The 144,179-nt window shown below is 35.4% G+C and overlaps 6 protein-coding genes across 12 annotated transcripts; 2 read left to right on the top strand and 4 right to left on the bottom strand.

Annotated features, from left to right (window-relative positions):
- Nucleotides 1-3,262: 3,262 nt before the first annotated feature.
- LOC125676417 (uncharacterized) lies at nucleotides 3,263-7,371 on the bottom strand. Of its 3 annotated transcripts, none has more exons than XM_048914281.2 (2): nucleotides 7,240-7,371; nucleotides 3,263-3,863 (listed from the first exon to the last, which is right to left on the bottom strand). In XM_048914281.2, exons 1-2 carry the CDS (start codon nucleotides 7,340-7,342, stop codon nucleotides 3,265-3,267), a joined length of 702 nt encoding a protein of 233 aa, XP_048770238.2. In that variant the 5' UTR covers nucleotides 7,343-7,371; the 3' UTR covers nucleotides 3,263-3,264. The 3 variants fall into 3 exon arrangements, 2 of the variants coding, with proteins under 2 accessions (XP_048770238.2, XP_056014167.1); XR_008801003.1 differs by lacking the exon at nucleotides 7,240-7,371 and adding an exon at nucleotides 4,876-5,966 and having other exon boundaries at nucleotides 3,488-3,863; XM_056158192.1 differs by lacking the exon at nucleotides 3,263-3,863 and adding an exon at nucleotides 3,891-4,949 and having other exon boundaries at nucleotides 7,240-7,369.
- A 43,057-nt stretch (nucleotides 7,372-50,428) lies between these two features.
- On the bottom strand, nucleotides 50,429-70,624 carry LOC125674558 (protein Son-like). Of its 3 annotated transcripts, none has more exons than XM_056158189.1 (14): nucleotides 70,429-70,624; nucleotides 66,451-67,878; nucleotides 65,951-66,173; nucleotides 65,713-65,823; nucleotides 65,372-65,614; nucleotides 65,113-65,207; nucleotides 62,065-62,219; nucleotides 61,503-61,823; nucleotides 59,691-59,801; nucleotides 57,026-57,148; nucleotides 53,096-53,243; nucleotides 52,804-52,875; nucleotides 52,580-52,695; nucleotides 50,429-51,412 (listed from the first exon to the last, which is right to left on the bottom strand). In XM_056158189.1, exons 2-14 carry the CDS (start codon nucleotides 67,772-67,774, stop codon nucleotides 51,287-51,289), a joined length of 3,168 nt encoding a protein of 1,055 aa, XP_056014164.1. In that variant the 5' UTR covers nucleotides 67,775-67,878; nucleotides 70,429-70,624; the 3' UTR covers nucleotides 50,429-51,286. The 3 variants fall into 3 exon arrangements, with proteins under 3 accessions (XP_056014164.1, XP_056014165.1, XP_056014166.1); XM_056158190.1 differs by having other exon boundaries at nucleotides 68,287-70,607; XM_056158191.1 differs by lacking the exons at nucleotides 50,429-51,412; nucleotides 52,580-52,695; nucleotides 52,804-52,875; nucleotides 53,096-53,243 and adding an exon at nucleotides 54,020-54,162 and having other exon boundaries at nucleotides 70,429-70,609.
- Nucleotides 70,625-78,050: 7,426 nt separating this feature from the next.
- Nucleotides 78,051-91,616, bottom strand: LOC125677110 (protein FAM221A-like). Its single transcript, XM_048915085.2, has 8 exons — nucleotides 91,431-91,616; nucleotides 91,237-91,315; nucleotides 90,975-91,069; nucleotides 84,497-84,687; nucleotides 83,180-83,389; nucleotides 82,586-82,699; nucleotides 82,122-82,231; nucleotides 78,051-81,372 (listed from the first exon to the last, which is right to left on the bottom strand). Exons 1-8 carry the CDS (start codon nucleotides 91,589-91,591, stop codon nucleotides 81,277-81,279), a joined length of 1,056 nt encoding a protein of 351 aa, XP_048771042.1. The 5' UTR covers nucleotides 91,592-91,616; the 3' UTR covers nucleotides 78,051-81,276.
- A 700-nt stretch (nucleotides 91,617-92,316) lies between these two features.
- Nucleotides 92,317-95,700, top strand: LOC125677041 (otolin-1-like). Of its 2 annotated transcripts, none has more exons than XM_056158187.1 (3): nucleotides 92,317-92,392; nucleotides 94,303-94,487; nucleotides 95,264-95,700. In XM_056158187.1, exons 2-3 carry the CDS (start codon nucleotides 94,304-94,306, stop codon nucleotides 95,647-95,649), a joined length of 570 nt encoding a protein of 189 aa, XP_056014162.1. In that variant the 5' UTR covers nucleotides 92,317-92,392; nucleotide 94,303; the 3' UTR covers nucleotides 95,650-95,700. The 2 variants fall into 2 exon arrangements, with proteins under 2 accessions (XP_056014162.1, XP_048770907.1); XM_048914950.2 differs by having other exon boundaries at nucleotides 92,334-92,392; nucleotides 94,294-94,487.
- A 7,856-nt stretch (nucleotides 95,701-103,556) lies between these two features.
- LOC125677043 (complement C1q tumor necrosis factor-related protein 2-like) lies at nucleotides 103,557-115,933 on the top strand. The gene is made up of 3 exons (XM_048914951.2): nucleotides 103,557-103,683; nucleotides 114,559-114,731; nucleotides 115,410-115,933. The coding sequence occupies exons 2-3, from the start codon at nucleotides 114,560-114,562 to the stop codon at nucleotides 115,790-115,792; spliced, it is 555 nt and encodes a 184-aa protein (XP_048770908.1). The 5' UTR covers nucleotides 103,557-103,683; nucleotide 114,559; the 3' UTR covers nucleotides 115,793-115,933.
- A 2,879-nt stretch (nucleotides 115,934-118,812) lies between these two features.
- LOC125677040 (complement C1q tumor necrosis factor-related protein 3-like) lies at nucleotides 118,813-136,926 on the bottom strand. Of its 2 annotated transcripts, none has more exons than XM_056158186.1 (3): nucleotides 136,847-136,926; nucleotides 120,545-120,729; nucleotides 118,813-119,251 (listed from the first exon to the last, which is right to left on the bottom strand). In XM_056158186.1, the coding sequence occupies exons 2-3, from the start codon at nucleotides 120,726-120,728 to the stop codon at nucleotides 118,866-118,868; spliced, it is 570 nt and encodes a 189-aa protein (XP_056014161.1). In that variant the 5' UTR covers nucleotide 120,729; nucleotides 136,847-136,926; the 3' UTR covers nucleotides 118,813-118,865. The 2 variants fall into 2 exon arrangements, with proteins under 2 accessions (XP_056014161.1, XP_048770906.1); XM_048914949.2 differs by lacking the exon at nucleotides 136,847-136,926 and adding an exon at nucleotides 122,253-122,273.
- Nucleotides 136,927-144,179: the final 7,253 nt, after the last annotated feature.

The raw sequence follows: 144,179 nt of genomic DNA, 5'->3' as shown, positions 1-144,179 counted from the left end.
ATTATTGTCTTTGGAAATTATTTACAAGTATACTGTGTAAGCGCCTAGAAACATTTGCAGAGGATTTTGATTTAATAAATGAAAACCAGACGGACTTTATGAAGGGTTATTTAACTTTAGATCACATTCTAACTTTACAATTTTTATCATTTACTTTCTTTGAGAGACGCAAAAAAACTTTTCTGCGCTTTCATATATTTTAAACAAGCATTTGATACGGTATGGAGATTTGGATTAGGGCATAAACTCTTGACAAATGGGATTAAGGGGAAATGCTTCGATTACATTAAAAATATGTACGAAGGCATTAAGTCTATTATGGCGAATCTAAATTGTACAACTACAGGTTGCTTTAACTGTAACATTGGGGTCCGCCAAGGGGAATATTTGTCACTATTTCTCTTTTCCTTATATATATCAATGATCTGGAACAGTTTTTGCTGGATAAAAACAGTGTTGGTCTGCAAAGTGTAACAAGTATGCTTGAAGATGAATCATATGTGCATGTATATCTGAAACTTTTTATTTTGTTATATACTGACGATACTTTTATTATGGCTGAAACAGTGGTAGATTTACAAAATGCTTTAAATAGTTTTTATTTGTATTGTTCACGATGTAAACTGAATGTAAATGTTAACAAAACTATGATTTCAATTTTTTCAAAACGTCGAATGCCGACTAAGAAATTCTATTACAATGGTAATGCCGTAGAAACTGTAAAAGAATTTAAGTATCTAGGAATTATATTTTCTCGGTCAGGCTCTTTCTGTAAAGCAAAACCACATTTATGTGAACAAGTACAAAAAGCGATGTACGGTGTTTTGAATAAGATAAGACAATTCAATTTGCCTATCGAATCCCAGTTTGATCTTTTTGATAGAATCGTTGTTCCAGTTTTGACATACGTTTGTGAAATTTGGGGTTATCAAAATCTTGATATTATTGAACGTATACATTTAAAAATTTTGACACATATTTTTCATTTAAAGAGTAGAACACCCTCCTATATGATGTGTGGCGAAACTGGGCATTTTCCATTATATATAAATATTTTTACGAGAATTTTTTTGGACTAATCTACTGACTAAAGCAAACTTGCCTGTGTATTGTATAAGGTTTACGTCTGCAACATTCTAAAATAAAAAGGGTATTAGTAATTCCTGGATAAATTGTATTCACAAAATCCTGTCTTCATGAGGTGTCCCAAATATATGGGACGGGCAAGATTCTTAAGACAAAAACATGGTCCTTGCTATTGTTAAACAACATTTAAATGATCAATTCATTCAAAAATGAGAAAGTGATAATAATAATTCATCAAAAGACCAAATTTATAGAATTTTTAAGTTCCACTTTGGTCGTGAAGAATACCTTGAAAATTTACCTATTAAACTTAGAAAAATATTTATCAAATTCAAAACCTCGAATTATCGGTTCCCAGTAGAGACAAGCAGGTGGGCAAATATTCCTTTGAATCAAAGATTTTGTACACTTTGAAATTCAGGTCATATTGCAGATGAATTTCATTTTATTTTAGAATGCAAATCAAGGTCCTGTACAAATCCAAATGTGGTTAAATTTTCTGAAATAATGTCAACTTTAAGTGTTAAACAATGAGAAACCTATGTTTGTTTATAACACAAATATACGATTTAGTCTGTCCTCCATAACTCATACATTCAATCTATTTTTTTTTTTCGCTTCCTTCTTTTCTATTCTGCCCTTATGTGAACATGATTATGTTTGTGTCTCTCTTCCCTGTATCTCTTTTCCCATTGGAATGTATCACATGTACTTGACCTGATGTACCACGTATTGTTGGTCTGAGTGAATAAAGAAACTTGAAACTTGACTCTTTTTTTGCGCCACCTTTTTTGCTATAGTTAGTGTGTTTAGCATTTGTACATGTTTTATTGTCTGGGCTACTTTTTGCTATAGTTAGTGTGTTTAGCATTTGTACATGTTTTATTGTATGGGCTACTTTTTGCTATATTTAGTGTTTTTAGCATTTGTACATGTTTTATTGTCTGGACTACTTTTGTACATGTTTTATTGTCTGGGCTACTTTTGTACATGTTTTATTGTCTGGGCTACATTTGTACATGTTTTATTGTCTGGGCTACTTTGTATCATGTGCTTATTCTAAACACTATCTAGTCCATTTGTAATTATTAGTAAATTTTCTGATTTAAGCCCGGCCAATTAATTGTTGTGTAAGATTATGTAATATGCAATTTAGTTAGTTTGATAAATGACAAATTCACACAATGGTAATCCTCTTATTCTTTCATATGTAATGCACGACAAAAACAAACTGCGAATTACCGGAAATGTTTTTTCTGACATTCTTTGGGCAAAATTGCGAAGATAAATACAAGTATTTCCCGAAATTGACCAATTTCTTGACATTTTGAACACTTGGTAATTGAGCCACTTGTGGAAACCTCTGTTTCTTAATTTAAAAAAAAAAGATATTCATACTCATTGGGCACTGATCATTAATAAAAAGTAAAACAAACAATTTCACTAGACTAAGGATGTGGGGTATTGTCATTATCCGGATACTATATATTATTATAGACCAGCAATGCAAAACTTCAAAATGATAGCAGTTTGTAGTGTACATTGTACTTGTAAGCTGACCTTGTCCTGGGATGGAAATAAAGACATAACATTATGTTTACCTATATACAAGTTTATTTTTTGCACTTATTGTATTTTATAACAACACCCCCCCCCCTCCCCATTGTGGCTGTTGTTGGTCTTGGCAACTAGGCAATGAGTAAAATTTTAAAGTTTTACATTAAAATTTTACCATGTAAATTACACCTGTGTATTGACACCCAAATGGTACAGGCCAAAAACACATCATTGCCTAATGTTATATCATAAAATCAAGCAACAAATTTAGCAGATCTTCTCATTCCGGTTGACGGCAATGAGACGATTTGCAATCACCCCCAAACATCAATCATGTCAATTTTCAATTAAACAAAAAACCATATGACTATGATTCCGGTGAGCGGCAATCAAAGTGTATCATATATATATGTGACCAAATTGTCACCAAATAATTCAATACATACAATATTGTCCAATCAAATCATTCAATGTCCAATCACAGGAACCAGACGCGCATTCTTCCACATGGCGGAAATGGTTACAATATTAACCATTGAAGCCACCGCCACCAAGGGGGGGGGGGGGGGAGCGGCTAGTTCCTGGAGCCAAGACCTTCCTACAAAATACCCCGTCCAAATTCTAGTATAACTTTGGATACACTTGCCATCCTTTCGTTATAAATTGTTCTAACCCTGCACTAATGTTGTTGAGAAAAAATTCATTGCCTATATTTGATATATGGACCCCATCTGCCTCAAAAAGATTTGTGTTTACAAGTTTGATATCCAAATACTTGATATAACATCCCCCATTCCTTACTATATAAGCCGCCACTGAACTGTTGATTCTTTTTGCAGAATTATTCATTTTTTCTATGCTATCTGATGAATACCAGTTCTTTCTAGGCAATATTTGTGACCATACAAGCTTTGTATTGGGTAAAAGTTTCCAAATTTTGTCAATTGTACCTTTCATATCTTGTATAAGCTGTTTGATTGGTGTGTACCCAATATTATTACCACCACAATGTAGAATAATGTAATCAGGAGGGTCAGCAACTTTCAGCAATGTTTTGATCTTGTTGTACATTTCATACCAGCCCATACCCCCTTTTCCTTGCCACCAAATAGACACATTTAATCTATCCATTAGTCCCAAGTTAACTCCATCTGGTCTGATTCTAGCTGCTAAAAATGCTCTTTTGACTATTGATGAGCCCACTACCCATACCTGTTGTTCTGAAAGTGTATATATAGATTATAGAGACATGACAAGATTATATAATTATATGACTTGAAACCATTTTCATATATACTTAAACATATGACAGTCTTAAGGGTTACACCTACATTTATATTATGATTACATCCTAACATAAATTTTGTATGCTTTAGATTTCCATCTTCCTGCTTTACAGATTTCTTCCTCTGACATACCAAACATTGCTGCACTGGTTGCTGCCCCAATTCTAAATGAATGAGACTTGTATTTTTTACCTTCTAACCCTATTATCGACAAAACTTTATTTAAAACTGCCGTAAATTGGTATCTAGTTAGTGGTTGTCCACTAAAATGACAGAACAACTTCCCCTGCACTGAAGGTCGTATTGCTAGATATTCTTGAATAATCTTAATTGGTTGTATTTGAGACCCAAATTGGCTATTCTGAATAGTAATTGTTTCTCCTTCCCCTATTCGATCCACTTTGGATTGCTTTAATTTTATTTGGATTTTATTTTCTTCTGTAAACATTGTTATGTCTTCATAATCAATTGCATGTCCCAGATCTTTTTGGTTTTTTACTGTCATTTCTCCAACTCTAAAGAAACCAAAAAATGCTAAAGTGTAGGCGGCTTGAAACAGTTTGCATTCATAGTAGTTTGTACAAACCAAGTGCAAACTTTGTAGTATTTGATTTAATATATTTGATGTAATTGGCAGTCTGGCATCATTTTTCTTGACCTTTCTTCTGAATCCTTCTAAGAGTTTCTTAACCAGAAAGCTTTGAGTTTCATCCCTATTGTTTTGAATTTTTAGTTTGTAAGAAATAGCTGAAATGTAAGTTCTAGCTGTTGCCACTGAGAGATGTTTTGCTGACATATAACCTATAAATAGAACTATTTGCTCTAACGTAGGGGGCCATATTTTGCTAAGGTTTAGGGAATCCTGTAATTCCTCAAAGCATCTTAGTCCCTGGTTGTATGTTTCCTGAGTATTTTGGGCTGTTGCTAGATGTAACAAGTTGTTTACTTCATTTCTAACATCAACTGCTGAAATTCTACTGGTATTTTTTCTGGTATCTTGTTTGCTTGTGGAGCCAATTCCTGAAATGTTTTAAACTGTTTACGTGACAGTGCATCTGCGATACTATTTTGTGTACCTGCTATATGTTTTGCCTTGAATACTATGTTGTTTTTTAACAGTATAAGGACCAACTTTCTTATCAAAAACATGATTCTTTTTGATTTTGATGTTTGTTTGTTAATAATTGACACCAGTGCATTGTTGTCAATGTACATTATGATCCTCTTGTTCTTAAAGAGCATTTCGTCCCATATGTAAATAGCTAATATAATGGGCACCAGCTCCAAAAATGACATTTCTTTAAAAATACCTAAATCCCATTTTGTTGCCAAGGCCAGAAAACCCATCTACCTTCCCAGTATGCCCCACATCCCAAATCTGGATTGCCTGTACTATCTGTGAACAATTTCATATTTTCGTTACTCAGCCAATCACTCTCATGCAAGAGTCTAACACCATTGAACTGTTCTAAAAAAAAAAAAAAAAAAAAGTAACCAAGTTTTAACATCTTCCCTAAACTCATTTGTGATTTTGATATGATGATGATCTTTTGTTACCCCACAAGTAGCATCATAAAACCTTCTGTTGAATGCTCTTGCATTTGGCACACCTTTGCTGAAAAAATTTAAGCTTCCAACTATGCTTTGTACTTCTTGTAACTGTAATGACTTTTTAATAAGGGCCATATTTAGCATAGATTTCAACTGTTTTACCTTTTCTAGAGGAATTTTTACAACCATATCAACCGTATTTATTTCTAAACCTAAAAATATAATGCTTTTAGATGGCCCTACTGTTTTTTCATTTGCTAACGGTACACCCACCAAACTGCACAAATTCTGAAACTCTTCCATTAAATGTGAACATTCTTGAGTACCTACTCTTCCAATAAATAAGAAATCATCCAGATAATGATAAATCGTGCCAATACCTGTCTGTTTCTGTAGTTGCCAGTGTAAAAATGTTGAAAACTTTTCAAACAGATTACATGACATTGCACAACCCATTGGTAAACATTTGTCAATGTAATATTTACCTTGAAATTTGAAACCTAGCATATCAAAATCACCAGGATGGATTATCATTAGTCTAAATGCAGATTTTATATCCATCTTAGCCAGCAATGTTCCTGTTCCCAACCTAGCTACTGTTTCTAAAACCTGATCTAAAGATGTATAAGCTACTGTACATTCTTGGGGATCTATGTAGTGATCAACACCGTTATTTTCTGGAAAAGATAGATGTGTAATTAATCGCCACATTCCCTCTTTTTTTGGTACAATGCCTATTGGCGATATTTTTAAATTTGATATTGGTTTATTTGAATATGGTCCCCCTATCCTTCCTTTTTCTACTTCATTATCTATTTTTTCTTTTGCTCTCTCAGGGTGTTTTTTGACTGATGTAAGATTATCTGATTCACTCCCTATTCTTGGCCCTTTGTACCCTAATCTGAATCCAAATCTAAATCCTTGCAAAAGCTCTAAAGCTATATTTTTTTGAGGATAACTGTGTAACAATGATTCTAAATTGTTTATATCTATAGGGGTGGTCCCAAGCTTCCATACATTAGAAAGTTCCCCTTTGACCTCTGAATTGAGACCCCCCTCTTCCTCTTGTGTTTTGGTACTGACCCCTTAAAAATCTGTAATTTCCCTGTCCACGAAAATTACTAAAACCTTCCCCTTGTGTGCTGATGTTTTTTGATTGACAATTGTTGATGGGATGTTGACCCCCACACTTGATACATACATGCAAATATGCACAGGGTGATCTGAAGCATGAACCTTGGTAGTTGTAATTGTAGCATTTTTTACTCTGACTCTGGTAAGTTGGAGCAGCAGACAGAGTTTTAACAGCAGGTAAAACAAACATCAACCATAATTCTGAATCAACCTCACCCCATGGTTTTGTAGGGTTCTTTGCCATTTTTAATCTGAATTGTTGGTCATACTCTTTAAATCCAAGATTTCCTGACCTAGATGCTGCTAACCTAACATCATTCATGTATTTCAAAATTTCTAACGTTTTTGCCGGATGTGCTTCTAAATAAATACTGCAAAAAATTATAAATGCATCCGTCCATTGTTCAATGTTGTTGATTTTTTTTAGAATTTTTCTCGGATGTTTGTAATTCCCCATTCACCATTACAATTGTTTGTTTTTGTGGCTCATTAGAATTAATCAACAGTTTTGCCAATTCTACATACTGACCACTGACTGTTTTGTTTTTAATTTCTTGTGAAACATTAAGTCCAATGACATTGTTGTAACTGTTGACCATATTTGGTATATCTATGCCCTGTGTACCTCGAATGGTTTCCCTGGAATTCTCCATGCGGAATCCCGATGGTTCATCTCTGGGTGATACATCCAATTCTCCCTCAAATCCATTATTTGTTGATGTCTCCATTGTCGTCTGCTCTTGAAATTCAACTGGTCCTTCCACATTTTTATTTGTTCGCCCCTTTCTCATAACTTCACCTCCCTTCTTCTTTTTCGCCCTCATTGATTTTTCTTTTGGCATGGTTTTTCTACAATTTAACTTATTTTCCGTAGCTTCTGAATCTTATAAAAAATTAAAATGTTGTCTCGATTGTTATCTCACCGTTCTCCCGAAATTGCCTCGTCATAAAAGGAAATGCTATTCTATTTGCCAACTTATTTCCGGTAGGATTCCGGAATAGTGTTTTCGAAAAAATCCTCAGAAATAAAATATATTTAAGTCTGGCTAAAATAAATGGATTTATAGTTAATTCTATAAATCTTATTTCTGGTAAATGTGGCTTCTCCTTTTACTCCTGATCTGGGCGCCTGTTTAATTGTTGAAATAACAAGAAATTGGCTATTTTTTAAATGGTATAAATCTGAAATTATGCCAATTAAACTTTAAATTCACATACATTGTTATATGTATGTAGAGTGATTTTTTCCCCTTTGAATTTCTTTTCAAGTGGCTTTTTCTGTGATTTTTTATTTCGTTACTGTTTTTCCTACATTCGAAATATCAGAATAAATTTTCATTCAAGTATAATACATGTATGCTATTTCTATTGATTGTATGAGAATGAAACACTATTTTGTTTCTCTAATAACGAAATGAAGAATGTGTTTGCTAGGTATTCATTGAACATTGCCACGCCGGCAGCAATACAGATATAGTAATTTTAATTTCTTTTATTACATGTTTAATGTTTTAAAAATAGCACGATGATATATCGAATTTCACTACATTTTAAACATTGCTGTAGCATCATTCCTTTGTTCGTTCAGTGTAAGAATTTATCTTCGGCCGTCCGAGAGTAGTGACCAGTCTGATATTGTGATTATTTCAGACTATCTCAGTACATAATATGTACTATTTTCCGACTATCTAAGGTAAATCAACAATTGAAATTAAAAGGACAATATTTTAACTTTTAAGCCTACCGGGCCTCAAATTGTATGAAAAATAAACCTTTCTTCAATGATTACTTTATAGCACGTATAAAAATGTCACATCTATACAATAGAGAATCATTGTACTTAGTGCCCGGTGTTTAGGATTAATGTGGGTACCAAGCGGAAGATTATCACACCTACCCTATTTATACCACCGATAATTAACTCCTTTCACTCTCCGCTAAATCATAAACGTATAGAGATCATATTTTATTTTGTGTTAATGCCTGTATTATTTACTTATTGATACCCTTGCAAATATTGTTTACATAATTATAAAATCAAAGTTATGTGCCTCATGTACCGTTGTGAATGGTTTCAGAGAATGAAAGAAATGATCAAAGTGTAATTACGACTGTCAAACCCCGCCCCCCAGACATGATTACCTGCGTTCCCGCAGGGCAGATAATCCCACTCCATTATTGTGATAACAGTGTAATGATTGTATCCACTTACGTAATCATTGGCAGGTCCTACCTGTACGTCTACTAGTTTAACATCTAACACTCCGTCAGACGGTGATCATCTCAGTGGAGGGAATTTTTATTTTTCAGATCATTGATATTGTACGATATTTGCTCTCAAAAATGGAAGAACAACTTAAAAAAGCGGAACTATGCCTGAGTCGAGCTTCCACGCAGATTGAAAGTCTTGGACGGAAGTTATTGGATTTATATGTCCGATACAACAGAAGTGTTCGTACTGGTAACCGGCTGTTCCAGTACAAATTACGCCAGCGTGCTGCCACGGTAAAAGGCGTGTTATGTGCGTATTTTGCGTACGTGCAAAGAAAAGAGGAGGAGATCAGAAACTTAAGATACCGACTTGATCAAGAAAATACTTTTGGATTTTTTAGACATCTAAATTTTAATTTATTCATAGAAAGGTTCTATAATGATGCAGACAGTGACGATACGGACGAGGATGATATTGATGACGAAATTCTTCCAAATGTTGCTGATGTTGAAAGTACATAAATGCGTATTTTGCGTATGTGTGAAGAAAAAAGTAGGAGATCAAACACTGGAGATTGCGACTTAAATCCGCATGGATTGTTTAGAGTTCTAAATTTGGATTTTTACAGAAAACAGTTCTATGAAAATGAATACAGTGACGATACGGACGAAGACGACGCTGACATTGATGCCGAGGTTTTTCCGAATGATGTTGGCAGTACATAAATGGAATTCACAATCCTACACGGATCTAACTTCTTAAAAGTTATTCAGTGTTCTGATATTTACAATTCAAAGCATCTATAGTTCAGTTTTCTCTACAGTGGAGTCAGAGAACTGGTGGGTTGAATCATTGTTGTGTCGATTCTACTCAGATATTTTCATGACAGGTGGCTACGTCTTGATTATCTCAGTACATGATATGTACTATTTTCCAACTATCTATGGTAAATCAACATTTGAAATTTAAAGGACAATATTTTAACTTTTAAGCCTACTGGGCCTCAAATTGTGTGATATTTTTCATACAGAACTGTATTATTTGCATAAACTTTCATGAGCGTGAACCTTTCATCAATGATTACTTTATTGAACGTATAATTGTCATATATATACAATGGAGAATTATTGTACTTAGTGTCAGGTGTCCAAGATAAGAGTGGGTACCAAGCGGCAGATTATTCCACCTCACATATTTGTACCACCGATAATTACTTCCTTTCACTCCCCGCTAACTCACAAGCGTATAGAGATCAGAACATAATTACCACTGTCAAACCCTGTCCCCCGGACATGACTACCTGACTTCCTGCTGGGCAGATAATCCCACTCCATTATTGCGATAGCACGTTGCAGTTATTGTAATTATATCCACTTACGTCATCATTGGCAGGTCCTATATGTATCTCTACTAGTTTTACATGTAACACTCTGTTGTAATCATTATGTATCTCTACTAGTTTTACATGTATCACTCTGTTGTAATCATTATGTATCTCTACTAGTTTTACATGTATCACTCTGTTGTAATCATTATGTATCTCTACTAGTTTTACATGTATCACTCTGTTGTAATCATTATGTATCTCTACTAGTTTTACATGTATCACTCTGTTGTAATCATTATGTATCTCTACTAGTTTTACATGTAACACTCTGTTGTAATCATTATGTATCTCTACTAGTTTTACATGTATCACTCTGTTGTAATCATTATGTATCTCTACTAGTTTTACATGTAACACTCTGTTGTAATCATTATGTATCTCTACTAGTTTTACATGTATCACTCTGTTGTAATCATTATGTATCTCTACTAGTTTTACATGTATCACTCTGTTGTAATCATTATGTATCTCTACTAGTTTTACATGTATCACTCTGTCGTAATCATTATGTATCTCTACTAGTTTTACATGTATCACTCTGTTGTAATCATTATGTATCTCTACTAGTTTTACATGTATCACTCTGTTGTAATCATTATGTATCTCTACTAGTTTTACATGTAACACTCTGTCGTAATCATTATGTATCTCTACTAGTTTTACATGTAACACTCTGTTGTAATCATTATGTATCTCTACTAGTTTTACATGTAACACTCTGTTGTAATCATTATGTATCTCTACTAGTTTTACATGTATCACTCTGTCGTAATCATTATGTATCTCTACTAGTTTTACATGTATCACTCTGTCGTAATCATTATGTATCTCTACTAGTTTTACATGTAACACTCTGTCGTAATCATTATGTATCTCTACTAGTTTTACATGTATCACTCTGTCGTAATCATTATGTATCTCTACTAGTTTTACATGTATCACTGTTGTAATCATTATGTATCTCTACTAGTTTTACATGTATCACTCTGTCGTAATCATTATGTATCTCTACTAGTTTTACATGTATCACTGTTGTAATCATTATGTATCTCTACTAGTTTTACATGTATCACTCTGTTGTAATCATTATGTATCTCTACTAGTTTTACATGTAACACTCTGTTGTAATCATTATGTATCTCTACTAGTTTTACATGTAACACTCTGTTGTAATCATTATGTATCTCTACTAGTTTTACATGTAACACTCTGTCGTAATCATTATGTATCTCTACTAGTTTTACATGTAACACTCTGTTGTAATCATTATGTATCTCTACTAGTTTTACATGTAACACTCTGTTGTAATCATTATGTATCTCTACTAGTTTTACATGTATCACTCTGTTGTAATCATTATGTATCTCTACTAGTTTTACATGTATCACTCTGTCGTAATCATTATGTATCTCTACTAGTTTTACATGTATCACTCTGTTGTAATCATTATGTATCTCTACTAGTTTTACATGTAACACTCTGTCGTAATCATTATGTATCTCTACTAGTTTTACATGTATCACTCTGTTGTAATCATTATGTATCTCTACTAGTTTTACATGTATCACTCTGTTAAGCGCTGATTATTTCAGTTTATGGAATTGTTCTTTTTCAGATCATTAATATTGTGATATTTGCTCTCAAAATTGGAAGAACACCTTAAAAAGGCCGAAGTATCCCTTAGTCGCGCTTCCACGCAGATTGAAAGTCTTGGACGGAAGTTATTGGATTTACATGTCCGGTACAACAAAACTGTTCATACTAGTAGCCGGCTGTTCCAGTACAAATTACGCCTGCGTGTTGCCATGGTAAAAGGCGTGATGTGTGCGTATTTTGCGTACGTGCAAAGAAAAGAGGAGGAGATCAGAAACTTAAGATACCGACTTGATCAAGAAAATACTTTTGGATTTTTTAGACATCTAAATTTTAATTTATTCATAGAAAGGTTCTATAATGATGCAGACAGTGACGATACGGACGAGGATGATATTGATGACGAAATTCTTCCAAATGTTGCTGATGTTGAAAGTACATAAATGCGTATTTTGCGTATGTGTGAAGAAAAAAGTAGGAGATCAAACACTGGAGATTGCGACTTAAATCCGCATGGATTGTTTAGAGTTCTAAATTTGGATTTTTACAGAAAACAGTTCTATGAAAATGAATACAGTGACGATACGGACGAAGACGACGCTGACATTGATGCCGAGGTTTTTCCGAATGATGTTGGCAGTACATAAATGGAATTCACAATCCTACACGGATCTAACTTCTTAAAAGTTATTCAGTGTTCTGATATTTACAATTCAAAGCATCTATAGTTCAGTTTTCTCTACAGTGGAGTCAGAGAACTGGTGGGTTGAATCATTGTTGTGTCGATTCTACTCAGATATTTTCATGACAGGTGGCTACGTCTTGATTATCTCAGTACATGATATGTACTATTTTCCAACTATCTATGGTAAATCAACATTTGAAATTTAAAGGACAATATTTTAACTTTTAAGCCTACTGGGCCTCAAATTGTGTGATATTTTTCATACAGAACTGTATTATTTGCATAAACTTTCATGAGCGTGAACCTTTCATCAATGATTACTTTATTGAACGTATAATTGTCATATATATACAATGGAGAATTATTGTACTTAGTGTCAGGTGTCCAAGATAAGAGTGGGTACCAAGCGGCAGATTATTCCACCTCACATATTTGTACCACCGATAATTACTTCCTTTCACTCCCCGCTAACTCACAAGCGTATAGAGATCAGAACATAATTACCACTGTCAAACCCTGTCCCCCGGACATGACTACCTGACTTCCTGCTGGGCAGATAATCCCACTCCATTATTGCGATAGCACGTTGCAGTTATTGTAATTATATCCACTTACGTCATCATTGGCAGGTCCTATATGTATCTCTACTAGTTTTACATGTATCACTCTGTTGTAATCATTATGTATCTCTACTAGTTTTACATGTATCACTCTGTCGTAATCATTATGTATCTCTACTAGTTTTACATGTAACACTCTGTTGTAATCATTATGTATCTCTACTAGTTTTACATGTATCACTCTGTCGTAATCATTATGTATCTCTACTAGTTTTACATGTATCACTCTGTTGTAATCATTATGTATCTCTACTAGTTTTACATGTATCACTCTGTTGTAATCATTATGTATCTCTACTAGTTTTACATGTATCACTCTGTTGTAATCATTATGTATCTCTACTAGTTTTACATGTATCACTCTGTTGTAATCATTATGTATCTCTACTAGTTTTACATGTAACACTCTGTTGTAATCATTATGTATCTCTACTAGTTTTACATGTATCACTCTGTTGTAATCATTATGTATCTCTACTAGTTTTACATGTAACACTCTGTTGTAATCATTATGTATCTCTACTAGTTTTACATGTATCACTCTGTCGTAATCATTATGTATCTCTACTAGTTTTACATGTATCACTCTGTCGTAATCATTATGTATCTCTACTAGTTTTACATGTAACACTCTGTTGTAATCATTATGTATCTCTACTAGTTTTACATGTATCACTCTGTTGTAATCATTATGTATCTCTACTAGTTTTACATGTATCACTCTGTTGTAATCATTATGTATCTCTACTAGTTTTACATGTAACACTCTGTCGTAATCATTATGTATCTCTACTAGTTTTACATGTATCACTCTGTCGTAATCATTATGTATCTCTACTAGTTTTACATGTAACACTCTGTTGTAATCATTATGTATCTCTACTAGTTTTACATGTATCACTGTTGTAATCATTATGTATCTCTACTAGTTTTACATGTATCACTCTGTTGTAATCATTATGTATCTCTACTAGTTTTACATGTATCACTCTGTTGTAATCATTATGTATCTCTACTAGTTTTACATGTAACACTCTGTCGTAATCATTATGTATCTCTACTAGTTTTACATGTATCACTCTGTTGTAATCATTATGTATCTCTACTAGTTTTACATGTAACACTCTGTTGTAATCATTATGTATCTCTACTAGTTTTACATGTATCACTCTGTTGTAATCATTATGTATCTCTACTAGTTTTACATGTAACACTCTGTTGTAATCATTATGTATCTCTACTAGTTTTACATGTAACACTCTGTCGTAATCATTATGTATCTCTACTAGTTTTACATGTATCACTGTTGTAATCATTATGTATCTCTACTAGTTTTACATGTATCACTCTGTTAAGCGCTGATTATTTCAGTTTATGGAATTGTTCTTTTTCAGATCATTAATATTGTGATATTTGCTCTCAAAATTGGAAGAACACCTTAAAAAGGCCGAAGTATCCCTTAGTCGCGCTTCCACGCAGATTGAAAGTCTTGGACGGAAGTTATTGGATTTACATGTCCGGTACAACAAAACTGTTCATACTAGTAGCCGGCTGTTCCAGTACAAATTACGCCTGCGTGTTGCCATGGTAAAAGGCGTGATGTGTGCGTATTTTGCGTACGTGCAAAGAAAAGAGGAGGAGATCAGAAACTTAAGATACCGACTTGATCAAGAAAATACTTTTGGATTTTTTAAACATCTAAATTTGAATCTATACATAGAAAGGTTCTATAATGATGAAGACAGTGACGATACGGACGAGAATAATATTGATGACGAAATTCTTCCGAATGTTCCTGATGTTGGCAGTACATAAATGCGTATTTTGCGTATGTGTGAAGAAAAAAGTAGGAGATCAAACACTTAAGATTGCGACTTCTTCAAGGAAATCCGCATGGATCGTTTAGAGTTCTAATTTGGATTTTAATAGAGAGGGGTTTTATGATAATGAAGAGAGTAACGATACGGACGAAGATGACGCTGACATTGATGCCGAGGTTCTTCCGAATGATGCTGGCAGTACATAAATGGAATTCACAATTCTACACGGATCTAACTTCTTAAAAGTTATTCAGTGTTCTGATATTTACAATGCAAAGCATCTATAGTTCAGTTTTTTCTACAGTGGAGTCAGAGAACTGGTGGGTTGAATCATGGTTGTGTCGATTCTTCTCAGATGTTTCCATGACATGAAACTACATATTGTTTACTTCAAGTTACCTTAATCATTATCAATGGGTGATGATGTAAAAACACCATGGCGTCAGGGGATTTACCCAAAACCGTTTTGTAGGGAAAACGAGGACAACACACGAGTAGGAACATTCTCCGCAAAATGGACCACGACAAGAATTCGCTAGAAGTGTGGGAAAGCGTATAACCAAAGAATTGGTTGAAGTAGAGCCCCGACGTTCCAACCTATATCTAGACACGACGAAATGAACTGGACGATCGTGCCCTTGCTATATCTTTTTAAAATATATTTCTCTGATATATCTTTTTTTGTAATTGACATGTTTTTGAAGATTTTATCCGTAGAATAAAAAATTAACAAATACTTTTTTAAATTCTCATAGAACGTGAATTCCCCATTAGTCTTAATTTGACTCTTGATTCCAACTGTAATTGGAATTTATATAAACAGTTAGCATTAGTACATTGTTAGACCGAGCCAGTTTTTAAGGAAAACTTCAGTTTGTGGAGTCATATTCCAGGATTGGAATAAATTGTCGAAAATTGGAATTTCAATAATACTTACTGAATATTGATTTTATCGTAAAAATCATTTAATTCAAGGAAATAAAATGTACAAATTTCAGAGTCAGAATACTATTGTCAATTACCAAAGCTATAATTTCAAAGTATCATCGTATTAAGTTTTCCATTTTGTGAATGTGTGCGGGGATACCAATATTTCCTTGAAGAAAAAAACCCGCTTTGAAATAGTATATGTATACCCCCATAAAGATGAGGATATGAGAAGAGTCTACAGATCCAGTTTTACATGTTATTAAACGTAAGGTACGCTTGATTTCGAATTAAACTGTCAGCCCAGTCCATTTCAATGATCCAGTTTCGTCATCATTCGGGAAGGCTTGCTGCACATTTTAATGTGTTTAGACGCGAAGAACAACCGAGTTGTAATCGGTTGATAAAATTTATTTAGAGTTAAAAACGCCACTTTGATGAAATAAACTTTAATCTTGCACTGAAATTCTGAACAAGTGAATATAACGAACAGTGATCAATTTTACATGTATAAATCCCCTGAAAATAGAAAAATAAAGAAAAGACTAAACGGATCTCTGGATATAGCAGAGTACATTATACACAATTCAAATTGACGATACAAAAGGAAGATATACCAGTGACATATTCATGTCGGTGGGGGATCCAGGAATTGCGTTTTGGGGGCCACACCTTAATGACGCTGGGGACCGCCTTGAGTCCCCAGTGGGTCCAGGGTGAAGCCCTGGTGTGGGCCCAAGGGGCGAAGCCCCGCATCCTCCTGGATTCTACAGATTTTATACGGCTTGAAATATGTCTCATAAGTAGTCATTTTTACTATTTTCTGTCAATTTTAAGGTAATTCCACCCTTCTAGAATTATAGGTTAAATCTTTTATTTGATTGTTGATTCTTCGAATAATATATCTTAGTAAGAAATAAAACTGATAAAATATGTTGCGGTATTAATGAAATTTTTATCAAGTAGCACAATATACCTGTTATCAATGTTAGAAAATTGCAATTTTCTTTAAACAGTATTATCAAAATTTTACAAAAACTGGTTGTAATGATATAATAGTGTTCATAAATATTTCATGTAACTGTTTCTTTAAAAAATATACAAAATGTTGGTGAAAAATAAAGGAAATCTACCAGATAATGGACATGACAAATAATGTAATGAAAACAGAGTTATTGCCCTTGGATTCAATATTTTGAAACATATAATTGATCATTCATATATAACTTTGACTTTTGAAATATTTTATGGTGAACAAGATTTATTACAATAGCTATTGAAAAAGACTCAAACAAGATTTGTGTTCCTGTAATGCATAAATCTTATTAAATCATTGCCTTTGCAAAATCTTATGATGTCACAGGAGGGTGGAAATACCTCAATAAGGTGAAATCAATAAAATGACGCAAATTTTAAGGGTTGTTGGGAAAAGGTGTAAGTTCTCATGGCAACCGTGAGCTAATTTTGGGATAAACTCTTGGTTTCAATATAAAACAAAGATTCCAAATTTTAGTACTTTTCTAACAGTATTCATGACTTCAGAAGCTCCTTTCATTAATGTTACAAGAGACCACCTTCCCTTAACAGTTTAAAGGTGTATTGCAGTAAATAATGAACAGGTCACTTACATTCATGGACATATGACGATTCGCTTGTTTATAAAAAAACAAAACAAGATAGCACACATTCATACTTTTCCAAACAAATGTTTCCTCATCTAAGGTGAAAACATTCATGGAATACCGCACTTAGTAAACAATCGTTGTACAAACTGTAATAGCAAAGAATGTTTTTTTTTAATCGTTAAAATTCATTTTTTTTAAATCATTAACTTCTACATAAAAATTAAGTTATATGTAATATTGGCATTGCACACTGAAACAGATCTTGATCAACCTTAATTGGAATATATTGTGATACTTTAGATGAAGACGATCCCTATTTATTTTAAGATAAAATTTTAAGGTCACATGCAATGACTTTAAATACATTGAAATTATAAGCAGACATCGTTAAAATTTTATTATAATATAGCAGAAAGTCTGGCAGAGGTGTCCGATTTACCACAGGTATAAAGAGTGCTCTCCAGAAAATTGAATTTTACAGCGTTCCAGCAAAATAAACGGAGATGCCTATATGGAAAGTGTTCGATGAGGCACTTGGTACGTATATTGATTGATTGAATATTGTTTAACGTCCCTCTCGAGAATATTTCACTGATATGGAGACGTCACCAATGCCGGTGAAGGGTTGCAAAATTTAGGCATATGCACGGCGCTTATGGACATTGAGCAGGGAGGGATCTTTATCGTGCCACACCTGCTGTGACACGGGACCTCGGTTTTTACGGTCTCATCCAAAGGACCGCCCCATTTAGTCGTCTCTTACGACAAGCAAGGGGGTACTGAGGACCTATTCTAACCCGGATCCCAAAGGAATGGTACAATAAGAAAATTATCCAGGCCAACAGAGACTAACATCTGTAGAATGTGCAAAGGATGATGTGGCAAATGGGTGAAAAGAGCATCGCTTTTGACACTAAAATGATGACGAAGCCGGGGGTAGGGAAATTTTATGATTAAGAGATAACAAAGTTGATGCTCAGACAATAGTCAACAAGCATTCTGCGAGTACTGCATGGCAATACATAGTCCCCTACCGATTGCAAAAAGTACTGTACCACAACAATATTCAAATTTCATTATGTAGGTTATAGTAAAAGGAAAAATTGGGGAACCAGGATAGGAATGGTTGGAAACCAACTACTAGTCGAGTAGAGACTAGACAAGGAAAAAAGACAGATTGATAATTAGGTTTAGGTCTTTAACCAAGTCAATAAACTGTGACATATAGGTGATCATGAATAATTTAGCTATATTGTTGTATTACTATGCTAGAAGTTTTAATAAGTGTAGTACTCTTCTCTACAGAGATAAGAACTTGGATGTAAACTAACAATTTATGCTATTTTTCTAAGTCCAAGGGCCATAACTTAATGAAAAATCAACGGACCGAGACGACATTCGAACTTGATCTGTAACTTCTTATGGCAAAGCAATGTACCAAATATCAAATAAATGTCTGCAAGCACAACCCAAAAAAGTCTGGAAAACTGATAATTGATGCTATTTTTCTAAGTCCAAGGGCCATAACTTAATGAAAAACAATGGACTAAGACAAAATTCGAACTCGATCTGTAACATGTTATGGCAAAGCAATGTACCAAATATCAAATGAATATCTGCAAGCACAATAAAAAAAAAAGTCCGGAAAACTAATAATTCATGCTATTTTTCTACGTCCCAGGGCCATAACTTAATGGAAAATCAATGGACCAAGATGAAATTCAAACTTGATCTGTAACCTGTTATGGCAAAGCAATGTACCAAATATGAAATGAATATCTGCAAGCACAACCCAAAAAAGTCTGGAAAACTGATAATTCATGCTATGTTTCTAAGTCCAAGGGCCACAACTAAGTGAAAAATCAACGGACCGAGACGAAATTCGCACTTGATCTGTAACTTGTTATGGCAAAGCAACATACCAAATATCAAATAAATATCTGCAAGAACAGAGAAGAAAGTGTGGAAAACTGGACTGACGGACGGAGCGCAAACCTAAAGTCTCCTTCGACTTCATCGGTAGGGGACTAATTACCACAAGTCCTTTTGCAAATTTATTGAGCATTTTCTAAACAACACTGGCATCATTTTGGAGGACCACGAGGAATATGTAAGATTGGAGCAGCTACTCAGGTTCTGTAAGAACATGCAAGTCCTCCATAAAGACGTACATGAATCGTACAGAAAGAAAAGTGTAATGGCAGTCCCACCTCCGACACCAAAACGACTACATGCTGTTGTGGACGCCATTGGTAAGTATGAGAAAACGAAGATGAAGGATCTGAAGATGAAAAGGATTAAAGTAAACCGCGACATCGTAGCAGTCTTCAACAGCTACATAGCAACCGAGGTCTTTCTTCGCCATGGACAAAGGCAAAGTGTTATTCAAAATTGGGAGGTGGAGAGATACCTAACAGGTATCACCAGAATGTAGCATTATAAGAGAAAAAGATCCCGATTCACAAACACAAAACCTCAATGAAGTTCATCGCCAGGATTATCTTTGATTCCGTATTGGTAAGTTTTGTTAGCGACTATCTTAAACTTGTGAGGGACGAAAGTGTGCTGCGTAACAGCACAACACCCGATGTTTATTACAGTTCGACGGGGAAGTGTTTGTGAGAGTAGCACAGACACTTGCCGATGCCCAACATCGTCTCCAAATGACTTCAATCATCACCATCAGCGATGCCAGGAAATCGCATGAGACTTTTGCTCAGGGTCTTTCCGATCACCTACAGAAAGATATTGCGGATTACCCGTGTCATTCGACCGAGACAAGGTATACAAATACCACCCAACAGCTGTCAATTCCATAGAAGGTATGATGCAGATGAGAAATATATACAAGCAAAACGTTCAGATTGCTAATGGTGTTGCGAATGATGTCACGGATGCTGTTGCGAATGATGTGGCAAATGACGTTACGAATGAAGCTGCACAGTTGGCGCCAGAGGAGACAGTAAGTACGTCTAAGAAACTAAGAAAGGATCAAAACTCCGAAATGACCTCCATCAGCAGGTACGAGTAGAGTTAAGAATGCCTTACTAGAACAATTTGGTTCTCCAAAATTCCTTCTGCAAAGGAATCAATCCTATTTGGGATCAGAAAGGAAAATAGAGAGAAGGTATCCAGGTCCTTAAGGTACGAGCAGGAGAACGAAATTCACAGACAATCAGCCCACTACATCATGAGACGGATTCAGCGGAAAACAGGTAAAACACCAGATAATATTCTTAGTCTTTTAGATAAGGAAATAAAAAGTGCCATCTTTAGTTTCTAGAGGAAAGACACTACAGAAAGAGCTTTCGCGGCGTCATTTGGATGTCCTCAACAATGAGGAGACAATTGGAAATGCTGCAACGTCGGATGAACAAGTGGCAGCATTGATCCAGTCACAAAAGTGGCCAAATGTGGTCGTAAGAGAGGATGACGTTAAGAGGAAGTGTTTGTTTACAGGGTCGTTGAAAATATTTAAAGGACAAATTGTTGCAACTACCACGAGGAGCTCATTAGTCATCGGGATGTGGAAATTTGCATGAAATTATATAAGGAAGGTGACCCCGCGGGAAATTATTTCTACGTTTACCGCCATAACCACAAAAAGACTATGCATCGATGTTGCCAAGATTCCATGCCTATACCACCCAGACAAGGAAACAACCTTTGGCAGGCTGGTTAACCATTCGGCAAGTGCTCCAAATTTGCAAACCCAGATCAGTGTTATTTGGTACATAATTGAAATAAAGTGCACCGCCACGGCACATGATACGCCCGTCACATATTGTTAACATGAACATATCACCATGAAGAGATAGGTATGCATGGAGCCAAATGTCAACCTTCCTTGAAGAATCTTACCCACTTTATGGCCTCATGTGACATTGCTTCAAATATTGCATAGTACATTCATTTATTTTTCAACTGGTTGTTTTCTGTTTACACAAATGCCCAATCTAAAGCCTGTATATGTATTATATTGCCACAGCCTAATAAATTAAACATCAAAATGCTAATCATTAAAATGTCCTATATATATACTGCAACCATCTGTTATCTTAATCAGAAATGACACTCTGCATATCGGTTGCTTAGGGAAAAAAATTAAAAATTATATTATACAATGTTGAAATTAATTTTGACATTCTAATATGAAATTCATTTCGAAAATATAGACTGGCCATCAAGAACAAATTTGAAAGAATACCAATATATCAACAGTTATTAAGAGGCTTAATTAATAAACTTCCTCTGCCCAATTCCTTAGAGATGTAGATAACACCTGATTGATCAGAGATGCTCTACCAGAAATGATTAAGACAGTCTCCTTACACTAAACTCATTAATTAATCTTATCAAAATGTTCTTTGCATGCTACTCCCATGGGACAAGTGGAATTTCTCTTGTTATTGTTAGAAACAAAAGAAACATTATATATACTAAAAAAAAAAGCTGCACAGTATATCATAAAAAAAATATGTGGTTTTTTTAATGCAACATTTTTGAATAAGCAACAGTATAGATTGTACCCATTAAAACATTTTTTTATATCACCTTAATTAAATGTCACAGTGACCTTAAAGTAGGATGCGACACACCTTCTACATAAGATGCATTAGTTGACCAATTTTGGTGATTCTAGGTCTAATAGTTTTCAAGTTATGAGCCGGACAAGTTTTTGCCATATATGGCCATATCTTCTTAATGAAAAGTCACAGTGACCTGGTTTTAATGTGCGACACACCTTCTACCCAAGATGTATCTACAGACAAAGTTTGATGATTCTAGGCCTTGTAGTATTTAAGTTACGGGTCGGACACGAAAAAGCTAACAGACGGACGGACAGACGGACGGACATGAACGCCATACCATAATACGTCCCGTCTTAAGACGGGCATATAAAAATACCGTCAGTTACAGCTCGTTTTGCTTTAAGATAACAAACTTTTACAACACGTAGGAAGTTGTTTTTCCGTTGTCGACAGAAGATACAATCAACATAGAACATTTCTGTTATTTGGCATTAATTTTGCAAACTGATTAAGTTTTCCTCTATTACCTCTGATATCTGAAAAGTTGCCCAAGTTAACGCAAAAAAGGGATCTTGTTGGGCACTCTAAGTATTAAAAGCGCGACGGATGCGTAGACGAAATAATGATTCCGTATCCGTGATAGAGGTCATCCTTTCTTTAGAATCATAGTGTTATGATTGATTTTTGTAGAGGATATCCAATGGCGGATCCAGAAGGGGGATCTAGGGTTATTTAATTTTAACGAGTCTGAGTCAAAATGATGTGAAAGGTGGATACTTGCATCACTCAAATTAATCAACATCAGTAAATCATTTAATTATAGGATAAATAAGACCACTGATATATATTTACGATATTTTTGTCAGATACAAGTATCACTTTAAAATAATTCTTAAAAAGTATATTTAACATAAAAGTTTTGTACAATTTGAAAGTGAAAAAGTGCCAGGAAATGCTCAGAGTGCAGGATTTTGTTCCATTTATCCCAGAGCTTCTGGGTGCCTAGGTGGCCCCCAGCCTATTGAGAAGAACCTTTAACTTAGCTTCTTTTTTTCCCCATTGCGAAATAAGGTCTGAGTATGGAGATTAGAATGACTATTATTTTGGAAACAAGTAGTAAATAAACTAAGCATTTTCATGTATAAAAAGAGTGCCTTACTATCTAAGATGTACACCAACAAAGGGGTTTAACGTCTCACTAAAGAATTTTTCACTCAAAGGCTTCAAATTTAGGCCTTTGCTCGGCATTTACGGTCATTGACGGGACATCCGTTTATAAGGTCATCTCCGAGGACACGTGACATTCACATCTGATGCCGAGCGTTTTGTGATGGAACTGTCACTACCAGTTTTAACGACCTAGGTCTGTCGCGGCCGGGATTTGGACCCTGACCTTCCGCATTCAGGGCGAAAGCTCTAACCTCTAGACCACCGCGGTAGGAAGATAGTGAAAAGTACGTAGAAGATCAAGTGCTAGACCCCCCTCCTCGTTCACATATTCTTGGATCCGTCTATGATGTTACATTTAGTAATTTCAGGTAATTGTAAAATTAGCAAAAAGTAAAAATGAATGAATACAAATGAATGTTAAAATCATTCATACATTTATTTACAAACACTTGTAAAATCCTACATACTACATGTAGTAACTTGTTAACCAAAATTTCAAGCAGATGTTCTGGTTGTAAATTGTATATTTGGGATGCGTGGTATAATGTACATGCATAAATGATTGAATGTATATTTAGAGTTACCTTTCTTTGATTAATTACAGCATGTAAAAATGTATATTGCACATTGTTGAGATTTAGATAAAGGAACATATGCAATAATAATCCATATTTGTTTCCAAACTAACTTGGACGCGCGCGACTTCTTCATCACACGGGGTTGAAAAGAAAACAATGACGTCGGTAAGTTATTTTGAAATCGAGTTCATGCTAGATAATATGTAAAACAAATGCGTAGATGGAAGGATTTCTGGAAAAATAGCACATGGTATGCTAATTAGACAGTCACGTGGGCAGCACTCGGCTCGTTTCGAGAGGGGGAATTGTTCAAAAAGACAAGTTATAATTTTATTTCTTTTTATTCATAGAATATACTTTAGTATTGGTATTTTTATCAAAATTTGACATAAGAGTTGGAGTATACATATCTTTAAGAATATTTTATTTTTGCGTTTAATAAGGTGTTATGAATATGATACATAACTTTAATATGACAGGCCCTTTTATTATTTATACGAAAAATACGATGTTTTTTCGAATAAAAAGAGATCTCTTATTTTAAAGAGATATATCTCTTTAAAATGAGAGAAATCTCAATTCTAAGATTTATCTTCCTACAAGAGATATTTCTTTCACTTAGAGAGATCTCGTTTTTACTTTTAGAGATATTTCTTACATTTAGAGATATATATCTTACACTTTACGAGATATAACTTTCAATTAGATCTCTCTCTCTCTCTCTCTCTCTCTCTCTCTCTCTCTCTCTCTCTCTCTCTCTCACTAAGAATTCCTGGAGAGATATCTCTCAAAGTATTAAGAGATGTCTCTTTCCAATATTTTTATCAGTTTGAATACTTATGGAATCCTCCCTAATAAAAACTACATGCCTCCAGATAACTGAAAAATTGTTATGTGTGGCAGAAAATGGCAAACAATCTCTAAACCGGAAACAGAGTTGAACAAAAGTGAAGATAACAAACAGTGATCAATCTCATACATGTAAATCCCATAAGCAATACAAAAGAGATAGTTAGGCAAACACGGATCCCTGGACACACCAGAGGTGGGATCAGGTGCCTAGGAGGAGTAAGCATGCCCTTTCGACCGGTGACACCCGCCGTGAGCCCTAGATCTTGATCAAGTAAACGGAGTTATCCGTAGTCAAAATCAGTGTGCCACGAATAATCATGTAAACTATATATGTATATGTATATATATATATAAGCACTTCCAACAACACCCGATACCTAAAAGTGTCGAATGCACAACGTGGATACAACTGGTAAATACAAAAAAATTATACAAAGCACTAAAATGAGCAACGACACGAAGAACCAGATCGTCAAATTTTCGGGACGACCTGTCCCTTCTTTAGGACAAACGAAAAGAATTACATAATGTAGCCAATATCAACAGAGAATAATAACAAAACCTACATATAAAATACACCTAACACTACAACTACACTAATCTACAAACGTATTACATGCTTTTGGTTTTTAGGCTTGCCAATCAAAGCGGAGCGAATTAGGACATGTCCTATTCGTCCAAAGAGCTGATCCACAATGTACGAAGTACATGATCATCGACTCGGTGGTAATAGACTTAAATACTCTAGAACGAGTTAACTATATTACGTTGATAAATAGTAAAGTTAACTCGTACCCGGAGAGATTCTATTTTAACTATGCATTAAGAATAAATAATTTATGAATAGTAAAAAACTAAAATTATGTACAATGTATGTATATAAATGAACAATATTAAAATAGAGTATAAATAAGAAATAAACACAAACATTTTAAAAGAACAAGACAAGAATAAATAGATAAACAATGTGGACCATCACAAAAAAACCTAACAACGAATAATATTAAGCAGCCTAAGAAATCGAATCAACATCATACATTCCCGTACTGACCATGTCATGGGTAGATGTGTAAAAAAAAAAAAAAAAAAAAAAAAACAACATAGATAAATGGATATCGAACATAATCAATTGGCAATGAAGGTCAAAGCAATAAAAAAAAAGGGGGGGGGGTCTATAAACAGAAAATTGAGGGAATTTTTTTTTTTTTAAAAAAATGATCATAGTACTACTGTTAGGGACATGATCAGACGAGTAGGCCTAGATGAAGATCATAATCTAGTAAGGGGTTAGCTCGTATTCATCCTGGTGAAGTTGATACCATGCAGTTCGAATGACTTCAACCTGTGGCATCCAGAATTTTTCCTTCTGCTTTCTTTCGGTATGAGACCAACTTGGGTCATGGTCAATAACCACTACTGTCATGTCCTCCCATCGATGAATATTGCCATTGAAATATGTCGCTACTGGCAAATCTTTATTGGTTCTGACAGAGGACTGATGGTTGTTGATCCATTTGCGAAGATCTGTTGTTTCTCCTACGTACTGCCTTTGATAATCCGAGATTCCTCTGACTCTTAACCCCTCTTTTATTTTGTGACTTCTGCGGGGGAGAGTCAGAGCGGACTCCATATTGAAAAGTGGGAATTCAGCTACACCAGCTGGTGTCGCTGCTTTACCTACCTCTTACAACTTTATTTCGCGGACCCATCTTCCAAGACGCGAGGATTCAGTTATCGGAAGATTATTCTACAAATACATCATGATTAATACGATGCTATCGCCGTTTAAACGATGGAATTTTGTGTTTACATGTGCTGACGTCATGCGCAAAGAAATCAAATGACGAGGCGGCGACCTAATTCAAGTGATGCTCCATTTGTCGGTGTTAGGGCCGTTTAAACGGCGATAGCATCGTATTAATCATGATCTATTTATAGATTTATCTTCCGTTAACTGAATTCTCACGTCTTGGAAGATAGATCCGCGAAATAAAGTTGTAAGAGGTAGGTAAAGCAGCGACACCAGCTGGTGTCGCTGAATTCCCACTTTTCAATATGGAGTCCGCTCTGACTCTCCCCCGCACATGTCAAATATAAAAGCGGGGGTAAGAGTCAGAGGAATCTCGGATTATGCCTTTGACAGACATCGCAACTGATGAGATAGATGCAGTTATTAGTTTTGCAGGAAAAGGTTCCCAATATTGTATAACTGCGACCCGTGACAGGACTGCTAAACCTCTCAGTGTCTGACCTATATTTGCACAATGACATCTGAGGTCTGCGCATTTTTTGAAACCTCCATTAGGTAAAGATTTATCCAGTTTATGTCCTTCAGGTTTCTGGGGCGTCTGAAGGCATCGGTAGTTCCTTAAGAACATCAGCCATTCGTCTGTTGGCATATGGAATGGGTAGGTGTTTTCTCAGAATACCATGTTCTTGAGGGCGGGATGATACGTAGTGACTAATGGAACCCTATCATTTTGGGGTCATGTCGTGACATCTCATCAATAGCGGACTGTACCTTGCAAGGATCATATCCTCTGTTTGTGAGATGAGTTTTGAGGATTTTTCCTTGTTCTTGGAAAATATTAGGATTATAGCAGATGCGGGTAGCCAAACCCTTAGGCACACCTTTGATTGATTGACTGGAGTTTTAAGCCGTTTTGGCAATATTTCAGCCATTTTACGGCGGTACACACCTTTGAAAGTGTGTGGTGGATGGCATAAGGTACAAATGAGAGTCAGTAGGATTAGTGTGGATATTTAACTCATTTTTCCCGTTTCTAAATGTGGTATTTGTCCAAAAAGGTGTTCTTGGAGGTGGAAAATCCCACAGTAAACTTGATGGAATTATGGAAAGAGTTTGCCATCTCGATAAAATCGTCCAGGCTCTTAAGACCGTTGACTCAATTCATCTCGATGCCATCTATGAAACATAGCTAACTAAGGGGTTTAACTGGTGAGTAATTTAGACGTCTACGTTCCAGTCACCTCATAAAGATGTTGGCATACGATGGTGCCATTTTTTCCCCATAGCTGTGCCACTAATTTGCAGGTAGTGTTCACTATTGAACATGAAATTATTGAACTTGACGACATGTTCAAGAAGCTGAATGAGTGATTCAGTTGAAGGACATTTAAAAACCCTATTGTTCCAAACCTCTCTACACACCTCGATACATTCATGTGCAATGTTAGTGTAAAGTGAAGTAACATCCATTGTCACAATGAGGGTATGGTCTGGCAGGCCCGATGAAGGGAGTTTATTAGGTAATCATTAGTGTCCTTCAAGTATGATGGTAAATTTCTACGTGCCGTGGGGATCTGGGTTAGAATAGGTCCTCAGTATCCCTTACTTGTCGACTAAATCGAGCGGTCTTCGGATGAGACCGCAAAAATCCGAGGTCCCGTGTCACAGCAGGTGTGGCACGATAAAGATCCCTCCCTGCTCAAAGGCCGTAAGCGCCGAGCACAGGCCTAAATTTTGCAGCCCTTCACCGGCAATGACAACGTCTCCATATGAGTGAAATATTCCCGAAAGGGACGGTAAACAATATTCAATCAATCTACATGCTGACGGAGATATAAATCAATGAATTCAGAGATTTTCTACGTGGGATGTCCGATGGAGCCGACTATAGGATGGCCTGGCATGTAGATGTTTGGTGGATTTTAGGCAGTAGATAGAATAGTCCTGGTCTACAGTTGTTGGGACAAAGCGTTACCAAAACATTGTCACCAATCTCGCCCTTGTACATTTGCTAGAGGGTTTGGTGACCTTGGTAAAGAACTCTTTGTTGGGATCAGACCGTAACTTTTTTGTAAAAGCGTTCGTCCGAGAGCTGTCGATGTTGTGTTTTGATGGCTTGTTGGTGAACATTGTTTTTGAGAGATATGAAAAAATAGCTATTTTTGAACGACATAATCATGAAATGATGTAATAATGGTACGACTTAAGAAATGAAGGCCGAAACGAAGGAAAGTAAGTCGTACGTGAAATTGTATTTTGTACAGAATAGCCTAAATTAAAATAATGCGAGTCAAACAAAATTCCTTAAATACAAAACCATTAATAAAGAAATAAAAGGGAAGCAATGAAAAAAAAATTGAAAGGTATACGAGTGGATCAAAATGATGCAGCTGGTAAAAACGATATAGAAGCACTCAAGTTCCAAAAAATACCCGATACCTAGAAATGTCGGATCCACACGGGCATACCTAATTGAAGACCTACGGGTAATTGAAGACCTACGGAAGACTTACAGAAGATCGACATACAAAAATGTGGGCTATATACATCAAAACTAATATGATTTTCTGATTAAGCATGTCTCAAATATAAAATAAACACAAACAATTTTGATAAAATATATATTTATAAAGCTCAGTATGGGGAACAGTTTTTTTCTATTAGACGACATAGTGCAAGAACGATAACTCGCGTAAATATATATCTACAAGTGTTATTCATTTCTTTTATTTTTTAATATACAATTTTGAAACATTTTCCCTATCTTTTAACAAAGAAAATATACAAGAAATGATTATTAATTGAACAGCTGATTTGCAAGTATGACATTTATACGAGTTATCGTTCTTGCGCTAGGTCGTCAAGAGAGGAAAATAGTTGCCCCTACCCAGCTTTGAAAATACACTTTAAAACTTATTTTTATCAAACATTTTTGTTTATATTAGATATTTGAGACATGCTTAATGAGAAAATCATATTAGTTTTGATGTAAATAGCCTATATTTTTGTAAGTCTTCTGTAGGTCTTCAATTACCTGTCGGTCTTCAATTAGGCAGGCCGGATCCACACAGTGGATACAAGGTCTAATACAAAAAAATTATACAAAGCACTAAAATGACCAACGACACGAACATGCAGATTGTCAAATATTCGGGACGACCTGTCCCTTCTTTAGGACAAACGAAAAGAATTACATAGTGTAGCCAATATCAACAGAGAATAATAACAAAACCTACATATAAATACACCTAGCTCTACAACTGCACTAATCAACCTGTGCATCCAGAATTTTCCCTTCTGCTTTCTTTCCGTATCTGACCAACTTGGGCCATGGATAATAACCACTACTGTCATGTCCTCCCATCGGTGATTATTGCCATTGAAATATGTCCTACTGGCAAATCTTTATTGGTACTGACAGAGGACCGGTGGTTGTTGACCCGTCTGCGAAGGTCTGTTGTTTCTCCTACGTACTGTTTCTGGCAATCTGACTAAAGTACAGACCTATATTATATAATAATATAGGTCTGTACTTTAGTCAGATTATGTTTCTGGTAGACATAGATACAGTCGTTAGTTTTACAGGTGGCTAGGACCAACATCTCGGCAACTTGATGTTACCCCTAACACCTTGTCAACCAATCTCTACCCAGAGTTATCGTTCCCGCTACGCTCCACTAATACCTCTGTCAACGTCTAAAAATCATATCAAAACGTACTAAAACTAACTTAGCATATCAAACTGTAATGATCATATCTAAGCAAATCAAACACTTGTCTAAATTTTATAAACGCAGAAGCTGGTAAATATGAGACACCTGAGCGAATTAAAAGGTTTTATATAAATATTCATTCATCCAATAATACTAGAATAATCATGGAATTCGTTGTTTTTGTGAACTTACTCTAAGATTTTAAGCTTAACACTAAAACTTGTAAAATCATACTTTATAATGCAATAGGTAGAAATAAGTTTTGCCAAGAATCTTGACATTCAGACGTTGACAGAGGTGTTGTAGCGCAGCGTAATACGCCCTCTGGTGAGAGATTGCTTGTCGACCTTACCCGCCATTTTTACACAAAAAGTATTTTGATTTGTTAAGAAATAGGGTTATATCATATTAGTAACGGGGAAAATTCAATATGGTCACCGGGGGGGGGGGGGGGATCTGTTTAATTTAAAAGTAGTATCTCTTTACGTTAAAGAGATATCCCTTTTTGAAAATTTAAAGAAATATCTCTCTAACTTGAAGAGATATCTCTTTTTACATTGATAGAGAGGCATCTCTTTACGCTAGAGAGATATTTCTTTGTCTTTGAGAGAAAGAGATATCTCCCGAGCGTAAAAAGATATCTCTCTACCTTCAAGAAATATCTCTACAACCAATAGAGATATCTCTCTAGTGTAAAGATATATTCTGTTTTACGAATTAATAGTAAAAGGGCTTGCCTTACTTTAACATTATCTGGATAAGATTAAAACTGCATAAAAATTTAATGCGCTCAGACGGAATTAAAACTTGGTTTGTTTAGTTAATGGCACTTAATTTCAACGTATAGCACTAATTTTGTTAACCAGCGATGCATAAAACCAAATCTGAATCGTAAACAATAAGTTTACGAATGATTTCTAAATGTATATAGTTGCCACCAATTTGTTTTCAGATAAACAGAGTGGTGGATCTAGAGAGAGTAATGTATGAGAGTTTAGACGCCCTCCCCTCTGGTTGATCAATTTTAACAAAAAACGTCAATTTAGGGGTTTGTAAAACCCTTTTAAAGGGGACATTTTATAGTAGGTCCCATCACTTTTGAAAATTTCGGGATCCGCTCCTGTAACACGACTTAGAAAGAAAGATATACATTAATCGCAAAGTTTTAAGATCAATTAATAAGTTACATTTGGAAATAATCGCAATTCATACATATCTGTTTGATAAAGGAGGAAAAGCTCCACATGGTCAGTAAAAATCATCATTTTATCACATTCAAACTGACTTAAATTCAAACTTGATTTTATTAGGAGAGAAAGGGACGCAGTATGCAAAACAATTAGTTTTATTTACATTTTTGTGTTTAAAATATTCAGAAATCACATAACAGGATTTCGTGTAACCCATGTCGCCATTTGTTTGGTTTCTAAAGATAATTTATATACTTTTTCTCCTCATCAGATGTGAATGTCACGGGTCCTCGGAGATGACCTTAAAAACGGATGTCCCTTGTCACAGTAGGTATGGCACGCTAAATAGCCCTCACTGCTCAATGGCCGTAAGCGCCGAGCAAAGCCCATCACCGATCTTGGTGACGTCTCCATATGAATGAAAAATTCCCGAGAGAGACGTTAAACAAGATAAAATCAATCAATCATTGCAGTACACAATCTGTAAATTGGTAGACCGGGGATGTTGATAAAACAAGGTCATTTTATATACATGTAGCAAGCTTTAGGCAAATAATCGAAACACACAAACAGATCATGTGTTAAACTTTAAAAAAAAAACAACAAAAAACCGAAGGATTTTTACCCTAGAAAGCGTGCTCTTTTAAGGATCATTTTACCCTAGATAGCGTGCTCTTTTAAGGAGTTGTACATCGTCATAATGACTGGTTTCGTTTTAAAACCTGAAGGAAAATATAAATATCTGCAATATTCATACACATGTATTCGTTTTAGATTTGGTTGCTTAGCTGGGTAGCTCAGTCGGTTAATGTAACGATTTCTGATTTGTAGATTGCGGGTTCGAGTCCAGCAGGGATTTTAAACTTTTCACAAAATAAAGTAAATTTTAATGTTTTTAATTTCAAAGTATTATTATGTACATCCTCCACCATTCATCCATATCAAATTTCACTAGTGTGTTATTCCCCCTAGACAAAAATTCTACTGCAAGATCAAAGACTTGGCATTTTGACTTTGGTATATCCCCCGTTGTATGGGGGTGTTCCAATGCTTGGCCTAAGAGTAAATTCTACTTTATCGGTTCTAAAACTTTTGGTCGCTTACGGCTCACAATGAACACGCGAGTAAACACGTCATCGGCTATACTCGATCATTCAAGTAATGCAATATCTAATTTTTTTTACTTGCATTCCATCAAACCGTTATACATCCATTGTATGTATTCAATGTTTGCGACTCTCTCTTCTCTCTCTCTCTCTCTCTCTCTCTCTCTCTCTCTCTCTCTCTCTCTCTCTCTCTATATATATATATATATATCCCATTTAACAAACCAAAGAAAGACATTTTATTATCTCTTTGCAATTTATTGCGAGAGGGGATAGTAGCGGACTCGTTCGCGCGCGCGTGCGTGTGTATGTGCGCCCGCGCGGTAATACTGAGCTTGTAGACAATCCACAGGCCAAACCATTTTCTCTCTATTGATTTCATGATTCACGTGTTGCTTCGTTATCAAGAAAGAAAGAACCCTATTAATTTTGGGGTCGGAGGTGAAGGTCTAACTACGGGACCCCTTAGAAAAAGTTCGTAGACACTCTACACATTGTTTCCTACATTAATTTTATACTTCACATCAAGCTGTTATCAATTTGACATTGATTATGGAATCAAAGGTTAAAGATCACTACGGTACTTCATAAAACTTGTAGAAAGTGGCGGATTTAAAGGGGGCGCAGCCGGCGCCCACCCCCCCCCCCCCCTTAAAATCTTCAAATTTAAGGTAAATCGCGGTATCTTGTTTCGGAAAATGTACTAAACGATAAAAAAAGCAATAATTTCTTCCACTCCCGAAAAAATAAATGACAAAATCCTTTGATTTTCTTGAATTACTTTATTGGGAGAACTTAATTTTTTCCAAAAACCGCTTAAAATTTGGGTCATTTTATCAATTTCACCTTATTAAAATGATAGAAAATAGTACAAATGACTTAATAGGAGAAATATTTCAAGCCCCATAAAATCTGTAAAATCCAGGAGCTTCCGGGGGCTTAGCCCCCTGGACTCCCACCAGGGCTTCGCCCTGGACGCACTGCCTCATAAAGTGGCGCCCCCGTAACCACAATTCCTGGATCCGCCCCTGGTAGACACTCTACAGGCTAGTTTTTACACCATTGATTTCATACTTCACATCAAGAGAGGAATAACCTTGATTTTAGGGTCAAAAGGTCAAGGTACTACTCGACTTCATAGCAACAGATTGTAGACACTACAGACCATATTTTAGTTCCATTGATTTCATACTTTACAATTAGCTTTGTTATTAAGCGAGGAAGAATGTTAATTTTGAAATCAAATGTCAAGGTCACTATGGGACTTCATAGAATAACCTTAAAGCCTCTCATTGCAAGGGGATATGCCCTGTCTTGCGAAGCTCTTGTTATATATATAATAATTTTAAGAATATTTCTGTATTTAATTTATATGATATAGATATTTCCAAACATGTAAAATATAGATATTATTGACCTGTACGTTATTTAAACGTAACAGCTGAAAATCGCCTAACATTGTCTTGTCTCCATATTTGATATTAATTTCCATATTGAAACGTGATTTGAAATATTCCACGAAGGACGAACTCTACATGCATAAAGTAAATCACTCTATAATATAGGTAAGCGTTATTTATTATTTTCTTTTAAGGTGGATCAATCCTCATGTGACTTATCAATATTAATGGTTAAAATTTCAAAAACTGTATTAATTTCCTTTCAACATAGTTGAATCTAATCAATAACCAAAGAATATGTGTATGTTGCCACATTTTTAAGGCTGTCAGACATACAAAAACGGAAGTATATATTAGCATAAAAAATTCACACATTTTCGTTATACAGAATAATTAAAATAGATAAAAACTTGTTGAAATGACAAAAATGCCAACAGTTTAAAAAAAAACCTTGTTAATTCATAAATATGTATAAATTAATTGTAGATATTAGGGAAATCATGTATAAAGGACATGCGATAGAATAAATACCAGCATAGGAGTTATTGCCCTTGACAACATTTTTTTTTTAAACCATACTTAATTATAAAGAATTGATTATCTATGGAAAATATAAACTTTTTCAGTATCAACAGAACACCAATTTTTTCCCTTTTTTGTTGTTGTTGTTTTTTTGGTTTTTTGTTGTTGTTGTTGTTTTTGTTTTGTTTTTGTTGTTGCAGTGATTAAAATTCCTCTGAAAAATATATTTCTATCATGATCAAAGTTTAATTTAAGTATTTTTGCAAAAACCTATAACATCACATAAGGATCGATCAACCTTAGATATAAGGTAAAAAATATAATTTAGAAAACATTTGAACAATGACATGAAGTTGGTCGCGGAGTTCGTGGAATGTGTATACATGTATTTCACTTGCGGACAGACGGCAATAAAAACCGAATCTAACGAGATTGAAACAAATTTGTTTGTGTAAAAAAAAAAGTGCATCCATGCCCGTCTTCGACATTTCCAAGTCGTCACTCCAACTATTCAAATATCAATCTGTCGACACAAATGATTTCTAATCTGTTATGTGGGTTACAAATATAGATTCAAAGTTCTGTGCACAGTTATAATGCTCCGCCAATCAAATAGTTCCGCTTCATCGTATCGACCATGCCACCGAATGTATATTGAATGAGTTATGTCAATCCACCATTAAATTGTTTAAATCGGTGATAACTTAACGTAATGAGAAACTACACGTCAAGTCATCCCCAGACAGAATGATACATAACTTTAAGTCTTTTTAAAGACCAGTGATTTAAATCGAAAACTCCGCCATAAAATTGGGATCAACTAACCAAAAGATTAACATTCAATTAATATATGTATATCTGTATATAATATATCTCCCATGGCGGCAAGCCTATTACCGTTGAAAGTTGACTGTGTGCAAAGAGGATTTAATCAAGTCAACTCTACTGTCAAAATATATTGCCTCCAAGATTTCCAAGTCTCCACGCCTAACTTTTGAAAATGTAATGCCATGTAGCGCCCGGTGTAATTTTTATCGCGGAGTGTCATGGTTAAAGGTTTAAAATCGATGAGGTAGACAAGACCAACAAAGATATTCTCTGAAGATTCGTGTTGGCCACCTTGTAATATTATATCAATCTTTAAAACTCAAATATTAGTCTCTGTTCGCACAAGGTGTAATTTATTTTACATATGAAGGGCATCTCCACATTTGACCTTTCAGTAAAACACGCCGCAAGACTTGTGATATGTTTAAAAATTAACGATTATCGCTATATTCTTTAAAATTTCAATAAACTGTACGATTAAAATCAGGTGCAGATGTTTATCTCTACCCTGCTTATTAACTGCTAATGAATACACACTGATAGATATGTATATCGCTATTGTAATGCGATTCCTTTTGACCGACTTCTACAGGTATTAAAATGTGTTTGCGAATCTCAACATTTTCATCTTAGCTCCATTGTTTTCACAAACACAACAAATCAAACAAAATCTTGCACTCGCACTTTAAAAATTTTAATATTTCTTTATCACTGGAACAAAAACTTTCATGTTACTACACAAAAGGAATTAATCATTTTAAATGCAAGGTATAACGGGATTATGAGTTCATGACCAAAGTTCTCATCTGGTGCAGAATTCCCGCCAATAGCTTAATCGCTGCACGTTTAAAACACTTAAGAAGTGTTCAATAAATTAAGGAATTATCGATCCTCCCAGAGAACGAATGTCAGACGACAATTGCAGTACCTCATCGTCTGGCAACATCAGCGATAATTCTTACACGCAGACGACATGCAATTTGCATAGAATGAGACTGCCAAGCTTGATTTAAATAAAAATTGGAATCTGCAGGAGTCCAGATTGTTTGGTAACCTGTGAAATTTCCTTGGTGAAAAATCCAATCTGAGGAGAATCGTCAAAGGCACTAGAAAAGATTGAAGCGCGTTTCCACCGTACAATCACATCCATACTATGCCAAGCGAATTGATGAATTAGAGATAAAATTTTGTTAAAGTCACAGACTAGTTTCTTTTTTATATATATATATATATAAATACGACAATACTATATGTATGTATATATTTACATGTATAAATATATCACAGGGTGCTAATACTTTTTATCACATCCCGCACAATATCAACTCGGAACAACCTCTGGGAATTTAGTATGCTCTGACGTTATGAACGTGCTACTTCTGCTGGTTCCCTCGGGTTCTACAAAATCTTCTTGAACAGGGTTCGTGCTTACACCGTTTACGTCAGGCAATATATTTGCATCTTTGATATTTTGAATGATGTCAGACGTGTCACCGGGTGAATCCGTTGTGTCTACGGTGCTACTTTCATTTCCATCAGAAGTTGCCGCGCTGAATTTCATCGGTAAAATTGTTTGTTTATTCTGTACGTCTCTCGTTTCACTTTCCGTAGACGATTTATCCATTGTTTTCCCATGAGAGGCACGAACCATATTGTTATTGGGTTCCTCTGCAGATATGGCGACAGTGAAAGACTTTTCAGTATCTTGCGTATTTGGTACATTTGGCACAATACTAAAAGTGTTTACATGAGCGTTATCCGTCATTTGAGCATCCTCGTCTGTCATTACGATTTCTCGACCTTGTTGAGCCGCATCTTCCTCCAGCCTCGTCAACGTTCCATCGGATTCCCTCGGGGTGACTTCATCACTTGTTTCCAGTTTGTCGGGAGCTGATCTGTGTGATTTGTCTCGTAGCTTCCTCCGTCGAGCATTGAGTTCTAGACCCTTTTGGATTTGTTTCTCTCCATTCGTCATGTTGAGACTCTGGGGAGGGTAATACTTGGCTAATTCACTAGGAGTCATATCGAAAGGAAAATAATCGCGAGATCTTCTGAACCTTCTGAGATCAACTTCTAGTTGAAATGACAATTGCTTTTCAACCATGGTAGGGGCACCAAGTTTGCTGAGAAGATGCAACGAGTTTGAAATTCCACCAGCTTTATGGACAGAAACGGAAACTGGCATTGCATTGTCTAGTAAATTGTCATTTTCATCATATCGACCGCGAGATTTGTTTGGTCTTTTGCGTATTGTAGGTATTCCTATTTGTATGGAAGGGAGTGTTCCCTTCCTGTCAAAAGCATCATAAAAAGGAGTTTTGGGCCTATCCAGCGAGTTCCTTCTCTTCAGCCTATTAGGATGATACTGATTACCATATCCTTGTTGAGGGAGACTAAAATCAAGCACTCCATTCTTTTGATAAACAGCCCTAAAAGGGGATATGGGGGAATATTGAAACTGCTTTCTACTAAAATCTCGAACAGCTTTCTCACCTTTTAAGTCTATAACTGGCGGATGTTCCATTTCCTTTCTGTCCAGAGATTGCTTTAAACCACAGTTTACTTTACTTGGTGCTTCAGCGTCCTGAATTTCTATCAAGGTTGTTTTTGTCCTTTCTATTCGAGTAATAAACCCAGGAACTAGACTTTGGGAATGTTCTTTTTGCTTCAGAGCGATGGATTCGGCGGGTGGGTGAATCTTCTGTCGAGATCGAGGTGAATGAGTTCCACCTGATGTGCGTCTGATGCCATTTTCGTTCCCAACATTCCCTATTATCATCTCCAGTTTGTCTGCTGATGGGTCTGGTGAGGGTGGGTTTTCTAGCCTTTTCTCGGCCTCCCTGTGCTTCCGGACATGGTTGCTAGGCTTGGACGGCGGAAATCGGTCATAAAATCCCGGCAAACTGTTCTCTCTCCGCCACACTTTCTTGACGAATGGTTTGAGTTCCACTATCGGAAGTGGATCCTTCGGGTCATCCTTTTGTGTTTCCTTGGCGACGGACTTTTCCAATTTCAAAAACGTTTTTTGTCTTTTGTATTCTGTTCGACATGCTCCCGCCGCCGAACTTGGGGTAGAAGAAACCGACATTAATTTTCGATAAGGTTTAACAACGTTTTTCAGGTAGTCGCAACATTTTATATCTATCCTTATCATTTGATAATCGCTTGTTTATATCCAAAGTTTACCACCTCTGAATCCAGTGCCATGTCCCACCGAGTGTCTGGTGTCGACGAGAACGAAATTCTTAATATCCAACATACACATCCATGTTCCTGGCAGAAGAAACTCGGTGTAATTCAATACGATATATTGCCATGTAAAGAGACCGTCAGTTTAATAATCCACAACTCGCGGTCTTGTATCAATTCACGATAACAACCGATTGTGCAGGAGAACACTTTAACGCTTCTTCCCAGTCTAAAACAAACAGACACGATTCCTTTAAATTACAAATCACTGCCACTATAATAAAGACATTTCGATTACACCATATAAAAATCTTATATCTATCCCCTCAACGGCATCTCACGACTACACAGCTCATGCGTTAAGTATATCGCATAATCATGTTATGCATGTTTGTAAATCCGATTCCCTCAGTGCGTCGAAAAAATAATACTAAGCTCTCCTCGGGTTATTCCGGGTCACGCCGAAGAGTCTTAGGTTTCCAGCTCAGAGGTGCACGGTTTCCTCAGCTTCGGGTGGTTTTAAAACCGATGCACTGTATGATTTTCCCCGTATAGCAACAGACTAGCACAAACACCCTGGCGATCACAAAAGATTTCCGTTGATTGATTTTTAAAGGCGCTTCACCGTTTAAAGTCTAATTGACGAGCCACGTCGCTAAGTGTGTATTTGTCTAAAATAAAAGACCCACTTTATGTCCGTATTGTTCTATAGCTGGGTATGAATTATAAAGTATTCAATGGAGTTTTACAGTTGCACAAATACCTGTTAGAGATAGACACTCGCTCGTTCTCAATGCTGATAGACGAGGTTTTATTATCCCGTTAACTGTTAATTATTAAATATTCCGTGTACTGACGACAGATTTAAAGTTTTATTTAAGTCGTATAAGAGTTGAGAAGCTTTAGAAATCGTCTAAATGGAAATTGCAAACAAAATTTAAACATTAAACTGAACCTCCGAGCTCAACACAATGTTTTTAAGTATTAAGCCACAAATTGAATTCTGTTGTAAAAATGGCTGTGAATTGGGTTTTATCTAATAAATTCAAGGACGTACCAATGTCTTCGATTCCCATCAGAATTAGCCTTAGATTTAATTTCCCAAACTATCAATAGGACAGGGAGTTGATAAGAATCTCTTTTTTATTCTGATTTTGAAAGAATTCACTTTATCATGAGCTGTACCCGTTTGGTTGTACTTAACATGCCAACAATTCCCCATCTGTCATCTTCATAGATAGTGTCACATGACTGTTTCAAGATATTCACATCGTATCCAGTTCGAGCTAGACTACTGATAATCAAATCTTTGTTGATTTTTTGCTCGAAGACCCACCCTACACAATGTTCTCGATAGTCGATCGAGGGTTTCAAATATCTTTAAAATTCTAGTACCTGTAATGCGATAGTCCCGGTAAGCAGTACTGCAAGATTAAACGATCTTCAACCTCTTTAGAATATCTTTTAATTTCAGTTAAAGTGTCTCATTCCAATATCGAACCATTCTTTTTAAATTTTCTTTTTAAACATACATAATCAATTTGATTTTACACAATGCAAATGTAAAACAATATTGGTCGTTCACCATTCAATCGTAAATAAGACCTTGTAAAAACGAACGTTAAAACAAACTACAGCCTTCAAATGATCGATAATATTTATCTACTATACAACCATAAATCACAATATTATTTCTCTGTGTAATTGGTTGAAAACTAACAGTTGATATCCACGCTGTAAGGATGTGTGTGTGTGTGGGGGGGGGGGGGGGGGGTGTTATGATTTACACTTAACATGTACATTGTACTAGTACGTGTACGTATCCCCTCGTCATAGATTTTCAATACATCTACAGTGTGTATGAACTATAGTCTTCTGAACCCGAGTCGTGCGATCATTATACCAGTCTCATATTTTTATAACCCGCAATAGGATAATCGAGGACTTGGTCTGTCCTTCTGTCTGTTCGTCTGTTTATATGTTTGTCCACAAATACGTTAACCTTGTCCATAACTTTTGAATGGATGGTAATAGGGCTTTAATATTTCACATGTGTATTCCTTGTGACAAGACGTTTTTGGTACCAGTTTAACCTTGTGACCTTCACCCTGGACTTCGATCTGCTTTTGAAAAACTTTAACCTTGCCTATAACTTTTGAATGGCTAGTAATAAGGCTTTCATATTTCACATGTGTATCCCTATTGACAAGACCTTTCGTTTATAGTACCACAATTTGTGACCTCATGGCCTTGACCTACTTTTGACAAACTACAACCGAGGCCATAACTTTTAAAATGGTTAGTGATTGGACTTTCATATTTCACATGTGTATTTCTTGTGACAAATCCGTTTTCGCGGGGTTGGGGGTTTATATATTTTTTTTATTTTTGTAAACAATCTGTATATATCATAATACATGTTCAGTATATGCATACCAAGGATCATGTAGGAATACAGACAAGTTTTTTATATGAGAGAGAGAGAGAGAGAAAGAGAGAGAGAGAGCCAGTAAAACGTGTAAAGTGGGGACAAATTTCAACCAATGGACAGACGTTGTGAGGACAAGAATTGCACTATGAGGACAAATAAATGTCCTCACAATTACGTCCTCATAAATGTGACCTACAGCATGTGAAAGACGTAGATACAAAATATTAGCTTTTAGCTTAGTGAGGACAAGTGGTGTGAGGACATGTCCTTACTAATAATGTCTCTCAGAAACCTTTTTTTTCATAATTCAAAAGAGAGTAATAGATAAACTTTTATAGATATCCCTATAGCTATACCCAACATAGCACTTTTTTGCCTTTAGAATAATATATGTGTGTATTCTCTTCTACACATTGTGAGGACGTCCTCATTTAGTAGGTTTGGTCGGCGAGAGAGAGAGAGTTAAGGAAAGAAGGTTCCATCTGTTCCAATGGGTATCAAATTTTTCGCTATCACCATTTTTGTAAAATAGGAATTTTTGTGTTTCATAAAAGAGTTTTAAGTAGGATATTGCAAAACGAATGTTCAATGATTTCTCAGTACATCTTGCTGTATAAATATAGTATTTCAACTAAAGGATAAGAGTATTTTGCATACAATTTTTTTTTACCAGGAGTACCTAAAATAAAATATTTTTTGGTAAAAACTATATAAATGTTTGTTTTATCTTCTATGTAAAGTTGAAACTCATCTAGGAATGCTTGAACACAATCACATTCCCAGAGTCTATGTTCTATCGTCTCTTCCTCTCTGTGACAAAACGTACACATCTTACAGTTTACTTTTTAAATTTTGAATAAAAACGAATTTGTTGCTAACATTCTGTTATTTATTCTGTATTGAAACCATTGGAGTTTGCAGTTTTTATTTATTTCAAAAGGTAGTATATTGAAAATTTTCCATTATTTGTTATCAATATCCAGAAGCTTACTCCATCTTATTTGGGGGGGGGGGGGTAATATAGTTTCAACACTTCTCTGCCCCCCCCCCCCCCATTTTTTTTTTTTTTGGAGCCTCAGTGTTTCACAACCACATTTTCTTCTAGCTTTGTATAGGTTTCCTTTCTTCTGAACAGCGCATTTCTTTGATCTATCAATGCGCCAGTATTTTAAAACGTGTGCAATTGATATCGTTTCAACACCTCTTTGATTGCATACCCAGACAGCAGGTCGGAGTGTTAATTGCATGCGAGCGGATTGAATCCAATAATGTCCGTGTCTATGATCCCGTCCATGTTCGGTGACGTCCTAATACGTGTTCATGTATATATATATATATATATATATATATATATATATATATATACTGTGAAAGAAATCGCTGTGAATTACAAAGAAGCCATAACTCGTATTGGATTGCTTTAGGAAACTATTCACGATCTCATCCACGAGACCGGAAAAGAAATCAATTATTATTCAACATTAGCATCGACTGGAACTTTACTGATAGATGATTTTTGATCGATTTAATTGGGAAAAAGATACAGCAAGCAGTCCTGACATAATTGAATCATTAAAAGACCACAAAGGACTAGATCTTCTAAAGAATGGCTACCCAATCAATACGGTAGCGGACATGGTTAAATATGATCTTTTTACAATATTCTTAGAGACATGTCAATAACGTTCTTCCATATATCATACAAAATTAACCATTGACTGGTTTTCCTTCTTCTAAAACTACTAAAAGCAAAGGTAGGATTATTATAGAAAAGAATGAATTGCTAGCTCGCCCCAAATCGATATGCGGACAATAAGAAAATTTATGAATGTGTAGAATATGAATATGTACGATCGTTTAACTATGGGATATTAATAAACGGATGGATGGAGCTTGGATACAGAAATACCTCGAGAAATTTCTAAAGAATATATATAATGAATTGATTTTTATAACATGACCTTAGATATTTACTCTACTGGTCGATCGAAGAACATACACTAACTATATCGTGAATGTCCGTCTGGCGTCCGTGAACTATATAGTGAATGTTCGTCTGGCGTCTGTGAACTATATAGTGAATGTTCGTCTGGCGTCTGTGAACTATATAGTGAATGTTCGTCTGGCGTCCGTGAACTATATAGTGAATGTTCGTCTTGCGTCTGTGAACTATATAGTGAATGTTCTTCTGGCGTCCGTGAACTATATAGTGAATGTTCTTCTGGCGTCCGTGAGCTATATAGTGAATGTCCGTCTGGGGTTTGTGAACTATATAGTGAATGTCCGTCTGTGAACTATATAGTGAATGTTCGTCTGTGAGCTATATAGTGAATGTTCGTCTGGCGTCCGTGAGCTATATAGTGAATGTTCGTCTGGCGTCCGTGAGCTATATAGTGATTGTTCGTCTGGCGTCCGTGAGCTATATAGTGAATGTTCGTCTGGCGTCCGTGAACTATATAGTGAATGTTCGTCTGTGAGCTATATAGTGAATGTTCGTCTGACGTCCGTGAACTATATAGTGAATGTTCGTCTGGCGTCCGTGAGCTATATAGTGATTGTTCGTCTGGCGTCCGTGAGCTATATAGTGAATGTTCGTCTGGCGTCCGTGAACTATATAGTGAATGTTTGTCTGGTGTCCGTGAGCTATCTAGCGAATGTTCGTCTGGGGTTTGTGAGCTATATAGTGATTGTTCGTCTGGCGTCCGTGAGCTATATAGCGAATGTCCGTCTGGGGTTTGTGAACTATATAGTGAATGTCCGTCTGTGAACTATATAGTGAATGTTCGTCTGGCGTCCGTGAGCTATATAGTGAATGTTCGTCTGGCGTCCGTGAGCTATATAGCGAATGTCCGTCTGGGGTTTGTGAACTATATAGTGAATGTCCGTCTGTGAACTATATAGTGAATGTTCGTCTGGCGTCCGTGAGCTATATAGTGAATGTTCGTCTGGCGTCCGTGAACTATATAGTGAATGTTTGTCTGGTGTCCGTGAGCTATCTAGCGAATGTTCGTCTGGGGTTTGTGAGCTATATAGTGATTGTTCGTCTGGCGTCCGTGAGCTATATAGTGAATGTTCGTCTGGCGTCCGTGAGCTATATAGTGAATGTTCGTCTGGCGTCCGTGAGCTATATAGTGAATGTCCGTCTGGCGTCGTGAACTATATAGTGAATGTCCGTCTGGCGTCCGTGAACTATATAGTGAATGTTCATCTGACGTCCGTGAAATATATAGTGAATGTCCGTCTGGCGTCCGTGAACTATATCGTGAATGTTCGTCTGGTCTTTGTGAACTATATAGTGAATGTTCGTCTGGCGTCCGTGGACTATATAGTGAATGTCCGTCTGGCGTCCGTGAACTATATAGTGAATGTTTGTCTGGCGTCCGTTAGCTATATAGTGAATGTTCATCTGACGTCCGTGAAATATATAGTGAATGTTTGTCTGGGGTTTGTGAACTATATAGTGAATGTTCGTCTGACGTCCGTGAGCTATATAGTGAATGTCCGTCTGGGGTTGTGGACTTTTTTCCTTGAAATTCTACCTCTAGATCTCCTCTAGCTTTTGTCGGAATTTGTGCTTTGATATAGATTACACATAGAGTTACACCGTGTTATTTTTTATTTTTTTTTTACAACTCTGGCTTATCATCCCAAATGGATTTGTTATCCTCAAACTGTAGTTCTATGTACAGGAGGTGGGGGGGGGGGGGGGGGGGGAAGAGGGGGGTATCAGTGCTGTTAATTAAAATAGTGTCATGACAGAGGGTTTTTTTTCTCTTGTCTATATCAAGGCTTATTCTAAATGATGGGGACAACCATTACAACTTTTATATGATTTGTCACAATGTTTTTGATTATAAATTGAATATCCACAATCAAATTGATATTTATTTCCTATACGTTATTTAAAAACTAAATTAAATAAAAAGGTACTGAATTATTCTCCCCTCTGTCGCCTCATCAACCACCACATGTTCATTCTGAACACTTCCATAATTCCAATCTATTTTTCATGAACTAGAATTTCAAAGAATTGCTCTTGATTATTAGGTAAAAAGGTTCAGTTCTTACAAGATCACGAGTATGTTCAGCTTTTCTTTCCGGTATACTCGTCCCAGCTCCAAATCAGTAGACTACCCCAGAAGACAATCATCATGAAGCAAAATTATCCTTGAAACAATTCGAGGGGGATTTAGTGTGATAGTGGCTCTTGAACTTCAACAGGGGCTCTCAGAAATTCAACACTCAACATTTGCTGATGTTCTCTGTTTGTTTTGTTAGATTCTGTATCTTATCTTTCCAAGGGTGTATAAACAAATTCATTCTAGTATTTGTTTACTTGATTCTTCAAACCGAGTTTACGTTTCTCGAATCGATATAAGCTATGTCCTTATGAAATGAATCGCCCGTATCATTTTTCAGAAATGTCAAATAATTTTCTTTTGTAACAGTTCAAGGTGATCAATTTTGTCTCTAAAATCAAACCTGTGGCAATATATCTTGACTGGTGTTTGCCTAGACGATTATTGAAACACCGCTTTATCCTTGGTGGGTTTTTTTTGTTTTTTGTTTGTATTCTCTGGGAGTTTTTATACACGGACTCAAACCATTCAGTTATAATAAGTACGACGGAGCTCTCGAACATTGTAAATGATAGAATTATGAAAGGCTTACGACAAACTTGCATTAACATTTTCAATAAGCTTGACAGATTTCATAAAAGGAAATTCCATTGATTACCACTTTAGGAGACCAAACAAGTAGGTTTACCCCCAGTCTCGCACACACGTACACTGTTCACTTTAAGCATTGCCGTACCTTTGTAGGTGAGGATGTTTGTTAGAGGTTCTTAAAAGGCTGAAAGCTGTTTGACTTGTCAAAATGTCTTGGGAGCTTTTGGACAAACACTGCCAAAGTTTACAAAGGGAAATGGGGAATTGTTCGACGATCCAATCCCGGTTTATTGTGTGTAACAAAAATTGGCGGGTCTCGCTTTTTATGTTTAATGTATATTTCATACTGTTCGATTTAAAATATTTTAAATGGAGTTATCATCTAAGGTGTTAATTGTGCCCTTAGAAGTTGAAAAGAAATCGGGCGTGCAATATAAAGCATACCGTATAATGGTTGTTTTCTCTTGGTGACGGATCATTTCATGTTCGTCTTGTTCTTTTGATTTCAAGTAGAATGATTTCCCACAACGAATAATTTTCATATAAGTAGTGAGAAATAAAGTAATACTGGTATACATGTTACATATTTAAACAACATTTTACAGCATGATTACAGACCATTCTGTTTGTTATCTTCACCTTTCACCATGTAATGACCTATTGGTAGTAATATTTGAGGTCTATATTCAGATACAATGTAGAAGAAAACATTTTTCCTTTGAAATCCATTACTTCTTCTCTTAAATTATATGTATGTTCTTGCACAAGCCAGAGACATGGAAGGCGTCGGAGACAGCATGTCATCTTTTGCAACAGATTTCGCTGTTGAAAATGATTCATCACATCCAACTAAGAACCAAGCATGGCTCCTCAAAGTTCTAGATGACAAAGTGCCACGAAGATGATATCACTTCGCTTCAGCCAGCCCTGGCCATGGATCACGAGGGACTCCCTGCATCACGAGGGACTTCAAACGGTTGTGCAGGAGAAAGGACCGTTGATACAGTCGATACACACAGACCAAGTCTACACATGACTATACAGCATACAAGAACATCAAGAGAGTACATATATATGTGCATTGTATAGAGATGTATAGCGAATATGTCAACAACATCGTAATGGATGAGAACCACAAACCAAAATGCCTGTGGAGTGTCATAAAAAGAAGACGTACAGATGCTTGTGGAATGGCCGCACTAAAGCAGGATGGATTTGCTTACAGCGATGCCAGGTGAAGGCAGATATTTTGAGATTCAGAGAGTCACTAACCATCATGAAACAATATACCGGGCTGCTGTATCTAAATTCCCACAAAGCAAAGTTCTGTTCCGGTGAAGTTTGATCAAAACAGCAGAAGGAAACAACACACCAGATAGAACCAACTTCTCAGGACTCCATACAAGAGAATGGAAACTGGCCAACATCACACCACTCTTCAGCAATATTATTAGCCATATGGACACCTATAGACTGGTGACAGATGGTCAACATAGGTTCAGGAAGTGACCGAGACTCACTCATCATGTCAGTCCAAGATCACGCACACAGTTTAGATATTGAGGGTCCCTCAAACAACTGCTGATGAAGCTACACCATTATGGCATCAGAGGCCACACCCTTGATTACGTATAGGACGTGCACTATAAGCTATGTGTCGTTCTTGATGGCCAATCATCCCCCGACACCATATTTTCATCCAGAATCTCCAGGGAACAGTTTTAAGCCCCCTACTCTTCTGGACTCATTATCATCAGCTACACTATTCTAAGTTGACTGCCTGATGTACACAAGGACCAACTCGTCAGACCATCCTACATATACAAAACCTCGACAAACTCCAGCAACGGGACGACCAACTCGTCAGACCATCCTACATATACAAAACCTCGACAACTCCAGCAACGGGACGACCAACTCGTCACACCATCCTACATATATAAAACCTCGACAAACTCCAGCAACGGGAGGACCAGTGGTTAATGCAGTTCAACCTGGATAAGTATGAAGTGCTGCGGATTACAAAGAGACAGTATCCACTAATTCACCCTAGCGTGACCCACCATCGAGTACGCCTCTAGTGTGTGGAGCCAAGCTAAGAAGGAAGACATCACCAAACACGCAGGACAGCTAGATTCGCTAATGTAGATTACCAACACACAAGCAGTGCAACTGCTATGCTACAGTAACTCCAGTAGCTGTCACTCTAGACGGCCCGCCGGGAAATAACCTAAGTCGTCATGCATACTAGGATATTATTTAACTAGTCAACAGGGAATGCTTACTCCTCTTAAGCACCAGATCCCATATCTGCTGTATTCAGGGGTCCGTATCTACCCAACTGTTAATTTTGTATTCCTTATAGGAGAGAGATTGATCACTCACTGTTCGTGATCTTCACCTTTTCATGGTATACAACCTTGTAGGCATCCCGGTGGACCTACAGAAGACATTAGTGCGGACAAGAGACCATGCATTTCATTGTACCACACACTAGAACAACAATGTACAAGTCCTCCTTCTTCCCCAATGTCATCAGGTTATGGAAAGTTACCACGAGGAGGCTCCGTCCATCGACCGAAAGCCAGGGCAGCTCTAGGACCCAGCTGTCAAAGTCCGCACAACAGATTACACACCGTGGTTTTAACATTTCATCTTTTTAACAAGCCTGTACATGGACGTTCACTTCTTAAATGATTTGCACTGAACCAGAGGATGAAATGAAGGTGAATGTAATTATGAAAAAATAAATTTCATTTTAAGAAATACATGAGGGTATTATGACGCGAGACGCTTTATGCTGGCATAATTTTCATCAAGTGCTAAATGTATGCCAGCATGAAGAGTCACGGTTCATACCCTTATACGTTCTCAAAAATACATATTTATTTCTTCATCATATGATAAGTGACTGAAGTCCCACGGTGGGTCACACGAGTTTTAGGCGTGGGTCGCACGAGTTTTAGCAGCGTGTAGGTCCCTTGTCGTGCTAAGATCGATCCATAAGAACACAAATATTGATTCCTAAAATTATTATCAAGGTTTTAAAATATAAATGATCAACCTCACTGGAATGGGATTTTTAATGTGTATTCTTAATGACACTCGCAGGGATGATTCTCATGTAATTATCATTCCCGTTAGACTGTCTCCATTTCTGGGTTTGTAGAGCTATACCCCGACAAAATTAATATCTAATGCAGGAATCGATCCCGAATCCCTCGATCGACATTGCAGGAGCATGCTTGAATAAACCCAAGTTTGCAGGGTCCTACTAAACGGAGAACCCTGGGTATTCAGAATTATTATAAGTATACTGATTCACTACACTGATAATTTATAATTATTACAAGTATGTAGGCCTGTTTCACTACACAGATTATTGATGTGTTGGCAGGGGATCACAGAAAGAAGCGTTATTAGATTTTTCTTCTACTAGAAACATAGGACCCTCACCAGTGACATATCCAAAAACATTTAAAAAAAAATAAATATTTTGAATCAATTCTTTTAATTTCTTAATCACATCCATGTGATTCTTGATTGCCCTATTAGTATTATAGTAATAGTGTTACTATATAAACCTGAAGTATTATAGTAATATTGTTACTATATAAACCCGAAGTATTATAGTAATATTGTTACTATATAAACCTGAAGTATTATAGTAATAGTGTTACTATATAAACCTGAAGTATTATAGTAATATTGTTACTATATCAACCTGAAGTATTATCATAATATTGTTACTATATCAACCTGAAGTATTATAGTAATATTGTTTAATACTATATAAACCTGAAATATTATCGTAATATTGTTACTATATAAACCTGAAGTATTATAGTAGTATTATAGTAATATTGTTACTATATAAACCTGAAGTATTATCGTAATATTGTTACTATATAAACCTGAAGTATTATCGTAATATTGTTACTATATAAACCTGAAGTATTATAGTAATACTGTTACTCTATTTGGAGATCATACAAGAGCTAGTGATATCAAGGAAATGGAAGAAAAAAATAGTTGTAGGAAAAATGGTAGAAACTTTACATATGGCCTCAAAATTAGGCAATATGCAACTTCTGTTCTTCTTTGAGAACATAAATATTATAGTTGTGTGAGGCTTCAATACTTAACACACTGAGAGGGGGGGGGGGGGGCAGTAAAATGTGTAAAGTGAGGACAAAGACATAAGTTGTGAGGGCAGAATTGCACTATGAGGACAAAAAAAAATATGTCCTCACAATTACATCCTCATAAATGTAACCTACAGCATGTGAAAGATGTAGATACAAAATATTAGCTTAGCAAGGACAAGTGGTGTGAGGACATGTCCTTACTAATATTGTCTCTCAAAAACCTTTCTTTCATAATTCGAAAGAGAGTATTAGATACACTTTTAGCTATACCTATAAATATGGTACTTTTTTGCCTTTAGAATAAGATATGTGTGTATTCTCTTCTGAACATTGTGAGGACGTCCTCACTTAATGAGATTTTTTTTCCTCATGAATGAATGACAATAGTGATGCTATGTTTGGAAGAGACGTGGATGGTCAGTGATTTAAGTATGGAAGAGATGCAGATTGTTGTTGAAGTATGGAAGAGATGCAGATTGTTGTTGAAGTATGGAAGAGATGCAGATTGTTGGTGAAGTATGGAAGAGATGCAGATTGTTGTTGAAGTATGGGAGAGATGCGAATGGTTGGTGAAGTATGGAAGAGATGCAGATTGTGAATTATGGAAGAGATGCAGATTGTGAAGTATGGAAGAGATGCAGATTGTTAGTGAAGTATGGAAGAAATGTGGATGGTTGTTGAAGTATGGAAGAGATGTGGATGACTGATTGATAATACATGATTAAGTTTGGACGAGATGCAGATGGTTGGTGATGATCCTAGATTTTGGGGGATGGTATATTGGATTCCTCATGATTAGATTTGTGGAGTCATGGCAGAAGTCTCTGAATGATCCTGATGTATATAATAAGGATTAAAGATTTAACTGTACAGCAGTTTCAATTTATACTTTTCTTTGTGAATTGTTATTCTTAATTAAACACACAAAACAAGCACAATATCAACATAAAAACATTTAGTGATTGAACAAAACCATACTGATATTCCTATACCTGCATCACTTGTCCTCACAATACCACAAGCTTTTCTTCTCTCAGATTTTCTAAATCATGATTAATATGATAAAAGCTGATGATTTCAGAATCCGGATTGCTTCAGAAAATAGACATTTAGAATCCCATGATTTTCCTCGCATGTTTTTAAAAAATCATATTAAAAACTTCTGTTACAAAAGATATCCGAAAACATAGTTTTCAATACATGTGTTTAAGAGATGTCTCGCAAATCAAAGACAAACAACCAAATAACTCCATAAAATACTATCAACATGCATGCAAGTCCGTTTCCAAACAAGTTCATCAAGTACAGTGCCACATAGGTTTCTGCACCCACTGTATTCTGCTTTACATATATGATTATATTTTCTCGTTCATCAGCACATCTCATCAAACACATCACTTACACGAGTGCCTATGAACATAGTTCATCAGCACTTCTCTCATTAATCACACACTTGGTGCGCCCCTGGAAACATTGTTATTCAACACATCTCACATTCTTCACATCACTTAGGTGAGTGTCTATGAACATAGTTCATCAGCACTTCTCTCATTAATCACACACTTGGTGCGCCCCTGGGAACTTAGTTATTCAGCACATCTCTCATTCTTCACATCACTTAGGTGGGTCCCTGGGAACTTAGTTATTCAGCACATCTCTCATTAATCACACACTTGGTGCGCCCCTGGGAACTTAGTTATTCAGCACATCTCTCATTTTTCACATCACTTAGGTGGGTCCCTGGGAACCAGTCCCAGATCCTGGAGGCAACATGTGGCAGCTGCAGCTTTAGCAGATTTCTTGTTGTTCATTGCAATGGTTGGTTGGTACTCTGTCCTGTTTACAATCACCTGTATTAGTAGAAAAAACAAGATTAGACCCACTGCACAACCACAACATGTGCATCGTTAGGAAAATATCCCAGCCTACCCTAAGTAGTATGTGGTGACACTAACGTTCGCTGTCAGATTGATAACACAGTGAAATCTGTCTAATCCTACATTTAGGAGACAAACTTTGTGTCATATTAGACAGCACTTAAAAGATAAATTCATATTTGAAAATACATGAAGGCATGGACAACGACGCTTGCATGCTTAATAAGCTTCATAAGAAGTATGCTGATGTGAGGCATTGCTGTTCATACCCTCGTGTACAAAATGTATTTTCAAAAATGAAATTTATTTTTCAGATTTACATTTTACTTTAATTTCTGTTGGTATTCCATGAGGAAATGGCTTTCATTTCAATTGGAAAAGATATTGAAGGCAAAAACATTCAAAATGTAAATATAGAGGAATGGATTATAGACATGTTGAATTAGACAGTTTCAACTGTACATAACATATCACTGAGAGGAAGACTTGCAGACTTTGTCAGAGACATTGAAAGGGGAATAACCTTCAAATTTTCTGTGTGAAATCCTGTTGTATGAAAGACCAGGCCTCAGGACAATAAACTGAGAATAGACTGAAGTCTGAATTTCAAATCTACAAAATGTTACTAACTTTTGAAATAATTTTCATAAAGAAATAAATTTCAGGATAGGTTTGCATTTAATTTTTTTCATTTCATTTTTTAAACATCTTTCCCAGATAAATCTTATTAAAGATATTTAAGTAATCAAAATTGTGACTTAAGTCTATTTTATTTCTCAGTTTAGTCTTAAGGCCAGACCAACTTTGTACCCATTTTTTAGAAATAGAATTCTCAGTATTTTGGATGACATTAGATTCTAAGACTTTTCATTTGTCTGTGAGATCTCAATTTTAGATCATTCCAGATAAACAAAATGTTCTCGGCAGTGAAATAAAATTCCAATACAATGTAACAACAAACTAGAGCATTTTTTGTAGGTCGTAAAATGGAGGAAAACATGAGTAAACAGATTATTATACATGTAAGTGTTAAACCGAGATGTTAACTTAATGTCATAAATGAACAACGTGTTGGTAGTGCATTTTGTGAAGAACATCTTGCATCAAATAAACAAAATTACATTTCACATTTTTTTTTACCTTAAAGAGGAAATTTTTCTTGTGATCTGGTCCGCTCTCATGAATCAGTTCAAAAGCAGGGGCCCCCCATTTCCTTCTGTTACAGAGCTCCACCAGGGCCGATACTGGGTGCTTACCTACACAGAACATAATGAATAAACTAAATAAACCTTCAATACCAAAATATTACAAATTCACCACTGCTCAAATAGACTCAATCTTTCCTTCTACGACTCATTTATTACCTGATAAATCTTTGACTACTGGGGCAGCACCTTTGAAAGGCTTTGGGGCTTGTTCTCCAGTGGATGTTAGTCCTAATATATTCATCAAATACAAAAAATACAAAATCAAATTCACTTTTCCAGATTTCAGGATACTGAAGTCCATTTCATAGATACCAAAAAGACATTTTTTCAAACACTACTGTCTTTGAATGAATAACATTGGTAAAATAAAAAATAAAAAATCTGCTATCATGATTTCAACAGAAAAAAATCATCCTTCGAAACCAACTTCTTTAGTTACACTACTCACCGCGTCTGTCTGTCTTGAAGTCTAGGGCCAGTGGCTCTATGGATCCCTCATTGTTTTTGCCCAGCCCTGTTCCTTGCTTCCAGCCCATCTTCTGCAGGAGAGCCATGCCTATCCCGCTCTGCAGTGGAGCTGCTCGTACAAACTGATCCTGTAAAACACCTACACACAGTCACATGCTGACACTGGTACGACTGCCTATATAATCTGTCAACTTCATTAGTTTCAAATTCTCAAGGATGAAAACAAAGATTAAGCTATCAGGTATCTGTGATCAAGCTCTTATTCTCTCAAGTCCCCCCCCCCCCCTCCCCTGTTTGAAGGATTCATCACCAACAATTTCAACTTGTATGTTCTATGGCTGGGAAAAAGAAAACCTTGTCAATTTTCACAAAATCTTAATCTGTTTACATCTTTTTACTCAATGCAATCTATCACAAAATGTTACATTTGCAAAAATCATTTTAACATACATATAACTCTATTGACTTGATCACAGTACCTTTAAAGGTTTATAGTATCTTCTATTGAGACTTCTGTAGATAATTTTTTTAACAACTTCAATGGAATACTTTTGTTTAAATTCTCTCTGTTTAGCCCTAGTATCCTTTTTCCTTCTCTACAATGAACAATTTAAATGCCCAGGTTAACAGAGGTGATGTTAACAGAGGTGATAAAACTATTGAACCACATGTACCTAACTTCTTTTTATTCAGTATCTTCACAGAGCATACTGGACACAGATGGTAATATTCAATAAAACAAATCGGAATATACAATGTATCATGATAACTACACAGATCTACCTATTTCTACGATTCTGGAATAAATCTTATTTTCTGACAAGGATCAGTCACATACAAACCTGTAAGCGCAGACTTTAGATAGACACAACCAGTTCCTCATTGTACTGAAACTGACTTACCACCCTCATAAAAATATCATCCAATCAGATTCCTGAAGCTAGTTGCTGAATCACAGTTCAGCCAATCAGAATCCAGTGCAGCATGGTTACCAACGGTAACTGTGTAACATGGTAGGCTGTCAACTATGTGTTTTGATTAAAGTCCCTGAAACAAGTTCTCAGTTATGTGAATGTTGTCAAATACAGCTTTCAGATGCTTGGATGGATCTTTCAAATTTTCACATGTTGAATGGTCCATCCATTTTGTGGTTAAACATAATAAGCTGTATGTTGCAACATGACACATAGGAAAACAAGCTCCAGATTTCATTCCTTTGTGTGATTAAGCTCATCAAAATCTTTTCTTTTTATCATTATCAACTTAGGGCTGTTCCAGAAATGATCAAATGGGGGGGTCGGGCGGCAAACGATATTTTTTTGTGTGGGTGGTCGTATTTTTTCATATTTTAATTGGTCCGTGGTTGGACTGTTAAAAAAATATTTATTATGGGTAGTGGGTAGTTTCTATTGTTTTATTTTGTGCCACGTGGGTGTTGAGTTTTCAGAATATTTTTATTGTCGCTCTTGTCGTGTTGGTTACAAAACGTCGGAGGGAAAATTGAAAACGTGCTTTCGAAATCGGAAGTAACATAGAACTATTCGAGTTGTCGCTCTTTGCAGCGCATAACTTTCCATTACAGCACTCTTCAAATTAGAGGCGCGTTTAGTAGGGTCCCTTTGGACGTGATGGCGGCGAACTCTGTTCTGTAGATTATTACAGTTTACAGTGCATCGATTTTGGGAATATTTTGAAACCAATAGGTATTCCGTTTTCTAATAAAAATAGGCAAACCTTAGTTGATTTATACGAGAGTACCGATGCGTTATATTTATCAGTCGGTGTGATGGTGATATAGAGGCCTCCGGGCGCGCGCGGGTTCTATTAGAAGACGAACGATTCGTGGAAAAACATATCCATACCCATTTCATGATAATAGCATCGTTTGGACTCCCAGTCTTTCCAACATTCCCGCCATAGATGCCTTTGATTGTTGATGTGACATCGTTTCTTCAGAACTACTGTGATACAATGTCGCACAGGCATTACCGCATCATTGACTAGAATGTTTGTCCCGAAAACCTCGCGAGATTTGTACCGTTTTCATTTTTTAAAATATTTTTGTGGTGGGTCTGGTTAGTTTTTTTTTTATTAGATGGGTCATTGTAAAATGAGTTTATTAATTTGATGGGTCATGGGGTAATTTTTTATTTTTTTTTTTATGGGTGCTTGGTATATACAAAAGGTGCCTCCCGACCCCCCCATGTATTTATTTCTGGAATAGCCCTTACTTTTTATTTCAAAAACGTTTGATAATATCAAAACTTTATTCCCCTCCCCATAATGCAAGTGATAATGAACTTGTAGAGCTTAATTCACACAGATTTTAAGTACATTAGGGATATGCCTCACACAATTGTCTTGCTTTAATGGGGGAAAAAGACACCTGCAAAAGAAGAACAGACAAACAGGGCAAATGTGTGAGGCATTCCTCTGATACATAACATGGCCTCTAAGGTGCGCAGACAGAAATCTCCCAACCCCTCCTTATTACAAATTCAAATTTATTATGCTTGTCAACCATCATCAAATTCATAAATAAAGATCTTGAATACAATTGTTTTTCTTTCAAATTTTTCAGAAGTTTTTGTTTTGGGGGTCTTTTGCATTTCTAAAACTATAACATGCACCAAAGAGACCACGGAATCTCTTGTAACACGGCCCACATCTTCTGTATACTCTGGTTAATGGTGGACTATTCCCTCTCTGCATGCCTGGAAGTAAACACTTAAACTGTATCAAACATGCTCTGTGTTGCTTTATCTTTTAAAGGGAGTCAAGATGAGCAAGGATTTAGTGTAAAGATACGTTTCGTCTTTATAAAAATTATCTATAAAATGTGTGAAATGTGTGGATTATTGTCACTCTATAATAAGGAAAGCAAAGGTTATTAAAAGTGTTCATTCATATTGTAAAGTCTAAGATTCGGCTATCATTGTCAACATGTTGTAATGTTCTAGATCAATTATCACCACTCTTTATTCACTCCATAATTTGGATCAAAATTTGCATTTGCAGTCTGTTTCCTTTTCACCTTTAAGGAACAAAAAGTGACATCCAATTAATAGTCTGTTTTTCCCCCATAATCTTAAGTTAGTGAATTTTTAAGAAATGACACATCTTCACAAAGTTATACACCAAAAGAAAAAGCATGAGGCTTTGAAGGTCTATATTATGGTAGAGGGTTTCAGTTTCTGAGAGCAAGTACTGATTTTAATCAAACTAGTAAATGGAGGCATAAAAATCAATGTTGGATAAAATGAATTTAGCTGTCAAAATTTCTTTCTGAAGTAATAATCATAGGTGCCTGGGTCAAGGATACTGGACTATAACCTAAATGTAAACAACAGAGGAAATTCAAACCACAAATAAATATTTCTCTCCGATCTATGGTGTCTCTTTTTACATTCTTTTATGTTTCAGGAAGCTTAACTTCATGTGTCATTACCACAGAACACTAATTTATCCATGTTTTAAAAAAATGTCTTATCCCACTGATTCATAATATATAACTTCATTATATACCCATCAATGTTTCGTTTTTTGATACTGACAGTGTGGATTTCACAGGGTGGTTTTCAGGATCACCACACTGTGGTTTTCTAATTCCATATCATTTTGACACATGATGCAGCATATGGGGTATGAAAAGTAATGAAAATTGATCTTGAACACTTTTTGCATTAAGATTGAAGTTGAACCTTATTGATATATCCTGGTTTACCTAACTTTTAAAGAGAATTACATTTGTAGTTGTTTATCCAGTCATGTGTATTTTATGAATTCCCTATCCATAATATCCTTTATATGATCACTCCAGTCTCCTTAAAATTTAATTCTCCATGGAGAGAGCAACAACAGAGCACGTCAGTTACAGATAAACAAGTGTACGCACAAATTGTTAACCTACCCTTTTGGCCCAGGCTTGTCTCTTTTTATCTGGTCCTATCAACTCTTCTTGGGACATAATATGAGCACCTGTACTACCCAGAAATTTTCCTGGAAGATTTTTGGACTGAGCCCAAAGACTAGCCTGTAAAGAAAACAAGACACATAAACTCTTCTTTCTATTATATGATAGACATCTTTTTCGCAATTTGAAGAAAAATGTATTAGTTTTTTTTAAATGAAACAAAGAAATTGTGACATTGGTTAATTACATGTACTGTAATCATGGAGATTTCCTACATGCAAATCATGTGCGTAGTGTTTAATATGCCAGTTTCGAGATACGAACTCTTCTGTATAGGAGGTGCATTTAGTGGAACTTTGAATGCGTAAGTGGGACAAAGTGGATATACAGCCAATGAGGAAGACGATGAAATGTATTAAAAGCGGCTTCTCTTTAAATGTGTAAATGTAGGAAATACTAAATACTATCGAAAGAAATGTTTTACCGTAGTGGAAACATACAAACAATGTCATATTTGCAAGAAATATCTTGGATATGGTACTTATGACCAGCAAAATAATGTGATAGGATAAGAATTCTATGTATTTAATTACTTCCTAAATACTTATCACTTACTTAGTTTGTGTATCAGTCGAATTCGGGTTATTAAAACAGCGTATGAGAAACTTACTGAGTACATTCACTTACGCTGTGATGAATATCTGTCCCACTCCCGCGTGTAAACAAATTCTTTCGCGCCTTACTACGTACGAGAGTTCTACAAAGGGAAATAACTCGGACGTATCTCGAAACCGGCGTATTACGCAATGCCAGTATCTTTTTATAAAATTGCTTAACTATGGGAATAATACAAGTGGGGGTAATTTACATGAAATCTTGTAATTATGTATTTAGCATTAATAACCCCACACATAAATTTCTAAGCTTACAGTAAAGTGTTTGTAAAACACTGAGGCCCCAATATGGCCAAACTCCAAGGTCATGAAGTAAAAAGTTTTCATGCAAAAAAAAAGGTCTTGTCACAAGGAATACACATGTGAAATATGATCATTATCTATTTAAAAGTTATTGCCAACTTTTTGAAGACAAACAGACCACTAGATGGACCAAAAATCATTTGCCCCAAATCTCCAATTATTGAAAAAAATAATGTCGTCACACAAACATATTTAGTATATATATAAATATTTTGGCAAGGTTATAATTACAGTATAATCTGTCTAATCCGAATGTGTGTGGTTTCAATGAAATAGGCCGGTTTACAGAGTCTGGAGTGCAGAATATTGACAAGTTTAGAGTTGCTTCCCTTGTATGTACTGTCTATGCAAATGGGTGTAGAAAATGTTTTATTATGTTACAAAATCATTCAAAATATAAACATATAGGAATGTATCAATGTTTTATTTACATAAAAAATTCTGATTTAAACAGATATTCACATATTCGGTCATATTGTATATACAAAATCAATTAATTTCTTGAAATAATTTTAAAAGAATTCAGTGTATAACGTGTGCGATCGACCAAATACTGAGTGGTTGGGGCTGGTTTATATATGATAATCATAGTTAATTATGAGCAGTTGGGATCTCGTGTATTCTGAATACGATGGAACGTGAAAAATTGGTGAGGTATCATTGAGTGGCCGGTTTACACAAGATAATTAAAGTTAATAGATAGCAGTAAGTCGGCTGATATCCAGTATCTGTAGTACAGGGAATTATTAATATAGGATTTCTTAAAGAAAAGTTAGGGACTATATTTAGTTGCCGGAATTGACAGAGTACCGTAGTACGCAGAGGCCAGTTTGGACAAATTATACTGTAACATAATTGTGGCCTATATAGAAAATACATGCACATGTATGATACATGTACTATATGCACTAGACATGTGCAGAGTTCTTGAAAAGTGTCGGTAATGTCGGATTATCCGATAAAAGTAGTAAATGTCCGACACAAATTACTTAATTGTCGGTCCTGATGGCCGATAAAAGATCGGGATCGAAGTCCGTTTTTTACCGGGAAAAATGGCGGCCATGTGGCCCATAAATTTTCAAACCGATGCTAAATCCGGCAAGACATTGAAACGTAAATGTGAAGAATCTGTTGTGAGAACTACGAGGAGAAAAGAAACCGGGAATCTTGGAGACAATGACTTTTGTTTGATGCGGTTTTACCTATTACTAGGTGACACCATCTGCTCAAAGTCGCGAGACCAACTACACCCGGGCCAAAGTGAGAGAGAGTAATTTAAACGATTGCAGAGGAAGATGAGAAAGAAGTTGAGAGGAATAGACAGGATAGAGAGAAAAGTGGATGGTGAGAGAGAAGTGGAGGATGGGACAGAAGTGGAGGATGAGAGAGAAATGGAGCAAAAAAGTGACTCGGTGAATTGAAGAAGATTCAGAGTGTGAGGAAGATGCGAAAGGGTATGAAAGGAGAATTTATGAACGTATAGCTGAGATGGAGATTGAATACAATAACACATGTAGTTGATTATAAATAAAATTTATAAAAACCTCAAAAGCAATGCATTTTTTTCTGGACTGACAAAATTTTGTTTGGGCTGACACTATTTCTAACAGTATCGGACCAAATGTCTGACACTTCAAAAGAAATTTCAAGAACTCTGCATGTGCCTTTTTTTATTTAATACTTACTTTTTCCTGAACTTTTCCCAGTATTGTGATAGCGTCTATGTCATTAGGATTTTCCTTCAGTTTCTTGAAAGCAGTCAGTCTCTCTGATATGATGGATCCAATATCCATGCTCTAAAAGTACAATAAGACAGCAACTCATTACATTCTCTACAATACAATAAAAAGAAAAGGAGAAATAAGCATTGTAAATTATATGCCATCTACTTTGTAAGATTTTAATTCTGTGATCTTTCCTTGTCAAATTTATAAAGGAGGTGTAATATTCAATTTCTTCATCACTACATATATAAAAAATTTTGCACAAGAACTTTTCTTGGAATTAAAACATGACTTTATGCAAAAATAATGTTCTTTCAAAAAGATACATGTACAATGTATGTATCTGAAATGTACATGTACTAATGAAGGCCATTCTTCAGTAACAAGAGGCTCATGGGCCTTATTGGTCACCTGAGTATTAGTTAAAATTATCACTAGTCCAAATTTGAGCCCAACTTTGACTGAGGGGCAATGGATTTTTCAATTCAAAGGGATTTTAATACATCGTAATGAAGCATTCAGATGGTTGACCCTCTTCAGCTTCCCTTAAATATTCATTTTACTTTTATTTAATGTTAGTAGAATTATAGAAGAAGTTTATTAAATGAAATGAACATTAACAGTATGTGAACACATTGACCCCACCCATGACTTAGAACCTTTATCCCTTGGGTTGCAACATTCACAGTTTTGGAATTGCTTGGTACCAAAATCCCTACCCCCAAAATCATAAAATTTACAATTTTGGTAAAAGGCTACTTGCTCCTTCTAAATATCTATTTAATTTCAATTTAGCATCAATAGCATAAAGAAGATGTTGTTTAAATGTTTTACACATAAATACTACATGTTTGGCCCCACCCTGGAGTCACTTTTATCAACTGTCGGTAAAATTACACAAATTTATTGAATTAAATGGACATTAACAGTGACTGTATGATCATATTGACCCTCTACCTGCCGTTGCGAAATTTACAATTTTGGTACATGATAACATCCCTATCTGCTTTTCTTAAATATGATGCATTTAGTTTCTATATCGCATCAGCAAAATGAAAGAAGTCTTTCAAATAATAAGGACAATCTAGACATTTAATCACACCTTGGAAGCAAAACCCCTACCCCTGGGATCATAAAATCTGCTAAGCATTTACCGTAGTTTTTCTTTTAAAATGTGTGGTTGTAGGAAAGAAGATTTTTGAAAACTGGTCAATTTTTAACAGTTTTGCCCTGCTAATAAGGCCCTGGGGATGAAGGAATCCTGAAAATTACAATTTAAGTCCATTTTGTTGCAAAGATGCTTCATACCAAATTTGAAAAGAATTGGAAGAATAGTTATCAAGAAGAAGTTAAAAATGTCATGTCGATTGTTAACATATGCATGACAGCGAAAGTACACCAATGGCAACAGGTCACCGAGTGACTAAGTTGACCTAAATGAATAGGTCTACTTTAAATATTTCATAACATACAATTCAATACATCAAAAAGGATCTATTTTAAAATAATAACAGTAAAGATACATTAAATTGCTTCATGGAGCACATGAAATATGCGATGTTATCAATGATCATTGTACATTACCTTCACGTATGAAACATACATGCTAAATATCAAAATTGTATCTCTTTATGATTCAAATTCTAAATTGTCATGCACAGAAAGACAGCAAGAAAGACAAACAGACAAAAAACCATTCAAATGACTAAATCATTCCTACGCACCAAAGTCCCACACAATAGATAAAACAAATCATAAAAAAAAACTACTAACCCCAGAAGGAACCTCTGGAAACACTCTGTCCTCTGGGCGGATAGGATTTGGCGGAACATCTACAGGAAGCGGAGCAATGGAAGGAACTGGGGGTGGTGGCATCAGAACAGAATCGGCTGCGTTTGTTGTCTTAGTGGCGGTGGTAGTGGTCGGTACAGTGGGAGTCGTAGTGGTGGCAGTGGCAGTTGTTTTCTCCACGGGGACCCACTCTGACTCTTTTAGGCGGTGGGTACTGCCACTGGATACCGGGAACTGAAGACGTAGAGTGGCTGTCTCTTGTAGTTTTTCTGCTGGTGTTCTTAATGGTAGTGGCTTAGAATCCTACAAAATTTGAAGAAACAATTGAGACAAATTTTGATCAATGGAATGTTCCCTTAGAATTGACTAATCTGTACCATTTCTTTTCCACCACATAACAATCTAGCTTTCATTCATGTATTTATTACATGCCTCTGAAATGCAAACCTTAATTTCTATTTTTTAAATTATCCACATAGAATCACTGAGGCAGATTGAAAATGTAACGATTACTATTTGTTATAATATTGACTACAAAACAAACCCTGATATTCAACACGATGTTGTTGGTGTCCTTGACTTTGAATGGATGATGTATAAATTCATCGTCGTCGTCTCTTTTCTCCTCTGCATCATCATCGGATGATGATGAGCTTTCCACTTTGTTCTTGGCCTTAGATGAGATTCTCTTACAGAAATCTATATAAAATAAAAAGTGAAGTTCTTTATTTCAGATTCAATGTCTTAAATAAAGAAAGAAAGAGAATAAAATAGCTACATACTTTGTAGTTCTATGTGTCAGAACATATTTTTAAATTTTCATTTCCAACACAAATGCAATTATCGAGAAAAACTAATTGGGTGTGATATCATGATTAGCAGAGTCAATACAAAAGTTATCATTCACAGTTACAAATATAAATTTTCATATCTATCAAATCAAATGCATTTAGTATCGCTACTAAGTCTGATTAATATCAATTCTAATCTTCAAAATAAGTTTTCTCTCTGCTTATCATACTCATTATAAACCAGATAATTAAATGAGCATTAAATTAAATCATTATGGATTTACATCTTTCCTGAATTATTTTAAAACTGCATCATGTATATTCAAGTTGTATGGTCTGAATTTTGACAAATTTTGTTTAATCTGAATTATTTGGTTTTAAATTGGTGTGTGTGACGATGCCTTGCTAATTTCCCATGCTAAGATGATTTTCTTTTACAAATGATTGTTACTCAACCATTTCTAATTCATATATATATAATGCATATTCAGAGGATACAGTGACAGTTCAGACTTCCAGAGGTAAGATCATCAGTGGTCTTATCTGTGTAGAGCTGTGTATTTTGTTACTACAGTACTGCGCCATAAGTTTAAGAGAAATAAAAATATCAAATACCTCTTAGTAATTAGATGTTGTATGCTCTCTCAAACCCAGATTTAGACAGTTGCGCCCGAGTTATATATCATGTTAGGATCCCCCTCATGCATGTGGGGTTATTTATAGATAACTAACAGACTTTTAAAGTAATATTACCTGTCATTTTGGTGTTGGAAATTTTTGTTGTAAAATTGTGATTCGCCATTTCAATAACAGAAAATCAATTAATTAATATTAACTATTATTAATATTTGTGTTAGAAAACTTATTCAGAGACGTTGAATGAAGCAAAATTACATTAGATCCATTGTCTTCCCATACCAAAATTGAATATTCTATATAATACTATAAATTCAATAGAACCAAAATCTTCATTTCGATAAAATCCGAAATTTAGTTCTAATGTTATTGATGATTATGGTTAAAGTTACACGCAAAACTTTCATAATAGCAGATTTTCACAACAAAATAAAATGTTTAGATTTAGAGCTAATATTGCTTTAAACAAAACATGGCTTCGAAACGCTGAGAAATTACATCAGTCCTAAAACAACAGATCATACCATTTAAACAACAAAGGAAGAAAAAACGTCGAGATAGCAGATTTAACAGGATGTGATCCATATATATATATATATATATACCAGACTCCATGCTTCACTATTTACAATGAATATGATATGTATGCACAGGAGTTCCCACCACAAGTGGCAATTGTTTTTATGGAATCCCTCTATAATTACTTTTTGAACAAGAGATACTGTGAGCAATGCTCACTAAGAATACCCCCCACCCCCCCCCCCCCCCCCCCCCCCGCTTACCCTAATCTCCCAAAGGGTGTTGTTAATAGGTATAAATTACCTCTTTCCTGAGTGTAAAAATATATGATATGCCTTTGTAGAAGAAAATGGAAGATATAGTCCGAACACAAATCCATGGTATAAACCTATAATTTTTACCTTGAGATCAAAGGTCAAGGTCATAAAGAGGTCATGAATGTACATGGCACATAGTCTTATGGTGATACACCCATGTCTTATGGTATGACTATGTCAAAACCCTATAATCAATTTTGACCTTGAGGTCAAAGTTCAAGGTCATATAGAGGTCACGGAGGTACCAGACACATCGTCTCATGGTGATACACTCATGTGTCAAATATGGTATGCCTATGTCAAAGAATAAAGAAGTCATGGCCCTGACACAAATCCAATGTAAAAACCTTGAATTTTGACCTTGAGGTCAAGGTCATATGGAGGTCATGAAGGTACCCAACACATCGTCTCATGGTGATACACTCATGTGTAAAATATGGTATGCCTATGTCAAAAAACAAAGAAGTTATGGCACGGACACGAATCCATTGTAAAAAACCTTTAATTTTGACCTTGAGGTCAAGGGTCAAGGTCATATAGAGGTCATGAAAGTACTCGACACATTGTCTGATGGTGATCCACCCGTGTGCCAAATATGGTATGCCTATGTCAAAGAACAAAGAAGTTATGCCCCGGACACGAATCTGCACAGACAGACAGACGGACAGACAGAGTGATTCCTAATGGGGGGGGGGGGGGGGGGGGGGGGGGGGGGGGGGTATAATAATCTTCTCACTTTTGTCTTTTACATGCAAATGTTTTCAAGCATGTACATGTACATGTAATTAAGGAAAAGTTAATAACTTCAAAAACTGATTCAGTTGCATTGAAGTAATTGTGTACAACTTGGAGGGAAAAACAGAAGTACATCGGACCATACAGCTTTAATCAAAGAAATTAAATTGTCAATGTATTGTGATTTCAGCCAATTCTTTTTTTTATGAGAAGGAAAGAATGCAGGATTTAAATTGGGCCCCTGAATATTTAGTCAGGTGCTCAACCATTTGAGATATACATGTATAGCCACCAATGATCAAACAAGCTGAATACCACAATTCTCCCTTCTGAAGTCTCCAAAGACAGACCACCCAGGAGCTTTGTATCCCCTGGCAGACATTTTCACCTGCCAAGTCCTCGGTCCAGCACAAAAATGGAGAAAAGAGTAACAGAGTAGACCAGTGTAGGAACCCAGGTCCCCTGAATTTCTAGTTAGGTGCTGTCTGGCCACCAGTGATTGAACCTGGCTGACCGCCACAATACCATAAGGATTCAACTCCTTCGGACATGAAATAAAGATTTGTTGTTGTATCTGATGATTACAAAATATACCTGTGAGCTCATCTATGGATTTTCCACCAGATTTAAGTGCAGCCAGATCAATATTTGGCACTTGTCCTGACTTTGCCATGGCAACTGCATTTTTTCTAAACCATTGTAAATAAAGAAAATATTAAATCTGTGAAATACAAAACTACACACGCAATTTAACAATATGAAGACACATCATGCCATGAATACATAAATTTTAAAAAATTTTTTAAAAATTAATTGAATTCAAATTTTAACAATATTCAGCATTTTTCCTTACATTGCAATTTCCCTAAGCTTAGCTTTGTCTATCTTGCATCGGAGATCTGCAGTCACACGGAAAGGTCTCTCCCTGGATTTTGACCTTGACCTAGATCTCGACTTGGATCTTGATCTGGACTTTTTGTGGCGATGGCCTCTGTCATCACGATGACCTCTGTCACTATGACGTGTTCTCTCTCGCCCACGATCTCGATCATATTCCCTGTCTTGATCTCTTTCATATTTGTCACGTACTTTATCTCTGAAAGAAATTAAATCCATTTAAAGTTTTTATGTATCTTTCTTTCATAAAAACAAAAAATCAATTTACTTGTTGTAGTGGGTATAAAAATCCCTCACCTGTATTTGTATGCATCATAGATATACTTAGTTGAGGAGGATCTATCTTTAGATCGTGACCTTGACCTCGATCTCTCTCTAGACCTGGACAACCTCCTTCTTTTTGGTGACCTACATGTATTTGAAATTTAAGACAGTAGAGCACATGAAAGAGAAAATAATAAGTAGTGAAAAATACAGTTATTCTTTCCTTTATTTCATGCTTATTATATATATTGCATGACTTGAAACAACTTACCTTGAGCTAGATTTGTGGTAATTTTTACGTTTGCTTCTGGAATCACTCTCTGAGGTGTCTTTGTTTTTGTGTTTCTTCTTCTTCTTCTTATCCTTTTTTTTCTTTTTCTTCTTAGAAGATTTAGAATCTTTGTCAGAGTCGGACAGTGACCCAGTTTCAGATACATCAGCATTTTCATCAGTGTCCTCTGACCCAGATCCATTATTTGATGAGGACACCTCTCCTACAAAATAAAGGCTGACTAGTGAGTTACAGGTCAATTAAACACAACTTACAATTACATGTTTAAAGGTCTTCGATTTGTAGAAATACTTGTGCAATGTGCATACGTAATAATTTTTAAAAAACTAAATACAGTATACATGTATAAAACACATTATCCCTGCCTAAAACTGAAATCTGAACCAAGGCATCTCAATCAAAATACATTGAAGTCACTTAATGGGCAAAACTATATATTGTTGTAAATCTGCCATCCTTTATTAACTATATATACCAACCTTCCTCCAAGCTCTTTGTTTCAATCTTTTCCCCAGAGGAAATCATATCTGCACTTGTCTTGGTGATTTTAAACTCCATCTGTAGCTTTCCTCCTTTCTTTGTTCCGATCTGAACTTCCACTCTGGGCTTATTACTGGAGTCATCAATTTTTTGTGCTTCTGCTACCTCCAATTTGCTACCACTGCTGGAGGCCGATTTCTCTTTGGAGTCCCACTTTGTGGAGGCAGATTCTTTGGAGTCCCACTTGGATGACCTTTTCTGGTCATTCTGTTGTGTAGCTGTAGCTATGGATGAAAGCTCTTCATCCAAGAGTTTATTCATTTCTTCAACAGAGCTTGCAACTCCATCGCCCCCTTTCTTCTGACCTTCCAGGGCCAGTTGTTTTGTCATTAACTTGTACTCAGATTCAATCTGTTTCATTTTAGTGGCCAGAAAATCCTTAAAGAAATCATCCACAATATTCTGGGGCAAACCGGTTTCTGCTTTCCCAACCTCTCTTAACATTGATTCCCGGATTGTGGCCTGAAAATTTGTGGGTGAGGGGATGCTGATTGATGACTTCTCTGGGGGTGGAGGCACTGGGGGAGGAATAGGGAGTGCAGCAATTTTCACTGCCTCAGTAGCAGGTTTGACGTAAGTAGATTTTCCTACAGAAATTTTCTTCTTCTGTGAGTTTATCTGATCAGGGATTGGAATGCTGTCCAGTGGCTGAGGGGGTGGTAGAGGAACATTTTCAATCTCAACTGTTGTGTTTGTCACTATACATTTCTTTCCTAATATCACCTTTTCCACATTTACTGAATTTCTAAAATCATCACTGTCAACTTTTGATTTTGCTGGTAATGCAGGTATTGGAATATCATCTAAAGATTCTGGCATTGGGATATCTAACTTGAGATTAGGGCTTTTAGCTACCTGATCTAGAGTATCTACTGATCTCTCCTCTTTGTTAAAAGTTTGAATGTTATTACTGATATTCATTGAACCTTCTGATGCCTCCTTGCTAACTTTCACTTCAGAATCTGATAACACTTCTTTTGTGGTGTCTTTCAAATCTTTGAGTTCTGTTTTCTTATCAAGTACAGTCTGTAAGTCCACAGATTCTTCTCTAGGAGAACTCTCCTTACCTCTGACACTATTAGCTTTCGATTTTTCTCGGTCTTTATCCTTGTGCTTGTGTTTATGTTTTTTCTTATCTTTTTTCTTGTCTTTCTTTTTCTCCTTTTTGTGTTTGTGGTGTTTCCTTTCCACATCCTTAGAGACCAACCTAGACCCACTAGAATCCGTGTGGATATTAAGATCATCAGTCAAACTTGACATCATGAATGTTTTGTATCTCTTTCCTGTCTTACATCATATTTCTGAAACACTCTACTCAAAGTAGCTCTGTAGTTTATCACTCCACTCAACCACCATTGCAATTCAACCTAAAAGTAATAAATGTATGTTTACTCCTAGAAAAAAAAGTTACACATAAAAACACTTAAACAGGTTGGGAACACTTCCCCTATAGCGAGATCTTCTCTCTAAAGTGCGATTATCCCTCTTTAGCGAGAGAGTAAACATTACCATGAACAGGTGTTTTGAAATCAAGCACCTGCGAGATCATCAAAGATGTGCATGTGGTAGTCTAGATCTTACGAATAAATAGGTTGGTGCCTTCCTGGCAAGCAGTTAATTACACTAATGCGAAGGGGAGATGTGAAAAAAAGGTTATTTTTCGAAATTTCCAACTCAACCAAGTCATTTGAAAAGAAAAGACTACGTAAACTGTGGATCCATCATATGCGTATTGACAAGTTCAGTTTCGAGACATTTGTATGAAGAACGTGTACCATCTGCCTGGTCTGCGACTCGACTAAACGTCTTCTTTTCTCAATTTCTTCTTGCGAAAGAATGGGCTCAAATCTATACGGCTCCAAACTTAACTGTTCGTGACTTGTCATGTTTACAGTGCTGCTGATGAAATAAACCGGAATAGATGGTGTGACATCATAAATTAAACTTCAATGGCCACTCTCTTAGCGGCAGGTAATTTAAAATACATGATAGATTAATATTGATTTAATTGTCAACTTATGTTAAGCAAGAATTTTTGTAGTTAAAGACTGTCAATTACGATATCAGTAAGTGATACTTTATTCATAAAAGCAACTACAGACACGTGCAAAAAGTATTCGGTCACAATGGCGGCGTGTTTACGTTTAAAAGCGAAAGCAAGAAGTAAATGACCTTGCCCTGCTATTTTTGGATTGTCAGGAAGTAGAATGTTTTTGTAAAATTAGAAATTGGTCACATGATACGTCATGTGGTACCTAGTTATCGTCTGCTGTTTACAAACAAAAGGGGAAAAATTACGAATTATTCAAAGATGGGTCGGAGAGGAAAAGAGATGGGATTAGAAGTTAAAAAGGTCATTGTGGAGTTATTGCAGGGTGGATACAGCCGGAGAAAGATTAGTGAGATGTTGAAGTTACCCAAATCGAGCGTTATTGATGTTTGTAAGAAATTTTCTGAATCGGGATCAGTTGAAAACAAACCCAGAAGTGGCCGGCCACCGAAAATCAAACCTCGGGACTATCGGCAGTTGGAAAGGATTGTGAAAACCAATCGCAGATGTTCGCTATCCGATATTACGGCAAAATTTAATGAAGAGAAGCAATATCCAGTGAGTAAAAGGACAGTACAACATAACTTGCACAAAAATAATTTTCGGAGGAGTGTTGCCAAGAAGAAACTTGTCATTAAAGAAGTGAATCGGAAGAAACGACTTGCTTGGTGTCGGGGGAAGAGACAGTGGGCTGTTGACAACTGGAAACGTGTGATTTTCTCAGATGAAAGCAAAATCATGATAGGACATGATGAAAGAGTTCGGATTTGGAGGAAAAGAGATGAAGGATGGCGACCCGATCTCGTTCAACAGCACACGCCACGCGTTAAGTACGAAGTGATGATATGGGGGTGCATTTGTTGGAACTATGACGCCAGTGGAAGGCAATATCAACGCTGCTAAGTATCAGGACATTTTAGAGGACAACCTGTGGCCAGTTTTGACAAGACATTTTCCACAAAATGGATACTTTTTCCAGGACGACAATGCGCCTGTCCATCGAGCCAGATCAACCCAGGAATATGTGGCCCGAAATCACATCAACTGTTTAAGCTGGCCTGCCCAGTCACCAGAATTTAATATCATTGAAAATGTGTGGCTTTACATTAAAAGAAAACTTCAGTCCCGCACAGGTTTTATAAAATCGAGATCTGATTTGATCGAGGAAATTCGGCGCATATGGACGACCATCACACCTGCCTACATTCAGAGCTTGTATGGATCTATCCCGAGACGCATTCTGCATGCTATAAGATTAAAAGGACACCTAACGAAGTATTGAATTGTAAGTAGTTCACTTTTTATTCTTGGTGTATGTTTTCATAAAAATTTCAGCCAGCAAAATATTGATGCGTTCGTCGTCAGCGTAAACACGCCGCCATTGTGACCGAATACTTTTTGCACGTGTCTGTATGTGGTTAGGGTTGTCTTTCCCTTTAACATAGACTATTAATAAAACTTCGAACTCTTACCAGAAACCTAAATGGAACAATATAGGCCCATGTACATATATTAAACAATTCAAAATCGAGAATTTTCAAAAATGTTATAAGCCTAATTATGATAATTGGTATGCGCGTCTAAAAAATACAGGTATAGGCTAGCATCACTACCCTATATTATACACTGTTATACGACCGGCTGTATCTTATCACGCATGCATTATCACATGCTTACTGTTTACTTGAATACAAAAAATACAGATCTACATGTGTTAACAAGAGTCGGCAGTTCAATACAACATAAACTTCAACCATATGATAAAGATTCACGATGCTCACTTTGTAGACATTTATCTATAAAACTTAAACTGCCGACACCATGCACTTTTGAGAAAATTCGGTACAAAACAAAAAAATTTACATACTAAAAAAAACCCACAACTTTTGCTAGACAAGCTCATCCAGAAATTGATGAAAAATTCTCAATAACATCGTCTCATTTAGAAAGGTATTCTTTGGAAAAATAAACTTAAACCTCAAAAACTCAAAAACTGTGGATTCCGATTCGATCCGAAAACTACGGAAGTCGAATCGGCTGTCACAATAAACATATCGTACGAGATTGACTCGTGCAAATAAGACTATGCAGAAAAAAATTAAGCTTTTACAAGGTTTTATTGGGATTAAGATAACTATTATTAGCCAACACGTATTTTGCATTTTGTTTTTCAAAAGAAAGGGGGAAGGGGCGAGAGAGAGAAAAGGACGAACTTTATTTTGTCCAAACTTTAAAATCCGAAATCGAAAAGGGGGGGGGGGGTGCTTTTTGCACAAACTATTTTTTCCGATCTTCAGTGTTTCATCTTTCAATATATAGGCTTTAATTGGTCTTTGGTTCCAAAAGACATTGTTTAAACATTTCAGTATACATATTACTTAAAACACAGTTATCCGTTTTTCTTAGCTTGAAAAAATATTTTACCATTCTAAATTTTCTCTCTAACTCTACTAATGGAAATCTACCTAATTCTGAATAAATTCTCATCGAAACTGTGTTTTTTTTTAACACCTATGACTTTCTTACAAAAATTCAAATGTACACTTTCTAATTCTTTTGCTGGGATACAACCCCACACTTCACAACTTTAATTGTTCTCAACACTACTCACATATGTGTCGAATAATCTTAGCTTGGTAGAGACATTTAAGTGCAAGGACTTCATTTTAGATAACAGAACATTCATACTCCTTTTTACATTGCATGGCTAAAATACTTTGTGCTTTATTGAATTTATCATTGAAGTCAAACGTGACTCCTAAGTACTTAGTTAAAATTATAGATCTACCACAGCTAAAGATACGTTATCATAACACCATGTATAACAGTTTTTCAGTTTACCACCTTTTCTAAAAACAACAATTTTTGTTTTATCAGTATCAACATTAAGTTTCCATTTCGAGGTGTAACTATATAAAGTAATTCAACATATTCTGTAAATCATCTGCTGTATCTGAAAAAAAAAAAAGTACAGTATCATCAGTATGCATTATAAGAAATAAAGCAATATCTCTTACCTCTATTGGAACACATAAGGTTTTATAAACTCCATTTCAAAATCATTTATATATAAAGAAAATTGGTGACAATGATTCTCCTTGCATTAAACCATAATGACAGGAGAAATATTCTGACAATTGAGATTTACATTTTACACATTTGCATACAACGAACGAATGATATTCATCATTTTACAGTCTATATCACATTGAGACAGTTTATAAAACAACATGCTTCTATTTACTGAATCGAACGCCTTTTGGTAGTCTACGAAATAACAATATAATTATTTACCTTTCAATATATTTCTGTTTATTAGAGACTGTAATACAAATATTGTATCCGTGTATATTGTAACCCTTTCTAAAACCAAATGGAGCATCTGATATGACATCATAGTTTTCGGACCGTTTACTAACTATAACATTGAATAATTTAACAAGATATTCCACTAATTCGTCATTAAAGAATATAAAATATTCATTCAGTAAGTTATCATTTCCAGGTGACTTTTCTCTTTTCAATCAATCAATGCTTTATTCTCATAAATGCACAGTCATACATTACAGAGAGGAGGTTGGAAAATACAAAATATTGCATATACAACATGTACAGGAATAAATATTTTATATTACTATGTATAATGTATATATACTATGTATAAAGTGGAGAAACATGGATTCAACAAATAAACATTGCCACGAGACCAAGTTTTATCCTATGAAATTATCAAAGCTACGTAAGGTCCACATTGCGTATTTTCGAAGCAGCTAGAATAGTGAGATAATTCTCGAATATCAGAAAATCTTTGAAAAGTCTGTAATCTAAACATTTGGGAGAAAGATAAATATTACTCCTCCACTCTTGAATAAATTGGTCTATTAATATTCTTTTGACTTCCTGTTTCACCCAAATTGGATTATATAGAAATTCTGTTGTCCACAAATATGAGAGTCCACACTCATTCAATATATGTTTGATAAATTTTAACCTTTTGATGTCTTTTTTTTATAAACTAAATGATACATTTTAACGGACAATTTATCAGTGTTACTAGAGAAATGAAGTTTCGCCCAAACGCTATCATTTTTATCTTGACTATTACTAGAAGAGGGTATCTCCTAATTTCCCCATATATCATTCCATTTGTTGTCTTAGTACTCAGCTCGCATCCGTATAATAATATTGGTTGTATTATTTTGTCGAATAAGTCTAACTTACAGTCTATAGATAAGATGTGTTCTTTACATTCTAACTTACAATCTATAGATAAGATGTGATCTTTACATTCTAACTTACAGTCTATAGATAAGATGTGTTCTTTACATTCTAACTTACAGTCTATAGATAAGATGTGTTCTTTACATTCTAACTGACAGTCTATAGATAAGATGTGTTCTTTACATTCTAACTGACAGTCTATAGATAAGATGTGTTCTTTACATTCTAACTGACAGTCTATATATAAGATGTGTTCTTTACATTCTAACTTACAGTCTATAGATAAGATGTGTTCTTTACATTCTAACTTACAGTCTATAGATAAGCTGTGTTCTTTACATTCTAACTTACAGTCTATAGATAAGATGTGTTCTTTACATCTTGCGATGACATTAAACATTGCTTTTGTAGCTTTATCAAAGCTTTCTTTTATATTAATTCAGAGTGCGTATAATGTTTGAAATTTCTCCTTTTGTGATGGGAGTACTAAGTTCAGGGTATGCCAGATAATCAGAAGGTTGAGGTGAATTCATACAGTGTATGTACATTAGGGGAAGACGGTGATGACAAGTTTTTAAAATGATTATTAAACTCAGACAATTGTAGTTCAGAGCTAGATTTTCCAGTGCGTTTACGAAATAAACTGTAAAATGCCTTCAAAACGCATATATTCCCTCCTGGTTTTCTGCACGAGTGAGACATATCTGAATTAAAAGTACGTATTTACATTTTACAATTTAAATGTACTGTATGACTGTTAAAACTACATGAATCAATTATTGTTCCAATTTTAACATACTCATCAGAACTATGGATATCAGATTCTAATACAAATTTCAACAATTTTGATATATAGCACCATTTGAAAAGATTCAAAATTTCATATTGGAGAACGTTCTAGGTGCACACAATAAAGCATCTAACTTGGCTGTAAAATTTAACTAGGCAAATTCCCTTTACATGTTAAAATATTTCAGCTCGCATATACTTTTCCATATATATATCAGAGACTCTTTATATACCTTAGAGACTGATTGTTACAACAATTATAATACCATGTAACAAAATATATATATATATATATATATATATATATATATATATATATATATATATATATATATTAAGCCGAAAGCGCTAACAGTGAAATGTTATTCGAGTTTTGTGTTTCTCGACTTTTATTATTGGATGTATTTACTGTATCAAATACTGAATTCTTTTTAGAATATCTCTCTCTCTCTCTCTCTCTCTCTCTCTCTCTCTGTGTGTGTGTGTGTGTGTGTGTGTGTTATACTGCATGGCTAACAACACTTGCATGTGCTTTAGTGCCAATAAAGAATTTAATATATATAGAGACTGCCTTTTAAAAGCAAAATCATGCTCCCTTCTGAAAATAAGGGTCCATATCTATTAATCATCAATATTTCTTCAATCATTGTAGAACAGCAGGGATGGGACGTATAAAGCTGCACCCCATTTAGTATTATTGTTCGTTCATATTGTCCAGAAAATAGCACTGGATTCCTACCCGTGTTCGGTATATACCGTATAAATACTAATATACCATATAGACTGAAAACCTTAAAGACTTATATAAACATAAATCATTAGAATGACCACAATATCAAAAATGACACTATAGTATAAAGTCTTGAGATATGGATTAGAATTTTTGCATGGACTTATATTAGCTGTTGTCTGACCCTATGTATCATTTTGATAAATTAAAACACACGAGACATTGCACAAAAAGCATGGGCTCATAAATTACATGATCATGACGTTTGCGTTTCAGGTATGGAGTTTTACATGCACGATACACACCAGTCAGTAATGTGAAGACATGGTGATGCATGGGGAAGTATAATAGATTAATTTAATAACAAACTAAACATATTAGTAACTAAACCTATGAAAATAGCTCTCATTTGCGTCACTGTACAGTGTACATAACAAGAGCTCATACTTTAAAGTTGAAATATGACGAATTGTTGGAATTTGATAGAATTCACGCATAACTGGCAATTTAACTCTTGAAATCGAAATATTTTAAAATATTGTAAAATATTTTGTGATGTGGACACGATATTCAATTATACATTAAAATTTGACCACAGTATTCATATGCAGAAAAGATCTTATATGAACTTCGAAGTTCACCAGACTTTTAATCATTGTTCTAGCACACGCATGAATTCAATCTCATAAAAGTTTTTAGACGTTCGACACGTCAGAAACCTGTTGCTTAGGGATGTCATCAATCAAGCTAGAACCAAATCCGATGCTTGATAAGAAAATGTAATTAATAATGTAATTAATATCTATCTTAGAATTACCACGATTACAGCATTCGTTTCTTTCTTCATTGAAAGAATGCTATGGCTTAATGGGCACGCATACAGATGTAGAAAAAGCACGGAGACTTGCTAAAGACGACCAGCACGAAAGACAGTCAGTTTCAGTTTCTAGCATGAATGCGGAGCTGTACTGGCCAATATGGTTGAAAATATTGGCACCAATTGTGCTCGTCCTAGAAACGATACTAGGAATTTGTTTAAACGTGTCCATTTTGCTGACCCCGTTTTCCAAGAAACACTTACAAGGCAATTTCTTCGTAAAGGATCTGGCCGTCACTAATCTGTTTGTGTCTGCGATTATTCCACCTTTACTAACAGTGGTTATTCTCCTCCCAGTCTTCAGATTCCACGCCTTTGTCATAGTAGAGGGCTTGCTGTGTTTCACTGTTGTGTCAAATTGTGTGTCGGTTACATGCATAAGCATAGATCGATATATGTCCATCGTTAAACTCGAAAATCTGAACAGAAAGACCCGTTATCCGAGGACGGTCATCTGGTCTCTATCCCTTTTAGGATTTGCTCTACCATTTGCAGCATATACCATTCTAGATATAAGTGATACGCAGGATTGTTATATATTTAAGTGTCGTCATGTACTGCATGTGTTAAAACCGTATTTTTTGTATGAACTATATTTTACTCTTATCTTCACCGTAGCTTCCATCACAGTGATAGCTTGCTACAAGTATGTTTATCAAGTGGCTATAAGGAGGATAAAGGTAAAAATCCACGTCACCAACACAAAGAACAAAGAACAACACTTTGGGCTTTCAAAGCTGAGGCGATTCAGAAGAGTTACAAAAATAACTATCTGCATTGTTGTGTCCTTTCTAATTTGCTGGACCCCCCTTATTGTTGTGTCGTGGATACTCGTCTTTGAATCCGATAACAATCAAACATCAAGAGTAGCGCATATTATAACGACAATGGTTGCTATGTTGTCGAATATTTTGAACCCAATATTATACACCTTTGTGAGACCACCCGCATATCCAAAATCTAAAACGAAACAAAAAAGTCTCAAAGTGATGCGAAATTCATCAAAAGTCGCACCGCAAACCACATTGGAAGTCCATGCTTCATTTACAATGGAGAGATCACCAAGACTTTTGGTGCCGCCTTCCCAGGATCTTATAACATCTTCGTTTAGCGGCTCATCATTTGAAAAATTTACGAACTCGGATTGTCCTAGTGTGGATGTAATTTCAGTGCAGAATATTACAAACCATTTTGAAAAAGATGATTGTGAGTTTAGTCAGTAAAAAGCTTTAACTGATGTTAGAATGATTGTGTACGTATATTTGAATAGGTCATATACATAATGTATACATATGCAATTCATATATGGTCTTATCTGTGTAAAGCAGTGTATTTTGTTACTACAGTACCTTGCCATGATTTTAAGAGATATAAAAGTACCAAATACCTCATAGTAGTTTGTTGTTTAACGCTCTTTAGACAGGTACGATTGAGTTATACACATCATATTGGGATTGCCCTTATGCGTGTGGGGCTATTTTTATACGCCCAACAAACTTAATGAGCGACAAAAGTATAAATGGGTTTCCACTTTATTAACTTTAAATTAAATAATCTTCTCACCATTTTCTTTAACTTGCAAATGTTTTCAAGCAATTAAGGGAAAGTTGAATAATTTTAAAAACTACTTAATCTGCTTCAAAGTAATTCTGTTAAAAAATAATAGATGAACATCAGACCATATTCAGCTACAAAAAGTAGAAAATAGTGGCAGTTGTAGTCTACAGTACAAGAAATTCCTCAAGTAATAAAACAGTGGAAATTGTAGCCTTAAGGCTACAGCACAAGGAATTCCTACACTGATAAAAAAATTACTTTACAAATAGGTACATATGTACTTGTCAAAGTAAAAAGGTGGAGACTTTCCACAATATTTTATCTTATTATTCATAGCATAAGTGAAATTGTTGGCATGCATCTTACAAAATGAACTCCAAAACTCCATACAGTTCTCTTTTCCCCTACAGAACTACACAAACTCCCCGTCGACGCCTCATTACGTCACCTACGAATAGACCTCTCCTATGTGACGCAGCACAATATACAGATTTGTATATTGTGAGTCCGCGATTATCTTGCAGGCAAAATAAAACTAAAGAAGTAGTTCGCAGTTAAAAGTTTGAAGATAATATAAAAGTATGGATTTTATTTTAAACATAAAATGATCAAAAGATCATTAAAAAGTAGGGAGACTCTGTTCAAATTATTGTGTAAAGTAATGAACTTGTTGTTTACGTTCTTGTTTTGAAAGTTGTTTACGTTTGACGTTATGTTTTTTCGTCATTCTACAGTGACGTCACAGTATACGCGGCCTAAGAAATCGCTATCCCATAATGCCTAAGTGGAAGGGTTTGGTTTGTGAGCAAACGAAGTCTGGTGGAAGTTTGCAGAACTACAGTCCTAAAACTACTTAAAAATGTACATGTACATCACTGAAGAGACATTATTTATCGAAATGCGCATCTGGTGCATCAAAATTGGTACCGTATAAGTTTTACTTTATGACCACTGGGTTGAGGCTTCTGCTGGTGGACTGTTAGTCCCCGAGGGTCTCTACAGCCCAGTAGCTAGGTACTTCGTTACTAGCTTGAAAATACGGATGTATATTTAATTGCTGTGATTATATTTAGAAATTCATTTCAAAACTAAGGATTTATCTTCCTCATGCATAGCTCTTATCCTTAGACGAATTTGACTCCACTTTTTGGCACTCTGTTTTTCCCTAAAATATAGCTCTTACAAGTTTATTGTTATTTCGGATTTACAAAAATTTCGGTTGAGCATCACTGGAGAGACATTATTTGTCGAAATGCGCATCTGGTGCATCAAAATTGGGACTGTATGAGTTTTACATCTCTGACATTTAATTGGATTTTCTATCAACACAATATTTATTTTAAAATTCAACACAGTGCAGTAGTCATTTAACATAATACTGAGTCAATTCAACACAATGTAGTCATTTAACACAGTACATTCATTTAACACAGTACAGTCATTTAACACAGTACAGTCATTTAATACAGTACAGTCATTTAACAAAGTACAATCATTTAACACAGTACATTCATTTAATACAGTACAATCATTTAACACAGTACAACCATTTAACACAGTACAGTCATTTAACAAAGTACAGTCATTTAACACAGTACAGTCATTTAACAAAGTACAATCATTTAACACAGTACATTCATTTAATACAGTACAGTCATTTAACACAGTACAATCATTTAACACAGTACATTCATTTAACACAGTACAATCATTTAACACAGTACATTCATTTAACACAGTACATTCATTTAACACAGTACAATCATTTAACACAGTACAGTCATTTAACACAATACATTCATTTAACAAAGTACAATCATTTAACACAGTACAATCATTTAACACAGTACAACCATTTAACACAGTACATTCATTTAACACAGTACAATCATTTAACACAGTACAATCATTTAACACAGTACATTCATTTAACACAGTACAATCATTTAACACAGTACATTCATTTAACACAGTACATTCATTTAACACAGTACAATCATTTAACACAGTACAGTCATTTAACACAATACATTCATTTAACAAAGTACAATCATTTAACACAGTACAATCATTTAACACAGTACATTCATTTAACACAGTACAATGATTTAACACAGTACAATCATTTAATACAGTACAATCATTTAATACAGTGCAATCATTTAACACAGTACAGTCATTTAACACAGTACAGTCATTTAACACAGTACAATCATTTAACACAGTACAATCATTTAACACAGTACAACCATTTAACACAGAACACAATACAGTCATTTAACACAGTACAATCATTTAACACAGTACAACCATTTAACACAGTACAATCATTTAACACAGTACAACCATTTAACACAGTACAATCATTTAACACAGTACAGTCATTTAACACAATACAGTCATTTAACACAGTACAACCATTTAACACAGTACAGTCATTTAACACAGTACAGTCATTTAACACAGTACAACCATTTAACACAGTACGTAATTTAATACAGTACAGTCATTTAACACAGTACAGGACTAAGTTACACAAAAGTTATTTAGTTTATTTGACAGTTAACATCTAGTTATCATTATACATATGTAAAGAGTTAATGACAAGTTAACTGTTAGTTAAAGTTAACTAATTGTTAGTTAAAGTTAACTAATATCCGTGCAACTGAGTCCTTCCATTTAACATTAGTACAATAATTTAACACAATGCAATAAATTTAACACAGTTCTTTCATTTAACACGTACAGTACAACATGCGACACAGACCATTCCTTTAACACAGTACAGTGATATGTCAAGCAAACCGCAACAATGAAATATAACAACGCAAAATATTAATGCAATGAAAATTTACTTCAATTAAATATTTTTGACGCTTATCCAAAAAAATCTCTCATTTTCATACAGTAGTTGTGAGATATGATGTAAATTATTCATTCTAAGAGTAAAAACAGCATATATGTTGTACCACCAATCCCAAATGTAAATTCATCTACTGAGTAGCTGTATTCTGTTGAAAGTAGATTCAGACACATTGCTATCAGACTAAAATTTGAGACAACCTACTTTCTCAGTCTCAAAATAAAGCTACATGTATGCATAATTTGACCATGGAGCCGAGGAGCAACTTCTGACAATTTACGCCTGCATCTACGACTGCTGTAACCTCGTGTGAACGTGTTATACAGTGTGACTTTGATCTGTAATTATTTCCCTTACTGAACTATACAAAATCTACAGGTTAATTCATTATGATACACAGTCATATACAGAGTTATTTTCTCTTTGTGACTTTGGCCTTTAACATACTGTCCAAAAATTTATGCCTTATATCATCCATTGTAGCATCTCCATAGTATATAGTATGAGTGTCAACAGCATAATATCAAAGTTAGTGTATCAATCAAACCAACAGTTTGTCTGGTTGCATTGTGATGTTGAAGTCTGTAAGCTTGAAAAATGTTGGCGATAAAATATCACATTTCACAGACAGATGGATACAGTACTTCCAATATTCCATGTTTGGAATCAATGAATATCAAATTGATGAAAAATAAATATCTCATGACAAGTAACATCATTATATTCTCTGTGCTAAAACCAAATGCTAAGTTTGCTAACACAAAACTGGTTTATAGTGTAACCTAGCTATTGTAAAACACAGTGTTCATATTCAAAATGTAGAGGCATTTTCTGACAATGCTGATAACACACACTTTGTACTATAGGGCAATTACATCTAAGAGGAACAATTGTGTTCATCATCGATCAGGACACTTATTAAAAAGGATTACATAGTGTAACAGTTCATCATAATCCTTCACGTACTGATATTGATTCTATAAAAAATGCATACAGTTAAACTTCGCTATCTCGAACATTGACATCTTACATACCATGAATATTTCTAAGTGATTTATAAGTCCCCAATAACTCGAATATTTGGATATCTTGAATTTTTTCTTGATCCAATCAAGATTGAGATAACGAGGTTTGACTATATATAGAGTGCATGGAAAACCAACAACACCCAAATCTAAAGTGTTGGATCTGAACATGTAGATACCCGGTCAAATAAATAAGGATATATAAAGCAATTAAAAATGACCCAAAACATGAACAATATATGAACTGTTGATTAGTACAGTTCTGTCTAGACTATCATTGAGAATATACAATTTTTTATTGTTTCATGTAGCACTTGTTGATATTAATATGTAGACATTCTGTCTTTGTCTCAGCCTTTATAGTTTAGTTTTAGTGCTAGTTTGCATTTTTTATCTATTTATTTTTCATTTCTAAATATTCCATCATTCTGAAGAAGTGACAGGTCAATATCATCCCAAAAATTTGACTATTATTCATGTCGTTTTGGTCCTTTTTAGATGAAAGAGCATGATGCATGGCAACAACATGAATCAGATAATGACAAGACATGATACAATAGTGAAGGATTTCAAAATATCACAGTTACGCTTTCTTACAAAGGAATTGCACAACAAGCGTTGCTGCTGTGATAGTTTGACAATTAGCCTGTCAATCATTTGGCGGGTTTTGATGGTGGATTACGTTTTCCGATTGCCTTTGTCCTTGCTGCCTGAACTCTTGCTCTGCTTTGCTCCCTCTCTGCTCTTTGCTAAAATGATCAATATTAATCTCATAAAGCTACAATGTCATATACAATTGTACTTAGTACATGATAAATACCGGTGTACATAGATTTCTATCAATGACATGACCATAACTACAGCACAAGAGACCCACAAGTCAATCAAGCTCTCTGCACAAGTCAATCATCCTCTCTGCACAAGTCAATTATACTCTCTGTACAAGTCAATTATACTCTCTACACAAGTCAATTATACTCTCTGAACAAGTCAATTCTACTCTCTACACAAGTCGATTACACTCTCTACACAAGTCAATTATACTCTCTACACAGGTCAACTCTGCAGAAGTCAATCATGCTCTCATGCTCTCTGTACAAGTCAATTATGCTCTCTGCACAAGTGAGTTGAGGTGTGGTTTTGACAAATGAGATCCATGCACTTACACTGTAAAGGTAACCATGGATCTTATCAGTATAAATGGATATTTACATTTACCAATGATTTACCATTAGTAAACATATGCTGTTTCAATGAATTTGATTTCTTGTTAAAAACAATTACCTTTTAACCTGACATGAAACAAAGTATTCTAGGTTGTTGTAGATATGTATCTTGTTAAACGTATCATAATTTTTCCATTCTTAACTTCCAACATTGTTGTTTACTGGAACATAGTAGTAGCATTCCTGTTATAAACTTAACCAAAATATCTACATACACAAAAATATATATAAATATATTGGTCATATTAAAACATGTACAAGTTATCTAGTACCCTTTCTTGGTATCTCCTTTCAAAGTAGTCCATGTCTGTTTCCCCAGGCCTCCTCATGGCAGACATTCTCTCTGCCAAGTCCTCATCCACCTCATTGCTGGATGGCTGACCTAGATTGTATAATAACATATGAGTTAAAATCCATCAATCAAAGAAAATCTGATATGATATTTTTTATTCTGAGACATTTAAGGTATACACATGAATTTCCTAAATTTCATTTGTGCTTTCTTAATTTTTTGAAATATACATGGTAGTCTTATTGGCAATCTCAAAGAGTTACATTAATGATTTATAAATGTTCATATTCTTATAGAACACTTTCATATGAGTGTCAAAAATGGGGAGAGATCAGTAAATCTATTCAATATCGATCAAGCATAAAACCTGTATTGTACTCAATTTCATTTTCACTAAAGATGAAGAAATGTCCACTTTTAAACTCACTCTACAAGTGTGCATACCTTTGAGAGCTCTCTGGTTCATCTTGTGGGCTTTGATAGATTGGACATTGGCTCTCAGGAATGGGTGGTCAGATGCTGTGATTGGCTGTTCCAGGAACTCCTTAGAGGGTGCGCCTGTAATTGACCAAAACATTATGCAATACTACATTGAATAATTTTTCACCTGTGACAACTCTTTTTGTAGATTTCATATTCAATAATTCAATAAATCACAGGAATGTGTTGTACAATACAGAGTTTGAGAATACATTAAATAGAATTAAAAACATTTCAATATACAGGGAGTATTCATCCAGCCATAACAACTGACCCCAGAAATCTACATAGAATCACTACACTGGGTCATGTGAGAGTGAAATGCAATATCATATGCAAATGTCTGGTGATAAAACCTGCACACCATATACAATGTCCAGGGTTGGGTTTGGGAATATTATACCATTACACATGCAAAATAATTATTTTCTGCATGAGATTTTTTATATGAAACAGACAAAAACCAAAACACATGTCTGAAAGTGAGAGCATCTGCAATCAATAAATGATATATGAAGCATACACAGGATGGGTTGACCTTTAAATGAACCAATTTACCTATTCCACTTGGATCCAATCTCATGTAACCTTCCATAAGGGAAGAGAATCCGGTGACGCCCCCCATGGCTTGATAGGGTACATCCTGGCCCACTGGGTGACCACGGGCCAGTCTCTCATCCTTGGTCTCTATCAACATCTCATGATTAGAGTATGGATTCCCACAGCCACAGGTGAAAGAACTGTGAAACCTTGTACAGCCACATGAACCTGTAGAAATGAAGAAGATTTGGTACCTTATGCATGCATTTAAATACTATTAAAAATTGAAGATAAGGAACAGTGATCAATCTCATAACTCCGATAAGGAATACAAAATTAAGAGTTGGACAAACACAGACGGATATACCAGAGGTGGGATTGGGTGTCTAGGAGGAATAAGCATCCACTGTCAATCGATCACACCTGCCGTGAGCCCTATATCTTGGATAGGTACATTGTAAACAGAGCAATCCATAGTAAAAAACAGTGTGTAAAGAATGGCCTAACAATTCAATGGTGTGTAACGTGAATCTCATATAACACACATGCTGTTTAGTTATAATCATTAAGAATACCAAAAATAGAGAAATATACTGAAAAGAAATCATTTTGTAGCGGTCAGCCGGGTTCGATCGCCGGTGGCCAGTTAGCTCAGTTGGTAGAGCACCTGACTAGAGATTCAGGGGGCCCGGGTTCGAATCCCGGTCTGGTCCATTGCATTTTCTCCCTTCCTGTTACAATTTCAATGTGACCTTGTGATCTCATAATTTGCCAAAATATTTCTCTGATCATCATACACATTCCCCAAGACATTGAATATGTAAATAGACAAAAATAAATGGTTGGATATAGCAATTAACCTACAGGATTATCATACAGTATCTTCCATTGGAGTGTGTGTGTGTGTGTCTCTGTGTGTGTGTGTGTGTGTGTAAATATCCCTATCCTGTCACTTGGTTGCATGTTCCTCTGTGAATTGTTTACAAGATGAGAGGGGTGGGGTGTCTAAATATCCCCTGTCTCGTATCATGCACTCACCCTTTTCATACTTGAATGATCTCCTTGACTGTGTGGTCCTCTGTGAAGTGTTTATAAAATGGGGTGTTTAAATATCCCTTGTCTACTCACTCACATTTTACACTTGTGTGGAGCCATGACTGTGTGACCTCTGTGAAGTGTTTATAGAATGGGAGGGGTGGGGGAGTTTAAATATCACTCGTCTACTTGCTCACCATTTTTACACTTGTGTGGAGCCATGGCTGTGTGGTCCTCTGTGAAGTGTTTATAGAATGGGAGGGGGTGGGGTGTTTAAATATCACTTGTCTACTTGCTCACCATTTTTACACTTGTGTGGAGCCTTGGCTGTGTGGTCCTCTGTGAAGTGTTTACAAGTACATCTGATAGACTGGCTCCCATTTAGCGGTACATATTCATAGGAGTAGCAGCCACAACCTTTGACCTTACAGGGTAAGAGAATTGGGCGATCCTGGGGAAGAACATCAAAGTCTGTCTTATGTTGTCGATATCTGAAAACATTAAAAAAGCAAACCTGTAATTTTACTCCAATTTTGTTTTGTTTTCACACTGTAGAAAAAAAATCTTTAATAAAAATGTAGAAAACAGGTTCATTTCAAACCTGTGAATAATTTAGCATCAGGATGAAATTAAACTTCAAAAATCAATATATATGCACCCAGGGGTGCATGAGCCGAGTTGCATGGGATACATTGTAAAGACAGGAATGATGTGGCATATTTATAATTGTGAAGAACTAATTGTTGGATATAATGTAACAAATTCTTGTGAATACATTTTTAAAAGGAGTTTGGAAATGGGCATTCTTCATTCTTGTATATTACCTCTTAGAGTTATCATGCAGATCCAGATATTTCTAAAATTTTCAATCTTTTTTCAGGACTGTGACCTTGACCTTTTTTCTCCAAAATCAATAGGGTGTCTTCCTAACCTGCTATCCAACAATATAACCAAGTTTCATTTGATTCAGTTTTTAAACTTCTTGAGTTACTGTCCAGAAACCATGTTTGTCTGAAGTTTTCAATCTATTTTTGGTCACTGTGACCTTGATATTTTTTCTCCAAAATCAATAGGGGTCTTGCTTTGCTGGTATCCAACAATATTTCCAAGTTTCATTTGATTCAAATTAAAAAAATTTGAGTTATCCTCCTGAAACCAAACTTTTTGGAATTTTAAATCTATTTTCAGTCACTGTGACCTTGTCCTTTGACCTATTTTCTCCAAAATCATTAGGGGTCTTCCTTACCTGGTAAATAACAATATCTTTAAGTATCATTTGATTCGGATTTAAACTTTCTGAGTTATCATCTGGAAACCAAATTTTTCTGAAATTTTCATTCTATTTTCGGTCACTGTGACCTTGACCTTTAACCATTTTTCTCCACAATTAATAGGGGTCTTCCTTACCTGGTACCCAACAATATTTCAAAGTTTCATTTGATTAGATTGTAAACTTTTTGAGTTATCATTCGGAAACCAATTGTTGACGCCCAACTGCCCGCCCACCCACCTGCATCAACAAACCAATAGCCGAGTTCAACTTTGTTGCAACTCGGCTAAAAACCAGAAAACCCAGATTTTTAAAATCAGAATCCAATGAAAGCACTGAAATATATCTAAATTCATTATAAACTTGAGACTGATAATGATAGCAGCATAATACTGTCTTTAAAGCAAAGAAACAGCACTGGTAACAATTTCAACTTCAAATGGTACAAGTTCGTGGTGGCTGCACTGAGATTTAATTGAACTTAGAATCATTAATGATCCATCCACACCTGTGCCTTATAGACTGCTGAACTACCAGGCCTATGTATGAAATAGCCTTACACCTTTTCTCTTGTTTTCTTGAAGTTTGATAGAAACCCCTTAAGCTATCACCCTATGAGGGTAAATTGTTTAGTTGGTTGTAAATTTTAATTGACACAGAAAGGGAAAAGTGTTTTTCCTGAATCAGATTTGAACTGGGAAATTCTTGCAAACATTTCATCCAAACAAATGGATTGACATAGCAAATTTCTGATACACATTCATAAAATGGCTAAAACAAGTCCCTAATTTTATGTATACATGTAGTCCATGAGTTTGTAGTAGTTAGGGCTATACGGACTGTGCATGGATATCAGCCTGGATAGCTCAGTGGTTAGAGCACCTGACTAGTAATGCAGGGGTCCGGGGTTCGGTTCCCGGTCCAGCCAAAGACAATCTGGTTAAAATACAGATCTCTCAAATAGTGCACAGTGCTGCGCTGTGCTTTATTTGAGAGATCTGTATTTTAATCAGATTGAGCCAAAGATTTTCTCCTCTCTCCTATATATACATGCTGCATCCACATGTAGTTTGCAGTCCATGTAACCTGTAGTTAATGTTGTAAATTTTCTTTCTTTTTAGAAATTTCCTTCTTTATAAGCTGTCTTGCTGTTATGCCCTCTGGGCCCAAAATTGGAATAAACTTATCTTATCTATACTACTGTATATTTTGTGCTGTGACCCAATCTAATTAAAACTAGATGCTGTCACAAGACAGTAATACCCGCACACAAGTGTTTGCCTTTAAATATACTCTTCATCATATTGGTGTAAATTACTGGCAAAGAAGCCACAATCGTTATTTTATAATTAATTAATGCATAAATTGTAAGAGGAGTTCTGGGAACCAAGGTTTTTTGTACAAAAAGCATCATTTTCTACCCCAATTTGGCCCCCAGGGCAAAAATAAAAATTCCAAAACCTTATTGCGCATCTACAGGACACCAGCAACCAATTAATTTCCTAAAGATTATTAGGATACTGCTTAAAATGTAAAAAGAGTTCTGGGGACCTGAGTGTTCTTTTGTGCAAAAATGTCATTTTTCAACCCTCATTTGACCCCAGGGGTGAAAATAAAAATTCCAAAACCTTATTGCACATCTACAGGACACCAGCAATCATCATCCAAAAGATTATTAGAATACTGTTTAAAATGTAAAAGGAGTTCTGGGAACAAGGGGTTTTTTTTGGTACAAAATTGTCATTTTTCGACCCCCACTTGGCCCCCAGGGCAAAAATAAAAATTCCGAAACCCTATTGTACATCTACAGGACACCAGCAACCATCTCCCTAAAGATTATTAGGATACTGCTTAAAATGTAAGAGGAGTTCTGGTAACCAGGGTTCTTTTGTGCAAAAAAACGTCATTTTTCGACCCTCATCTGACTCCAGGGGTGAAAATGAAGATTCCAAAACCTTATTGCACATCTACAGGACACCAGCAATCATCTTCCAAAAGATTATTAGGCTACAGTGTAAAATGTAAGAGGAGTTCTGGGAACCAGGGTTTCTTTGTACAAAATCGTCATTTTTCGACTCCTATTTGATCTCTAGGGTGAAAATTAAAATTCCAAAACCTTATTGCACATCTACAGGACACCAGCAATCATTTTCCAAAAGATTATTAGGCTACTGTGTAAATTGTAAGAGGAGTTCTGGGAACCAGGGTTGTGTTAAAAAGTATCATTTTCGACCCCCATTTGGCCCCCAAGGTGAAAATGAAAATTCCGAAACCTTATTGCACATCTACGGGACCCAACCAATCATCTTCCAAAAGATGATTGGGCTACTGCATGAAATGTAGGAGGAGTTCTGAGAACCAGGTTTTTGTTGAAAAAACGTCATTTTTTGACCCCCGTTTTGCCCCCAGGGTAAAATTGAATATTCTAAAACCTTATCATATATCTACAGTACACCACCTACCATATTCCAAAAGATCAATTGGTTACCACTTGAAACGCAGTATTAAGTCTTCCCCGGAAGACATGTGTCGCCTGCTAGTTCATTCTATATGTAATATATCACGTATAATGTTGAAAAAGTAAATTATTCAAATGGTTTTTGTCAGTTTAATACTCCTTTTAAAGGTTTTGAGAATTACTAAACATTCTTTAACGATAACTTAACTGAAATTGAAAGATGAGACATTATTATGCAATGGAATCTGTGGGAGAATCTGTTTGAAATTAAGACATTTATTAAATGTAGACTGAATGAAAACATATGTTTGAAAATATGTATCAACCTGTTACTGTGCTCTTCAAGACAATGGTAATAACCATAAGTAATTATCTGTTGGGTTTACTGCTTAGTCTTGTTGTCTTTTTATATATCCAATTTACTGTTTCTCAAGAAAAATCATAATTAGTGCTGTTCTGAAATCACATATACTGTCCTTTAGTATGGGAATTACAAATACTGTCCTTTTGTACATAAAAATACTGTCCTTCAGTTAATCATAAAATAAAATCTTCAGCAAAAAATTTTTTTGCTGTAAAAAATTCTAAGTCCCGGCAAACAGGAAGTTGATAAGCGACAGATTCGAAAATGTCTTACACAATACAGTTGGCCACACTGATGCTCTGTGCCAAATATCAGGGAGTTGCCCCATGTGGTTCTTGAGAAAAGTGTGACAGAAATTTTTTTGCTGTAAAAAATTCTAAGTCCCGGCAAACAGGAAGTTGATAAGCGACAGATTCGAAAATGTCTTACACAATACAGTTGGCCACACTGATGCTCTGTGCCAAATATCAGGGAGTTGCCCCATGTGGTTCTTGAGAAAAGTGTGACAGAAATTTTTTTGCTGTAAAAAATTCTAAGTCCCGGCAAACAGGAAGTTGATAAGCGACAGATTCGAAAATGTCTTACACAATACAGTTGGCCACACTGATGCTCTGTGCCAAATATCAGGGAGTTGCCCCATGTGGTTCTTGAGAAAAGTGTGACAGAAATTTTTTTGCTGTAAAAAATTCTAAGTCCCGGCAAACAGGAAGTTGATAAGCGACAGATTCGAAAATGTCTTACACAATACAGTTGGCCACACTGATGCTCTGTGCCAAATATCAGGGAGTTGCCCCATGTGGTTCTTGAGAAAAGTGTGACAGAAATTTTTTTGCTGTAAAAAATTCTAAGTCCCGGCAAACAGGAAGTTGATAAGCGACAGATTCGAAAATGTCTTACACAATACAGTTGGCCACACTGATGCTCTGTGCCAAATATCAGGGAGTTGCCCCATGTGGTTCTTGAGAAAACTGTGACAGAATTTTTTTGTGACGACGACGCCAGACGACGACGCAAGATGACGGATAGTGATCCCTATATGTCGCCACTGCATGTAACGCAGGTGACACAATAAAAGAGCAGGTTGAGGAAGAAGAAAGTGTGACGGACGGACGGACCAGGGTAACAACAATATACTCAAACTTTCTTTAGAAAGTGCGGGTATAATCAGATCTCTAACCGTTACACTGGAGAATGACAAAAGAATCTGGGTTGTGTGTGTCTTCGGGGCCAAAGACAAATTAAGGAGGGAGGAATGTAGTAGTTAGGGCTAGCCTATACGGACCGTGGATATTGGCCTGGTTAGCTCAGTGGTTAGAGCACTTGACTGGTAAATTGCAGGGTCCCAGGTTCGATTCCCGTTCCAGCCAAAGATTTTCTCCTCTCTCCTATATACATGTATACTACAAGTTAAATGTATCATTAATCCTCATAGAATAAGTTAATTAGAACTTGTTACAAATTTTTGAGTAGGTATTAGTTATCATTAAAATCTTGCTTGTTAAGAGCCTGATGTTCCCTATGTTCAGATTGATCATGTAATTTCATTAAAAAATATGTACTAGGTTTTATGGATCGAGACCTATAGAACTTTGATATAAACACTAATCTAGAGTGATCATTAGGGAGAGGACTTACACAGGCTAAGTCTGCTGTCCAATCCCATCAAATTATTTGAATAAATATTGTTTTAAAAAAAATCTGGACTAGTTTGATATCAACAAAGCTAATATAAGCTTATACTCAGCATGATTTGAATCAAGTACAGCACATGTACATTGGTAAAAAAAATTCTTTATAGAAACTATTGAACTCATTCATCTATTTAGTAGTATATTTTAATTATCCCGAATTGACTATGCCAAATTCTAAGAAACAACGGAATAATCATGACACGTGTGTGTGAGATAACACACTAATAAAATAAATATTTTCCCTTTCAATCATCAAAATCTATTTTTGTGACCAGGATTTTCCTTCCGTTAATTCTAAAGTATATGACTTAAGTGTCTAAGCGGTTTGAAGATTATGACTAGTGCTTATAGACAAATTGTTCAGCCTATGATTTGAATGTCTTTAAATGTCGATACTTTTTAAAAAAAAATCTGCGTTGGTGAATTTTATTGGGATCAATTTTGAAATTAAAATTTCCCCCAACAATATAACTAGAGTTGTTCTTTTTTCTTTATTTCCCAAATATTCAAATATTGCAAGAATGTCAAAACAAAATAATATACATCTGACTTAGTAAAATAATTTTAAGGTGAAGGTCAACAAAAGCTGTGTAAATTATTCCACAGTTAAAGTATTTTCAAAGCGCAAAGCCTGGCATTAAACAAAAAGGTGTCAAACAAAAGAATCAGAACAAGAAAAAAACCAAGCTATATGAAAAAGAAAACATGAATTCATGCCAGACTGGCAGAACGGACGAGTATGGTTGAAGTTCGAGGGGAGAGAAATGTAGTGCATTCCCTGCGAGGAGTTTTGGTCTGGTCTATGCCAAATGCCATAGGTCTATGCCGCATCAAAAAGCCGTAGACCTACTGTCTATGCCATTTAAAAAGTTAAATTCTCAGACTGAGATTATCTCATTTCTTTTGCCAATTTTGTCTTTTTCCTTTCATATACATGTTATTTTCAGAGCTTGCTTTGCGGGCCACTCGCTGCACTAATGTTACGAATAATATACCTATGATTACAAAAGCAGAGTGTTTCCGGTCCCACTAGCTTGCAGTCCATTCCTTCCGGATTTATCCAGCACGTGAAAATTCTGTTCTTCATTCTCTGCATGACACAATAAAAGGCATTGTAAGTAAATTGAAACAGCGAATGTGAAAATAAAATAATATTTGGACTGAAATATCCAGCCTGGACGAATCTCGCTGAGATTAACAGCTTTGTACAGGGAGAATCTCGCTGAGATTAACAGCTTTGTACAGGGAAAATCTCACCATTGGAATGACTCTCTTTTTGTACGCCTCGTACTGCTCAGGAGTAAACAGGACTCCACCATCATCATCCCCCACAATCCTGTAATTCAAATTTTATTCATTGCTTTTTATTTTAATAGGCTTCGAATTTCTAAACGTGAGTGATTTAGCGTTTTACTTCGGTCTGAGGAAATTCAAGTTATCACCGTTCCTACCTTTTATACTCAGCATACGCATCAACAGAAGCAGCAGCTGATCCACTAAACTTCAGGTGATACTGTCTGGCCGCCATGTATATCAGTTTAGTAAAATCCCTTAGAAAGTCATAAGAAAGTAAACTTTTCAATATTTCAGTCTGTTGTCGGCTAGAGAACATGTAAACAAACGATAAAAATAAAACCCATCATGAATGAAAAAATTATTTCCGAAATGAAAAATTATATTCAGAACACATATTCGTAGATTACATTAAATGCGCATGCACAAGCATATGATTATCACATTCTTTGAATATATGAAGTAAGATTTTAGGCTTGGGAACCAAAGTCACCACAGTAGGAGAGTACGTGAAATTATGAGGCTGGACCGGTGTTATATACACTGTAGTGAGGTTTCTATGGTTACATGACGCGCGCATGAATTTTGAAATAGATGAGAAATCATAACGCACATTAATATTGAATTATTGTTTTCTTCAACTGTAGCGCGCATCAAATGAATTGATTATATCTTCAAATAATATATATATATATATATATATATATATATATATATATATATATATATATATATATATATATATATATACATATATATATATATACAAAGCACTAAAATGACCAACGACACGAACAAGGAGTTGTCAAATTTTCGGGACGACCCGTCCCTTCTTCAGGACAAACGAAAAGAATTACATAATGTGGTCAATATCAACAGAGCATAATAACAAAAACTACATATAAATACATCTAACACATTTCAGAAATAATATACCGTAGCCTAATTGTGATGTTGCGTGCTTTAAGCAGGTATACGAACTGGAACATCTGTCAATACAAATGAGGACTATATATATATATATATATATATATATATATATATATATATATTATAGTGACGCTGTATCCTTCTATACTGCAACAATTTACAGAAAAGTCAGAAGTATCATATATAAAAGGTAATTACTTTCATTTTTGACTTATTTTTCTTTTTTATATAATTTCTATAGTGGTGACACAGTACTACGATCAAAGTTCCTAAGTTTCCTGAGATCGTGAGAGTAAAACCAGCAAATCAGCAAACAACATTCATAAAAATTTGGAAAGCATCAATTTCTGTAACTGCTAAGGACGCAGAAAAACATTTTAAAGTAACTTTATAGAAGGTGAAGTAAGATTAGCTAAATATTTACAGGTTCAATTTTTACATTATGGTTATATTGTCAAATATATCAATTTCGTTAATTTTCAACTTCAAAACGGAGAGAGATAAATAAAGTCCCAACTCTTTACTTCAATTTTGAAGTGATGGCGTGTGGTTTTAGCGTTATGTGGCCCCTAAAATGACTTCAATTAAAAAAAACCAAAGTTTACTTTACCTTGATATATGTAATTGAATAATGTAATTGTAATTGAACAATTCCCCGATATATATGCTACACGTACCTTTAGTAAATTGTTAGTGATCTTGAGACATTATTTCATCATAAATGTTTCCGGGAGTTTTGAAAAGTGCACGTAAAACTGCAACGGTACCGAATTCTAAAGTGCATGTAAAACTGCAACGGTACCGAATTCTAAAGTGCAACAGCAGTAATAGACAGCTACTAAGTGAACAAAAATCATATTGTTACTACATAGAGTGTATGTATACAATATACGATATTTGGTGGTGGTGGGGGGGGGGGGGGTATTGTTGCTTGCGAGAGCCCCATGCATTGATGAAAGGTGAAACAAACAGTGATCAATATCATAGCTCCCACAAGCAATACAAAATAGATAGTTGGGCAAACACGGACCCCTGGACACACCAGAGGTGGGATCAGGTGCCTAAGAGGAGTAAGCATCCCCTGTCGACCCGTCACACCCGCCGTGAGCCCTATATCTTGATCAGGAAACGGAGTTATTTAAACGGAGTTTCTAAATTCTTTCTTGACCTTTATATGATTTTAGATTTATTACATTGTATACTACATGTATGTCTATAAGCTGTATTTGCTTTTGACTGATAAACAACAACAACAACAACAACAACGATACGGCTATAAGAAATAGTGAAGATAACGAACAGTGATCAATCTCATATAGTTCCTATAAGGAATACAAAATAAAGAGTTGGACAAACACGGACCATGGATATACCAGAGGTAGGATCAGGTGCCTAGAAGAAGTAAGCATCCCCCGTCGACCGCGAGTCCCACCCGCCGCGAGCCCTACATCTATATATTGTTTCGTCTTGAGACGATTAGGCAGACATTTCTCGTATGCTTTCATTACTTATATATATATCACGTGATACAACCTAACCATTTAATCCTAGTACATGTATTTGTATTCTGTAAAATATAAAACAAAGATATAATTAATTTTGTTCATAAATTTCCATACAAAACAAGAGTTTTTGTGACGCAAACATTATAACCTCAAGATATGGTATAGTGAACAAGTATTACATAAAATGTAGCAATGGAGTAATATAGACAGAACATTGATGAATGAAAATATCATGAAATGGAATACGAAAAGATAACAGAAAATTTAAAAAGTCATTTCTGATGTCATATTTATAAAATATAAAGGAATAAAAAACCTCGTTTTTCTCTTATAATCATTACGAGAAAATATTTCGAAATTTTAAGAAACATTAATATTATGTACTTTTTGCAGATAGTAGAGTTTGGTTTCTGCCAACACCAAATGTGAAAAACTAAATTCATTACATTTCGTGCTATTAAAGTTTTCGTCCACCAAATTTTGCAAAATGCAATAACGCAAAAGTCATTGGTATATCAATAAACTGAACTAAATAGCGTAAATTGATTAACTGTGTAATATAGAAAATATTTCAAACATCTTTAAGATCTTGCAGAATGCTGACGTCAACATTTACTACGTTACTGATATTATTGGGGATGCAGGAAGTTTTATGCAGCAAGGTCACAACAAGAACCAACAATTGGAGGAACTTTAGAGACGATTATCTATCAGCCAGCCAAACTTGCTATACACTAGGTTTTACGAAGGAACGAAGGGAGAACAACTTGAAAGCGAAAGGTAATATTTAAAACAATATTCCACTCACGGAATTTACTGTGCAGTGTTGTGTTTTCTTATACACCCAGTGAACTCGAGATAAAAGAGAACACAAAGTCTTGCGCATCTGCTTCCTACTTAGATATCTTATTGAGCATAGCTGTTAACGCAACTCAACTTTATGACAAACGATATATGACTTCAGCTTCTCCATCGTCAGCTTCCCATGCTTATGTAACAATATTCCATTATCACCTATATATGTTATTAATGTTTCTCAACTGATTCGATACGCAATGACTTTTTCTGTGTATGGTCAGTTTTTAAATCGAGGTAGCGACAGACAAATGAGTTGATGTTACAGGGGTTTCAACTGTCTTATTTAAAGTCACCATTTCGCAAATTTTAGGATCGCTATAATGATCTAATTTATCAATACAAGCTGTCATTGGGTAAAACACTGTTCAACATTTTCATACTAATTGAGGTCGTTCTTTGCACACTGATTTTCACTAGTGTTTACTCCGTTTACCTGATCAAGATATAGGGCTCACGGCGGGTTTGATCGATCGACAGGGGATGTGTACGCCTCCTAGGCACCTGATCCCACCTCCGGTAAATCCAGGGATCCGTGTTTGCCCTACTCTTAATTTTGTATTCTTTATAGGAGTTATGCAATTGACTACTGTTCGATACCTTCACCTTTTCATGGACCAATGTTTTGATTTTTCCGCCCCTCCTCGCCCCTTATACGCTCTTTTGAGAGGAAATGTACAGCATATTTGTTTTCTCCTCAGAAATAATTGCATTTGATGCCAGCTTGAGCTCATCAATGTCTAACATAAAGAGTGGACAGAGACTGGTGTTCGCCTTAGTGGATGAAAACATAAGCCATGGATACAATGCACGTACTGGCGTCTTCACGGCACCCGGAAGTGGCGTGTTTGTTTTTCAGTGGTCCACAGTCGTTACTGGCACGCACTATATCCACACAACCATCGTTGTCAATGGAAAGAAGAGAGCTTTGAATGAATGTAACACCACGCGGGCAAATAACGACTCATGTACTCGAATGACGGTCGTCAGACTGGCAGTTGGAGACAAGGTCTGGATCGAATGTGTCAAAGACAATTCCGCCATTAACGATTATAAAAGTTCGGCATTTACCGGGTTTAGGCTATAGCACTGATGATATGAACTGGATTGTTTTAAAATAAATACACTGTACCCCCTGCATTTGTGTCAATTATGTTTGCTTTTATTGAGTGTGTTTGTTTTACGTCCCTTCGAGAATTTGTCACTCACATAACGAGAACAGTGTGGCACTCAGGCCGCAGCAGTAAGGGTTTATCGTACAAAAGTCTGCCATGGTACGGGACTCCAGATTTTAAAGTCTCATTCGAATGACCCACGAGTCTCACATCTAAATGCCCAACGTATACATATTTTTATTTTATAGTAACTAAGGCATGAGCGAGGCACAAATCATGACCTCACGTTCACGAAGCAAAAGCTCTAACGACTCAGTCACTGCAAATGGTTGTCAATCTGCTACCCATAAAAATTAGAAATAGACCAATTTATATTCCAATCCTGTTTTTCCCACAAAACATACTCTTCCAATGAAATCTTGTATAGTATGACTATTTACCTACACATCTGCGCGTACCAGGGCTCGTACCTTGTCATTTCAAGGACTGACTTTAACAATTTAACAATTTTCCTCAATAAATGATTAGCAATGTGATTGAAAATAAAGGTCTGTAGATATATATACATTGTAAATACACTGTAGTATGGCCTAACCTTATCCAGGATGATAATCATTAAAATAGGGATCAAATAATATCATTCTAATGATTGGGTCATTTGCAGTTGGTAGATTAACTGTCAGTCTTACACTGGCCAACCTCGGACTACTGCTTACACTGCAGCCTTACTCCGGACAATCAGTAAAAGCCACATCCCTTGAACAGCTGCGCACACTGCAAACCGTATTCAGGCAAACATACTGTGCTCAGCTGCCTGGTCGCCAGATAACGTTTACTCCTGGCGGCTAAACCCAGCTGCTGGTTAGCCTATGAGTGGCATGCCACTCCAACACACGACAGCCCTGTGATTGGAATTCTGTCGTGCATGTGTAGTTATGGAGGATGTCCCTCTCTGTAATACTCTTATAGTAAATTTAAAGGAGAATTGTGTGCATGAACGGAACTTCACAGAATTAAAAAAAAAACCCAAAAACCATGAATTTTAAAATAATCCAATAATCAAAGAGGATTTAGATGTTTTATATCTAATGAGTTTATCTAGTTAATTGAAAGTCATCATTTCAATCCAATGTCTTCACCGAGGTTCGCGTAAAGGTTTGTCTTTTCTACTACAGTCACTGGTTCAAAGTGTGTATAGAGTGTATAGATCATATGTACATAGCACTTTCCCCCCAGGCTGTAATGTTAAACGCTTTTAACAGTTGAGACTTTACTGATTGGAAATGTAAATCTTTCGTCTAACGAAAATAAAACAAAAATACATTATGGGGTTCTCAAATACATTGAAAATACCAAACAATTCACATAACAAACGCATATCGGCACCATAAATAACTAAATAACTGCATTCATACAATGAGCTCCAGTTCTACGAATATTGTACGGATGTATTATATTATACAGGATTCGAATATCCCCACCCAATTCATTTGCACCCCACCCTTCCAACACAATATCTTATTTGTTAACGTACTAGTCCGTACTTGGATTTTTCAACATCAGAATATAAACTGAACTCTATTATTACGATTAGGGATGTTGCCCATCACAGGCTCTTTACACCACTCCAAGTTATGGGTGATATTCCTTCCCAACCATACCCCCAGTTCTTTAAACACAAATTTACTAACAAAGGAATAGATGCCGTCAACATAAGCAACAATCTTCGTCTTTAAAAAGTTCAGTCTTTTATTGCAACATATTTCAAGTTGAAGTCTACACCCTGTATTTCCTACAAATGTACTTCTATTATTGCATCCAAACTTTTTAATTACAAGCAAACTTTGCAGTACCTAGATATATACCATTTTCTACTTCATCCGTCTGGGTGGTCCTGTTCTTCTTCTTTCAACTATAGTCCAGCTAGATATGTTATTACTGGTGATGTTGATAATGTTGAAAATGAGGACCTAAAATCACTTACTGTAAACGTATTATATTTGGCGTGTACGATATTTGGCGGAAATCGTTTTTTCAACAGGTTAGCGTAGATTTGATTTAGCGCATTCCTGAATTACTTTAAACATCTAGATTTACGGATGGCATTTAGCGATGTACTTGATTTAGCGGAAGCTGCGTTCCGCCAAAGGCGCTAAATAGAATACACAGCCAAATGTAATACATTTACAGTATTTGAAAAGGGCCTAAATTCAGAGAACATCGGCCTTTCAATTGGCGACAGAACTTCATCTCTGTTATGAATTCTGTCGAAGATAATGCCAGACGATGGCCTAAATATAAAAACAAACTTGATACCTTGTCAGAATGGCTTAAATGTATACGAGCAATATTACAATCCCGTATTAGACACATCAAAGCAAAAGTGCATACCATCTATCCTTCTGTGTTTAGTAAACAAGAAGAGATAAAAGAATTAGATAGGTCACATGAGGAATATGTTTTGGTTCCAGCTGACAAAGCTTGTAACAACATTGTCTTTGAAAGGCGCATTGTTACAACTATATTTTAAACGAAATTGGCATTAATTCCACACATGGTAATCGTATCTATACTCCAACTGCTCTTTCAAAATATGAAAATCTTAAAAATTATGCTTCAGGTTTTGTTTTGACACATTTGATATTCCAGTCAATGGGATTAATGAATACGAGTTACCGTAACTATAATGAATTCTTAAACTTCACAAAACCCCTTAGAAAGAAAGATACAATTGCTGGATCGAGTAAATGTTCTACCAAGCCCCTATATTTGCTTCTCAGGAAAATATTAACTGTGAAGGAGAAACTTCAAACGCACTGTGCCACAACATATGCCAGAATTGTATTAATCAAATGTGGATTCTAAAACATTCTAAAAAAACCTTTAGTAAATTTAATATCGCAAAAGGTTTCTCAAATCAACAACATCAAATCGTATGCCTTTTCAATAATTTACACGACCATTCCTCACGATAAATTAGAAGATTATACTTTTTGACGGGTACCTGTAAAGTGCGAAACGAAATCGAAACGAAACGAAATCTACCGATACGAAATCTACCGAAACGAAACGAAACCCGCCGAAACAAAACCTACCGAAACGAAACGAAACAGATTGTATAACCGATTTCTTTTAATTATAATAATTAAAAATGGTATCTTAGGCCCCTGTGAAAGTAACGACATATAAATAAAATTCGCCTCCCCTTTGATGAAGGCTTTCGGCTTGACTGATACAAAGTTTTAAAAGTTGGAAGGGGGTGAGTAAACAAAAAGTACATATCCGAAGATGATTAAATACCATGTGCAATTAGTTACAGATCCATAAATTTCAGAACGGAGGGTTACAGTCTCACAGGTCAGAGGTCTGGTGAAACACACTAAACGAGGGTTGGGGTCGTCGGCGTTGAATCCGCCTTTGGGCGTAAATACATGTTTCAGTATTTTTTGCTGTAAAGACAAATCTATGTATACATGTGGATATTATGTATTTGTATGTAGTATATCAAACGGTGGATTCTGAGTATGTCCTCCCGTTTTCTTTGTACTTTCTGCTTCCCTTGTTCATAAGTCTTTTGATTTTACAAAATGCTTACCTCCTCCTGATACAAGGTGAAGATAACGAACATTGATCAATCTCATAACTCCTACAAGCAATACAAAATAGATAGTTGGACAAACCCGGACCCCTGGACACACCAGAGGTGGGATCAGGTGCCTAGGAGGAGTAAGCATCCCCTGTTGACCGGTCACACCCGCCGTGATCCCTATATCCTGATCAGGTAAACGGAGTTATCCACAGTCAAAATCAGTGTGCCAAGAACGGCTTAACAATCGGTATGAAACACGTCAGACAGCATTTGACCCAATGCGAGGTTGTATTGACGAACTAGATCGTTATGACGACCATAGAATTTGCGAAATGCTGACTTCAATCGAGACTGTTGAAATCCCTGTACCATCAACTTGTTTGTCAGTAGCTTACCTCGATTTAAAAACTGACTATACCCAGAACAAGCTTTTGCATATCGAATCAGTTGAGATATATAAACACCATATGCAGGTGATAATGGAATATTGCTACACGAATATGGGAAGTTGACGATGGAGAAGCTGAAATCATCCCGTTTGTCATACAGCTGAGTTGTCAGTTTGCCGTTAATGTCTACTTTCAATAAAATATCTAAGTATGAAGCAGAAGTGGACGACTCTGTGGTGTCCTTTATTTCGAGCTCACAGGGATATATCAAATCGATATATGAATGAAATCTATCATTGTTAATAGACAAAACGTCATCGATATATCTAAAAGTCGAATTGAAGGTCACAGCGAGAGATTTTTTCTTCTCACGTAGAAGTTTTTGAATAAATTCTGCTTCATATGAATATAAAAACAGGTCAGCTAACAAAGGAGCACAATTCGTGCCCATGGGAATTCCAACAGACTGTTGGAAGACCTGATCACCAAAGACCACAAAGATATTGTCAATGAGGAACTCTAGCATATTTTTTATTTCAACTTCAGAGTACTTGTGCGTGGAATCGGAGTGGTGTTTAACAAAGTAAGTTTTTGAATGACTGATCACTAGATACATGTATGAATATTTCTGTTTTCCGTTTTTGTTGAAGAAGCAAATGTCTATGATGTCAAAAAGTCTAGTCTTTAATTTATCGTGAGGAATGGTCGTGTATAGTGTTGAAAAGTCATAGGTTTTAATGCTATTGATTTGGGGAAAATTCTGTGATTTCAAGATTACTAAAAGTTCTTTAGAATTTGTTAGAATCCACATTTGATTAACACCACTTCTGGCATATGTAGTTGCACAGTAAGTTTGAAGTTTCTCCTTCACAGCTGTTAACATTTTCGTGAGGAGCAAAGATTGGGGCTTGGTAGAGCGCTTACTGGATCCAGCAATGTATCTTTGTTTGTAAGGGTTTTTATGTAGTTTAGGAATCCAGTATAGGTACGGTAACTCATATTCATTCGACCCATTGACTGGAATATTAAATGTGTCTAAAACTGAAGCATGATTTTGAAGAATGATTACCAAAAGTGGAATTAATGCCAAGTTCGTTTAAAATACAGTTGTAATAATGAGCCTTACAAACAAAGACAATGTTGTTACTAGCTTTGTCAGCTGGAACCAAAACATATTCCTGTTATTGTATTAAAATTAATCCGTTTTCTGTCCCGTTTTCAATTTCCCGTCTTAGCAACACGCCAAATGTATAGAGTTATCTTTAGACTCACTACATGTCAATAATAATTTTCAATAACACATGTATATATATCTTGCAGAATTGCATTCATATAATGTGGTATACTGTTTAATTTTTTCCATTATTGAAAGTACTCGTACCTCAGCAGCTATAGATAAAATAAGAAGTTAAGAGCTCTTCCTGCTTTCAACTTTCTCAGACACCAGCTTCTTCAAACAATATATCTATGCACAAAGGCGGATCCAACGCTGACGACCCCACTCCTCGTTCAGTGTTTCACCAGACCTCTGACCTGTGAGACTGTAACCCTCCGTTTTGAAATTTATGGATCCGAAACTAATTGCACATGGTATTTAATCAACTTCGGATATGTACCTTTGCTTACTCAGCCCCCTTCCAACTTTTAAAACTTTGTATCAGTCAAGCCGAAAGCCTACATTAAAGGGGAGGCGAAATTTATTTATATGTGGTAACTTCACATGGGCCTAAGATACCATTTTTGATTATTATAATTAAAAGAGTTCGGTTATACAATCTGTTTCGTTTCGTTTCGGTAGGTTTCGTTTTGATGGGTTTCATTTCGTTTCGAACTTTACAGGTACCCACTTTTTGACATCATTGACAGTTGCTTCTTCAACAGAAATGGAAAAAGGAAATATTCGTACCTTATGATAAATCATCCAAAAATTACAGCGTTTAATACTACTCTGATTCCAGGCACAAGTACTCTGAAGATGAAATAAAAAATAAAAAAAGTGTTCATCACTTTGTTGTCGTTGGTTATCAGGTTTTACAACAGTGTATTGGAATTCCCATGGGCACGAATTCTGCTCCTTTGTTAGCTGATCTGTTTTTATATTCCGATGAAGCAGTTTATTGAATGAGTTTATTCAAAAGCTTCTACATGAGAAGACAAAATCTCTTGCTGTGGCCTTCAACTCGACATTTAGATATATCGACGACGTTTTATCTATTAACAATAATCATTTTCATTCATATGTCGATTCGATATATCCATGTTAACTCGAAATAAAAGACACCACAGAATCCTCCACATCTGGGGCGCGTTTTACAAAAGAACTTACGACTTACGACAAACCTTACATACTGGAATTTTCAACTTTATTGTAAATCATTCACTCCTAATGCAAAATATTATTGAAAGAAAATATTGAAAATCAAGCCTCAGAAAAGTTTTAATTCATTCATTTAAAGTAATAACTATTTAATACACTTTAGGACTTAGATATTTTATTGAAAATGAATATTAATGGCAATCTAACAATTCAAATTTATAACAAACTAGATAATTCCAGCTTCTCCATCGTCAACTTTTCATATTTATGTAGGAATATTCCATTATCACCTGCATATGGTGTTTATATATCTCAACTGAATCGATATGCAAGAGCTTGTTCTGTGTATGATCAGTTTTTAAATCAAGGCAGGGTACTGACAAAAAAGTTGATGTAACAGGGGTTCCAACAGTCTCGTTTAAAGTCAGCATTTCGCAATTTCTATGGTCGTTATAACGATTGCTGTCTGGCGTGTTTCATACCGATTGTTAGGCCATTCTTGGCACACTGATTTTTACTACGGATTAATCCGTTTTCCTGATTAAGACATAGGGTTCACGGCGTGTGTGACTGGTCGACAGGGGATACTTACTCCTCCTAGGCACTTGATCCAATCTTTGTTGTGTGTCCAGGGACCTGTGTTTGCACCACTCTCTATTTCTCTATTCCTTATAGGAGTTATGAGATTGATCTCTGTTCCTATATTACATATAGACACATATTACATAAAGAAATATCACATACAACACACTACGAAATAAACGACAAATATATATAATCTACATTGTTAATATTCACTAATAAACTAAATCAAGAATTCTACCACGGTTACGCCAAAGATCAGAGGAATGCTGCAGTCATTATTCTGTGATATATACCTTTATACGTAATAACTGATTATGAAACAAAGACGACGATGTACAGCCAAGTTCCTCTTCCATGTGTGCGTAGTTTTTGTATTCAGATCATTTGCTATAATCTGTCATCTAACGTAATGCTTGAATGTTTTCAACATAGATCATCTCACCATGATTATGCCGACTTGTGAGAGAATTATGACGACTTGCTGAAAAGTGATGTCGACTTGTCAGATGATTATGTTAACTTTTCAGATCTTTATATCGACTTGTCAGACAATATGTTGTTAACTGGATGGCACAAATTGGAGATGGACACGTTTTTATGTTGAATTTTTAAACACCTGAATAAGTGATAAGTGGACGAAACATATGGCAAGTCGACATAAAGATCTGACAAGTGAACATAATTATTAGACATATGGTAGGAGAATTATGCCACCGTAAGCAGGTAATCAACAGATCTTGTCATTTATTTCTCTAAACAAGATATCATGGTTAACCTTGAATTTGAATGTTAGGGGGAGCGCGCCGGGTTCGCCCCCACTCTGAAACTCTCCACTGATTAATGAATAGTAAAGCACAGCCTGTTAACGGTATTTAAAGTTATCAAATTGGAAGGGGAATACTTGACTTCTGCATTTTAATAGCGTGTCAGAATTAGAAAGCACTTAGGCACTTAAACAAATACGCTGTAAATACTTCGATTGGTGCTCTAATTAGTTTCTAAAGACTTTTCAAATTACTTCAGAAGGTGCACTCAAAACAGATTGTAGTTATCATCCGTGGAATAGACTACGTAGAAGACGAAACTTTGAATCGCGTTCATCGAAGGCAACAAACGCAGATTTAAGGTACTCTTTTTTTCCTCCTTTTTTACATTTACGCTATTCTGTTATTAGAATGCGATCGTATTTTACGACATTATATAATGTAAGTTATGGTTTTGTTATCAGAATGCAATCGTATTTTGATGACATTATATAGTGTAAGTTATGGTTTTGTTATCAGAATGCAATCGTATTTTGCGACATTATATAGTGTAAGTTATGGTTTTGTTATTAGAATGTAATCGTATTTTGATGATATTATATAGTGTAAGTTATGGTTTTGTTATCAGAATGCAATCGTATTTTGCGACATTATATAGTGTAAGTTATGGTTTTGTTATCAGAATGCAATCGTATTTTGCGACATTATATAGTGTAAGTTATAGTTTTGTTATTAGAATGCGATCGTATTTTGATGACATTATATAGTGTAAGTTATGATTTTGTTATTAGAATGTAATCGTATTTTGATGACATTATATAGTGTAAGTTATGGTTTTGTTATCAGAATGCAATCGTATTTTGCGACGTTATATAGTGTAAGTTATGGTTTTGTTATTAGAATGTAATCGTATTTTGATGACATTATATAGTGTAAGTTATGGTTTTGTTATCAGAATACAATCGTATTTTGATGACATTATATAGTGTAAGTTATGGTTTTGTTATCAGAATGCAATCGTATTTTGCGACATTATATAGTGTAAGTTATGGTTTTGTTATCAGAATGCAATCGTATTTTGATGACATTATATAGTGTAAGTTATGGTTTTGTTATCAGAATGTAATCGTATTTTGATGACATTATATAGTGTAAGTTATGGTTTTGTTATTAGAATGTAATCGTATTTTGATGACATTATATAATGTAAGTTATGGTTTTGTTATTACAATGTAATCGTATTTTGATGACATTATATAGTGTAAGTTATGGTTTTGTTATTACAATGTAATCGTATTTTGATGACATGATATAGTGTAAGTTATGGTTTTGTTATTAGAATGTAATCGTATTTTGATGACATGATATAGTGCAAGTTATGGTTTTGTTATTAGAATACTATCGTATTTTGATGACATTATATAGTGTAAGTTATGGTTTTGTTATCAGAATACAATCGTATTTTGATGACATTATATAGTGTAAGTTATGGTTTTGTTATCAGAATGCAATCGTATTTTGCGACATTATATAGTGTAAGTTATGGTTTTGTTATCAGAATGCAATCGTATTTTGATGACATTATATAGTGTAAGTTATGGTTTTGTTATCAGAATGCAATCGTATTTTGATGACATTATATAGTGTAAGTTATGGTTTTGTTATCAGAATGCAATCGTATTTTGCGACATTATATAGTGTAAGTTATGGTTTTGTTATTACAATGTAATCGTATTTTGATGACATTATATAGTGTAAGTTATGGTTTTGTTATCAGAATGCAATCGTATTTTGCGACATTATATAGTGTAAGTTATGGTTTTGTTATCAGAATGCAATCGTATTTTGCGACATTATATAGTGTAAGTTATGGTTTTGTTATCAGAATGCAATCGTATTTTGATGACATTATATAGTGTAAGTTATGGTTTTGTTATTACAATGTAATCGTATTTTGATGACATTATATAGTGTAAGTTATGGTTTTGTTATCAGAATGCAATCGTATTTTGCGACATTATATAGTGTAAGTTATGGTTTTGTTATCAGAATGCAATCGTATTTTGCGACATTATATAGTGTAAGTTATGGTTTTGTTATCAGAATGCAATCGTATTTTGATGACATTATATAGTGTAAGTTATGGTTTTGTTATCAGAATGCAATCGTATTTTGATGACATTATATAGTGTAAGTTATGGTTTTGTTATCAGAATGCAATCGTATTTTGATGACATTATATAGTGTAAGTTATGGTTTTGTTATTAGAATGTAATCGTATTTTGATGACATTATATAGTGTAAGTTATGGTTTTGTTATTACAATGTAATCGTATTTTGATGACATTATATAGTGTAAGTTATGGTTTTGTTATTAGAATGTAATCGTATTTTGATGACATTATATAGTGTAAGTTATGGTTTTGTTATTAGAATACAATCGTATTTTGATGACATTATATAGTGTAAGTTATGGTTTTGTTATTACAATGTAATCGTATTTTGATGACATTATATAGTGTAAGTTATGGTTTTGTTATTAGAATGTAATCGTATTTTGATGACATTATATAGTGTAAGTTATGGTTTTGTTATTACAATGTAATCGTATTTTGATGACATGATATAGTGTAAGTTATGGTTTTGTTATTAGAATGTAATCGTATTTTGATGACATGATATAGTGCAAGTTATGGTTTTGTTATTAGAATGTAATCGTATTTTGATGACATGATATAGTGTAAGTTATGGTTTTGTTATTAGAATGTAATCGTATTTTGATGACATTATAATTAATGTAAGCTATGTATGTATTATTAATAATATGAATACTAAATTATGAAGACAGCGAAAGTTGTTTATGTGATGATGAATACCAAAGACAATATTCATCCGTTCAAGTGACTGAATTTATGATATACAATCTATATTTATTGATGTTTTTATGTTTGCAGCTAAAGAAAAATATTTCATTATTCATATCTTTCTTTAGCTTTTTGTATACATGTACATGAACATTTTCAAGTAGGGATGTCAATGAGTACTCGACTATCACTCGATCATACCGATCATCGACTAAATTCATAGTCGAATACTCGTTAGAAATGACTTTTTCAGCAATGTTCATAAATTCTACACGCTTCCAAATTTGATTGTCAGTCAAAATCGTGTAAGGATAAAATCAAACCGATTTTAATTCGTTCACTTCAAATAAATCATTGAATTTGGATATCGGTCTGTAAACATGCCTTCGAAATCCACTGTTTGGGCATACTTTAAAAGATCTCGTGATGGAAAAACGGTGCAAAGTACATTATTTGAAACCGAACTTCAAAACATTATTGCTATACCACCCGAAAGGGGGATAATGTTCGTAATTTTGAAGTAAAGGTAAAGTTACCTCTCCGAAAAATCATACCCCAATGACGATCCACTTCCTTTCCTGGCATTCTTAGTCCGATATTATTTTGTCTGTGCTAGTCACCACGGTGGCTGGACAATTGGTGGCAAAATTTAAATCGTACATTGTACATACATTGGAAAGACCTCATAAATATATTTACTTGTTTGCCAAGTAGTCCCTTTTGACATTTTGTCTTTCAAACCTGAGAAAATCAATTAGTGTAACGCAAATCAATAAAGCCGGTATCTTTAGAGTAATTTGTTAAGAAAACTTAATTTCCTTATATGACATTTACCTTTTTCTTCACGTTATAAGTAAAATTCCAAAGTAAACTGCATCCTTTTGATATCAATTTCAACAATAGTTTTTTCACACCCCTCATCAACAAGATTAACTCTATGCCTGGACAGGGGACGCTCTCTTGAATCGTCCAGTCACTTTTACCCCGGATGTCAAGCATTAACGTCGTATCATCATCTGTCTCCTGTCCTGTTTTCAATTCTCACAAAGACACAATACACAACCCTTGATATATATATATATATATATTGGTCGCTCCAAAGTGCGATGGTTTGTTAGCGTTACGGACCTCAATTAAGTCCGATGGTGCGGATTCTAGTAACGTTTGTGACGTCATTCTTAACGTCTTTCAAAATAAAACCGAAGAAATGCAACACGGACGACAGTAACAGCAAGGTATACAAGGTTGAGGATAGTGAGAACGGCAAAGTACATTTGTTGTTGAACTATCTACTTCACCCAAACATTCTTTGATTCATGATCATTTATTAGTTGTGATGTACACGTAATACAATCCTGGGGATATGCTATAATGCAAAACATTCTATACGATTTCGCGTTGAATATTTTTGTGTTTGATAACACGACAACTTGATGGTAATGAAATAAGTCGAACTTATTTTTATGCATGGATTTTGCACTGATATTTTAGTGAAACAACCCACGGTTGGTATAGTCTGTACGAAGACACTGTGTCGTTTACAAACCAATGGATTTCGGCGTGTCACACTATCATCGCACTTTGGTGTGTCAGACCCAATCGGAACTCCTCGAATGTCTGGCGCACTCGACATAGATCTCGGATGTAATGCGATGGCATCCATGAGTGAATTTAATACATTGCCATATATATATATTAAAATTGCACAAAATGTCCATGGTATAGTTAATAAGTAGAAAAAAATATATCCAACGATGACTAAGTACACATGATGCACATTTAATTAATTACACTTAGCGCTTTCGCCGTATAGTTCGGCTCTTCAGAGTGTAACAAGTTTTACAAAAAGAGTACAATGTACTTGTTATGACATTGTAGTTAAGACGTCGTTATTGTGACGTCACAAAAGCAGTATACTAAATTGGCGCAAGTTAAAGTCAATAAGGCGCCAAAAATAAAGCAATGACTTGAAATGTTACATGTACATCCAAGTTATAATAATTAATTTACATTCAATTTAGGTTTGAAAAAACTTTACAAAATAGTCCACTTTTGCTTTCCGTAAGTGTTCATTATTTTCTAAAACTTTATAAAACGGGGAAATATTAAAAAGTTTACATTGGCACATAAATCGAAATGTTCACTGCAGGGTGTATTCCTGACGGTCGGGTCCCGTATTTGTTGTTTGTGGACTCTCACACGGTCGGCTAGTTTGGTTCCGGTCTGTCCTATATAGTTTTTTCAGTAGGAAGTACAAATCATGCAATATATTAAATTTCTGGATTTGCACGACATATTAGTATGCGTAGTGAACGTTTTGTCACATTTAAAAGTAAACGAGTCTCCTGTTTTTAAATAAGGACAGGTGCCACAACGGGAATCCATACATTTGGAAACTGTAGGTTTTTCTTCATCAGATGAAAATCTGGCTTTCGTTAGTAATTTTTTAAGGTTTGGAGGTTGACGTCGGCTGTAGACAATGTTCTTTATTTCAAAAAGGTCCTTCAGATTTTCGGATTGTTGTAAAATTGGGAAGCAATGTTTCACAGAAGAGTACATATTTATATTACGGGGATTGTGAGTTACGACAAGGGGAATTTGTTTTTTTATTTGTTTTTTTATTTCATCCTGGGTTCCTGATCTTTTAGAATTCCGGAGTTCTGCGATAGGTATGGATATGGCTTTTTCAACAGCAGCATCTATTAAATTTATCGGATATTTCTGTCTTAATAAAAATGTTTTTAATTCCTGTAGACGATTATTCCTTCTGGATTCATCAATGACAATTGTACAAACACGTCTCGCCATGTTAAAAGGTATATTGCGTTTTACATGTGAGGAATGGCAAGAATTGAATAGAAGGTACTGGTGGGAATCCGTTTTTTTTTGTAGTACAAGTCTGTTATAATTTTCCGATCTTCTTTTATCATAAGGATATCCAAAAAAGGCAATTCTGTGTCGCTTGTTTCCACCGTAAATTTAATGGAGGGGTGCAAATTATTTAACACATCATGGAAGTCTTTTAATTCTTCATACGATCTCGACCAAAAAAATAAAAACAATCGTCTAGATATCGCTTCCAATGAGATATTATGCATTGAGCAAATTGATTTCCAAATAACCTGTCTGTTTTTTCAATTAATTTCTCCTCTAGAAATCCTAATACTAGGGTGGCGTGTGTTGGGGCGACTTTAGTTCCCATGGCCATTCCTTTTATTTGCAAGAAGTATTTGTTATCAAACATGAAATAGTTATTTTCTAGGACTAATTGTAATCCCTCTAGGATAAAGTATTTGGAGAATCTTGGATTAATTTCACAGTAGTGTTTATCGATCCAGAAGGCAATTGCTTCTAATCCTAAAGTATGAGGTATATTAGTATATAAAGATGTAACATCGAAACTAACCATCTTGGTATTGATCTCAACATTATCTGGTATATGGCTAAGGAAATCTAAATCATCCCTTATGTAGCTTGGTACAAGCTGGCATAGTGGTTTAAGAAGTATATCCAACAGATTACTGAGTCTGTGCGTAGAGCAAGTGGGTCCAGTTACAATCGGTCTTAGTTTTAAATCTGATGGTTGGGTTAATAAGACGAGTTTTTCACTATTATTCCGTTTTGTATTTCTTTGCACTTATGAATCTTTGGAAGACCGTAAAAGTTACTAGTTTTAATTTCGAAGTTTGTTAAATAATCCACTTCTTTATCGGTTAAAGTACCTGTATATTTGGACGTAAAATTCTTCATTTTTGCACATGGTTTTTCTATCCTCATTTGAATATATATATATATATATATATATATATATATATATATATATATATATATATATATATATAATGCTTATTTCCCCATATTTTTGTCAAGGGATACGGTGGATAATATCCTAAAAAAAATTAAGGAAATCCAAATCCTGAAGTATTTGTCAATCATTTAATTTTACATGTTACACGCTTTTTCATTGGTTGACAAATTATTGGAGTATCCTATCCAACGAAAAAAAAAATGGCCGAAACTACTTTCTGTTGGAATGTTGGGGATTCCTCTGGATGCTTCGTATTTATATATAGATTGGGGAATCCTGTAAAGGAAAACTTAACAGTTCTATCGATCTATATAAATTTATTAAACAAAAACAAATATCAAATATGAATAATAATCAATTATGCAAAATGAAATAAACATGGCTATTTGAGGACACCCCCCCCCCCCCCAATACCCACACACATGTCTGCCTCTGCAATTCCGGGCTGAGAGTTAAATGTATTCAAGCGGGGATGACCATAGTCCAGTTTGCACTTTGCGACAACTTCCTTCATGTCACGAACCCAAATACCAGATACATCGCACACTGCCTCAGAGATACTGCAATATCGTACCCTTAACGACTATAGTTCGAACTCCAACATAATATGTTTATGAGTGGGCACGAAAACGAGGCTTCCGTGCGACGTTACAACAGCTGTGATGCCTTAGGAATTCACAGATAAAACTCGAAAAACCCTCTGTAACACTCACTTGTCCACCTGGAAACCGTGACAACCCTTAAGAGAACCCTACCTGGCATCCCACATCTTGATTATGCACGTGTCCCACGCTTTCCGTTAGTACCGACATCGAATTTTGCACTTAATTCCAGTTCCACTCAACAAAATTGCAGCAATTTTCTCTCAACAGGACTTATCTCTAACTCATCCTTTTAAAACTGCATTCTTCAGTCCACAAGAAACCCGTTTGCTCAACAGTAAACAACAGTTCGTGGAAGTCGCCATTAGACCTAACGGATTTAAGTTTTTTTTTTAAAGTTGTGTATTCACAAATTTCTACGCCCATCTCGAAATGACACAGAATAACTCGTTAATTCAACTCAAATCAAATAATGTTTTATCATATAAACTCAATGTTTTAAAAGGTTAAATGATAACGAATGCATTTATTATTTTTTCGTTGGATGGAGGTATACCACGAAAAAAAAGGAAAACTTTTGCATCATGTGCTACGCGCAATGATGCAGTTTTCCGTCTTTTTTTTTCGTGGTATACCTACATCCAACGAAAAAATAATAAATTAATTCCTTAATACAACTCGTTAGGTTCAACCTGGCGGCGAATGGTTAATGTCTACCAATGACCGCCTCAAACCTTTCCGCCATTTTTGAATTATTTTATTACATCACATGAATAACTAAGGTCATGCAAGGGAGAAATTGTAGTCAAATGGAAAATTATATCTCTAGCTACATGATAAGGAAATATCCATCTCATCTAAAACACCGGTATTGATTGGAAATAGCAAACTAAATACTGATTTACATACAGTTTGCTAGTGTATGTGAACACGCATCGTAGGATAACCACAACTGATCTCATTTTCTGAGAAGAAGACGAGATCAATCGTGGTTATCCAACGATGGTGAACACATCGCAAAACTTACATATACACATAGAAGTAAAATTTGCATTATATGCATACATGTCCAAGACCGAGTGTAATGTCGATATCGACGACATCGACAATGTCATGTCGATATCGTTTCGATATCTACCATATGGAGTTTTTGTAATTGACTGAGATTTGTGAAATAATTTATATTGAAAATTTACCACATACTAACTATCATGTCGATATCGACGATATCGGCAATATCAGTTCGATATCGTATCGATATCGATTGTTCTATGGATTGTGTTGTTGAAGTCAATCATCATAAATGACGCTGGGTGCTTTATAAATATCGTCTATGTCAACAAAACTGTATCGATATCGATCGTGTTTCGTGAATTGTAACGGTAAAAATATATGTCCACCATTATTAAATTAAAAATTGACATAAATATGTTGATGCATTCGTGAATGTAGTATCACGGCAAAATGTAACCAATGTTATATAAGGAGAAAATAATTATCATATGTTGTATAATTTACCAACCTTGATTCAAAACTTCAAGCGATCGTAATTTAGTATCGATGTCTGCTACCTTACAAAGTTACTTATATGAAAATATTTCAAAATGTTCACAATAACAATGGTATCAAGTACAAAAAGGACTTTTCAAATGATAAGAGTTCGATATCGATGATATCGACAATAAGGAAAACTTGGACAATGCGATATTCCTATTCATAAACACAAGTTTAGAGAAGGATAGCAGCAAAAAACTTCACAACCAACTGCTTAGCAATGCTCATTCGATATCGACATGATATCGTCGATATCGAGGATATCGACAGTAATAGAAACTTAATCAATTTAGAATGCTTAAACACATGCACATCTATAAAATAAAATGGCAAGGATGGTCACAAAAAACTTATAAATATCATGGTTCGATATCGACATGATATAATCGATATCGACGATATCGACGGCAAGGGATACTTTGTTAATGCAAATCACCTAAACATCGGCACAATTATCAGAATGATGCAGGCAAGGACATGCACAACCATTTGTTTTACAATCATGATTCGATATCGACACGATATCGACAACAAGGGAATCTCAGTCAGTGTTAAATTTATAAACAGACAAACAGCAATGAAGAAATATAGTTGGTAGGAATGTCACAACAAAATCTTAAAACGGTAACGATTCGATATCGATACGATATCGTCGATATCGACAGTACGGGGAACTCATTTACTGCAACATAGCGAAATTTATACACAAGTGTAAAGAAATATAGTAGCTAGGACAGTCATAACGAATTGTTTAACAATACTGATTCGATATCGACACGATATCGTCAGTAAAGGTATGTGATTATTAGAGTGGTACATATCGATATCGGTACAATGTCATGTTTGGTTTGTCGATATCGTCGATATCGTATCTACATCGTGTCTTAGACATAACTCATTATATGTGCACTATTATTTGTCGAAATGCGCATCTGGTGCATCAAAATTGGTACCGTATAAGTTTTACATTATGACCCCTGGGTCGAGGCCTCTGCTGGTGGACTGTTAGTCCCCGAGGGTCTCTACAGTCCAGTAGCTAAGTACTTCGTTACTAGCTTGAAAATACGGATGTATATTTAATTGCTGTTATAAAATTTAGAAATTCATTTCAAAATTAAGGATTATCTCCCTCATGCATAGCTCTTATCCTTGGACGAATTTGGTTCCACGTTTTTGGCACGCTGTTTTTGGCTATATTTAGATCTAAAACTTCATAGTTATTTCGGATTTCAAACATTTCGGTTGAGCATCACTGAAGAGACATTATTTGTCGAAATGCGCATCTGGTGCATCAAAATTGGTACCATATAAGTTTTACATTTAGACTTGTTAGTAAATGGGAGCATGTGAACGGGGCTTTACTTATTTATGTTAAAACCTTGCTATTAAGCTCTGTTTGTTTCCATAGATATCATGAAAAGCACGTTATGGTGTAAAAGCTTGTCACTTATTAAATATGATGAAAAAAAGATTGAGTCCTAAAATGAATACAGAACAAATTGGCTGGAATACACACCGCATCTTGACTAGAAGTACAAGATATTAAGGTATAACACCACAAAGTTCTCACAGCCACAATATTGTTACGAAACAGAAACGCGATAAAATACAATATGAATCTTTACTGGAAACAGAAGTGGTGGTTAAAAAAGTTTAAATGAAGCCTTAGGGTTGGAGGTTGAGCATCAACATTAGGATTAGTGAATGTGGGGCTTTAGTTTCTTTAGTGGAAGATTTTTTTTTCAATTGTGCGATCTTTGACTTGACGTTTAGTGTATGCTATATCATTAATGAATTAGTCATTGAAAAACATTATTTTACATTTCCCTTTGTGTGAAAAATACAATCTTTTCCCTAACCTGTCTATCTACAAGTCAAAGTGGCTGGTCGTAATGTGTATATAACACCATTTTATTCCTGGCCTAAATCTTGAACAATAACGTTATATTGAAAATATATCACCTTATAATAATTATTCATGGGACTATCCAGTCATAACTCGAACGCGCAAAACACAGAAAAGAAATGTAAAATTGTACAGAGTAAAATGGAAAATTATACGATACAAATATGATAGATTTTTTTGGAATAATAAAGAATACAAATAAAAAAAATTAGAATAAAAATATACACTGTAATAAAAAAAAAATAGAATCATGAAAAGTGCAAATTGAATCTTTTTTTACAATGCAAATGGTAGAAAATATACAATACAGTATATGAAATACTGGTAAACAAATGCAATGGAAAATATCTTATGCATATGACTATAAAAAGTTGAATGATGCAAAGCTTGAAGTCACAGATATTAATTGCATACGAAATCAAATTACCACCAATCTTAACATTCGTTGAAGCCTTTTGTATTTCGACCTGATCAGAGTGTATAGAGTTAATTTTTTTTTATAGAATGCTACTGTTTCCTCTGCTTCTGATGTTGTTCGGGTCACACCAAACCTTAAGCCAGAACGTGCCTGAGCGAACCAGCAGCTGGCAGACCTTCAGAGATGACTATCTATGGGCCAGTCAAACATGCTACACTCTAGGCTTTGTAAAGGGGCAAAAGGAGAACAATTTGAAAGGTCATTATATTTCATTGTGAAATTGTGTTTTATAAGGCATATAGTTTGTTCATGTTAAAAACATGTTAAACATGTTAAAGTGATACCAAAATACCTTTTCTGTAATCATTAAAAAAAATCAACTACCACGATGTCTTTGCTTCATTATTCATTAAGTAAAATTATTCAAAATTTAACTTAACAATATTGGTCATCGACCTTCAGATTGTGCCCGATGTTATAGGAAAACCACCATGTCATAAAGCGGAGTTTCTTCTCATCAGCATTGTTTCACAGGCATATACACATACATTTAGTCTCTCGTGAGGATCTGGGTTAGAGTAGGTCCCAGAAACCCTTGCTTGTTGTAAAAGGCGTCTAAATGGAGAGGTACTTCGGATAAGACCGCAAAATCCGAGGTCCCGTGCCACAGCAGGTGTGGTATTATAAAGATCCCTCCCTGCTCGAAGGTAATATATGTAGGCCTACATTTTGCAGCCTTTCACCGGCAATGTTGACGTCTCCATACGAGTGAAAAATTCTCTAGCTGGACGTTAAACAATATACGACCAACCCACATACGTTTAGTCACAAATTGATCCCAACATCCTTGTCACATGACAGGTATTCTGTGGTAAAAAAAAAAAGAGTACGTATGAATATTCAGCATATTTCTTAAAAACTGTGTTTTCCTTTCAGAAATAATTGCATTTGATGCAAGCTTAAGCTCCACAATGAAAGGTATGAAGAACGGTCAGCGAGTGGTGTTCTCCGAAGTTAGTGAAAACATGGGCGGTGGATACAACTCAAGCGATGGTGTCTTCACAGTTCCCGGAAGTGGCGTATACGTGTTCCAATGGACCACGGTAGCACAATCACGTGGTACCCAGACAGCATTAGTTGTTAATGGAAAGCTGAAGGCCGTTAACGAATGCAACACCAGGGAAGCAAACAATGACTCCTGTACTCGTATAGCTATCATGAGATTGTGGGACAGGGAGAAAGTGTGGATTGAATGTAAAATGAACGATTCTGTCATTAACGATTACAAAAGCTCGTCTTTCACCGGATTTCGATTGTAATTTTGTGATTTCGATTAAACTTCAATGTCTAGCGGTTTACTTTTTATATCGTTTATTTGGTTTTGATGAGTTTTCCAAGACAGATCTAAATTGAAGTATACATGCAAGGCTTGTACTTGAATTAAAATGTGCGCATCTAGATTTGTTACACGATTTTTCTTCTTTTAATTTCAGTAATATATTCGGTCGTTATATTGCTATTTGCTAGCCTTTAAATTATTTCAATTCTCGTCCAACTATAGAACATACCTTTGTCTTAACGTTGAAAATAAGTGGAATTGCATACATTACATATGGTTGAAATGTTGAAAATATCAATGGCGTTATCTTGAATAAAACTTGTCTTTGTATTTCGCACCCCTGATCCTCCGTAAGGAGCTTTATTTCATTCTCAGTAATAAGCGCCGCAAATCTCTTCTGTGGTTTCCAGTTTTCTGGTAATGCCTCAGTTTTCATCTTTTTCTCTTCGAACAGACGTCCGAGGTCAAAGTCGTCCAGGTCCATGGCGGCAGAATCGGAGCATGTATTGTATGCACATATTGTATCTGGGATCTACGTAAGGCTCATTGCGCCCAATCTCTCAAATGTATATTCTTTGATTTCCATATCCATACAAATTTGAAACAATGTAGCATCGTCCAAATCACTTTGAAATTCACAAAGTCATTGTCAACTATCTCCATTTTTCATCAGCTTCTAAGTTTTTGACAACCCCAGACTTATGACGTCACGTTGGGTGCATGTTTGCATTGATAATATGCAGTTTCATGACACAAGACATTTACAGATACTTTCTTTCATTTGTATGGAATTTACTGTACAGAGGCTGCGCGACGAGACTGCCATGTCCCTCTGTACAATAAATTCCATACAAACGAAAGATAGGACTGTAAATATCACTTAAACGCTATTTACTAATGCTATAAAAAATTGTAAACTTCACCGTTCGCTTCATTTCAAACAAAGTTTCAACATAATCTAGCTATCACAACTGAATATGGATACAACACGGAAATATTGTGTTGTGATAAGTCCTTCTAATCCCAATGCAGGTACTATTGACAGTGAATTCTTTTACAAGACAATCGAACTTGTGTTTTAGGAGAAACTAGACTTATTTCAGTCCCAGCATGCACACATACTTCTTATTACATTTTGGTGACGTGCACACACTGGCTTCCTGTTACATTTTGAATTTTGTGTGTTTTTGTTGCTTATGATATAATATATGATGCATTATCCATAGTCTGCGACACAGTAAAATTTGAAATGATGGAGAACCCTGAAGTAAGTTATATTAAATATATCAATTTCATTTCATTTCCTATCATTGAAAGTAGACATTAATGGCTAACTGACAACTCAACTGTATGACAAACGGGATGATTTCAGTTTCCCCATCGTCAACTTCCCATATTTATGTAGCAATATTCCATTATCACCTGCATATGGTGCTTATATATCTCAACTGATTCGATATGCAAGAGCTTGTTCTGCGTATAGTCAGTTTTTAAATCGAGGTAAGCTACTGACAAACAAGTTAATGGTACAGGGGTTTCAACAGTCTCGACTGAAGTCAGCATTTCGCAAATTCTATGGTCGTTATAACGACCTAGTTCGTCAATACAACCTCACATTGGGTCAAATGCTTTCTGACGTGTTTCATACCGATGGTTAAGCCGTTCTTGACACACTGATTTTGACTGCGGATAACTCCGTTTACCTGATCAGGATATGGGGCTCACGGCGGTGTGACCGGTCAACAGGGGATGCTTACTTCTCCTAGGTACCTGATCCCACCTCTGGTGTGTCCAGAGGTCCCTGTTTGCCAACTATCTATTTTGTATTGCTTATGGGAGTTATGAGATTGATCACTGTTCGTTATCTTCACCTTGCATCCTACTGATACCTCATATAAACCATTGTGATGAAATATCAATTAACGTGTCCAGCCTCCGTTGGTCTACGTACATTTTAGTTCAAATATCCTCTCCCGATTTGAGGAACACATTGAAATAAAATTTCCCATATCAAAAATGCACGATAGTTTCACATCAAAACAGCGCTAGCTACGCCTCTGTTTTTTAAAACATTCATACGTAAACTGACTTTACCCCATAGCGTTTAAGCTCGCTTTTTAAATACATGTATAGTTTTCTGTGTATATCTCAGGGTCCTTGCCATGAAACAGGGTTTTACTTTTGTTCTCGGTTATCAATCGCATTCAAAGAATGGAATAGTGTGGTCACTTAAACTCACTTTTATTCAAACCATACGGCCAACCAGTGAGTTTCATTAAGCAAAGCAACACGTTGTTATTAGACCGATAGTACATAGGCCCCTTACAATCCAGTGTGACTTGTTTAATGGAAAAATCAGGGTTGACATAAATTGGTCTATTTCTAATTTCTGTGGGTAACAGGTTGAAATTACACAAGCAGTTGCAGTGGCTGAATCGTTAGAGCTGATGCTTCATCGCCGGGAAGTCATGGTTTAGGCCCTGCTCGTACCTGCTTTGCTATAAAATAAAAATAACACGTTGGGCACTTAGATGTTAGAGGCGAAGGTAATTTGGATGGGCTTTTAAAATTTCGGAGTCCCGTGCAATGACAGGTGTTTGCACGATAAACCGTTACTGATATGGCCTTGAGCGTCACTCAGTGACTGTTTACCTACAGCTAGTACATCCCGTGGGGACCCTGATTAGAGTAGGTCCTCAGTACCTCTTGTTTGTCGTAATAGGCAATTAATGGTTCGGTCCTTCGGAAAGAAACCGTAAAATCCGAAGAAACATTTCTTAGCAGGTGTGGCATGATAAAGATTCCTCCCTGCTCAAAGGTCGTAAGCACCGAGCACAGACATAACTTTTGCAGCCCCCATATGAGTGAAAATTTTCCTTGCGGGATATTAAACAATATACAACTAATCAACCTACAGCTTGTGACGTCTCGTTATTTGAGTGAAAAACTCTCGAAGGGACTTAAAACGAACACAATAAAAACAAACATCGATGGCACAAATGCAGGGGGCATAATGTATTTATTTTAAAATAATTCAGTTGTTATCATCAGTGCTATAGCCTAAACCCGGTAAATGCCGAACTTTTATAATCGTTAATGGCGGAATTGTCTTTGACACATTCGATCCAGACTTTGTCTCCAACTGCCAGTCTGACGACCGCCATTCGAGTACATGAGTCGTTATTTGCCCGCGTGGTGTTACATTCATTCAAAGCTCTTTTCTTTCCATTGACAACGATGACTGTTTGGATATAGTGTGTGCCAGTCACGACTGTGGACCATTGAAAAACAAACACGCCACTTCCGGGTGCCGTGAAGACGCCAGTACGTGCATTGTATCCATGGTTTATGTTTTCATCTACTAAGGCGAACACCAGTCTCTGTCCACTCTTTATTTTAGTCATTGATGAGCTGAAGCTGGCATCAAAAGCAATTATTTCTAGGTGAAACAAATAATATTTCGTCAATACAGCCTAGTATCATTGGATAAAATGCTGTCTGACGTGTTTCATACCGATTGTTAGGTCGTTCCTTGGCACACTGATTTTGACTTCGGATAACTCCGTGTACCTGATCAGGATATAGGGCTCACGGCGGGTGTGACGGGTCGACAGAGGATGCTTACTCCTCTCAGGTACCTGATCCCACCTCTGGTGTGTCCAGAGGTCCGTATTTGCCAACTATCTATTTGTATTGCTTATCATATGGGAGTTATGAGATTGATCACTGTTCATTATCCTCATCTTTCATGTTACACGTTATCTTTTCAAAAAGAGTATAGGGGGTTAGGAGAACCGGTAAACTAAATATGTGGGGTCCATGAAAAGGTGAAGATAACAAATAGTGATTAATCTCATAACTCCTACACATGTATAAAGTATACAAAATTAAGAGTAGGGCAGAGACAGGTCCCTGGGCAAAGAATAGGTTGGATCAGGTGCCTTACATGAGTAAGTTTACACACCCAGTCGACCGGTATCATCTGCCGCGAGCCCTATACCTTGATTGGGAAACGGAAAAATCGTTACTCAAAATCAGTGTTGAAAGAACGGCCTCATTTAGCACGAAACGCGTCGAAGAGCATTTTACAAACTGAAAGTTTGTAGTGGTAAATTGGGTCGTTATAAAGATCAAACATTTGCAAAATGTGAAATGCTGCCTTTAATGAGATTGTTGATACCCCTGTTACTAACAGTAACATGAACGTCTTTGTCAGTAGTCCCCTACAAAACTGACTATACGCAGAACAAGCTCTAGCGTATCCAATTAGTTGAGTCAAAATCAGTGTTGAAAGAACGGCCTCAATTAGCACGAAACGTGTCAAACAGCATTTCACCCAATGAAAAATTGGATCGCTATAACGATAAAACATTTGTGAAACGCTGACTTTAAACGGGACTGTTGGTACCCCTGTGACATCAACTTATTAGTCAGTAGCCCACCTAAAAAGAGACCATACGCAGAATAAGCTCTTGCGTATCCAATCAGTTGAGAAACACAAACACTATATACAAGTGATAATGGAATATTGCTTCATAAATATGGGAAGTTAACGATGGAGAAGCTAATACCACCTTGTTTGTCATAAAGTTGAGATGTTCAATAAATTATCTAAGTGTGAAGCAGGTGTGGAAATCTCTGTGTTGTTTTTAGTTCGAGTTCAATGGAATATATAAGTAAACACAATGCTGCGCAGTGAATTCCGTGAATGGAATATTGTTTTAAATATTACCTTTCGCTTTCAAGCTGTTCTCCCTTCGTTCCTTCGTAAAGCCTAGTGTATAGCAAGTTTGGCTGGCTGATAGATAATCGTCTCTAAAGTTCCTCCAATTGTTGGTTCTTGTTGTGACCTTGCTGCAAAACAACTCCTGGGTCCCCAATAATATCAGTAACGTAACAAATGTTGACGTCAGCATTCTGCAAGATAAATTGTAATGCATCTTTATCTTAGTAGATGTTTGACATATTTTCTGTATTACACAATCAATTTAAGCTATTTCAAGTATGAAAGGTGAAGATAACGAAGAGCGATCTATCTCATAACTCCTATAAACAATACAAAATCGAGAGTTGGGCAAACACGGACAGTTTATATTCTGAATATCTTGAGGACGCTTGATACAAACAATACGAACTTCTATGTTTGCAAATAACTCTGTACAAAATGTAAATAATATGCAAAACGTGTAAAAATAGCAACATTATAAACTGAATTAAGTCGAACAGGTCTAATAAATTATGTACTTTTTATTTGTTTCATACAAATTTCGGGGGGTTGTAAGTTAATTTGGAGTTTTTTTCGTAGAGATATTTGACTGGCACCAGTCGTGAAGTAACTAAGTTATTTCACCGAAGATGGAATATTGAAATTTAAGAAAATGAATTTCAAGAGTAATAACAAATCCTGGTTTTTTGTGTGTTTTCTACTGTTTCACACTTCGTTATTTGCCTCAATATCCTCGTCGTGAGGAATGTTCGTGTATACATGTAAAGATGTAACATCTGCATTCACGAGAAGGGTGTTTTCTGGCAAGATGGAAATTAATATATATACAAAAACTGATATTTTAAGTAGAACCAATGTACCAAGTTTAATGTCTGTCAAGCAAAGCGTTCTTAAGATAATGAGTGGATAGTATATTACTATATCCAGTTTCACTGTGTCATTGTGACCTGAAAATCAAAAGGGGCTATCTACTCTCTATGGGCACGCACCCACTGTAGAAGTTTCATAAGTGTCAATCAAAGGGTTCTTAAAATATTCAGCGGACAAAACTCGGTAAACAAAGAGACCGACAGGTTCGAAACAATATACCTATTTTTGTCAAAGGGGCATATATATTAGTTTCATTTGTAAGCTATATTTCAAGTTTTTGCGATACATGTATCTAGGAAATACTCATCTGCCGTGGTCCCTATTTTAAGGGACTGCCCCTGAAACTCGATTAGATCAAATACATCGTGACATTATCTACAATAGTTGTTGTAACGAAATTATTTTTGTCGAAAAGAATATCAAACCAAACGTATCAAAGTTTATGCGAAATATTTCTTGCACATTCTTTTTTGCAATAGACAAATCCCAACACCTCTCTCAAAACCAGGTCTCTTCTACAATCTCTGACAAGTTCATGGAATTATATTAAATGGTTTCTGAGGACCCTTGCGGGTAACCTGACCCTCATAAAAAATCATTATCTTCTATGTAATAAATCATGAAAACAAAAGGGAAAGAAAAACTTTCGAGTTCAAATAATTATTTACTATCCCTGAAAACCGAGCCACAAAATGTGTAAAAAGAAAAGTAATAATACTGAGACGAAAAAATCCTCAAAACTAAGAATAGCAAATTCATACCGTCTTCCATTGGAAAAGGATGATCTTAATACTAATAACAATAATAATCATGAACGATAATAATTACATGTATAATATTTTACCTGACAAAGAACATCCGTAGAATGTATTCAAAACAGATAAAAATCGCTTCTTTAATACTTTTAAATGTAATTAATCAATGCTAATAAATTTTAGAAGACTATCGTTAACTAAATAGTGGATAAGCTGTCGACGTCATATTTTACCGGTTTTGTTAAATCATATGCATATGCTACCAATTCAAGTGTGACACGACTGATACTTGTGAAACAAACTTACGGGTCTTTAAAGAGATGATTATATATCAAACATCAGTGATGTGTTCAGCAGGTGTTTAATATAGATTTGACATAAATTTTGACTATCATAAGAGTGTCTGGCTCACAGTTCACGAGAGTCACAGTTTTTGGTAAAGATCTCAGTTTTCCTTAGAACTACATATTACATGCAGGGGTCTCGTTTAAAGTCAGCATTTCGCAAATTCTATAGTCGTTATAACGATCTAGTTTGTCAATACAACCTATCATTGAGTGAAATGGTGTTTGATGTGTTTCATACTATCTATTTTGTATTGCTTATAAGAGTTCTGAGATTGATCACTGTTCGTTATCTTCACCTTTCATACTGAATGTTAGGCCGTTCTTGGCACACAGATTGTGACTGCGGATATCTCCTGTTACCTGATCAAGATATAGGGCTTATGGCGGGTGTGACCGGTCGACAGGATATGTTTACTCCTCATAGGCACCTGATCGCACATTTGGTGTGTCCAGGGATCCGTGTTTGCCCACCTCTCTATTTTGTATTGCTTATAGCAGTTATGAGATTAATCACTGCTCGTTATCTTCACCTTTCATGTAAACAACATCAATAAACTTTGAAACTTCAAAATGTGAGCATTTTAATATTATTCTAATTCTAAAATCAAATTGAAAATTTATGATGAACGTTGAATCAAAGTCGATTTGCCAGCTGAAATAATGGAGATTATTTTATTCCTATATCTAAATAATCCTGTTTAATTGACTAGGATTTACCGTGGTTTTAACCCATATCTTAACAGGTCTGTAAACCCATCTGCATGTCAACCGGCAGGTAGCCCAATCACCTCGGGTTCGACTTTCAATATATGCGCAACTTCCGCTTCCTTTTGGAGACTGGCCTGAACTATACAGACAGCATTCCCCTCCCGCCCTTTCCTATCAAACTTATTTACTAATTACATCTTCACTTTGCATTTACCCTCATTTAAGTCTCTACCATAGAATTCCTCAAGTAATTCAATTTGTTCCAGTAATCTGCTGCCAGTTTCTTTTTCAGATACCATGCCAATTGGCCATAGCTCCAGTTTAACGTCAGAAGCACATCTCATCCAGCAAATTCTTTACCTCCTGTTTTCTCGTTTGGACTGGCACTTAGTTGAGTAGCCTCAATTCACAGGAATACGCGGAAGTATGGCAGGTTACGCGGATATCACAATCCAAGCTACTGCCCCCCTTTTCTTTCTTTTTTTTTGTCACATTGTTTCTTAACAGAGGCAGGTCTGGGGGGGTATAATTGAGTAAAGTGGTTGTCTGATCTGGCCCGTTGTTTCACCCCCTTCTGTCATACAAAGACAGAGGGCAGAAAGTGATAAAGGTATATTATGAAAATACCCTAAGTTAAAAATGTAAAAGTCGACTGGGGCTACTCAGGACGTCTCTACAGTCCTGGTATCCCTCTCTCCCTCTTGGCAATGGAGGGGAGACCTCATCTGGAGTACCAGGGGGAGGACTGGTACACTTCACTAGGGAGGCAATCCCATGAAACAGGGTAAGCAGATCGGGCGGGCACTTTCGGTCCCAGAGAAAGTTTGCAGGCTGGGATGCCGGCTCTCGTGCCCACACGAGGCCACCGGTTTGCCTTTACACTTCGGTTGGTACTCCGGATACCCCTCTGGACCTGCAAATATTTGTATCTTTCGTAACAATGTGGCCATAACGCCAATTCACCTCTAAGTTCATTCTATGTTAATCCGTATCTTGTATATACTTGTGGAATTTCTTGCAATAAATGGTAAATTCAAGACTTGACTTTTCCTTGAGAGTTCAGACAGGCAGGAGGCATCATGTCAGGTGTATATTTGTGGCACCACCACATGGTGCCACCCAATACTTCCGATTGTTCAATTAATAAAGATTATCCAGGCCGTAAGTATATGTTAATTGGTTAAACGTTCATCAGAATTGAAATAATATCAAAATGTTGACGTTGCCGTTTCAATGATTATTGATGTTGTTACATGTAATATGTAGATCTAAAAATTGAGATCTAACTACGAATCTCGTGAACCGTGAGCCAGACGCTCTTATGAATGTCAAAATTTATGTCAAATCTATATTAAACACCTGCTGAACACATCACTGATATTTGATATATAATCATCTCTTCAAAGACCCGTAAGTTTGTTTAACAAGTATCAGTCGTGTCACACTTGAATTGGTAGCATATGCATATGATTTAACAAAACCGGTAAAATATGACGTCGACAACTTATCCACAATTTAGATAACGACAGTCTTCTAGAATTTATTAGCATTGATTGATTCGGTTTAAAAGTATTTAGATAAGCGATTTATATATATTTCGAATACATTCTATGGATGTTTTTTTGTAAGGTAAAATATTTTTCATGTAATCATTGAAGTTCATGAGTATTATTGTTATTAGAATTAAGAGCACCCGTTTCCAACGGAAGACCTTATGAATTTGCTATTCTTAGATTTTTTGTTTTTTTTGTCTCTGTATTATTAGTTTTTCTTACACATTTTGTGGCTCGATATTCAAGGATAGTAAATAATGACTTAAACGATAGTCGATAGTTTTCTTTCGCTTTTGTTTTCATAATTTATTACATAGATGATAATGATTTTTTTTTCATGAGGGTCAGATTATCTGCAAGAGTCCTCAGAAACCATTTAATATAATTCCATGAACTTGTCAGAGATTGTAGAAGAGACCTGGTTTTTAGAGAAGTATTGGGATTTATCGATTGCAAAAGAGCGCTGGACCCCCATTGGGCTCAAGAATGTGGCAGAAATATTTCACACAATATTTGACACGTTTTAATTGATATTCTTTTCGACAAAAATAATTTAGTTACAACAAATATTGTACATAATGTCACGAAGTATTTGATGAAATCGAGTTTCAGGGGACTGCAGCAGATGAAGAGTATTTCTCAAGTATCTCAGAAACCTGAAATATAGCTTACAAATGAAACTAATATACATTGTATAATTATGCTCCTTTGAAAAAAAAATGGGTGTCGTCGACTGACCTATTTCGGTGACTGACCAAAATCGGTGACCTTTTGTTTACGTGTGCGCGTTGTCGTTTCCGGGTGTTTATTACGTGATCAATTTCGCCGTAGTGTTTGCAAACACACACAGAACACGTATTCAATTTTCGTCTTCCGAAAATGAACTACAAGAAGGAGAGTATGCAAAAATCAAACACCTGCACCCCAAAAATAAGCCCATTTACTTATTACTTTTTCAAGTAAACCTTCAAATAAATATAAAGTATACCAAAAGTCAAGAATTCTACCCTACGTTACTTAATTAATTGACGTTTAGTTGCACATTCCTCCTGTATATACGTTTTTACAGTTACAAACTATAGGCAAACCTATATTAACAATGGTCCCCAAAATAAGTGCCGTCAACGTTTTAAGAGCACAAAAAGACATGTTTTTGTTACGAAAATATATTCAATTAACGTAAACATGGATTTTGAATTTTTGGATGAAAGTAAAGGAATTTGATTACTTTAAAGAGAGGTGTATTGTTTATTTAATCCAAGTGATTAATGAGGAAATAAAGGTTTATTACTAAGGTCACCGAAACCGGTTAGCCGACAATAAAATAAATGTTTATTCGTTATAGACATACAAACATACATACATAAATACCAAAGATACCCCATGAAAGCTTATTTTTAATGGGGTCCTTTAATGCACTGATGTTTGCGCTAGGGGGTCAATTATGTGAGAGGAAACCGGAGTACTAGTACCCGGAGGAAACCCACGTGTCCGAGCGGGCGACCGCCATAACTTCTCACATACAACCACTGCCGATCACGGGGATCGAACTCGGGTCTCAGCGGTGAGAAGCGAGAGCGGTACCTCTGCGCTACCCGGACACGGACGATATATTGTTTTGCAACTGTCGGTTTGTATGTACCAAGTTTTGTCCGATGAATATCTAAAGAACCCTTTGATTGATAAAGACTAATTTAAGCAAATTAGGCAAATTAACAATATATCATTCATTTATTATATCCAATTTTAGTTATTGTCCATTGACATGGCACTTCTGCATTGAGCAAAACACCCGCAAAATTGAAAAAAAGATACAGAAAAGAGCTTTGAGATTTATTTATGATTACAAAAACACGTAGGAAAACTTATTAAAGCAATTAAAATTGACATCATTAAAACCAGGAGAATGCGAACAATAGCTCTGGAAACTTTTAAAATCATTCACAAAATTAGCCTAGTTTTCCTACAAGATTTAGTTGTTATAAAAAACCATTCATATAATTTTAGATATACAAAAACAGCTGAAATACCAAAATCAAGAAAAACCAGGTATGGAATTACATCTTTCAGATATGAGGCAGCAAAGCTCTGGAATCCTCTGCCAAATAATGTCAGAAATGTTTCATCGTACAGTCAGTTCTCAAATTATATATCCTAAATTGGTGTGGGGAAGTAAATTGTAAATGTAGCTCATGCGGACTCCAGCCTCTTCTGCCTAAGTCTTAAATTTTTAATCTTATCTATTATTGTAACCCGTTAAATTTTACTTTTCCGACTGCGTTAGTGTTGTGTATCTTAACCTTCATTCTTCTATATATATTTGTGTTTTATATAGTCCCTGTATAGCTATGCATGTCATGTTTCCCATCTGCATTAGTGATTTGCTTCTTACTTTTTACCCCTGATTCTTCTGTATATATAAGTTCTGTTTTCTTTTTTTCCCCTTTTGTTCATATAGTATGTGTCTTTTGTAAAATTCTATGTGAAAAATGTGTTTGTTTTATGACTGTGCATATACCATTTCTGTTATGTGTTTTATGCTATATAGTCGGTTAAAGAGGTTTTCAGCTCATGTTACTTGTTTATTGCAAATAGTTCCGACTTTGAATAAAAATTACTTATTTACTTACTTAACACTTATCAAACTTTGTACAGTGGTTACCCATAGAGAGTAGATAGTCCCTTTTGATTTTCAGGTCACAATGACACGGTGAAACTCGATATAGTAATATACTATCCACTCATTACCTTGAGAACGCTTTGCTTGACAGACATTAAACTTCGTACATTGGTTGTACCTAATATATAACAGTTTTTGTACCTGTACTTATGATCACGCATAGAACCATACCACCTTATCTAAAAGACACAGGAGAATTTGGGAACAAAATACCAATTTCCAACTTGCCAGAAAACACCCTTCTCGTGAATGCAGATGTTACATCTTTATACACGAACATTCCTCACGACGAAGACATTGAGGTATATAAGGAAGTGTGAAACAGTAGAAAACACACAAAAACCCAGGATTTGTCATTACTCTTGAAATTCATGCTATTCAATTTCAATATTCCTCTGCATTTTGTCGGTGAAATACATTAGTTACTCCAAGACTGGTGCCTGTCAAAGATCTCTACGAAAAAGCTCCAAATTAACTTACAACCCCCAAACATTGTATGAAACAAATAAAAAAATACATAATTTACTAGACCTACTCCACTTAATTCAGTTTGTAATGTTGCTATTTCTACATGTTTTGCATATTATTTACATATTGTAAAGAATTATTGCAAACAGAGAAGTTTGATTTGTTTGTTTAAAGCGTCCTTAAGATATTAAGATTATATAGTTGAACTAGCTTAATTGTGTAGTGCAGAAAATATTTCAAACATCTAAATATGCATTACAATTCATTTTGCAAAATGCCGATGTCAACATTTGTTACGTTACTGATATTATTGGGGACGCAGGAAATTTTTGGCAGCAAGGTCACAACAAGAACCAACAATTGGAGGAACTTTAGAGACGATTATCTATTAGCCAGCCAAACTTGCTATACACTAGGCTTTACGAAGAAACGAAGGGAGCACAACTTGAAAGTGAAAGGTAATATTCAAAACAATATTCCATTCACGGAATTTACTGTGCAGCATTGTGTTTACTTATATATTCCATTGAACTCGAACTAAAAACAACACAGAGATTTCCACACCTGCTTCACACTTAGATAATTTATTGAACATCTCAACTTTATGACAAACAAGATGGTATTATCTTCTCCATCGTTAACTTCCCATATTTATGTAGCAATATTCCATTATCACTTGTATATAGTGTTTGTGTTTCTCAACTGATTGGATACGCAAGAGCTTATTCTGCGTATGGTCTCTTTTTAGGTGGGCTACTGACAAATAAGTTGATGTCACAGGGGTATCAACAGTCCCGTTTAAAGTCAGCGTTTCGCAAATGTTTTATCGTTATAGCGATCCAATTTACCACTACAATCTTTCAATGGGTGAAATGCTGTTTGACACGTTTCGTGCTAATTGAGGCCGTTCTTTCTAAACTGATTTTGAGTAACGATTGTTCCGTTTACCCGATTAAGATATAGGACTCATGGCAGATGATACCGGTAGACAGGGTGTGTTTACTCCTGCTAGGCGACTGATCCAACCTTTTGTTTGCTCAGGGGCCCGTGTCTGCCCTACTCTAAATATTGTATTCTTTATACAGAGGAGGTATGAAATTAATCATTGTTTGTTCATTTTTTCATGGACCCCATGTATTTATTTAACCGCCCCTCCTAACCCCTTATGTACGATCTTTGAAAAGACAATGTGTAACATATTATTTGTCTCTCCTAGAAATAACTGCCTTTGATGCCAGCTTCAGCTCATCAATGACTAAAATAAAGAGTGGACAGAGACTGGTGTTCGCCGTAGTGGATGAAAACATAAGCTATAGATACAATGCACGTACTGGCGTCTTCACGGCACCCGGAGGTGGCGTGTATGTTTTTCAGTGGTCCACGGTAGTGACTGGTACACACTATATACACCGCCATTGTTGTCAATGGAAAGAAAAGAGCTTTGAATGAATGCAACACTGCGCGGGCAAATAACGACTCATGTACTCCAATGGTGGTTGTCAGACTGGCAGTTGGAGACAAGGTCTGGATCGAATGTGTCAAAGACAATTCCGCCATTAACGATTATAAAAGTTCGGCATTTACCGGGTTTAGACTATAGCACTGATGATAACAACTGAATTATTTTAAAATAGATACATTGTACCCCCTGCATTTGTGCCATCGATTTTTGTTTTTATTGAGTTCGTTTTAAGTTCCTTCGAGAGTTTTTCACTCAAATAACGAGACGTCACAAGCTGTAGGTTGATTAGTTGTATATTGTTTAATATCCCACATTGAAACTTTTCACTCATATGGGGGCTGCAAAATTTAGGCCTGTGCTCGACGGTTACGACCTTTGAGCATGGAGGGATCTTTATCGTGCCACACCTGCTGCGAAATGGGTCCTCGGATTTCACGGTCTCTTCCGAAGGGGTGTTGCTAAAACGCGGAACGGAAAATGGAACGGAACGGAAAATATTGTATGCAATGTTATGAGGAGGTCAGCATTTTGTAAAATCAAAAGGCTTATTATGAACAAAGGAAGCAGAAATGACAGAGAGAACGGGAAGTAATCTACAGAATCCACCGTTTTATATACTTCATAATAATGCATATTTATTTAAAACCATTAACTTACCATTCAAAACATATTAAGCAAGCGCCTGTGGGTACCATCGTTTTTCCCGGCTTTGTCATTTTCTGCCCCCCCCCCCCCCCTCCCGATTGTGACAGTATGTTGATTCACAAATAGAGAAAAATAAAATATACATACTGAAAAAGATTTGAATTATAATTTAACTCCTTTCAAATTTTATATCCAATGAATAAAAGGTCTACCCCCGAAAACAACATTGTAAAAGATAAGATAATTTTTTCAACAATTTTCCCCAAACATAGCCTTTTTAAATCGACCTTGCTTTTATTCGAACTAACTTTTTTTAAGATAATTCAATTTGAATTTAGTTCTACATCTGGTATAATATACATTTATGTATCACATCAAAAAAAGCGAACGAGTCCGGTGTATATGAAAGGTTTGCCGCATATGGGATGAATTCATGTGGAAGTTCGTACCTGCTGATTAGTGTTAAACCCGAAGAGATACAGCAGGAAAGAAAGATTGAAACAGAAGTAATGAAAACTAAGGTGAAGTTTACGATCCAGTGTAAGGAATTAACAGATTTACTTTATATTATATGAAATATCTAAAAGGCTAACAGACAATTTATACTTGAATGGAATTAAAAGGTAATCTCATCATTAATCTAAATGTTAAGATACAAGTATTTAGTTTAGAAGTCCCCCTATTTAGAATTGGAATACTGCAGTCACTAAGTCAAGATAATAACTCAAAACACAAGATGTTTAACTTGTTGACTTAATAAGATGATGAGTTATCGTTGTTTTATACATACCACACTTCCTGTTGTAGGTACACACATATACGGTAATATGTGTAAATACATATGCGTTAAAGCTGACATGAATTAATAAATACGTACACCTTCCTCATCTTATCCGCCATATTTCTCTCAGGTAGCCTAATTTACTCTACCCGTATATACCCCAAATGTGATTGTCACACCTGAGTGATTTTTCTAGGTGGACTCGACCAGTGCACATCTCCGATAGTTTCAGTTTACTTTAATCACTCACACCATATTATGGTACATGAGGTGCAATATATACAATATTTACAAATAGAATATATTAAATGCAAGGTACACGTGAAAAAAGCAGGGAGTTGTTTTATATACATAAAATGAGTTAAGGAGGACAGAATTGTACATATATTTTAGATATAAAACTACAAATTTGATAAGTACATTAGGGTCTGAAGTTGACATTAACTCTGAAAATTTGAAAAAAGTTAGGTTTGTGACAATATTTTCTACACAGATACTTTCTTCTATAAGATTAAAAAAAACTTACATTATAGTAATATATAGGGAATGCGAAACAAATAAAATCACATTTTAAAACATTATGCTTTGCTCAAAATTACAAAATATTTATTGTATACCAATGCAACATTCCGAAAGTTTAGATAATTTAGCAAACAAAAAACAAAAAACCCAAAAACTTGTCTTGCATACTTGCAAGTGCATGCAAGTATTTGCAGTTTCTTATGAAATAAATGCGGGGAAATCATTTGCCAATTACATACTGATAGAATGGAATATAAGCAAAGAGCATAAAATATATTATTTATATCAATTCTTGCAAAATAGTGACTTTATATGTTAGAATAACGGAAAAAAGTAAATTGTCAAAAAAGTGGGGAGAGCAGATCAGGCCAGCCTCCCTGCCCACCCCAACCCCCTGTATACGTGCATAAAAACATATCAATTCGTGTTGAAAGAAAGGTGCATATCTGCATTTCATTAAATTCCAAAGGAGCTCGAATTTATGTGTTCCCCTATTAATTATTTTGTATACAAGATTCGTTCCCAAATTTAGAATCATGCTTTCAGTCAGAGCAGAAATGAATTCATTTTGAAGTACATCTAGTTTGAATGCAAACGTGGGGTTCCTTCTTTTAATTTCATAAGACTCGTTAGAACCCCTGCCCCAAACTATACTGCTTTGTTTTTATTGATATCTAAATCGGCATATGAATCCGGATATAAATTATATAATGTTTTTTTTGTGATCATATAGATATCGATACTAGAAAATATTTATACTCTTGCCTTTTGCATATCCTACTAATGCATTACAGTAGATTGACACTGTATCATATCAAATAAAACCTCAACACGAATTTTACTGATTTATGAATACTAACATCTTATCGAATACATTTGAATTTGAAATTTCGACGTACAGAGGTATGTCTATTTTCAGAATATATCCATTGCGCCAGATCTACGAAATGAAAATAGTTATGAATAAATTACACTCAAGCCTGAAAGTAATCATCATGGCATGTTACAGAAACGTTAAAACACACATATGCTATAGTCCTGCAATGCATGCATGCGATTTTTCTGCATACATGTATTTATGTATTCGTGAATGAAGTTCCTACGCTTAAAACTATCTTGGCCTTTATGCATTTTGTTTTGTGATTTTGTATTACCATTCCCTACACTGTGTAAATGAAGGAAAACTTGGTAAAGGGTGCAATTCTGACCATACAATTAGTATATACATGTATGCATGTGTTGAAAAGCAAAATGTACATGTAATAGCCAGATACGTATCGTCATTTTTAATGGGGGGGGGGGGGGGGGGGATAGAACACTATAGAACAGGAAGGGGAAAAAATGGAAAATTGGATTCTTCAAAATTTCTTGCCATTCAAAATAATAATTCAAAAAGATGAACGAAAACAGCAATTAAATAAAACAAAAAACCCAAACAAACCAAGATGTTGTGTCCGATGTTAAAAGTCCTAATGAGGGGGTGAAGGGTTAAAGAGTCTTTTACTTTGACTGCCTCAATAATTTCCCCCTACACTTCATTTTCTTCCATCGTTGGGGGGTGGGATGGGGGTGGTTAGAGTCCTCTACTATGAGCGCCTCATAATATCTTCATTTTCTTAATTGGTGGTGGTGTGTGTCTTCTACTATTATATCAGAACTATCAAGCTGGGGTCAAATTGGGGGGGGGGGGGGGTGTTGTCACCCAATATATCATATTTACATTGCAAAATAAACAAAAAATAGATATTGTTATTAAAGGTTGGGGACAGACACTCTTGTCCCCTCCCCTTGATTCTATGTGCTTGATAACGACGCATAATATGATAAACTCAATTATTACATTTTGCATTAGTACAATTTGCGTCGAGTTCAACACAGAATGTAATAACGCAAAATAGCATAGATATATAAGATTTATTGAGCGCCAAATTAGCATAAAATGAAGTAATTGAAAATAAAATTATTTAAAGATGTTTCATTTTTAATTATTGCGTGCTTTAAATGAATCACATAAATCTGTATTATCAATTAATGAAAGCAATATTGAGTTACTGTTCTCTTATATTGAATTAACGATATCATTTGTCTTAATAAAAGCGCGATTATTACAAGATCATCGTTTGAATATCTCTCTCTCTCTCTTTCTCTCTCTCATCCCATACACTCGTACAGTGTTGTATATGCAAATTATCTATGCACAAACAATTTATGTACCTAAATGATTTCCTGATTTATAAATCTGCAATACTCTGACCAGTAAATCATACGGTATAAGGATTCATGCACAATACAGGGTAAATATTCTACTCTGATACTTCCCCTGATTGAAGATAGCTGTTCGGCACGGGTTAAGTGTATCGCAGTCAATGTTGTTTACTGTTGGAATACAAAGCCTAGTGTGTAGCAAGTTTGACTGGCCCATATATAGTCATCTCTGAAGGTATGCCAGCCGCTGGTCCGCTCAGGCACGTTTTGGCTTATATGGGCCAGTCAAACTTGCTACACACTAGGTTTTGTATGATGATAATTTATTCTCATAAACCAATGTACAAAAAGGTATAGCGATAAAATGTCAAAATATGCATACAACCTATATGTTTTAGTGATGTCTATATTCAACACTACAGGCTACATGCATAAATCGCATTAAACATAAACTGCTATCATGTGTCAGGCAGCCTAAAATGAAGATTATCTTAAAATATTTGTTTTTTACTATTATTTTTAATTGAGTGTTGAACCTTTCTATGTACACACATGCATACCTCAGGTTCAAAATGACATTCTTTAAAATTCCTATATTACATGTAAAATATTAGGACTATGTACATATTCTGTCAAAATCTGTCAACTGCATGTATCTGGCCTAAATTTATATACATGTATTTGCTAGATTACTATTTCCCAAAATCAAACAAATACTGTGGGGTTTTGATACTTTGAACCTAGTTTGTGGTTGTGGCCTTGGTGTATTAGAATCAGCTGAAGAATGGCCTACTTCTTCAGCTATTGAAAGTTTAAAGATTGTTCGGGTGACCTGTGAAATGTTACTGATGATGACCTTGATCTGTAACAATTTCTTGCATAGTGTCCCATTTTCCCACACCGATAACACTCGCTCTCAGATTCAGATGGTGATGGAGATCTGTATGTCTGTTGCTCCTTTTCTGGGGATCTAATCCCTGCCCGTCTTTCTTGGTCATGTAAACTTTTAATGATTTCCTTGATAAGTTTTGCGTGTTCTTGTTGTTCTTCTTCCAGTTTTGTTATCCTAACTTCCAAGGTAGTTGTTTGGTTTGGTGGTGGTGTTCTGTTAGTCATCCGAATGTTTGGTTCCTCTGGTGGTGACTGGGGTGGCTTATTAAAGGAAATTCTTTTGATTTCTTTTTTCACTCCACCAATAAGCTTTTGGTTTGTGATGGCACTTTTCATATGTTGCATGGCCTCATCTAATGTATTTGGATCTTTGTCTAAAGTTACTAATGCGGTACGTTTTTCATTGCAACCTCTAAGGAATGCATCTATAGTGACAGTGCTCATAAAATACTCAGGCATACCCTCATAGCCTTCTGTAGCCAGATCTTCAATTCTTTCTGCAAATTCTTCGATGGTCTCATCTAGATGCTGTTTTATTTCCTGCAGCTGTCTTCTTATAATATGAGGCTGATCTCTCTTGTAGAATCTTTCTTTCATTTGCTGACATAGTTGGTTAAAATTACTTTGAACTGTGTCAGAGCGGGAGCTAAAGAATTTCAAAGCTTTGTCCCTCAAACATTCTATTAACTTGTCCAATTTTTCAGATTCTGGCCAACTATATTTTTTAACAATATGATTGAACTGTATGAAATATGGTCTCCACTCAGTCTTGCCATCGTATGTAGAGAGTTTTGGAGGGGCTGGGCTATGTTTATCTGTAAGCGATTGATTTCTGTTCGCATTTGTATAGATGTTGTGTGGACCAATTCTGTCAATGCTTGAAAAGAATTTTCTATGCTCTAATTGACTAAATTCTTTCTCTCGTTTGTCTAAATCTCTTTCTCTATCAGTGAACTCTTTCACTTTTCTTTCAAAGTCTTTCTCTCTAGCTTCCAATTCTCTTATTTTCTTTCTAAATTTCGTCTCATGCTCTTCTCTCTCTCTCTCGTCTAACATTCTGAATTTTTCTTTCTCATCTATAAATTTCTGAAGTATCTCATTTTCTCTCTCTTACATATTAATATCCATTTGCTCTTTTAATATTGCTGATCTTTCTAAATGCTTTCTGAATACTGCACATTCTCCTTCTAATTCTTCAATAATATCATCTCTTTTTTGTATCTCTCTCTCCAGTTCACTTATAATTTCATCTCTTTTTCTCATCTCTTCTTGGTGTTCCTCAGACATCTGATCTTTCTATGGGGGTAGTCTTGATTTTGATTTTTTACCCTCTTAGCCTACACAAAAATGTGGGGACTATTTCCTAACAAACGTATGTATTGATTAAGTCATCAGACACTCCGACGACGAAATCAAGTGTATGCTTGCTAAAAATATGTTCATGTAGGCTATAAACAATGACAAAAAATACACAAAGAAAGTACAAAAAATACACACAAAAAATGCAAAATACCACGTAATTGTATTAAATAATTCCCAGTGTATGGTTTACACCAAGAATAAGATATCCCAGTGTAACGTTTTACACCAAGACAAGGAACTTCTCAATAAAGAAATTCAAATTTGGCGCCAAAGTAAACGATCGACATGATTTTATAAAACCGACTTCTGACACCAATGTTGTGAATTACGTGGTATAAATATAATAAAGAGTGCCCAGTTAGTGTAGTAACTACATAAGTCGCTCACCATAGGCTGAGTTGTATAGATCTCCGAGATGATCGTCTCTAAAGGTCTGGTCTGGTCTGTGACTTGAATACAACTAACTTGACAGCTGATCAGTACCGGGAATCTCGAGCCCGATCTTAATTATGTGATAATGTATTATTTTGAAGTGTTTTTAAACTTAAAATAATCTAAAACTAAGTATTGATATACCAATTAAATACTTGTAAATAAATAATACAAATTTATTACTTATATACAAGTATTTAATTGGTATATCAATACTTAGTTTTAGATTATTTTAAGTTTAAAAACACTTTAAAAAGCCTGTTAACCTGCTATTATCTCTTCTGCACTACTCAGTATACTGCACTCACATACACTTATTCTACTTTCACTTTAACCCAAACTACTGAAATTGCATAAACTGAAAAAAATGATACAACTACAATATATAGGTACATGAAATACAAAATAATGTTTGTCTTTTGTTGGTGTTATTTCTCTCTTCCTAACACCATTCATTAACTAGTAAGTTGCAACATGTGGAAATCAGCTGTTCATCATTGACATCAATCACCACGTGGTTTTCTTTGACGATGCACAAGGTATATTGCAATATCTATCTTATCAATAGTCAATGAACAGTTCGTGTAGTTTATTTGATACATTTAGTCTGTCTTATCTAAGTCTTACCACACGATATTCGGTGAAGGTTCTTCTATGGTCGAATTCTCTTCCCGAAGAAACAGCACTTTCAGCTTTCACTTTAGAATGTTTACTTCTTTCGGAACACTTCCGGTATTTTCGTTGTTGAGATCGGAACACTTCCGGTTAATTCGGAATGTCTCGTTATGTCACTGAACCAATATTGGCGGGAAGTTTAATCACTCATCTTCGTAGATTCTGTCACAAATACTACGTTGGGCGCCATTTCTGTAAAGAGAGAGTTAAGTATGTAGGCCACATAGTGTCAGAGAGAGGAATAGAAACCGACCCTGAGAAAACAGAGAAAGTTCTAAATTGGCCAAAACCTAAAACACCAGAAGAAGTCAGAAAAGTTATAGGTTTCATTGGATATTATAGGAGATTCATCCCAAATTTCAGCAAAATTTCTAGACCACTCACTGCTTTATTTCCAAATCCAAGCAAGAAGAAATCAAACAAAACCCAGCGGAAGTGGAAGTGGGAACAAGAGGAAGATAAAGCCTTTGATGAACTTAAGCAACATTTAGCACAACCCCCAATTTTAGGCTTTCCAAATTATCAAGAACCTTTTGAATTACATGTCGATGCGAGTCACTTAGGATTAGGAGCTGTCCTCTACCAACAACAAGGTAAGTACAAGAGAGTAATTTGTTATGCTAGTAGGAGCCTTAGCAGATCAGAAAAGAATTACCCGGCACATAAGTTAGAATTTTTGGCATTAAAATGGGCTGTGACAGAGAAATATCATGATTATCTTTATGGCCGTAAAACAACAGTTTATACAGACAACAACCCTTTAACGTATGTATTGACATCAGCCAAGTTAGACTCCACAGGGCATAGATGGCTAGCAGCATTATCAAATTTTGAATTAGAAATTTGTTATAGACCAGGTAGGAACAATTCAGACGCTGACGGACTGTCCCGACTCTCGGACACAAAAGAGGCAAACTCATCAGGTACGAGTATAATAATACCTAATTCTGTCAAAGCCATATGCCAAACTCTGCAACAACAACCATACATAGAAAGTTTAGTACTGGATGAAAACATTGAAAACCTGGAAGATGCAGGTAATAGCGCACCAGTAGATACTTTCAAAACTCACATCAATTGGGCAAAACAACAAGATAAAGATGAAATCCTACAATTCTGGAAAAGAAAAGTCAAAGGTGGAAGGAAACCTAGACCAGAGGAAATTTATCCAAAATTTTTACCACATGTACTGAACAGAAATTTTGATCAGTTTTTCATCGAAAGAGAGATTTTGTTTAAAGAAACCAAAATTGATGATGAAATTAGAAGACAATTAGTAGTACCAGCCAATCAAATTAAATTTATTTTGACACAAATCCACAACAAATTTGGACACCCAGGTAGAGATAGGACTTTATCCTTACTGAAAGATAGATTCTTTTGGCCAGGTATGACACAAGATACCGAAAAATGGATAAAATCATGTAGTAGATGTGTTCATAGGAAATCACAGACCAACCAGATAGCACCACTTGTTAACATCACTACCACTTACCCATTAGAGTTGGTTTGTATGGATTTTGTCACTTTAGAACAATCAGCAGGAGGATATCAGCACATACTGATTATAACGGATCATTTCACTAGATATGTCCAAGCAGTTCCTACCAGAAACATGACAGCAAAGACAACAGCAGAAGCTCTGTTAAGAAACTTCATTTTCCACTATGGCTATCCAACTCGACTCCATTCTGATCAAGGTGCAAATTTTACAGGTAAGATTATTCAGGAAATTTGTAAAATTACAGGTATCTTCAAAAGTAGAACAACGCCGTACACCTATGGGAAATGGAATGTCTGAACGGTTTAATAGAACTCTATTTGACATGTTGGGAACTTTAAATCCAGACCAGAAAGCAAAATGGAAAGAGTATGTTTCACCTCTAGTTTCAGCATACAATTGCACTAGACATGAAAGTACAGGTCAAACACCTTATTTTCTTATGTTCGGCCGTCATCCTAGAATTCCATTAGACTTAACTTTGAATATCGCAGGAACAGAGTTTAAAGGTTTAAACAATTATGTTGGGATCTCAAGAATAGGATGAAGGATGCTTTTAGAATAGCAAAGGATATTGCTGACAGATCTAGGAGAAAACAGAAAGAAGGGTATGATCTAAGAGCCAGGGGTGCTAGAATAGATATAGGAGACAGAGTTTTGGTTAAAATGTTGGTTTTTGATGGGAAACATAAAATAACGGACAGGTGGGAGGAACAACCGTACATAGTAAGAGATCAACCAAATACTGACATACCAGTTTATGTAGTTGAAAGGGAGAATGGAGACGGGAAGAAAAGAACTTTGCATAGAAATCTATTACTACCTATTGGTTACCTTGATACAGATGTTTGCATGAATAATGCTTCTCAGATTGAAACAAACAGACCAAAACCTAAACCAAGACCTCGACTCAGAAATCGAGCAGTTATAGAGAAGGAAAGTGTAGATACTGACTCGGATGAGTCTGACGACTCAGAATACCAGCTGGTAGAATTATCCAGAAATGTTCCAATGCACATTGGGGAGGATAATGAGAGATGGGGATATTATTCAGGCCATTGAAACTGGGGACTCCGGAGCCCAAGAGGAGACAGAAGCTGCTCCACAAGAGGAACCTGAAGAAGAAGTTCATGTTCAACAACATGAAAGTAATGAGACAAATGAGGAAGAGTCTGATAGGTCGGTGAGGAGAAGTACAAGGGTAAGCAAACCGCCAAGTCACTTATCCGATTATCAATGTTACAAAGTAACTGATGATTGGAAAGACAAAATTCTCATTTTACAACAGCTAATGACATCTACGGATAAGAAATATGAGAATGTTTTTATTCAGTTGATTGCGAACATTATGAACAGATAATTTTGTGTTTCAGCTTTATAGTCATATTTTTAAACATTGTTTTAAATGCATATTCCCAAATGTCGAGGACGTCATTTTTTCAACAGGGGGGAGTATGTGATAATGTATTATTTTGAAGTGTTTTTAAACTTAAAATAATCTAAAACTAAGTATTGATATACCAATTAAATACCTGTAAATAAATAATACAAATTTATTACTTATATAAAATACATGTACATATTACTAACCAGCACTGCACGTTTCTATTACTGAAGTATAACCAGAGTTATCTTTCTTTAGAATAAGAGTTGTCTTTAGTGTTTTATTCATTCAAGACAAGTATAGGCAGAGGACTAGTTTAGAGGTCAGTAGTCTTTGATTGGTCACTGTAAGTATTCCTGGAATTTTATTGGAAGGTCTTGAAGGTCAAAGTTCTTGAGAGTTTTATTCTGTAAATTTAAATCACTTTTGAAGTTAGCAGTCAGAGAGATTGCCAGTGCTACATAATTGCCATTATTTAAGAAATGAAGAAAATCGGACAATCTTTTGAAGACCTTGAAAGTAAGTTCTTTCTTTGATAATTTCCATTAACAATTCTAGGGTATGAATGGAAGTATGAAAATGATGAGTTATAGTTATACAGGTATGTATGAGAAAGAGAGTAGTGATCAAATATAAATGTATCAATAGTTTTTAAAGTAAATTACACTGATATAGAATTAATGCTATGTATCGGTAGATATGATAATATCAGCCTTGATGTAAGACATTATTATATATGTTTACATAAAGAGTGAATGTGTGTATTACTATATACAGGTCTGATGTGTTGTAAATACACCATGGACATGGTTCCAATTCTTTCTTTTGCCTGAATCCACAATTCGGTAACTATTGTAATTATTGCTTATGATATTGTATATTAGCATTGTATATATATTCATAAAATAGGGTTATTGAACTTATATCGGTGAATATTGGCACGAGTTGGCTGTGAAAATGCACGAGCTTGCGAGTGCATTTTGACAGCCAACGAGTGCCAATATTCACCTATATAAGTTCAATAACTCTTTTATTATATAGCTAAAGTATTTGGTTGTTAAGTTACATCCATTTTCACTCAAACTACTCCAAAATAGACGAGAATTCATCAATATTGCCAGTGTGCAATAACAGCATGCATTTCTTAACTGTTCAATATTTAACCCGTCATTAATGCATGAAGCAAACTGATTTTGTATATGGGGACATCATAATTTATGTACAGTAAAACATAATGCTTAAGTAAATATCAAATACCGGCTCTGTCAAATTCGGAGGACCGTCGTCTGCCATTTTGGCTTGTTTACGTCGTTACGGTAACGTCAATATTGAACGCTCATACTCGGAATGTTTCGGCCGCATACAATTTACGCAATGTAAAGTTAGCGTTCAATAAATTCTCAGGATATTGAACGCTAACATTCTCTAGATTTTACGCAGCTTTTATATTAGACTATTTATTAGCTATATAATAATTGAGATTTATTATATTCAATCTATTTTGCTTGAGTAAAATAGAAGTTATTCTATTACATAGTGCAGATTAATTCAGTGTAATGAAATTATTTTATTACCCATGATAAATGTAAGATATTTAGATTTTATCATAACAATGTGATAATTTATTTATGTTGACACTGTAATTGATATGTTGTTATATGTTTTGTAGGGTATATATACATATCATATTCATCTTCAAGATCGCAAATATAGACCCTAACAAAAAAATCAACTGTGTTGTGTCTGCATTAAATACCACACGGTTACAATAACATCGAATATTACTACAGTATAGCTATCGTGAGATTGTGGGACAGGGATAAAGTGTGGATTGAATGTAAAATGAACGATTCTGTCATTATGTCATCTGTCATCATTCTGTCATTAACGATTCTGTCATTATGTCATCTGTCATCATTCTGTCATTAACGATTACAAAAGCTCGTCTTTCACCGGATTTCGATTGTAATTTTTTGATTTCGATTAAACTTTAATGTTTAGCGGTGTATTTTTCATATCGTTCATTTGGTTTTGATGAGTTTTCATAGACAATTTCAAATTTAAGTGTACGTGTAAGGCTAGTTTTAAGAAAATTGAATTAAAATGTGCACATCTAGATTTGTTACATGGGTTTTCTTCTTTTGATTTCAATAACATATTCGGTCGTTATATTGCTATTTGCTTGCCTTTAAATTATTTCAGTTCTCATCAAACTTTAGAACATACCTTCGGCTTAACGTTGAAAATTAAGTGGAATTACATATACATCACATGTGCTTGAAAAGTTGAAAGTGTTAATGGCGTTATCTTGAATTAAAGTATCTTTGATATAAAAAAAAAAAATCAGGGAAGTTTCAGCGCTCGATTTTCATTGATATATTCGCATTAAGGTAGGGAGTGCAAAGGTAATTTTCAAATCAAGGGCTTAATGAATCCTTCTTTTATTTTTATATATAGTGTAGGCGATAGTAACAGGAAATTGCTAAGAAAGAATCAGTTATGATTTTAAGGTTACTATAGCGTTACCGTTGACATAGTCAATTTTTGTTATTTTCATAATTATTGTCCCCTGCCGCAATGCGGAAGGGGTCATAGAAACCCCGGTGCCCGGCGTCCCACTTGATTTTGTGGACGTAACTACTCCGAAACCGCCCCACGGATTTTGTTCAAATTTTGTAGGATTCAGTCACCATACGTAGTTCATATTGCGCCGTCAGTTGGATTCGATATATTTTACAGGAGTAATGGGACTTTGTTGAATTTGTACATGCTATACACTATAGGAACACTTTGTAGACGCAACTCCTCAGAAACCTCTTAACGGATTTTGTTCAAATTTTGTAGAATAATTAGTCACCATATTTAGTTGCTTATATTCCACCGCCATTTTGATGGATATTGCAATTCACCGGTTTGTCTTTGTATTCTTTGGTTCATACTAGTCTGTTAGATTTAAGCCGCATTTCTAAACTGACCACTGCCCTTCATAAACCTTAAATTCTATATATTTTGATAGATTGATTGATTGTTTTACGTCCCATCGAGAATTTGTCACTCATATCTAATATTGAGACGTCACCAGCTGTAGGTGCAGTACCACAGATTTAGATCTATGTTTATGGTCAGGGCTGTAGCAGCGAATGCTCTTTATCGTGCCAACAGCTGCCGCGCGACACGGGATATCCGTTTTTAAGGTTATATTCAGAAGGCCCGTGATTCATACTTCTGAATGCAGGGCGTTTGGCGAAGGAGCAATCACTACCTATTTTAACATCTTTGGTTTGACACGACCATGGCACGAGCGAGGCTCAGACTCACCGGTCTATATTTTATATGTACACTGTATAAAATTCATGTCCTTCGTTTCAATTGATTTTTAAGGTCAAATTAAAAAAAAAGTTAAGGAATCAAAATTTCTTGTGTACACAACTGTATTTTTCATCTGATTCTTCATCAAACTTTCAGGCATGCTACATGTATTTTATTGAAAGGTTTGGAATGCTTCAGATTAAGCAAAAAGTCAAAGTCACGAAAGGACAATTTTGAAGCACACTACGTGCAATATGTAGAGAAAATTTTCATTTCTTATTTGATTTTAATCACACTGTTGCCAATGGTACAGTATACATGAGTGTGAATTGTGAGTCCTTTTATGGTTTCAAAATCACCAGCAAGAAGTGAATGTCACGGATGGACAAATTCTTAAATTGATTTTGCTACATTTTGAAGCCCATTTCCATGAATATTACCTTGCATAAAATCGTTCTCTAGATGGAAATATGCAAATTCAAGATCAATGAAAAGAGATTCCGAATATTTTCAATTTCCTTTGATAATCAGGTGCCTAGGAGGAGTAAGTATCCTTGTTTATAATCAGGTGCCTAGGAGGAGTAAGTATCCTTGTTTATAATCAGGTGCCTAGGAGGAGTAAGTATCCTTGTTTATCGGTCACATCCGCCGTGAGCTCTATATATTAATACATACATTATATATACAAGATAAGTTTGATGCAACGCATCAAATCGGCTGCTTAAATGATTAATTCAGAGTAATGAAAGAATATTAGACCTTTAGGGGAGAAGAATTTTCCTGGAAAAGTCCCATTGTTATATCAAGTTTTATTGTTTTCATTTTTATTCTTCTTTTTTTTTTTGCCCTATATTTGTTTTTAAATCCACTATTTGAACCTAAAATTTCTTATTTGCATGCTGAAAGTAACCTTCAAAATTCAGCGAAACCGTGTTTTCCTTATTTTAGCACCGTTTTTGACATGAATTTGGTCTTGAAGTCGTTAAGGGCAAGCCTGTTCCTAAGCGATATGATATTTTCATGGGTTGCAATCCTAAGAAGAATTTACGATAGTAGTTTTTAGGAAAACCCCTACATTGGGGGTTGGAATT

The sequence above is a fragment of the Ostrea edulis genome, chromosome 3 (genome assembly GCF_947568905.1).
Source record: "Ostrea edulis chromosome 3, xbOstEdul1.1, whole genome shotgun sequence".
In the NCBI taxonomy this organism is placed as follows: Eukaryota; Metazoa; Mollusca; class Bivalvia; order Ostreida; family Ostreidae; genus Ostrea; species Ostrea edulis.
The sequence above is the reverse complement of the archived record's forward strand: the minus strand, read 5'-3'. Positions and strand labels throughout refer to the sequence as shown.

Coding starts and splice junctions, on each gene's coding strand:
- LOC125677041 (XM_056158187.1), top strand. CDS start 94,304: ATGCTGACGTCAACATTTACTACGTTACTGATATTATTGGGGATGCAG. Junction 94,488..95,263: donor GAACAACTTGAAAGCGAAAG/GTAATATTTAAA, acceptor TTTTCTCCTCAG/AAATAATTGCATTTGATGCC.
- LOC125677110 (XM_048915085.2), bottom strand. CDS start 91,591: ATGTTCTCTAGCCGACAACAGACTGAAATATTGAAAAGTTTACTTTCT. Junction 84,688..90,974: donor CTCTGCTTTTGTAATCATAG/GTATATTATTCG, acceptor TAATGTTTTCAG/ATATCGACAACATAAGACAG. Junction 82,232..82,585: donor GAACCAGAGAGCTCTCAAAG/GTATGCACACTT, acceptor TATACAATCTAG/GTCAGCCATCCAGCAATGAG.
- LOC125677043 (XM_048914951.2), top strand. CDS start 114,560: ATGCTACTGTTTCCTCTGCTTCTGATGTTGTTCGGGTCACACCAAACC. Junction 114,732..115,409: donor AAAGGAGAACAATTTGAAAG/GTCATTATATTT, acceptor TTTTCCTTTCAG/AAATAATTGCATTTGATGCA.
- LOC125676417 (XM_056158192.1), bottom strand. CDS start 7,342: ATGGAGACATCAACAAATAATGGATTTGAGGGAGAATTGGATGTATCA. Junction 4,950..7,239: donor TTCCAGGGAAACCATTCGAG/GTACACAGGGCA, acceptor AAAACATTTCAG/GAATTGGCTCCACAAGCAAA.
- LOC125674558 (XM_056158189.1), bottom strand. CDS start 67,774: ATGATGTCAAGTTTGACTGATGATCTTAATATCCACACGGATTCTAGT. Junction 65,615..65,712: donor TATGATGCATACAAATACAG/GTGAGGGATTTT, acceptor AATTTCTTTCAG/AGATAAAGTACGTGACAAAT. Junction 62,220..65,112: donor ATCCATAGATGAGCTCACAG/GTATATTTTGTA, acceptor TATTTTATATAG/ATTTCTGTAAGAGAATCTCA.
- LOC125677040 (XM_048914949.2), bottom strand. Junction 119,252..120,544: donor GAACAGCTTGAAAGCGAAAG/GTAATATTTAAA, acceptor TGTTTCACCTAG/AAATAATTGCTTTTGATGCC.